Source organism: Mustela nigripes, chromosome 13 (genome assembly GCF_022355385.1).
Source record: "Mustela nigripes isolate SB6536 chromosome 13, MUSNIG.SB6536, whole genome shotgun sequence".
In the NCBI taxonomy this organism is placed as follows: Eukaryota; Metazoa; Chordata; class Mammalia; order Carnivora; family Mustelidae; genus Mustela; species Mustela nigripes.
The window spans coordinates 16,375,457-16,519,635 of NC_081569.1; the positions used below are offsets into that span (position 1 = coordinate 16,375,457).

General features: G+C 46.3%; 2 protein-coding genes across 4 annotated transcripts in view; one reads left to right on the top strand and one right to left on the bottom strand.

Moving 5' to 3' along the window:
* Positions 1 to 25,939: 25,939 nt before the first annotated feature.
* On the bottom strand, positions 25,940 to 113,167 carry LOC131999085 (protein FAM169B-like). Of its 3 annotated transcripts, XM_059371652.1 has the most exons (10): positions 113,102 to 113,167; positions 93,816 to 93,946; positions 89,997 to 90,096; positions 65,601 to 65,686; positions 59,322 to 59,499; positions 38,505 to 38,687; positions 34,648 to 34,779; positions 30,087 to 30,175; positions 29,322 to 29,416; positions 28,707 to 28,797 (listed from the first exon to the last, which is right to left on the bottom strand). In XM_059371652.1, exons 1-9 carry the CDS (start codon positions 113,130 to 113,132, stop codon positions 29,354 to 29,356), a joined length of 993 nt encoding a protein of 330 aa, XP_059227635.1. In that variant the 5' UTR covers positions 113,133 to 113,167; the 3' UTR covers positions 28,707 to 28,797; positions 29,322 to 29,353. The 3 variants fall into 3 exon arrangements, with proteins under 3 accessions (XP_059227633.1, XP_059227635.1, XP_059227634.1); XM_059371650.1 differs by lacking the exon at positions 29,322 to 29,416 and having other exon boundaries at positions 25,940 to 28,797; XM_059371651.1 differs by lacking the exon at positions 28,707 to 28,797 and having other exon boundaries at positions 28,804 to 29,416.
* Positions 113,168 to 123,351: 10,184 nt separating this feature from the next.
* PGPEP1L (pyroglutamyl-peptidase I like) overlaps positions 123,352 to 144,179 on the top strand; it is a 34,109-nt gene continuing 13,281 nt past the window's right edge. Inside the window, exons 1-2 of the mRNA XM_059418479.1 lie at positions 123,352 to 123,641; positions 128,752 to 128,804. Coding sequence (XP_059274462.1) covers positions 123,608 to 123,641; positions 128,752 to 128,804 — 87 coding nt within the window. The 5' untranslated portion in view covers positions 123,352 to 123,607. The remainder of the gene's footprint in view (positions 123,642 to 128,751; positions 128,805 to 144,179) is intronic.

Below are 144,179 nucleotides of genomic sequence, written 5' to 3' on the forward strand. Positions count from 1 at the left end.
TGTCGCCTCCTGAAAGGCCCAGCAGGAAAAGGAATGGCAATACAAGGCAATGGGGCAAGGACAGAGGGAAGCCCCGATGCTCCTGAGCACAGACGGAGGCCCCAACCTGGAGGTGGATGGAGCACAAAGGGGTTCCCCCAGGGGGCCATTGACTTGAGTCTTGAAGGACAAGGAAATCTGGTCAACAAGGGAGAAGAGTGGCCCAGACGAGGGCCACAGCCCGTGTGGAGAAAGGTGGATGAGAAAGGCTAGCCCTGCTGTCCCCTTCTCGTCAATCACTCGCTGATGGGACTTGCTCACTAAAACCCTAAAAGGTTCCATTTCCTCGTCCCCAGAAGGGGAGCTAGTGCGTGGGGCTGTTAGGCTGCTTCTCCAGAGAAGGTCTTCTCCCCGGCCAGCTGTCTGCCCACCCACCTGAGGCTCTTCCTTCCTCAGCAGATAATGCCGTCCTCACCGCCCCTGCAACCTCCAGGCTCCTGTCGGTTTCTTCCTTTGGCCTCCTGGCTTCCAGTCACTTCTCTCCCTCTCTCTCTCTCACACGCTGTCACACGCTCTCATACAAGCACATACACTCACACACAGACACACACTCATACACCCTCGCATCTTATACACGCACACTCTCACACACTCACACACATTCCTATATCACCCATACACACTCACTCACACATACACTCTCACACACCCTGTGCGCTCATACACTTACAATCACACCTGTTCTCACAACACTCACATATACTCTTACATTCACAACCCACAATCTTTCATACCCACTCACACACACACCTCACACACATACTCTCACAAAAGCATGTACATTCTCACACACTCACACAGGCATATACACTCACATACAGACCTTCATATTCTCACACATCTCACACACACACTCATACATCTTACACTCTCATAGAGTCCACACACAGTGCTCTCACAACTCACATACTTTCACACACATATATACACTCACACATCCCACACACATATATACCCACATACATGTTTTATGTGCATACACACTCTCGTGCTCACATTTCTCACATACTCACACATTCACACCAAGGCACACTCTTCCACACTCATCACTCACATGTTCTTGCACACACACACACACCACCCTTTGACACACTATCATCCACACACTAATACACATTCTCTCACCTACAAACACACTCCCACACACATTCACACACTCACATACATACTCTCACACACTCACAAATACACACACTCTCACACACACAGTTAATCTCTCAGTCCATTCCGTTCATTGCTTCCTTCCTGAGGGGATCCTGTCACCTTCAGCCTCCCTGTTGCTCCTGTCACTGCTGAGCCCTTAAAGCAATAGTCTACAACTCTGCTACAAAGTGTTTCCCAGAACATCTGTTGAAAATGCAGACGCCTGAACCCCATGCTGGGAGATTCTACTTTGGGTAGGCCTGGGCCCAGAATCTGTGATCTTAACTTACAGTTTCGAGGTGTGAGGGTGAGCTGAACTGGTATAACCCCTTGCTTGCCCCCTGAGAGACTTCTCTTCTCTCCATATGCTTCCAGGTCTGGAGTTCTCCTGGAGAGCTAAAGGCATGGGAAGGTTAGTCTCTGACCCTCTGAGGTTCAACTGTTCTTTAGGGAAAGCACCATTTTAAAGCAACACTAAATGCAATTCCCATCACTCATGGAAAGACAAACCATGAATGAGGGTCCCTACCATGGAACTGGTACTGTTGGTGACATCTGACTATCTTAAGAACTCACCAGGCCAGGTCTGTGGCTTCCAACACCCATGCCCCCTACATATGGGATATCACCACTAAGACCCTCCATCAAGAGATCTGTTATTAACCCCACTGACTTCCCATGCCATTTCTTTCAGACATTCTGAAATTCGAACCCTCTTTCCATACTCAGCAGCTCAAACTGTGGGTTTTTAGAAAGTTAACCAGCATTATTGAGCCAAAATCCAGGAACACAACTAAACCCACAATATCTGCCAGTGCCTGGTTTAGATGATTTCAATTCTAAGTGACACACCACCCAGATTGAAACTGGTTTTAAAATATGGACTTTGGGGCACCTGGGTGGCTCAGTTGGTTAAGCGACTGCATTTGGTTCAGGTCATGATCCCCAGGTCCGGGGATCAAGTCCTGCATCGGGCTCCCTGCTCAGTGGGGAGTCTGGGTCTTCCTCTCCCATTCCCCCTGCTTGTGTTCCTGCTCTGTCCCTCTCCCTGTCAAATAAATAAATAAAATATTAAAAAAATAAAATAAAATAAGGACTTTGATGACTTCCTGTAACAGGGTGTTCAGGTGGGGCATTAATCTGTCCCTCAATGGTGTCTTCAAGGATTGTACTCTGCTATTCCCAGTCAACTTCCTCTTAACACTGGTCCTTTCAAGGTTCAAAGTGGCTACCACCAGCAACCCTCCATCAAAGCAGATGGGCTGAAAAGTAGATTGTTCTTACCCTGCACCAGAGAGAGCTCCCCCTCCACCAGTCCATCAGTAGGCTCTGGAACTTTTCTTATGGGGCTAACATAGGTACAATGCGCACCCTTTGACTCAGCTCGGCTGCCAGAAGACTGCTATAGGCTGATTCCCCAGCCACATCTCCTGCTTCCCATAGCTATACTGGAAGTGGGGGAGGGGGGGCTCACAAAATTGGGTTCCCCTTAGGAAGGGGAATTGAATGCTAAGTAAATGGCCCCAAGAACCCCTGCAGTCCCCATAATGTTAGCTCTTCTCACGGCAAAGCCTGGATCAGACACCCTTGGCCAATACATGATCAGAAGCCAGCATACGCTCTGTGCAGCACATGTCTCCAGAAAGAAACTCATCCAAGTGGGGAGCTTCACAAGCCGGTCCTGGCAAAGCCAGACGCCTCCATCACAGAGCCCTTCGTTGCTCTTACGGATTTACAGGAGTTCTTTCAGTGCTTGGCTGTGAGCCCCTGATTAAACATTAATAAAAGATCAAGGTTATGGACGTAGGGACCCCCTGACAAAAATCTCTCTTTGTCTCTCTCCCCAGGAACCCTCCTTTGGCAACACTGGGCTCTTCTCTATCTCCCTGCATGTCCCGTGGCAGATTAAGGGCTGAGAGACCGTGAGAACAAACTGTCTTTGGCGCACACAGAGGGAGACATTTCCAAAGCTTTGGCATTTAGGAATGCTGCCCCGGATCTCAAGCCTTTGGGGCTCTGGTTGAAAGAGTTTGGGCTTCCCCACAAAGTACTTCCAGGCCACACGAGGAATGGGTGGTCAGCATACTAGAATCGCTGCATTCAAGGCCACCTTTCCTGTAGGTTAGTGTTATTGATTACCTACACCTCAGGCCCTGACAGGTAATCAATAGGCCCTCTGACCCAAAGATATGACTTGGCCTGTGGGGGCTTTAAAAACAAGAAGTGAACATGGCAAGTCTGGTTCACGCTTTTCATACACGAGAATTACATTTTTTTTTCCCCCAGAGCTGCAAAGCTGTTTCTGCTCAAATTACCCCAGCCATCTGAGGAAAGCATAATCAGAAGGCTCTGTTCATTTTTCCTGCTGGTTAGTTCCACAACCTACTCAAGCCATTAAGAACAAGTGACAGGCCAAACTTTGGGAAAATCTATGGATGCCCCCAAAGAGCCAGGGCTCTCTACCATCACTGTGTAGGGTCTCACCCAAGCTTCTCAGGAAGGGATGCGGCAAAGGAAGATGCCGCGGTGGAGGGAGAGAAGGACACGAAGGGGACTGAGCGTCTGCCAGGGAAAGAGGAGAGAACATAGAAGCCATCTGACATCGTGACCTTCAAAAATGGAAGGTTCATGGCCAGTGATAATGACACTGACCCTGAGAATACTGATGTAGTGGGATGGGGTGAGGAGTAGAGCTGCGAAGAGTAAAAGACTCTCAAAAAGAAACAGAAGCCCAGTACCTCTGGAATGATTTCTGATGTCACCTCCTCCAGGAAGGCAGCCCTAATACAACTTGACACCCTATACAGACCAGGAGCCATCTTCTCAGTGTGCCCATATTGGCACATCTGTTGCGCTTTCTGCGGGTCTCTGTGTGTACATATATATTGCTGTCCCCTCGAGGGTGAGTCCACTGAGGTTGAGGGTAAGATCAAACCAGGTCACATTGAAATCTCAGCCCCAAATAAAACCCAGCACCTAACAGACTCCCAACAAAACGGAATGAGTGAATGAATGAATGAGTAATTTACAAGTAAATGAATTTGTGAGTGAATAAAACACTTTAGGAGCAAGTTAAGTGAGTGGATGAAAGCATAGCATCCAAAAAAATCCACAGCTGACAAGGTGCTAATATCCCCAAGGATAATAACCTGAAGGAAATGGGGCATCTTTCATCTCTTGCCCAGAAACTGGCAAAGAATTGGCTGGATGCCATATAAAGAACAGACTTTCACATCGAGGGCTAGGTCCAAATCTTGGTTCCACAAGCAAAGGGAGTTTAGGTAAACTATTTCGCCTGTCCCTCAGTGCTATCATCTAAGAAATGGGAACACTATAAGGCCCAACTTATCGAGGAAAATAACCTGAAGCACAGGGGCATCTCTCATCTCTTTCCCCCAGTGCCAGGGGAGAGGAAATTCTAGAGGGTCTCACATTGGCAATTAAATGCCCAGTTTGTGGGTGACGTGGTCCATGTACAATCCCTGAGGCCCACCCAACCACAAAGGGCCCAGGAAGTATAATCCCAGATGTGCCTAGAGTGGAAGTAAAGGGACACGGTTGGTGAAGAGCAGTCCTGAGCCCCACACACCACAAGAGAAGGAACATCCAGTAAGCGCCATCCAAACCAGACCCGGACAGCGGCGCCATGAGGATGACTGGAAGGAAAAGACATCAAACTGCTCCAGGAATCCAGCAACTCAGAAAAGGGGGTCGTGGCAGAAGACGGCTTTACTTTGCCTTTAGCAAAGGGTGGGGGGGACTCAGAATTTCCTCGCTGCTCTCTTTAAAAAAAAAAAAAAAAAAAAAAGTCAGCTGTGTTCCTACCAACTGAGCACACACATCCTCTCACAATACTGCCTGTGTTGGGCAAGAACAAGACAGAACGCCTCCAAGAGTTCAGATTCTTGCACAGGGGTGAGAAAGGGCTTCTTTCCCTAATTTGGAAGTGAGTTTTAAAATGTGCAAAGCAGCAGAAATTCCTCTGGGCACATTACTCTGCCAGGTACGGCTGTGAGTTATTAGCAGCAGCTCCCCCTGGCTCTGCCAAGGCTTACAGGGGACTCAGGAAAGGACCTCATTTCCCAGGTCAAGATCATTAGGGAGTTTAATTAGCACCTTGGCTTCAGAATCTTTATGTAAGCCCATCCTCTGAGGCCTATATAAGATCGACTGGGGATCCCCATTCCTTGCCAGATGGAAAGTTCAGTGCTCCCTAAGATATCTTTGGACTCTTGGGGCTTACATTCACAGGGCTCCTATGGTGCTGCTTCCCTTTTACCCCTGTCTGTCATCCCACCTGCGGAAGGGAACCATGTGCGAGATGCAGACATGGGGAACCATCTTGTGTGACTCTACCAGCAAGGGCTCTGGTGCTGTGTGACCAGAACGAGGACATGACAGCGGGCTGGCAGATGGGGCATTGGGGTGTACTGGGTATCAGGGACAGAAGCTGGACTCTAGCCAGCCCTAGGTTGAATGGCAGGGGAGGCTTTTAAGCAAGGAGTAAACAGAGTCAGAGACGTACTTTGGATGGATCTCTGGCTATTGGTGAGCAAGTCAACAGAAATGGAGAGGGCAGAGGGGAGCCTCCCACAGGACTGCTGGCGCAAGGCCAGGTGTCTGAGCTGGGGTCGCGGAGGGGAGGGAGGGAGTGAGGCAGGGACCGGGTTTTAAAATAGATTGAGAAAGCAAACTTGGCAGGGCTTAATAACTGAAAACAGGGATGAGGGAGAAACCGGGGTTCGGAGGGTGATGGGCATCAGTGGAGGAAGAGGATGGGGAAGCCAGAATGTGTCCAGAAAAGAGCAAGTCATCCAGCCGGGCTGGCAGGTGTGATGTTCTTAGGAACAAGATATGGTGGGGAGCTTTGAAGCCCGGAATGGGGGGCAACTTTGTGCTGAATCCTGTAGGAAAAAGGCCGCCCCTGGAGAGTGCTCAGCAAAGAACTAGCAGGTCTAGCTACCTTTGCTGGCAGCTTGTCTGTCTCGGCTGGGATAAACTGACACGGAAGAGCCTTAGAGACTCACTTCCTTAGAAAAACAGAGAGCGACATTTCTATGAGGGGTATGGTGATTTTAAAATAGGCCCCCAAATTCTTCAGAACTGCTCCCTTCAAAGGTGGGACCTAAGTCCCCTCCCTTAAAGCTGGCGCTGGCTTCTGACAAATAGAATTTGGGGGAAGAAAAGGGATCTGACTCCAAGACTAGGTCTTAAGACGCATTGCATCCTACCCATTGCTCTCTCTCATGGACCTGTGTTCTGGGAGAAGGCAGCGGCCAAGGGTGAGAACACTCAAGCAGCACCGTGGAGAGGCCCACATGGTGAGAAACTGAGGCCTCCCGCCAACAGTCATGGGAGCGCACCGTCTTGGAAGTCCATCCTCTGGCCCCGGTCAACCGGTCAGATGACTGGGACTCTGGCGTCTTGGTGCTGCCTCACCAGAGGCCCCGAGCCAGAACCACCTGGCTAAGACATTGGCAAACACCTGACTCTCAGAAGTGTGTGAGGTAATAAATATTTGTTGGTTTTAACCACTACACGTGGGGGCGGGGTAATTTATCACACAGCAGTAGGCGGCTATAGGGGGCTGCTCAGAATATCACTGGACGCTGAGTGATAAAGTAAAGGGAGAAAGAAGACCCGTTAGACAGCTCTTGACAAAGTTTAGAAAAGACACGTGAGAGGCTGAGGAGAGTGCTGGGATCAGAAAGGATCGGACCACCCAGGACTGACGGAAGACAGAAATGCTAGGGATCTCAGTAACTGGCTGACCACGAGAGGTGTAGGACAGACAGATGGCAAAGATTACTGAAAGGTTTAGAGGCTGAGAGGTTTGAGAGGGACCTAAAAGCCTTTTGGAAATGGAAACTGCATGCGTATGTCCTTGTCATAAACATCATTCCCACCATTGTTAGTTTCCCCCTTTTTTTTTGAAAGATTTATGGACGTATTTATTTTAGAGTGGGGGAGGGGCAGAGGGAGAGAATCTTCAAGCAGACCCCTTGCTGAGCGAGGAGCCCCAGGCAGGGGTCTCCATCTCAGAACCCTGAGATCATGACCTGAGCCGAAACCAAGATTCGGACGCTCAGTTGACTGAGTCACGCAGGTGTCGCAAGAACAGTTTGCCTTTTAAAGAATACATTCCCAAAGATGGCTTCTTCAGAAACTATTTCACTTAGAGGGCTTTTCCAAACACACCAACTCGGCTCCTGAAATGACCAACGCGGGTCCTCTTCCACGAAAGAATCCCGATGTTGGTGTCGTGTTTTCTGAAATGTTTGTGATTGTCCTTGAGTATTTGAGGAACTTGGAAGCCGGCCTGGCATCTTTCAGCGGTCAAGTGAGCAAGAGAAAAACCCTTTCCAGCAGCATCTCGGAGCACGTGGAACGCGTGCGTGTGGACCACGGAGCTGGCTCGCATGCAAGTGTGCACACGGGCTCACGGCTGCCCCATCAGAGTCCCCAGCGGAGAGAACGTCGCAGGCACCACCACTGATTGACCCATCAACACTCTGGAGCCGAGCGGGGAGCAATGCGCTCAGCTGGCCCCGGGTGGAGCGTTGACAGCGTCTTCTGCAGAGGACTCGCGAATCAGACGGGACTCTTATGTTGGACAGCACAGGCAGCAGATGTAGATACGCCTCTGCCAAGTGCCAGATACAGCCCAACATTTGGCAAAAGCCGAGGCTGGCCCCCTGGAAGCCGGCACATTTGCATGCTCCTCGCCGCTGCTCCCTGAAGGGGCCCCAGACATGCTGCGGGGATTCAAGGTTGAACGGGGAAGGGAGAAGCAGCACAGGTGCCCGCCTGCCACCCAATGAACTCACGCTCCTCCCCAGAGGTCTTGCCAAGGTGAAGGGAAGGTCCAAGCAGAGTAACAGGGAAGGTCATTTTATTCTTTATCTTATTCACGGGCACCTCCACCTCCTTCATTCGGGCACCCATCACAATCCTCCCGTGATGGCCAGACAGGCTGACCGTCCAGGCTGGGGTTTTAGGGGCCTGTGCTCGGTCACCTGCTCTACAGGCAGGTACTTTGAACTGACTACCAGCTCCACTGCCGGGCCTCTAGAAAGAGTCCCAGCGGAGGCCCTGCCCGCCTCCGCAGAAGCTCAGGGAGTGCTCTGTCTCTGCCATCGGATCAGTGGTTTTCAACTACTGTGTGCTCTGTGTCACCCAAGGGGGGCTGAGTGATGTCTGGAGATGCTGTTTGATTGTCCCAACTCTGGGGGGAAGGGAGGTGCTCCTGGCCTCAAGCGTGTGGAGGGATGCGGCTAAGTTCCTTACAGAGCCCAGGACAGCACCCATGGCACACAGTCCTCCAGCCCAAAGGCTAGTACTGCGTGGGGTGAGAAGACCTGGTCTGGAGGGTCAACTGCACCCAGGCAGGTGTGGGGTCTTTTCTTGTTCACTGCTTTGTCCCCATGCCTAGGACACGGAGACTGGCTCACAGGAGGTCCGGGGTGGGGAAGTTGGGAGCGGAGGCACACTGGACAAAACTAAAGGCTGGAGGAAGGAGCATTACTAATCTTGGCTTCACCTCCGTATCAGAGTTTTAACGCCCTCCAAAACCATACCCATCCAAACCCAGCCATCGATGTCAAGCCAGATGCCCCTCCTGGCCCATCAGGCAGCGTCACTCTTGGTCAACTTACTTACTGTGCACACTCTGGGAACCACACGTGGCCTTACACATCGTCCTTCACCCTCATCCCTAGAACCCACAAAGTCTGAGCCTGCGCGCACACACATGCACACGTGGGAATGCACACACGGGAAGTAACGTGCAGGGCCACGTGACTCTTGCCCAGTGCTGGAGCTCTTTGCCCAGTGCCCAAAGACATTCCTGTTCCCACTGCAAACAAGACCCTGAGTTCTAAACTTGGCCATTGCAGAGTGGTCCAGACAACGTTTCTCTTCCCCTTCCAAGCCGCCCCCTGAAAGAGCAGGAACCTCAGTGAGACACGACACAGACGCCAAGTCAGCATGCCAGCCTCTTCCAGAAGGGTCACTGCTCTCCTGGGCCCCTCCAGCCCACCCCAGGCCAGGGTCCCTGGTGACTGCCCCGGCTGACCAAGCAAGAAACAAAGTAGAGAAGCTGCTGACACAGTGTCCGCACCTGGCCTGCCGGCTGAGCTTTACATAATACTGGTGGCAGCTCCATTCGAATGACAAGCCCAGCCTTTCCGCAGCCACCTGGGAAGACATCATCTGCGACAGGGAACCATGCAGTCTAGAATACCAGAAACGCAAGCCGATACCTTAGGGACCCGAGCATGGCCTCGATAGGTGGAGTCCCTGAAGTTTGACCTTTTTCCTTAGCGGGGACTGAAGGTGTCTCTACTGATCGCGTCTCTTAGTTCTGTATGCTGATGCTTTGACATCTGAGCCCTGGCGGACCCTGGAGGGACTGCCCCCTCCAGGGCTAGCCAACTCCTAAATAATTCCATGATGCGGAGTTTCATAGGCAAACCCGCCCCTCCAGCGCACCACCCCCCAGGGCCCCCTCTATCAGGCTGGTACACTCAGAGCAGCTAAGCCTCTGCCCTGATCACCCAGGACCAAACCACCAGACAACTAGGGACAGACCCTACGCCCCGGAGCCCTGAAGCTATTCAACCCAGCCAATCCCGAGCTGCGCAACCTGCCTCGCCCCTCCCCCCCACGGAAACCACAAAGAACACTCTTAACCTCCATTTTCCCTTGCTCCCTGTGGCTCCTGATTGGCCGGGGTGGGCCCCCCCGCGGCCCCAGGGGGAGTCCTGGGCCCCTGGCCCTAGAGAACTGTGAATATGATAAACTTCTTTCGGACAATCATCATTTCTGTTTCTGGTCAAAACAAAACAAATCCCAGAGGCCCTCAAAATGACGCTAAACCAGCAGTCGTCCGGAATGCCCATGCCACCAGCACTTCTAGATGCCGGGGCTCACCCAGGCCTGGGTGGTGGCAGCCTGTCCAACACCTTCTCCAGTCTCAGTGCTGGAGGCGTGAAGGGAAAAGGCAGCCAGGATGTGAGAGGGGGAGAAAGGCCTCGTTTTGGAAGCACCAACTGTGTGCAAGTATGATGCCCATGAGGGACATTCTGCCTTTTCTCATGGTTACAAACTCTGAACACAGGAGGGACCCTGAGGCACTTGGCCTCACGCTCATCAGATCTGGAACCAAGAATTGAACCTGAGACTCAAATTTGGACACCCCATCCCCATGGACACTTTAAAGCATCAAAAACGATGTGTCCATTTTCTTTGCTGGAACTGGCAAAGATCATGCAGACAAAGCCACCTACAGGGTGTCCTTGCTACGGTCATAGCACGTCCCCTGCTGTCTGGTTCTCCCACCGTCCCCTCCCTGGTGACAATCAGTTGTCTGATAGCCCATGGCCAATCACCACTTCCAGGGTCCCTTCTTCTTGGGACAGTAGCATTTTAAAGCTCCAAGGGGGAGGAAGCCTTCTAAGTGTTTTCTCCAAACCCCTGCTGTTTGTACCCATAACATATGCTGAAGTGTTTTAAAAACTATGCAGCAACACTGCCAAAAAGGTAAAAGGTAGATTGTTCCCAGGCCGGAGCTGCTCCTTGGGGAGGACTGAACAGAGCAGCCCTGCCAGTAAGTCCAGAGAACGGGACGTCTGCGAAGCGTGGGAACCTCCAGCATCGCTCATGCCTGAAGTCGGGACTTCCTGCCAGAAGCCAGGAGGCCCATTCAGCTCTTGCAACCACAGCAGAGAAGAAAGACATTTTTTTCCCAGAACCCACATTGAAAAAGAGCCACCTTTTGACATGACAGCGTGTGCACAGATCCTGCAGAAGCAAAGAGAAACAGAACCAGTTCGAGCTCGGAGGAGGCACTTGGGGAGGGTTCTGACTTTAAATCTGCCTCCAGATGTCACACTCAAGAAGGAACAACATCCCCTGCACTGTGTCCCTCAGCACGCTCGTACAGTAACACCAGACACGGGCAAAACAAGGAATGTCCCACTTAAAAAAAAAAAAAAAAGCAGAGGTACTGTATGCTTTAGAAATGTCAGTGTCATAAAAGAAAGAACTGTTGAAACAACACTCCAGAGGAAGGAGTCTAAAGAGACATGACAAATAAATGTAGTCTCTGCTCCTCAACAGGATCTCATAGTGCGGGTGGGGGTGTGAAAAAGGACATTATTAGACCAAGTGACGGAACTAGAGTACAGATAGATTCGATGAAACTACCATATCGATAAGAATCGATAATCACTGTGATCCCACAAACGAGCATCTCCGTTCTTAGGAAATGGAGACTACATGAAAAATTAAAAAAAAAAAAAAGAAATATGCATTGAAATATTCAGGTTTGGGAGCACCTGGGTGGCTTAGTCATTAAGCATCTGTCTTCAGCTCAGGTCATCATGATCTTGGGGTGGGGATCGAGCCCCGCATTGGGCTCCCTGCTCAGCGGGAAGCCTGCTTCTCCCTTTCCCACTCCGCCTGCTTGTGTTCCCTCTGTGTGTGTGTGTGTATCTGTCAAATAAATAAATAAAATCTTTTTAAAAAATTATGAAATATTTCAGTTTGTTAGGCCATGACAGACATAAAGACCGGGGCAGAAGAAAATATTACACACAGAGCAAATCCAGGTCAAGGGTGTGACAATGCCCCTTATACTAGCTGCGATTTTGCAGCTCCTGTCCATTTAAAAATTCCAAATAAAAACTTGGTTTTTAAATCTGATCTTGAGTGAATACCAGCAGAGGGGGAGAACGTTCCACCATCAGAGGATTAGCCGTCGACAAAGCAAGATCGGGCAGGGGCGGCATGAGCACGGGTCCAGGAGAGAACTGTTCTGATCTTCTCCAGTACCTGCTATGTTCCAGAAGCTTCCCTAGGTCTAGGTATATAGTAGGGATTGGAACTGAAACTGAAGTCTCGCGGAGTTTATAGATCAGACAAGCTGGAAATCACACAAGGAAATTCCTCCCCAGAAACTGCTGGAAACTCTAAGGGAGACGTTTGAAAAGGTATCAAAAGTAGTAAAATGGTAATGCGAAATTACAGAGGAGTTAGCCCAGAACAGAAAGCAAAGGAGGGGCCAGGCAGAGCAGTGAGGAGAAAGGGCCCCCTCCCTGACACAAGAACACCTCCAGGGCACCATTCACTCCGCCTTTTCTTGCACTTGGACACCTTGCTCCCTCCAAGTTCATCTCCCTTAGGCTCTCTTGGATGCACCTGGCTCTGGCTGGCTGCTCGCCGTCACCTGGTCTTGCCCCCTGCACCTGGGGTCCAGCTAGAAGCCTCTAGAAGGCTTCTAGAAGAAGCCTCATTCTAGAAGAGGCTCTAGAAGAAGCCTCACTCTAAAACCAGAGCCTCGCCCACACCTCCTGGAGGCCTTTGCAGACTGAGCACTTTCTTGTCAGCCTCTCCAACGGACTCAGAACTGTGCCCTTTGTGGGCTGCCCTGATTTTCTCAGGCAGCCCTGGGGCTTGGGGAGCTGATCTGGGGGGGAGGAGGTAGGGATGCCAGTGGAGCAATGTGTCCCCAGAGCAGGGGGGCCTTCTGCCTCCTCCAATGCCCATGAGAAGACAGATCTCAAGATGTCCCAGCAGGAGCAGCCCCCTCAGTCTGGACACAGCTTCCAGGGATGGCTCCTAGAGGCCACCCTTCTTCAGGTCTGGCCGCCCTCAGACCTTCTGTGCCTCTGTTTCCTCACCTGTAAACAGGTACACCACAGGCCCTCCCTCATGGGGTGTGGGAGGATCCCACCAGTTCCTTTTTCTAGAACAGTGCCCAGCACACAGAAGACATCTTATTGTCGCTGTTGCTGTTGTGCTTAGGGCTGGGCCAGCCTCATCTTCCAAGAGACAGCCAAATCCGGGGGTGTTCCTAGACGTGGCCCCCTGCCACCCAGAACTCCATAGAGTCACCATACCATGGTGTTTAGCACATGGGGAGGCTCTTGGATTGGCCCTGCCTTGACCTTCCGCTCGCCCTAAACCCAGGGCCTGCCCTGGGCCGCCTGCTGTCCTGCGGCCCCCAACACCCACAGGCCCCCTCCTTCACGTGCCTTGGCCTGAAAGCCTCAAACGCAGCAGAAAGCTCTGTCCCTCTGGAGGCCTTCTGCATGTCCCCTGCCAATCCGGTGCTGCTTTTCCTTTTACTCCTGTCGCTGCTAAATTGATGCACAGATACACAAAAGAACAAGGGGGATGCAACCACATTAGAGGCTTTTCCGGGGAAAGAAAAGAGCCTGTGGCCACTTTCATGAGCACTCCTCCACTGACTGATATTAGGGCCTGTGACCTGACCTATGCCACCCGACGGGGATAGGGCAGGGAGTAGGAGGAAGGCATGCAGTGTACGGGGAAGGAGACTTGTAAAGTCCTAAAGAGCTTTCCAGCTACAGTCCCGCAGTCAGCGTTCCCCCTGGCCAAAGCCTCCTGGCTGCATATCATTTCCTGAACATCTTAGTGAAACAGGCCACGGCTCACAATGGCACGTTGTTATTTCACTTCGGGAAGCTGGTGGAACCCAGGGAAGCTGGGAGGTGGTGCCCGCGCCACGCAGGGCCCGCAAGAAAGTGCAACAGCGCCATCTAGTGGTCGCATCTGGCAGCTGCGAGGTCCGCGGGCGGAGACCCAGCTTTCATTCTAGGGAAAACGTGACCCCGCCCCATCCGTGCTCCCGTGGTGACAGGGCCTCCCGAGCTGAGAAGATAACTAGATCGGCTACAAGGCCACATCATTAAGAGACGTAATAACCAAAACGTATACAGGAGGCTGACCTGTTTGGCTTAGACGTTGATGAGGAACCCAAAAGGGCAACATCACAGGATGCCTGGAACTCCCAGTGCACGAAACCTGGTGCGGGGCCTCTGGGGTCTCAGGGCCTCTTGCCATGGTGAAAGCCAGCCAGCCCAGGGCCCATCTGCCTGGCCTGCCTGTTAGCAAAGCTGTCATGGAAAGGCCTCCTCCAAAGGGAGAAAGACTGTGTTTCTTTGGAAAAGAGAGACCTCAAAGGGGCACAGGTTCTCAGACCTGAGTGTGCTTCCGTGTCACCCAGAGGCTTTGTTAAAATAAGGATTCCTGAGCCACAGCCAAGGCTCTCTGACTTGTGGGTCTGGGGTGGGGCCTGAGAATCTGCATTTCTATCACATTCTTGGTTACATTGATGGTGCTCATCCAGGGCCCCACTCTGAGACCCCCGCTTAAGCCTAACAGTTATTTAAAAAAAAAAAAAAAAAAAAGTCTCATAGTTAGTTAGGCTGGACCGCTTCTCCCTAAACATCGCGCCCGTGGTCGGCACTTATCTTACTCCAGTTACACGGCAGAATTCCAGTCCCTCAGTCTGGCAACTCTCTTAGGAAAAGCCGGGGAGGAATCTAGACGAGGGGTCTCTCCCATTTTCACACCATCACAAGTTGGACTCCACCAGGAGACAAAGTCAGACCCAGCGTCAGGCCTGCTGACACTGCAAAGACCCTTTGTTCCAACCGCAGCATCGAGCAGGACAATGGGCTCAGGATACCTACCATCCACATTCACAAGGGGACCGCTGTACATCTTCTCTGCAAAGTTAATGCCTGTGTGCTTTCCACAACCTTCCCACAAAGACCCGTACTGAGGTCATTCCATGCTTGAGATTTATGAATACAAATGGGAAACTTTTGCACTGGTACAACCAGCTGATTCCTTGACAGGATAGTATTCTCAGCCTATAATTTTGAGCTTGCAGGCTTTGCCTGACACCCCGGCCAGCAAGCCAGCACGTGTGTTCCGCCGATCAGAAGGGTGCCGTGCTCTTAGTACTAACCTATCACATTCTGTCCAATCAGACCAAGGGTATTTAGCCAATCAGAAGTAAGCATTTTCCAGCGCCCCAACCCCATTGTGTACAAGCCAATCACACGATAAATGTTTCCAACCAATCAGAAGTGAGAGCAATGCTCTGCACCCGCCATCATAGCCAGTCAGGCCACAGATAAATTCACCCAATCAGAAGTGATCAATAGGCTGCACTGTGCCCACAGAAATCTACAACACCGTTTATACCTGTTCTGTTAAGAACGGTTTCTCAGTTGATATGGCTCTTAATTGCATCAAAGATCAATTGAAAAGGTGATTTGCTTTTGACTGGGAACTACGGATTCATTACAAATGTTTGCCTGTGACAAAAATGTATAAAAGCTGGAGAAACTCTAACCCCCTCAGAGTTGACTTAACCATTAGCACAGCAGGTACTCTGCCTAGGGCTCAAGGAAATTATTGTATTTTAAAATAAGAAAGAAAAAAAAAGAAAAGAATACACTCTGTCTGGGTTCGATTCATCTTTATATTAACAGAGTAGCAAAATGTAATTTTTTTTTCTAAATGGAGAAAGGGGCCCACAGAGGCAAAAGCACAAATGCCCATAGAAGTCACACATCAAGCAAATGGGCAGAATTAGATTGTCCTGAAGGCCAGTAACAGCGCTAACCATCTGTAGCTGTGTGTAACTGCTTTGCCTTCTATAACCCTTTGCCTTCTTTCTCTTCTACAAAGAGTAAACTGGAGTAAGAAGCATATCCGTCTGGACTCTTGGTTGCAAGTAAAAAACAAACCAAAAAAATTCAAACTGGCTTAAGCAAAAGAGAGACTGCTATCTCTTGAAAAATCTAGGGGGATTCTGGCTTCAGGTGCAACTGGATCCAGGGACGCCATCAAAGCCACCAGGATTTGGCATGTCCCCTCTCTCTGCTCCAGTTCCATTTTCAGGCCCTCCCCTGTAGCCACAGGATGACACAGTCTCCCCATGTTCACCTCCCACCAACTTCTTCTTAGGCAGCTTAGACTCATTCTGTCTTGACTAACACATCCTCTGACTGGCCTTGGTCAGGGTCACCTGCCCCACTCAGACCTCAAGGCAGAAGAGCCACCCTGACAACCCAATGGCACATGCCTAACAGATAAGAAGTCTCTGCATACATCAGGGTACAGGATCACCCAACAACCCTGGGGGGTCAGGATCTTATTATTCCCATTTCACAGATGAGGAGCCTGAGGCCCTGACAGGTTAAACAGCTCAACTAAGATCACCTGCTCAGAAAGTGGCAGAACCAGAACACTAAGCCAAATCTCCAGACTCTGAGTATGCTCTTGGCCACTTCACTACTATCTCCTCGCAGTCTAAGAATCAAGGAGAGAAAAGTATCACAGGCCCAAAAGAAGTACAGGGGGGAAGAAAACAAGAAAATGTGACAAACTCTTACCAACACCCTTGCTGGTCAGTTCACTGCTGTAAGTCCAAGAGACAGCCTTCCAGGTCAAGTCTTTATGTTGTTTTCCAACCTCTGTCATACCCACATCACTCCTGCAATGTTGCCACGTGTACTATTACTTGTTTTCCTTAAATCAGTTTGCCTATTCTACTTATAAAAATGGGTTTTAAATATCCTGTCATAACAGTAAATCACAACAGTAGCCTCTTTCCTCAAACGAAGACTCCTTTCAAAATCAACCCAGAATGATTCAGAGTGGTCACCTGTACCCCACGCATCATCACCCTTCATCCCAGGCAGGGTAGGGTCCATGGGCTGTTTGGGGAATCAGAGCTAGCTGGTCACACCAGAACACAGGCAATCACTGTGCTGTTCTGCTAAGGTCCTCTCTGCTGTGCCCACCACATCCCATGAACACTGGGGTCCAGGGGAGGAAAGTCAGAGCCCTCTGGGGCAGAAGGCATGGATGGTAGGTCCCAAGTGTGGCCAAAGCAGTGCTAGCTTAGGGCTCAGTCCCCTTCCTCCCTCATACGGCAGCTGGGTGTGCTTGCAGCATCCGTAATAGCTAATTTTATGTGTCAACTTGACTGGCTCACAGGGTGCCCAGATATTAGGCCATTATTTGGGGGTGTGTTGGTGAGGGTGTTTCCAGATGAGATCAGCAATCGAAACAGTAGAGTGAGTAAGGAAGATGGACAATGGTCCTCCCTTATTGTTGGGCATCATTCCAACCCACTGAGGGCCTGAATAGAACAAAAAGGTGGAGAAAGAGCTCTCATTCATTCATTCTCTTTCTCCTTCCCTCCCTCCCTGCCTGACTGCATGAGCTGAGACATCAGTCTTTTCCCCTCAGACAGGGACCGATATCCTCATCACCCCTGGTTCTCAATCCTTCAGACCCAGACTGGAATTCACACCAACTTTCCTAGACCTCCAGCTTGAACATGGCAGATCCTGGGACTTCTAGGTCTCCATAATTGCAGGAGCCAATTCCTTATAATGAAGCTCTTCTTGGAGATGGACAGGTTGGCAGGTAGGTGGATGGAGAGGTAGATAAACACTTTAGTAGTTCTGTCTCTGGAAAGCCCTGACTGAAACAGCACCCTTGGCCTCCTACCCTCCCTAAGGTAAGATGTTATTCAGGAGCCACAAGCCTCTCAGGGCTTCCAGAACACTCTTGGATGGCCTGTTAGTCATCTCAGGTCCCCAGCTTACTTCCTCCATGATTATTTCCGTGATGCTCTGGGTGGAGGAGACCAAGGCAGCCCTGGGGTGAGCCATGGCCATACCCGCATCTTTGCCTACACTTGCTCAGACCAGCTAGACAGATGCATGGTAGTGTAAGTCTCTGCAGCGTGGGAGAGAGCCTTCAGAGATCCCACAAGGAGCACCTCACTGTATGGAGATGGAAACCTGCCCAGGGATCTGTGGCTTCCCACCCCGGGGGTCAGGCGGCAGAGATGGGCTAGGTCGCAATCCCCTGACTCTTGATACAATTTTCTCTCTTACTTGATCAAGAATATTCCCACTCCCAAATTAAACTGGGTCAGCTCAGGTTCCTAGCTCCAAACCCCCCAGAGGAAAAACCTAGAAAATGGGCCAGAGTGATGAAAGAGAAGGGGAGAAGTGAACCCAAATCACAGCTGCATGGTGACCTGTCTCCAGGTACATGGTCCCCAGGGTTTCCTGAATCCCCTCTCCCAGGGGAGATTACGGAGGGGCTGGTAATGCTGAGAGGGAGCATGGGGTCTGGGGCATGGATGGAGGAACCAGACTGGACTTGTGCTCCTCCCCTGCAAGATTTGCTCCTTAGTCAGTCAATGTACCCTCCCTTGGGAAGCTGGGTTGAGGCCTCCTGGGACCCCCTGTAGTGGAGCACAGAAGGGAGGAAATGTGCTGAGTAAGAAAAATAAAATGCCATCAATGTCAAAAATGAGTCAGGCTTAAAGAGTCCTGCCCTGGGGTGGTGGGGCACCTTTAAAGAAACAGAATTGAAATCAGGATCCTGAAGAGGCATCTGCTCCCCCTTGTTCACTGCAGCATTATTGATAAGAACAATGACACAGAAACAAAGAGCCTGTCCACAGCTGAACAGGGAAAGGACACATGGAATATACATGCCATGGAATATTATCCAGCCTCAAAAAGGGAAATCCTGTGGCCAGCAGCAACATGGCTGAAACGGGAGAACATTCTGCTGAGTGAAAGAAGCTGGACACGGATAAATACCACAGGATTCCACGTATATGCGGCACCTAAAATAATCAGACCCCTAGGAGCAAAGAACTGAATGCTGTTTACCAGGGGCTAGGGGAGGGGGCCGGTGACAGTCCATGAGTGAGTTCTAGAGATCTAACGTACAGCAGAGCGCCTCCAGCCAGCCACACCAGGTATTACACACCTGAAACTGGTGAAGGGGGTGGATCTCATGTCAGGTGTTTTTTTGTTTTGTTTTGTTTTGTTTTGTTTTGTTTTGTTTTGTTTTGTTTAAAGATTCCATTTATGTATTTGACAGAGATCACAAGCAGGCAGAGAGGTAGGCGGAGAAAGAGGGGGAAGCAGGCTCCCTGCTGAGCAGAGAGCACGATGTGGGGCTCAACCCAGGACCCTGTGACCATGACCTGAGCCGAAGGCAGAGGTTTTAACCCACTGAGCCATCCAGGCGCCCCCTCATGTCAGGTATTTTTACACCAATATAAGGGGCACAGGAAACTCCTGGAGGTGACAGGCCAGACCATTACCCTGATAATGTGGTGATGGTTGCACAGGTGTGTGCATACAGACAATATGCGTAGCACCAAATATGTGTAGTTTCATGTGTGTCAGTTACACCTCAATGAAGCTGTTTTTAGAAGAGAACTGGGGCGCCTGCATGGCTCAGTGGATTAAGCATCTGCCTTCGGCTCAGATCATGATCCCAGGATCCTGGGATCAAGCCCCACATCGGGCTCCCTGCTCAGCAGAACGTCCGCTTCTTCCTCTCCCTCTCCCCCTCCCCACCCTTTGTGCTCTGTCTCTCTTGCAAATAAATAAAGTCTTTAATAAGAGAGAGAGAGGGAGAACCAAAGGGAAAGACCTCCCCACTTCCCTGCATGGGAAGGATGTGGGCCACACAAATGGGTGTACGAAAACCAAGAAGGCAGGGTTCCCTTGACCAGCAGCACGACCGCTTCCCTTTCGAGACCGCATCTTCAAAGCTCTCAACCCGTGGGGGGTCTGGGAAGGAAGCAAGGGCTCCCACTTTCCCCAGCAGCAAAGGGAGGCAGGGTGCACTGCGGTGCATCTTTATTTTTGCATTGGAAATCCCATAGGGTTAATGAGGAAATGGGGAAATCTGGAAACTGCAACGCCTGGACTCCCAATGAAATCTGAACATCTTTTCCTTTAAAGCATATCAACGAAACAGATTCACAGAGGCAGGTATGTGCAGTCTGCACTCCCGTTTCTTTCACTTACAAAGCTCAGTGTTCCCAATGATAACTAAAGACACCCCTCCCCACCAACAGCCAGGCCGGGCCTCTTTGGTTTCTGCAGGAAAGCCGGCGGGTGTCCACTGCCCTGGGACACCTGGCTTAGGGCTGCAGTGCTTGGCGAAGCAGGCTTTGGTTTGTGCAAGGCTGCCATCGTGTGGTCGCCTCAGGTATTCTCCGAAAACGGCCCAGAAGGAGAGGGGGCGTGCTCTCTGCAAACCGAGATTGAGATCACCCTTGTTCTACCACCAGCTGGAATGGGGGCTGCAGACATAGATTAAGAGGAAAATCAAGTTCTAATGTTGCCATCCAGGGCTGAGTCCTCCCCAGAGCACTCCCCGGGCCCTATGATGGACGGACCTCAGCTCTAGGCACACGGTGATATCTCCAGTAAATGCAGAAGGATGGTCTCACCAGTCAGGGCAGTAGGGAGCCCCAAGCACTGGTGTGGTCTCCGCTGGGTCGTCCTACGAGCCCCGCCCCAGCCTCAGAGCTATACACCCTCCCCGGGGCTCCTTGAACGCTCCTCGTGTAGGAACTGGGCCAGTACAAAACAAGTGCTTGGTCAACAGCACTTCAAGGTCTTCACCCAGGTCTCCTCAAGGCCTGACCTCTCAGGCTCGCTCTGAAGTGGCATCCCAGCCTGGAGTTCCCAGAGAAGGAAAGGCCCTAAAGAGCAGCCTGAGTCCCGGGTTATGCAAGCATCATGTGGACGCCTGAGCTTACCCCATGTCAAAGCCACTATGTCCCCAATGGAAAGTAAAGGATTTCCCTTGTGGCCAGGAGCAGCAAGTCATGGGTTGTGAGGCCATCGCAGGTTTCGGCTTCACCTCCCGACAGGGACCAGGCAAAGCACCAGAGGATGCCAGTGGGGCTGCAGGGCCAGAGTCCAGGTGTCGAGGGCCACCAGTGCGGCCCTTCGTGGTCACGTGGTTGGGTCCCTGAGACCAGAGACGCTGAAAGGACAACTGTACACGTGAGCTGAAGCCAGTGTAGGCAGGACAGATCCAGGCCAAGAGGTGATGTCCCCTCCTTGCCAAGGCCCCTGTCCCAGGCAGCCCCAGAAATGAATGCTCACCGAGGGAGGCCGCAAACGGCCCGAGTTCCACCTACAGGGTTACTTTTAAGTACATTCCTTAAAGCGTTTCCTTGTGTAGTTTGTGTGGATTTTATTTATACAGATTTCTTTTTTTTTTTTTTAAGATTTGATTTATTCAACAGAGAGAGACACAGCGAGAGAGGGAACACAAGCAAGGGGAGTGGGAGAGGGAGAAGCAGGCCTCCTACAGAGCAGGGAGCCTGATGTGGGGCTCGATCCCAGGACCCTGGGATCATGACCTGAGCCAAAGGCAGATGCTTAACAATTGAGCTACCCAGGAGCCCCCAATTTTTTTTCTTTTTAAAAGAAAAGATCTTATTTATTTTAGAGAGAAAGAGAGGACAAGCAGGGGGGAGGGCAGGAGGGGAGGGTGAAGAAGAGTCCCCGCTGGGCAGGGAGCCCGATGTGGGGCTGAATCCCAGGACCCCGGGATCATGACTTGAGCCAAAGGCAGATGCTTAACCAACGGAGCCACCCAGGTGCCCTAATTTATACAAATTTTCTGAAGTTACTTTACAAATATAATATACACATTTATATGTATGTGTGTGTGTGTATATATATATATATATATATATATATATATACATATACATATATATGTATATATATCCATATATATTCAATGACATGCTTTTTACCTGTTGTTGGTACTCCGAGAATCCAGCAAACATTCCCCAAATCAAGCAAGTGTAGAACCAAGAAGGAATAATAACCAACCAAGCCTATTCTTGCAAATCATACTGAGCCAGGAAGACTGCACCACACTCCACCCAAGGACATGACTTCTAATCCCATGAAGTTTGAACAGAGTCCGCTAAGACCAAAGGAGCCATCTGCTCAGTGCACACCTCACACAACCTCCATGAGCTGCCCACCAGTGAGCAGGTGCCACTGTCGGGGGCAATGACAGCCCCGAGAGTCTGCAAGCTCTAGAGCTCACCTGCACACTGCCAAGGGTCACTGCTGGAGAGGTGACCTTCTAGAAAGCCTGAGGAACACATTCAGGGAAGTCTTTCAGTTGATGGGCCATTTGGAGGATTTTTCTTACAGGAAATTGCGCTTTCTGAGAAGGTCTCATCTGATGCTGCGAATGACAGAAAGTCCCATTGCCTGGATGCTTGGTTGGGTGCTGGACTTGCAGACCCTCTGTGGGCATTGTTGTGGTTTCCGGCTCTTTTTTCTTGCTTGGCCACGGTGACATATTGTGCCCTGTGTAAAATGGTGGAGGGGGAGGGGGGAGAGGAAGGTGGCCAAGGAATTTCATGGCTTCTCAACATGGAAACCTTAGACACCTAACATCAAAACTTCCAGATGCTGACCATCTCTCCCTAGAAAGAGAACTAAATCAAAATCAACTTTTAGAATGTTTCTTGCAGAAAATGGGGGTTTTAGAAATTGTTTCATAATCTGTTGGGTCCCTAAGGTTTCCGCAAGTAGCTGACCAGTTGATTTCTTTCTTCCTCATCCCAAAGGACATGTTCTGAAAGCCTTCCTGAACAAAATATCTGATGCTAAGAATGCCTAAAACCCCAGTCCCTGAAAGGAAATCTGTCTGAGGCCCCAGTAGGCAACAGTGAAGTCCATCACCACTGCCAGACCCCAAATCCATAAGGCAAGCTTTTGCAGGACCACAGACTCCCAACATCCTCTGCCCGTCTTATATCTGGTTTTTCCCACATTATGCTAAGTGGGTTTTCCATGGTGTAGCACATATTAGTACTTCATTCATTTTTAAAGATTTTTTATTTTTATTTATTTGTCATAGAGAAAGAAGTGAGAGCAAGCACAGGCAGACAGAGTGGCAGGCAGAGGCAGAGGGAGAAGCAGGCTCCCCGCCAAGCAAGGAGCCCGATGTGGGACTCGATCCCAGCATTTTTATAGCTAAATACTATTCCGTTGTATGGATATAGTACATTTTGTTTATCCCTTTATCAGGCTTTAAGTCTGATTTCAGTTTGGCTGTTATCAATTTTATGCTGCTTTAAACACCTGTGTGTGAGTTTTTGTGGCCACAGTTCTTCAGTTCTCTTGGCTATGTACCCAGAAGTAAATTTCTGGATCATATGGTAAGTTTGGCGTGCAGCGATGTACAAGGCACTGAACCTCTCACAGGACATGGGCCTGGGATCCTGAGATGGCTTTCTTCGAAGTATTGACTGCTTTGTAGATTTTTCTGTTATCATTGTATAATCAAACAACTTTCTCCCTAATAACGCCCTTTAGATGGACAGCATTTATAAGACACAATCATTATTACTTCCACACCAAATGCACAAGCCACCAAAGAAAAGTAGATAAACCGTGCATCAAGAATTCAAATTGCTGCACTTTAAAGGACACCATCAAGAATGTGAAGACACATTGGGGAGGGGAACAGGAGAAATTATCTGCGAACGATACATGCGATCAGAGACTTGGTTCTGAAATATACAAAGAACTGTTACAACTCAATAATACAACAACCCAATGAAGAATGAAAAGAGCCAGCAGACGTCATCAGCCGTCAGGGAAGTGCACATGAAAACCACAAGGAGAAACGAGCTTTCTGGCACTGGGATGGCGGCTCGGCAAAAAGACAAAGAGCATCAAGCACTGGCTGGGGTCAGGAGACAGTGGAACCCTCGTGCACTGCTGGACAGAACGGAAAACGGTGTCATCACTTCAAAAGAGAATTTGGCAGTTCCTCAAAAAGTTAAACGCAGAGTCACCCTATGCCCCAGAAATTCCATCTCGGGTATATACCCAAGAGAACTAAATACGTCCACATAAAGACGTGTGCCCGAACATTCACAGCAGTATTGCTGATAATGCCAAGACATCAATCTAAAAGCCCACTAATAGGAGACGCCTGGAGGGCTCAGTCGGTGAAGCAACTGACTCTTGATTTTGGCTCAGATCATGATCTCAGGGTCGTGAGACAGAGCCCCATGTCAGGCTCTGTGCTCGACGGGGAGTCTGCTGTGGATTCTCCCTCCCTCTGCCTCGGCCCCTCCCCAAGCTTGCTCACTCACGCTCTCTAAAATACATAAATAAACCTTTTTAAAAAATAAAAAGTCTTCATGGCAACTGGGTGGCTCAGTGGATTAAAGCCTCTGCCTTCAGCTCGGGTCATGATCCTGGGGTCCTTTGGTCAAGCCCCATGTCGGGCTCTCTGCTTGGTGGGGAGCCTGCTTACCCCTCTCTCTCTCTCTCTGCCTGCTTGTGATCTCTGTCTGTTAAATAAATAAATAAAAATATTTAAAGAAAAAGAAAAAGAAATAAAAAATCCATTTAAATTAAATTTAAAAGTTCATTTAAAAAATTAAACCCCATTAATTGATAAAAAGGTAAGTGAGCAAAATGCGGTATATATCCCTACACTGGAGTATTATTCAGCTATAAAAAGAGGGGAAAATAAAATAAGATGAAATCAGAGATGGAAACAAACCATAAGAGACTTTTTTTTTTTAAGGTTTTATTTATTTGACAGACAAAGATCACAAGTAGGCAGAGAGGCAGGCAGAGAGAGAGGAGGAAGCAGGCTCCCTGCCAAGCAGAGAGCCCGATGAGGGGCTCCATCCCAGGACCCTGAGCCGAAGACAGAGGCTTTAACCCACTGAGCCCCCAGGCACCCCACCATCAGAGACTCTTAACTACAGGAAACAAACCCAGGGTTGCTGGCGGGGAGGTGGGGGGGTGAATGGGGTAACTGGGTGATGGGCGTTAAGGAGGGCACGTGACGGAATGAGCGCTGGGTGTTACACACAACTGATGAATCACTAAACTGCACCATGGAAACTAATAATAGCCTGTATGTCAATTAACTGAATTTAAATTTTAAAAAACAAAGAACTGATATAATCTACAATGTGAATGAACCTTAAAAACATGACAGGGGTGTGTGGGTGGCTCCATCAGTTAAGCATCCAACTCTAGGTTTTGGCTCAGGTCATCATCTCAGGGTCCCGAGATCAAGCCCCATGTTGAGCTCCATGCTCAGCACAGAACTGACCTGTCCCTCTGCTCCTCCCCAACTTTCTACTTCTCATGAATAAAAAATGTGTTTTTTTAAAGATTTTATTTATTTATTTGACACAGAGAGAGCTCACAAGTAGGCAGAGGCAGGCAGAGAGAGGAGGAAGCAGGCTCACCGCTAAGCAGAGAGCCCGATGAGGGGCTCGATCCCAGGACCCTGAGATCATGACCTGAACTGAAGGCAGAGGAGGCTTAACCCACTGAGCCACCCAGGTGCCCCAATAAAAAATGTTTTTTAAAAGGGGCACCTGGGTGGCTCAGATAGTTAAAGCCTGCCTTTGACTCAGGTCATGATCTCCAGGTCTTGGGATCAAGCCCCGTGGTTGGCTCCCAGCTCAGCAGGGAGTCTGCTTCTCCCTCTCCTTCTGCCTCTCCCCCTGCCTGTGCTCTATCTCTGTGTCTCTCTCTCAAATGAATGAATGAATTAAATAAGTAAATAAATACACACATCCTTAAAAAACATTATGCCAAGTGAAAGAACCCAGATGGAAATGACCACACATAGTATAATTCGACTTGTAGGACATGTCCAGGACAAATCTATACAGGGGGAAAGTAGGTTTGTGGTTGCCTTGGGCTGAGGGTGGGTGTAAAGGGAGAGACTACTGATAGGTACAGGGCTTCTTTTGGGGGTACGAATTGTGGTGTTGATTGTACAACTCTGTTTATATACTAAAAACCATGGAATTGTATACTTCAAATGAAATTAACTTTATGGTTTGTAAATTACTGATTTAACAAAAACAACACAACACACATGCACACACACGCTTTACGGGCATTCCCCACACAAGCACATGGAAAAGAACGCTGCACATGGCCCCAGACCCAACCCAACTGTGTCACTGGCTGGAGAGGGGGTTACTCGGAGCTTCAGTGTTTCCTTCTAACTCTGCAGGGTTTGTCTTTGCATATTTAAATGAACTACACCAACGCCATTAGTTCTTCTCCCTCGGGAGGATGCTTTTATTGAACAGTGACTTCATCAAACCCCTGAGACATTTTCATCAGTTCATTTCCATATAAACACAAAGCACCAGCCATTCACCCAGAGCAGTGCCAAGTTCACAGAAGACACTGAGTCACACACTGAAGATCGTGTCTGCCGTAGAGCACCCCTTGGGTGCAGAGTCCACTTTTATGGTCTGTGCCTCCTTCACAAGGGGCCCACATGCACTGGGGGACTTCATGAGGTCTCCCTATGGAGCTCTAAACTCTGCTTCTTTCCATTGGACTCTTCCCTCTTTCTAACGGGTGAAAGACAGACAACAACTCCAGGAGAACACTCTAGAAGAGAACCTTTCAGAGAGAAGAGTTTGAGTCCAGTAAACACCTTTCACGTATGTATATAACCCCCGTGCCCAGCACAGAGATCAATCCTGAGCAAGCATGCTGAATATTTATTGAACATCAGGATGGATGGATGGAGAGAGGGATGGAAGGAGAAATAAACGGGCCGATGTGGGCAGATGGATGGACAGACATGTAGGTAGGTGGATGTGATGGATGGATGGACGGACGGACGGATGGACGGACGGACCGACAGATGAATGGATAGATGTCAGGACGGATGGAAAGACAGGTGGGTAGTTGGGACAAATGAATGGAAGAATGAACAGATGGTCAGAGGGGTGGACGGACAGATGTGGAGAGACGGACAGTTGAGTCCATCAGATGAATGGATGGGCCGGTGAATGGACAAATGTGGACTGATGGACGGAGAGACAAGCGGGCAGATGATGGAGGGACGGCCTGACAGCTGGGTAGATGGGTGGAAGGACAGAGAGACGGAGGAGTGAGTAAGTAACAGGTCCCATCCAGTGTGCCCTCTGACCACTCAGGGAAACATCAGTACCTTGTCAGCATGGGGTGCTGGTGGCCTCCTCTCCAACCCCAGGCTCCAGGAGGGGCTTTACTATACCCCCAAAGAGCTGAAACTGGTCTCCATCCATCTCCAGGGTCGAACCACAGAGGAACAGAAGGAAGGTGTCACCCCTGACCCCCGGGGTGATCTGTTACCATTCATTCCCCACAGTTACTGAGGACCGGCTCTACACGGGCACTGAGGACACACGGGGCAACGGAGGCGGCCCAGGGGTGACCCTGTGGGTGGCTCATGGAAATCAGAGCTGAGTGCCCAGTTCTTTGAGGTCACATGGGAAGGGGAGGAGAAGGTGGTCAGGAACGGACACCTAAGCTGAGACTAGATGTCAGCCTGACTGACGAGCTGCGTGTGTGTGTGTGTGTGTGTGTGTGTGCGCGCGTGCGCACAAAGGTGGGGTTGGGGAAGGAGGGAGAGACAGAGGAGGAGGAGGACGAGAAGAAAGACGGGAGGACAGGTGGAGGGACGGAGGGAAAGGCACACGCCCAGGGCAGAGCAAGTGTGTGAGAGCTGACCCGAAGCAAGAGCACAGGTGCGTCTGAGACAGAAAGCCCAGGCAGCCGGGATACAGAAGGCAAGGCAGGCCGGCCGCGAGATGGGAGCAGTCGGCAGCGCCCCAGGTGCTCCACACAGTGCTCAGCCTCAGAGGGATGTGCCCAGTGAGGACATCAGACTTCCATTCACCCACAAGTAGGGGCTGGGACTGGGCTGACCCAGGCTGGTTAGGTTAAGAATTCTACTGAGCATCAGTGAGACTCGGCCAACTGCAGAGAACAGCAACTTCCGGGGAGCAGGCCGCAGGCCCCAGGCCTCAGGAAGCAGCCCACACTGCCCCTGACCCTGTGGAAGGCCTGCCTGGCCTGTCCTCACCAGGGCCTTATGGGCACGGTCCTTGGCTCAGCTTCGAATCCCCAAGTGCAGGGGGTGCAGGCAGCAGAGGCCAATGTCACAGCGGCAGCGGACACTAAGCTGCACAGTCACCTTGACCTCATGGCACCAAACGCTGTCTAAAGGCCAGCAGCACTATATCTGCTCCAGTGGCTTCCCCTATGAATGAGGTGACGGCTAAGATCCTGATGTCCGCCTGGAGGCCACCTTGAGCACCTCCTGTATACTAAGCCAGACGTGGGCGAGGCGCTAAGAAACGGTGTGCACCAGGCAGTCCCCGCCACCATCCTCGGGGAGCTTCCGCTCCAGCTGAAGCTTCCCTGGAAAAAAAACGAGTCTCCCTAGAAACCCGTCTGGTGTCTGTGGTCTCACAGTAACGTCTGGGGTAGAGCAGGTTGTGGGGGAAGGGGTAAACCTGAGACAGATTTCTGCAGCGCAGACCAGGACAGGCGCAGCCCTTCTCGAGCTTCACTGCGCTTAAGAAAGAGGCATATCCGCGTGGTTCTAGCACAGTCTCTACCAATTCACCCCAGGTAACAGAAACTGTATTAGGTTTAACAAACACACTTCTGAGATCTGAGCCCAGGAAAACGGCTGCATGTACCTGCTTATTAGATCTCTGTGCTTGAGGAATAAAACACTTTTACAGGCTTTCTATCACCTGAGCCCACAAAACAAGCCTGAGGTGGGCAGGGTCTGTGCCGTCCCTTTCTCCTCAAAGGACAACGCAGCAAGGGCAGAGGCCAGCTGCTGGATGTGCGAGCACAGAGTGACGGAGGCAGCGATCACGCCCATGCCTCCCAGAGCCCAGACAGGCCCCTCGAAGAGGCTCGGGTTTGCCCCCAGGAGTCAGGAGCTGGGCCGCAGGTGCTTCTGCTGGGATTCCCAGGCCGGCCCCGCCTCCACCGCTGTCCTCTTGGCCTCCTTCCCCGCCGGCTGGGCCCCACAGGCTCCTCCAAGCCACCCCGCTGCTGTTTCTTCCACTCCGCAGTCTTGATCGCTCTTTCTCTCTTCCCGTTCTCCAGGGGTCCTCTCCTGAATCAGAAAACAATCAACACAGCTTTCTGATGCTGCCATAAGGGGCCTTCCGGTGTCCTGGCTGGGCCCTCGCACATGCTGTGTGCTCAGATTCAGGCCAGATGAGCCGGGCTCCAGAGCCCCAGCCAGCCCCAGGGACCCCGTATTTTGTTCATCAGATGCTCTGAGGACCTTTTTACTGGTGGGAATATATTTCCTGGCAGGAACTGAAGAGCCCATCCATGGAGATCAGAGAAAGAGCAAAGCAAGGAAGCACTACTTTAAAAGGTAGCACTCTATGCCTGAGTCTGTGGACTTCCCCGGACTCCTGGCCATGGCCATGACATCACACCGAACACCTCCTGCTTCCTCTAATGGCCTTCCAGGCTTACGAGCGAAGTTGGGGACCAACAAAGAGGCAAAGCACAATACTCTCGCTTCAGTGGCCCGGAAAGGCTGTCAATGAGCCCCTTTCTCCATTGCAAACCAAGGAAAAGGACAGCCCTCCTCTGCCAGCTTTTCTAAAGCAATGCAGCACTTACTGGGATAGCGTATGCCTCTGATGTTGAGTCTTCTATCCCTGCACCATCTCCTTTCCAAAATAAGCAGCATTGCTCACAAGATGCAACTGGAAGTTCTGGAGTTTAAAATTATTAACAACTTTTTCAGACTTCAAGACAAAGACCCTTCCGTAGCAGAAAATGGATGTTACCAGAATTGCCTTGTATGGGCGAGGGTCTGTCTTGGCTTCAGGAAAACCTTAATGGAATCACAGCACTTCAAAATCTTATAAAACACTGAACAACAGATAATGGGCCACGAACTAATACTGAGTCTCTGTCCTTACTCCCAGTTCTCTTCTCCCACCACTCTGAGTTCTACAACAATCTAATGCCATATTCCATTTTCGAGCATCGGGGCTCGAGGGACAGAGGCAGAAAGAAAGACATTTGTCCACACATTTGCTCTGCTTAAAAGATGCCGGTCCATGGCAGAATGTGAAATTCAGATTTTTCAATATTTCCTTACCAATGCAAGGTTACAGCTGATTCCCCTGTGCTCTGTTCAGTTCTGGCTTCATGAGAGCTTGTCAAGCTTAGAGAAGAGGACTGTGAAAAGTCTAATTACAAAGGCCTCTCCACCTACCGCAGGACAGAGCCCTGAGTATGAATCAACGACCCACTGCCATGGAGAAGCCCAAAGCCAAGGTGATTAGGAAGATGTCTTGCAGGTTTAGAGCTCCCCTAAACAAGCACGACATGATTGCTGGGAAAACCGTTCCTAGAATGACACATTCACGACCATACCTTCTTGCCTTCTTCGGAGTGTCCGGGCCCCTCATCTGGAGTAGTCTGCCCTTGACTGCTCATATCGTCCTTGGCATCTCCTGGGTGAGCTGCCCTCCCCAAGCAAGAGAGCAGGATGAGCAAACGGGGGTAGTTCCAAGGGAGTGGACAATCAGAAGATTAATAATACACCGGGGACCCCGCTGAAAGCACTGACCCCAATCTCATCCTCTTGACTTACAATATGATACCTGCTACAGTGCCCTCCAGAGGACAGGGAAACCTGCCAGGTTTGGGGAGACGGGAATGGATGGTTCTACTCAATCAGTTCCTAGCTGGAATACGATCTTTTCTTCCATTATTCAGACATTAAATGGAGTCCGTCTCCAGTGCTACTCGTGGTCCTTCTCCGTGCTCACTGGAATTTTTACTCACAAGAGAGCCCATAATCACACTTTTTAATTCAGCTCCCCTAACCCTCTTACCAAATCAGTCCCAACTTAGAAAGGGATGACTTTCTTATCCTACTGTGTTCTTTCCTATACCCCATAATCTCTATGTGGAGGTATGTGTGTGTTAAGACGGCATTCAGATCCTTTGAAAAAAGAAAAATAATAGGTTCCCCATTTGAGCTGAAAATGCAAATGAAACACATTTTGCAGGGCACCTGAGGGGATCAGTCAGTTAGGCATCTGACTCTTGATCTCAGTTCAGGACTTGATCTCAGGGTCCTGAGTTCAAGCCTCACACTGGGCTCCATGATGGGCATGGAACTGACTTTAAAAAGAAAAAAAAAAAGACGGGGCGCCTGGGTGGCTCAGTCATTAAATATCTGCCTTCAGTTCAGGTCATGATCCCAGGGTCCTGGGATCCAGCCCCACATCCTGCTTGGCAGGAAACCTTCTTCTCCCTCTCTCCCTGTCTCTCTCACTCTGCCAATTAAATAAATAAATAAAATCTTTAAATTTAAAAAAAAAAAAAACACTTTTCAAATAAGAATATATTATTTAGTTGTTACCTATATACATAAATTATAAAGTTTATTTACAGACTTTATGAATTAGCCAACTTTGGTTTGGCAAAACTGAGTGAGAAGTATTTAAAAATACCCGCATGCTTTAGTGCTGTCTTGGAGTTTCTATATAATGCAGTAATGGATGCCCACGTACTTCTCTTTGCAAAAATGTAAGCTCCTAAATGAGTTCAGAGACAGCCAGCCTTATTCACCACTGTATCCTTATTACTTCTACCAGAGGCCTGTCATGGATAGATCCTCCATCACAGTAACCCACTGAATGAATGAGAAAATACATGAATGAATGAATGAGGCAATGAAGTAGACAATCCATTATTTTCTACACTTTCTGGTGTGTGAAACTACATTTTTATGTGGTAGGGACTAAAGCATGCTAGAAACTACCAAATGTTAACTTGTATTTTATCCCTAACCAATAAAGGTCCGATAATCTTTAAAAATGAATGCTCCAATTTGGAAGCGTCAGGATGAGAATCTGAGAAGCAACCACACAGGTAGGTCAAGGTAAGGGACCATCCATGAGTGACCATACAGGACGCAATAGATGAAAATGGCCACTAGAGGGAGCCACATGACCTTTCAAAGAGCAGCATTAGGAAAAACCCATCCAGTATGGTGGTTCTGCTCTCAGCACTTCCCACCATAGTTCACCGCCATAAAATTGCACTATATAATGCCCAACTCACCAGAACAAGCTGAGATAAAGTTAGAGTTGCAGTCTGCTAGGATTCAGACTTTCAGAAAAAGACCCCACCTCCCAGCTCAAATACTTCACATCCTTTTGTGTACACTCTAGCATTAAAAATTAAATATAAATAGAGGAAATCTATTTCCCCTGTGGATGACAATTGGATCTATTAAAAAACGCACCTGGAAAGAAGGCAAAACTATAACCTAAAGAATGAAAAAATTTATTTTTAAAGCTGTGTGCAATTACTTCCTGTCTCCAGCCACATTTTTGTAAAGGAACTTTCAACTGCTGGAACATTCAATTTCATCTCCTCCAGTAAAGAAACTTAAGGCATGTGCAAGCTGAGAAGTCATACCAGATAGAATTATGATCCTATTGGTCAAGTTTCAAAGGCTTCATATGTAACTGAGTGTAGGAAGAAAAACATTTCCCACAAACGCCTTCTCTCAAAAGTTCTGAAAACCCTGTAAATATTTTCGGGGCCATTAAAATCCACAGATGTTATCAACAGGCAAGATCCATGCAAACTTTAAAAGACCTAGTTCATAAAGGTCGTTGCTTCAAAAATATATTTTGAAACATTTGAAAGAAGTACAGGTTAACTTACCTTTGGAACCATGTAAAATGTCCATGCCTTACTTAGAACGTAAAAAGCAATTGGCTCCATTGGGCTTTTTGCTTACAGTTCTATCTCTACACCACACGAAATTGTAGGAAACCTCCAAAATAACAGCCAGAAATAAAGGAAGATAGAACTTGAAAAACAGGACAATTTAAGAAAGCAACTCTGAGAATCACTGATTAAAAACTAAAATTAAATTAAATGGCTCTGTGAGATTTACAAGGCAAGAGAAGATTCCAGAACCTGCATTGTCTGGTAACCTGTGGGAAAACCTAATGGGCTAACACTCACAGAGTTCCATGAAGGCAGACAGACTAGAAACTGAGAAACTGCAGAGCATCTGGGCTAGTCTGTGATTGCATATGCAGCCCCACTCACCAACCCGGAAAAAAACCCGAAATGTCAGCGCTGACAAAATTGTTACAAGACGAAGCTGGCTGGCTGAAAACCTTCCTGAGTGAATTAAAATCCTGACTGCTGGCCCTGGGGGAGACAGAAGTTGTGGGTGAAACTGGGAACTAGCCATGATTTATACAGCCAATGAAAAGATCGTAATTTTGAATTTTATAAAAATTATAGTTTTAAGTAATCTAATTATATCCTAATTATAATGATGACCCTTCTTCCTTCAAAGGACTCAAAGCATGCTTCTGGAACATTCTCTGTGAAAGTTCCCTCATTTGCTGTTTTAAAGAGAGAGTTGGCAAATCTCACAGTGAGTTAAAGTGACAAGTCTGGCATCTGACTTCCAGCTCAGTTTCCTGTGACCAGACCACACCAACTCTCAGCTCTGGAAATAACCCCCAGAGGAATTCTCTTCGGAGGAAAGCAATCTCCCCAATTATGAGAAAACGTCCTCCCCCTGCCTAGCCCCCTCTGGCCTGTGCAATTTCCACATCATTTCCACATTCTGATATGCAAACTTTTTTTTTCATTCCCAGCCAAGGAACTGCAACGTCTAAGACACAAAGGCCTTGTCCACGTGGGAGCTGCAGGCTCATTTGTGAAGCTCCTCGATAAACCCGCTCGGCTGTTCAGCTTAGTGCATGGGGATCCGGGCCAGCTCCCCCTTCATATCTAGCTGTGGATGCCACAGGGCAAGTCACTTAACCGCCTCATTAGGATCACAGTCACAGTCCTGCCATGGCCTCCTTCCCAGGTGCCTGGTCACCCCATTAATATCTGTAAAGATCCATTAAGCCTTCTAGCTGAAAGGCACCATAAAAGCAAAACCTATCACTGTTATCATCAATAAACTCTAAGGCGCTCTTCCCTGTCACCACCTAGGGTAAATCAGTTACCCACTGCCCCTTAATGAGCCACCTCCAGCCTGGTATATGGCATTTGATGCTGACAAGAGCTTTCTTTCCCAGGAGGGAGGAAAAGCCAGTGCTTTCCCTTTGGCCAGTGAACTTAAACTGTGAGAACCTCCAGCAACTCCCACCCATACATTGTACCTGCAACCTAACACGCTCTGCGTGGATCCAGGCCTGCCCCCAGGGCCCCTCACCTTGAGCACTGAGCTAAGAACCACCAGCAGTGTGCAATCCATGCTCCACGTGGGAGAGGTGTTAGACGTACTGTTAAAAAGCACCTCGGAGAACCCGACACCCGTATGTCTGGTCTTCCACCCACTGCCTCCCTTTACCTATTCTCATTGCTCGGAAACACCCTCCATCAAAACCCCGCTGGCAACACACCGTGGAGCTCTAACACACCAAACGGAGGGCAGTGTCTGTCTGTAACGGGGCTGCCCAAATAAACAATATCGCCACCCAGCACCCTACTATGCTGCCAGTAAGAAGGACAGAGAGGACAAGGTACTCCTTTGCAGAATGCTGTCTATGCAACACCACCACTTACACACGCGTGTCATCTCCCACGAGCGGAAAGGGGAGGGGGCGTGGAAGGCTGGCTCGTCACAGCAAACCTTCGTGCGGCTTTCCAGCTGGTTGAACCGGGTGCACACACTCATCTTCTAGGTTTCTGAGATCCCTTCTAGTTATACACGGGGATCCCCTCCGTCCCAGGGAGCTTCTGATTTAGCTACATTGGGGGAGATCTCGCACAAGGTTTAGGAGCTGTCATTCATTCGGGAAAGGAAGGTGGGCCAAGGGCAAGAAGCCACCACTCTGGTCTCCCTCCCTCCTCTGTTCCTGCAACCTGGACGGGCCTGACTTCATGGGTAGCATTAACCTGTGCTTCCAAGCGCACAGCGCTCACTGCGACTCACAGTCTGGAGGTCGTGACTGCTGCAGGCGAACCTTCAGCCAGATGCTGCCCCGCTGGCCCCAGGCTCCCGGGGGTTCCACCTCCCACAGGCGTCCGCGCTCCTCTGGATGGGCCAACAGGAACTTCCTGCAGACTGAGGATGCGCACGTGTGAGCCAAGAAGGCCCGCCCCCTCTCTGTCCTCAGGGGAAGACACTTCCGGTTCCTGTTGAGGCCCCGCCCACCCTGCCCTGGCTCTGTGCTCTGATCCTGCTCTGCGCAAACTACCCCTTAACCGTCTCACCTCGTGCTCCCACGTTCACCCCCACCCCATCTGAGCTTGAGGTCGCCATAACAAAGGGTCACACACTGAGTGGGGGGCTTCAACAACAGACTGGCTGTCTCCTAGTCCGGGAGGGAAGTCCCACATCCAGAGGTGGGAAGACGCACCTCTGCAGTGGACCTTCGTGTCTCTATGCCTTCACGAGGTCTTCCCTCTGTACCTGTGGCCCAGGCCCCTCTCATAAATAAGGACCTCTTCCTACCACTCTACTGAATCAGGGCCTCATGCACATGACCTCACTTAATCACCTCTTTAATGGCCCCTCCTCCTAATACAGTCACATGGGGAGCTAAAGCTTCAACATAAGACTTGGGGGTACCCAGTTGAGCCTGTAACATCACCGTGCCACACTGTCCTCTCCTTAGGCACTGTCCTTTCTCAGCCGGAACCTTCCCAGCTCTCCTCTCCCACAGAACCTTCCAGTACATCCTCCACGGATGCCTTGATTCCAGAGTCACCTCAAGGTTTTTATGTCCACGTTTACAGGGTGAGCACTTTCCACGGGGCAATGCCCCAAATCCTGCCAAATGGGAAGCTGCTCCTCGTCCTTCAGGTGCCCATGGGGACACCATTGGACCCTCTCCTAATATTTCCCGGCCCAGGGCAACAGCACAGATGGAAACCTCCAGAACCTGACACTAAGTATTCAGAAAGCGTAAGCCGAGCTAGCAGAGTGCTAGATAGAATGTTCTGCTCTCCTATCTTGACAAATATAACTTCATAACAACAGGGAAAGCCAGTTTCAAATTTAGAATTTCTTGGACTCCTTGGAGTTCTGCACCAGAATGTGGCAACACCAAGAGAGATGGCCCCCAGCAGGCAGCCCACTTGCTTCTCCTCCTACCCCTGCCCCACACACATACACCACAGGGGGCCTGTGCATACAAATGTGGACACCATGCCCACATTCCATCCACATCCCACCAATGGCTGCCCCTGGGATCTAAAGATACGCAAACTGGTGTCATGGTCCACCCTGAGATGCACAGATCCAGGGGTGGAGTCTACTTGGGCCCTGAGCACCACTGGCAGGAATCCTAGGGTCCTAGTACCTTGAGCTGGCTTAGAAGAAGTGATCTGGACCCAGGTAGGAATATTCTCTTGGGCCCACAGATTCCTCACACCATAGAGAGAGACAGAGCTGCCCAGGGGTGCTAAAGCATAGGGCTGTGGACAGGAGTCCCTCTTGTCCATTCAAAGGGCAGGACTGTACTCAATAAAGGCCAATCAGAGAAGGATGTGGTCAGTGCACCTGTACCCAGCCTTGAGCATCCAGCAGCTTCTTTCTCCACATTCTACCTGGTTTACCAACATGCCCAGACACAGCCAGGCGTGCTGTAAAAGACTGAGGCCCCAGCATCCTTGGCTAGGCAGCTGAAACTCCTAAGACAAGCAGCATGCTTCAGAATAAGAGCCTTCGTATATTCTTTCTCTCCAAGGCAGAGACAGAGAAGGGAGAACAGAGATCCACAGAACCCTTCAAGGGTCTTAGCAGCACTGTCCCTGCGGCAGCCTCCCCCCGGAAGCTGCTATTACCCTGGGAAACCTGGGGTGGCTGCCCTGGGAGGCCAGTGCACTCAAACAAAACTCTCAGAGGCATAGCAAAATTAGGGCTGGGGGAGGGGCCCCTGGGTGGTTCTATCAGTTAAGCAGACACCTTCAGCTCAGGTCATGATCTCGGGGTCCTGAGATCAAGTCCCATGTCTGACTCCCTGCTCAGCAGAGTCCACTTCTCCCTCTCCCTCTGCCTGCCACTCCTCCTACTTGTGCTCTCTCTCTCAAATAAATAAAATCTTAATAAATAAATAAATAAGGAGAGGGACAAAAAGGACAGGTATGTGGACAGAGAACCAGTTGCCTAGGTTCTGAAACTTTCCAGCACCTCAAAGTGAGGAACACGGTGCAGAAAGCCTGGAATGCTCTTTGCAGAAATTTAAGGATCTTCAGAGTTTAATTATAGACAAAGACTTTGGAAATACAAAGAAATGACTAAACCTACTTGAAATACGTTTCACCTGCTTTTCTTAGGACTTCAGAGCAACGGAAATGTCCTTATCTTTCCTGCCTTTTCTCTCTTATTTGTTGTCCCTATATGATAGTGGCACTGGAAACTCAATACTGAGGGCTCAAAATCACCTGTGGTTTTGACAATAAGTGAAACAGAACCCAATGTGGGGTGGGTGGGGTGCAAGGGACCCTGGGGAAATACCCATCAGAATCTGCTGCCCTTACTGACTTGGAATGTGATGTGTAGCATCAGAGCTTTTTTCATTTCCTCTGACAAATATATATAAAGCTTTCTCTTCCAGAATGTGGAAAGGAACTGAGACAGTTCATTTTAAGTCTCAACTTGACTGAGCCAAGGGTGCCCAGATATTTAGTCTACATTATTCTGGGTGTGTCTGTGAAGGTGTTTTGGATGAGATCGGCATTGGAATCAGTAGACTGTGTAAAGCAGATTGTTGTCCCTCATGTGGGTGGGCCTCACCCAATCAGTTGAAGGCCTGCGTATGGAACAAAAAGGCTGACATCCCACAAGTAAGAGGGAACTCCTCCTGTCTGTTGAGCTGAGACATCAATTTTTTTAAATGTAGATTTTATTTATTTATTTATTTATTTATTTGAGGAAGAGAGAACATGAGAGGGGAAAAGTTCAGAGGGAGAAGCAGACTCCCTGTGGAGCTGGGAGCCCAATGTGGGACTCGGTCCTGGGACTCTGGGACCATGACCCGAGCCAAAAGCAGTGGCTTAACCAACTGAGCCACCCAGGCACCCCAAGGACATCGATCTTTTATTGCCTCTGGATTTGAACCAAAATATTGTTGTTCACTTTTCTTGGGTCTGGCTCCTGTGGGCATTTGGACCCTTAGGACACCATTGGCTCTCCTGAGTCTCCAGTTTGCTAACAGCCACAGATCTTGGGAGTCTCAGTCTCTACACCATGAGAGTAAATTCCTCATAATAAATCTCTTCTCTCTATATATCTACATCCTACCGGTTCTGTTTCTTTGGAGATCCCTGACCAATAGAGGGACTCAGTAGGTCAGGAATGGAAGAGGGGACTATCTTCTGCAATAGGAGCTACAGAGGCCCTTGGGAGCTCATGCTGTCAGAGCTCGCTTTTTGCACTCCAGCTGCCCTCCCAGCTGAAGCTCCTGGGGATCCTTTGCAGCTTCTAGGGGAAAGGACAAAGTCATGGGCTCTAAGCTTCAAGTGAAGGAGCAAAGGCTCTCTGAGCGCCAGCAGCAGTTAGCAGCACAGGTGAACTTCTCTGAATTCTGCCTCTCTCTGAGGTCATGTAACTTATTTTTTATTATCTCTAAGTCCAATTATTTCTCAGGCTGGGAAGGGCTCACCCCCTGTAATGCAGCCTAAAGCCTCATCTGTGCAGAAGCAATGGGAGAGTTCTAAGGAAGAAGAGAAAACCCAGACACCGAGAGTGCCAAGGAACCTCCCTCTCCCACAATCACCTAGAACGCACATGCATTATCCATCACCATTACTTCAGCACTTCCTCCTGATACAAGGTGGGTTTACCTTGGTACATAGCAGGAGAAATCGGCCAACTGACACCCAGGGCTTCATCCTCTCGGAACGTCTCACAGAAGTCCTGCAGCATGGCCATGCCCAGGCCTTGGCGACGGTACATCCTCCTGACAAACACGGTGTCGAAGACAGGCAGCAGGTAGCACGCACCCGTGCCATCACCACACAAGCTGCCTGTAGGGAAAGGAATTGATATGCACTGGCCGCAGACTTGCACCAAGCCACCAGGACCCTAAGGAATGCTTGCACAGCCAGGTCCTTGGTACCACCTGGAAGAAGGGCCCACATCACTAACTAAACAACCTATGACAAAACAGCAGTTCCTCCCAAACCACCAGGGCTCCAGCTGGCCAATCAGCCCACATGTGATTGATCACTGGGAGTACAGCCACCAGACTATTGTACTGAAATGAAAAACAAACCCAGATGAATGCACCATTCATGCGCCCAAGACCCTCAGATGCTGCCCTCTCCGCACGCGGGTCACGGAGACACTCGAAGCCAATGATGAGCATCTGGATGACATCAAAGTTCTCCATGAACCCAGGGAATTGGGGCTGGGAGACCCACCCAACACATCTCTAGGGCATGGACTTGTTTTGGTAACTCTAGCAAGCAGTCTTCGCGTCCTATTAAGGTGAAGTACCTTTACCCTGAATAGACTAAGCTGTATTTCTCCTACAAGATCAATGGCCTTGCTATAGCAAAGCAGGAGAAGCAACAGCTGACACCCTTCCCACTTTTGCACCCTGAACTGAACTTCACTTCACTGCAACCAGCCCCAGTTACCAGCACGGTTGCTGTGTCTGCAGTGGGAACTTAGAGTCACAACCAGTCACCTCTGTCATCACCCTAACCAGAAAATCAGTGCTACATGGAGCCTACTACAGTATCTCTCTCACTTCCAAACTGCACAGGTGCCTGTGCCCTAAACGCACTGGAGTCCAGGAAAAGAAGTATGTAGCATATTCAGTTCCTATCAGAAGAAGAGGCATTCATCCCCGCCAAGATTCAGAAGGTGGGTAATTTCCCAAACAAAAAAATTGATTCCAATTCTAATTGGCCAGACTGTGTTGCAGAGACATATGCTGCTGTAGTTAACTGCAAAAATGGCCACAGTTATCTCCCTTCCTGTATCCACATCCCTTCACATGTGGTTCTGAAGCACGTGCCATCAAGAGATGGGGTCTGGCCTCATAGGGTCCAATGCGTATCTGTTCCCTCTCATATCTCTGCCATTTGCCCCAAGAACAAACCTGGACTAGCCTGTCACCATGAGAGAAACATGACCTGGGCACCCCTGTGGTCTAAGCAGACATCAAGCCACCCCCAAATAGCAGAGCCACCTACTGAATAGGTTAAACCCCCATGGAAACTGTCAATCAAAAGAATGGGGAACTAAATGGTTGGTTTTGTGGAAAAATGAATGAATAAATAAATAATCTGTGGCCAGCAATCAATACCACCTAATTCACGATCAATACCACCTAATTCACTTAAGATGGTAACAACAGAGTATTTGAATTTCACCTTCAGTGTTCTTGCAATGATAGTACAAACCTGGGCTGGAATTCTGTAACTACCAACTTTTACAGATGATGACAACAACATTCCCCAAATGATAAAGTCTTCCAAAGCTAAAAAGGTTTAAAATTAAATAAAATACAATACACACAATACAATACAGTACATATAAATACAATAAATAAATATACAATGTATAAAAATACAATTCCATTCACATGAATTCCATTCATTCTCTTTAAAAAGAGTCAGTACTTAGGAATACAGTTAACAAAAGAAACACAAGCTGTGAATACTGAAAAACTACAAAACAATGTTGAGGGAAATTAAAGAAAATCTAAATAAATGGAGACATTCCATGTTCATGGATTGGATGGCTCAATCCTGTTGAGAAGGCAATTCTTCTCAAACTGGTCTGTAATTTCAATGCCAGCCCTACCAAATCCTAGCAGGCATTTTCTTTTTTTAAAAGAGAGTGAGAGAGAGGACAGAATGGGGGCAGGTGGAGGTCAGGGGGAGAGAAACTTAAGCAGGCTCCATGCCTAGCACAGAGCCCAACATGGGGCTTGATCTCAACACCCTGAGATCATGACCTGAGCTGAAATCAAGAGTCAGACACTTAACCCACTGAGCCACCCAGGCGCCCCACCAGCAGGCATTTTTGTGGACAATGAGAAGCGGATACTAAAATTGATATGAAGTGCAAAGCCTTTATATAATAAGCAACCCAGTTCTGAAACAGAAGAGTACAACTGGAAGTTTTACACTACCCAGGTTCAAGGTTTCTTATAAAACCAAGGCAGGCAAGTCAGTGGGATACGGGCGCAAGGATCGGCACGCGCAGCGGCGAAACGGCAATGAGTCCAGAAATAAACTTGCACTTTGAACTCCAAAACAGTGCCCTTTTCAAATGAGGAAAAGACAGTCTTTTCATGAAATGGTGGTAGGATGACTAGATATTGAAAATTTTTTTAAAAAAAATTTAAGGGAAGAAGAAGCTGGAACAGAGCAGAAAGCCCAGAATTAGACCTGCACCCATAGACTCAAATGATCTTTGACAAAGGAGCAAAGTCAAGTCAGTAGAGAAAGGACCGTCCCCATAAGTAATACTGGACATATCCACATGAAAAATAATCATCATCATCATCTAGACCTTAAACCCTTCAAAAACTTTACCTTAAAATGAGTTGCAGGCATAATGTAAAATGAAAAACTACAAAACTCCTAGAAAATAGCATGAAAGAATATCTAGATGACCTTGGGGTTAGCGATAAATTTTTTACATACAATACCAAAGGCATGACCCATGGAGGGAAAAAAATGACAAGCTGAATTTCATTAACATTAAAATTTGCTGCTCTGTGAAAGACCATGTCAAAAGAATGAAAAGGCAAGGCATGAACTGGGAAAAAAAAAAAAAAAACAGTTGAAAAAGACACATTTGTCTGATAAAGGACTGTTATCTGAAATATGCAAAGAACTTTTAAAACTCAATGGTAAGAAAACAAACAACTTGATTAAAAAGTGGACCAAAGGGGGTATCTGGGTGGCTCAGTGGGTTAAGTAAGCCTCTGCCTTCGGCTTGGGTCATGATCCCAGGGCCCTAGAATCGAGCCTTCTTCCCCCTCTCTCTCTGCCTGCTTCTCTGCCTACTTGTGATCTCTCTCCCTCTGTCAAATAAATAAAAATCCTTAAAAAAAAAAAAAAAGTGGACCAACGATTTTAATAGAAACCTCATCCAAGAAGCTATACATACAACAGATGAGCATATCAAAAGATGCTCCACATAATATGTCATCAGGAAAATGCCAATTTAACCAAGAAGATATCACTGCCCACCTAAAACAGTGGCCAAATTCCAGAACACTGTCAACACCAAATGCTGGTGAGGATGTGGAGCAACATTCCTTGTTGGGGGGAAATGCAAAATGGTATAGCAACTCTCATTCCTCTCATTTCTTGTTGGGGGAATGCAAAATGGTACAGCAACTCTAGATGACAGCTTGGTGGTTTTTACAAAAGTAAACATACTCATACCAGATGATTCATCAATTGTGCTCCTTGATAGTTATCAAAAGGAGTTGAGAACTTATGTCCACACAAATGTTCATGGCACCTGTAGTCATAATTGTTACAACCTAGAAGCAACCAAGATACCCTTCCATACCTGAAAGGATGAATAAACTACAGTACACCCAGATAACAGAATATTTAGTTCCAAAAAGAAATAAGCTATCAAGCCACAAAGACATAGAGAAATGCTAAGGCATATTACTTAGTGAAAAAAGTCAATCTGAAAAGTCTACAGTTACACCAATGATAGAACACTCTGGAAAAGGCAAAACTAGGAAGGCAGTGAAAAGATCAGTGGTTGTCAAGAGGTCATGGGGAGGGAGGGATGACTGGGTGGGCCCAGGAATTTTTAGGGCAGTGAAGCTATTCCATATGATGCTACAAGGATAGCTACCTGTCATTATACATTTGTTAAAACCCATAGAATATACAACACAAATAATAAACCCTGATGTAAGCTATGGGCTTTAGTTAATAATAATGTATCCTTCTGGAATGAATTGTGTCTCCCCAAAGTCTTACATTGAAACTGCCAGTACCTTAGAATGTGACTATATTTGGAGACAGGCACTTTAAGTGGTGATAGAGTTAAAGAGAAGTCTTTTGAATAAGCTCTCATCCAATCTGATGGGTGTCTTTATGAGAAAAGGAAATTTGGACACACAGAGAGATGTGCACACACAGAAGAAAGACCGTATCAGGACACAGTGAGAAGCGGCCATCTACAAGTTAAGGAGAGAGACCTCGGAAGAAACCAAACCTGCCAACACCTTGATCTTGAACTTCCAGCCTCAGGAACTCTGAGAAAATTACTTTCTGTTGTTTGAGCCACCCAGTCTGTGGTATTTTGTTATGGCAGTACTAACTGATTAATAGGTCTATCAGTTTTGGTTTACAAATAGTAACAAATGTGTCACACTACTGTAATGCATTAATAATAGAGGAAAGTGTATATGCATGGAGGAGGTGGGGGATATTGGGGAACTCTCTGTACTTTGTCCTCAAATTTTCTATAACCTAAAACTGCTCTAAAAAACAAAGCCTATAATTTTTTTAATGTACGAGGTGTTTTTAAAAATTAAGTTGAACACTCACCTCACATCATATATAAAAACTTAATTCAAAGATAGATCTAGGCATAAATACAAGCTAAAACTACAGAGCTTTTGGGAGAAAACATAGAGGAAAATCTTCACAACCTTGGGTTAGTCAGAGAGTTCTTAAATTCAATACCAGAAGCATCATCAATTGACAAATCTGACTTCATTAAAGTTAACTTCTGTACTTCAAAGTTAGACTATAAGAAAATGTTTATGAATCACATTTCTGATAAAGGACATATCCAGACTATATGAAGAACTCTTGTAATATAATTAAAAGGAAACAAACAACCAATTAAAAATGGACAGATGATCTAAATAGAAACTTCTTCAAAGAAAACATAAGGGGCGCCTGGATGGCTCAGTGGGTTAAAGCCTCTGCCTTCAGCTTGGGTCATGATCTCAGGGTCCTGGGATTGAGCCCCACATCGGGCTCTCTGCTCAGTGGGGAGCCTGCTTCCTCCTCTCTCTCTGCCTATCTCTCTGCCTACCTGTGATCTCTGTCTGTCAAATAAATAAATAAAATCTTTAAAAAAAAAAAAAAAGAAGACATACAAATGGTTAATCAATGAAACGATACTCAACATCATTAGAAAAACGAAAATCAAAACCATATAGTGCAAAGCTACTTTTGACCTACTAAAAGATGGCTATAGTCAAGGCAACCAGCAGTCATAAGTGTTGACAAGATATGGAGAAATTGAAACCGTCACATAGTGCTGATGGGAATTTGTAATGGTAAAGCTACTTTGTCAAATAATTTGACAGTTTCTTAAAGTTAAACACGTGTTTATCCAATGAGCCACCAATTCTATTCCTAGGAAGCTAATATTTGCTACAATTTGGATGAACCTCAAAAAACATCAAGAAAAACAATTCAAGCACAAAAGGCCACATATTGTATCATTCCACTTAGATGAGCTGTCCCAGAAAGGCAAATTGATAGGGACAGAGAGCAACAGGGTTGCCTAGAGCTGGGGTGGAAACAGATTGATAGCCAACAGGCAACTTTTTCGGGTGATGGAAATATCCAAAATCTAGGTAATGGTGATGGTTACACAACTCTAAATTTTTCAGAAATCACTTACCCTTGGCAAATTTTATGCAGTGTAAAATTATACCTCAACAAAATCGATTTTTAAAAGATTCAGTGGGGGCACCTGGGTGGCTCAGTGGGTTAAGCCTCTGCCTTCAGCTCTAGTCATGAACTCAGGGTCCTGGGATTGAGCCCCGAATCGGGCTCTCTGCTCAGCAAGGAGCCTGCTTCTCTCTCCTCTCTCTGCCTGCCTCTCTGCCTACTTCTGATCTCTGTCTGTCAAATAAATAAATAAATAAAATCTCTAAAAGATTCAATGAATTGTATTAAAATTATTGTATTGGGGTGCCTGCGTGACTCACTGGGTTAGGCATCCAACTTTTGGTTTCAGCTCAGGTCATATGAGATCTTTCAGTCATGAGATTGAGCCCCATGTCCAGCCCCCCACTCATGATCTGCTTCATGTTCTTTCTCCTTCTCTCTCCCCTTTTGCCCCTGTCTATTTCCATGTTCTCTCTCTCTCTCTCTCTCTCTCTCAAATAAATAAATAACATCTTTAAATAAATAATAAAAATAAATTATTTTATTGAAATTATATGAAAAAAATACAATCAAGAGTCAAAGAGGGAAAACAGTAACTTTAGGGTGGAGAAACCTGCCAGACACCCCCATGAGTGATCAGGGTGAGCGTGGCTAATAGTAATGCTGGGGTCCCATACTTTCACGTGTGATGGAAGCATGTGAGGACCAGGACACTTACTTCCCTTTCTCCCAAACCCATATCCCAATCTAATCATAAGAAAATATCAGACAGACCTAAATCAAGGGACAGCCCGCAAATCTCCTGACCAGTACTCTTCAAAAGTGTCCAGGTCATGAAAAACAAGGAGAATGAAGAAATGGTCACAGATCAGGCAAGGGAACTAAAAAGATCTGAACTATGTGCAAGGTGGTATCCTGGATCAAACCCTATAAGAGAAAAAGGACATTGCTGAAAAATTAACCAATGTTAATTTCTTAGGTTTGATCCTCATACCGTGATCCTGTCCTATGTTACCAGTGGAGGGAGAGAGGTGAAGGGTATAACAGGAACTCTGAACTATTTTGCAGCTGTTCTGTAAATCTAAAATTATTTCAGAATAAAAATCTGGGGAAGGGGAAGAGGCAGAAGAAACAAAAGCACTCTACCAGCCCTTTCTAATGGCTAATCATACCATCAGGTTGGTCAAATAAAATCTGTCCTCTAAAATCAATTCCCGGGGCACTTGGGTGGCTCAATGGATTAAGCATCTGCCTTCCACTCAGGTCACGATCCCAGGGTCCTGCAACTGATCCACTGATCAATGGGGCATCCATTGATCCCCTGCTCAGCGGGGAGTCTGCTTCTCCCTCTCCCTCTACCCCAACCCCAGCTCCTGCTTCATCTCTCTCTCTCAAAAACAAACAAACAAACAAACACCCTTTAAAATCAATTCCCAAAACCAAAGAATTGCCTTTTTAAGAAGGATACTAATTAACTGTAATAAGAATATTATGTGATTATGAACAGGGGCAGAGATAATGAGCTGGCTGCATGCCAATGGACTCTCCATTCATAATCAGAACCTCAAGTCCAAGGAATTCATATCACATGGCACGGAATGGTTGGGAAGAACCACAGCCATGATCTCAATCATTCTACCCATTATACAGACATGGCAGTTGACAGTGTCAAGAAAGGGTCAAGAACAAACAAAACAAAACACACAGAGAATAAAAGGCTTGGCTCTCTTCTGTCAGCAACATCTGCCCAACTGGGTCTCATCAGCTCACAGAGAGTCTGGTGAACCCAGACCAAACTCAGACCAGCCATGCCACCAAGGTAACGGGGGGCAGAACGAAGCCAAAACCAACACCGCCTGGTGCCCTTTCTTGTTCTTTCTGGCTGCTTCATGTCCAAAATTACCTTCAGTGATTACATAGGTCGTCTTTACCTAACAACACTTAGAAGATTAAAGCATATTCCAGATGGGCACTGTTCAAAATCACAACAAAGATGCTGTCTCTCAGGCAAATTTAAATATCCAGAAAGGTCTTTTACCTGAGGACAATGGATCATGGAAAGAAAGTTCATGGGAACAGATCCATAGAGATCACAATTCATAGTAAATGGTGGGGATAAAACAAACAAAAGTGGTAAAGCACAAACCAGTCAGAACTGGCTAAATGAGCAGCAGGATGAGATCATTTTTACCATAAATGCTGGTGGGAAATAAACAAGTAAAACTGAAAATTAACAAACCAAGCATCAGAATTTAAAAGACTGATAAAGAACAGAAAAGAGACCCGAAGAAAATAAAGGGAAGGAGACAAGGACTATAGAAATTAATAAAATAGGGGCACCTGGGTGGCTCAGTGGGTTAAAGCCTCTGCCTTGGGCTCAGGTCATGGTCTCAGGGTCCTGGAATCAAGCTCTGCATTGGGCTCTCTGCTTGGCAGGGAGCCTGCTTCCTCCTCTCTCTCTGTCTGCCTCTCTGCCTACTTGTGATCTCTGTCAAATAAATAAATAAAATCTTTTTTTAAAAAAAAGAACTTAATAAAATAGAAAACAAAAATACAACATAAAGGATTTTTTTTTAATTTCAAGAGTTATTACAGGAAGATTGAATACACCATACATAAAGCACATTGAGAATTAAAGATATCAGTATAGACATGGCAGAAATTTCAAAGGTAAAAGAATATAATAAATATCTCTATACCAATAAACTGGAAAAACAGATGAAAAGGACAAATTCCTAAGACAATACAAACCACCAAAACTGACTTATAAAAAAAGAGTGACCAACCTGTCCTATGAGCATCAAAACATGAACTCAGTAGTTTAAACCTCTCCCACACTGAACACATCAGGTCAGGTGGGTATAAGTTCTACCAACCTTCCAAGTAAAGCCTTCCAGAGAACAGAAAAAGGGAGAATATTCTCCAACTTAGTCTCTGAATCTCACCTTTTAAGGAAAAAGAAAAAGAAATAGCCAAGGAGGGGTGCCTGGGTGGCTCAGTGGGTTAAGGCTTCTGCCTTCAGCTCAGGTCATGATCCCAGGGTCCTGGGATTGAGCCCCGAGTCTGGCTCTCTGCTCAGTGGGGAGCCTGCTTCCCTCTCTCTCTGCCTGCCTCTGCCTACTTGTGATCTGTCTGTCAAATAAATAAAACCTTTAAAAAAACAAGAAGAAGAAAAGAAATAGCCAAGGATCAGAAAGATAGGTAAATAACAATAATTCATAAGCATAAGACAAAAAACTTACACCCATATTAACAAACTGCATTCAACAGGGTGTACAAAGTTAACTTCAATCACGGTAAGGGGCTGGTTCTCTGCCCACCACTCTGGCTGTTCTGGGGAAGATGCAGAATCAGTAAGGGGCATGAGCTAAGACTACACATAATGAAGGCTTTGCCTTCAACAGCCTGGGAAGACCTGAAGAAGGAACTTCTGAAAAAAGGAAACAAAACTTACCAAAGAGTAGGCAGACAACATGGTACCAACAGGCTGTCCATTAAAAATAGGCACCCCAACAAAACACAGAAAAAGACAAGGAGGGTTACTTCACGAAGACATTGAGTGAATTCTTGGAATACCTAAGACAGCATTCACAGATGGTGCACCATGGGGGAAATGATAGCAACAGGCAGCCAGAAAGTAAGGGAAGAAATGGAATCTGCTTCAAAGAGAGAGATTTGCTGGGAGGAAGATAAAACAGGCAGGGGCGAGACGGTGGTCACAGTGTGTTCCCCCCGCCGGCTGCCTTTGAAAACTAAGACCTGGGCACCAGGGAAGTTTTTGGTGGGAGGCCCCAAGGCACAAAACAGCCAAGCGCCTGGCCAAATGCAGCCTGGCTCTCCGTGCGTTTCCTTTTGCAAAGTAGCATTTGTGTGGGCTGGGAAGCACCTGTCCAGGTTTGTCCAGCTGATCCCAAAGACAGTTTGCTGTCCGTGGCTGCTGTAGAAACTTGGCCCTGCGAAGCACTTTAAGCATAACTGCTCTAAAAATCCAAATTCAGGCCACAGTTGCTAGTCCAAGAGATTCAGTTCAGCATGGGATACTCTTAACCCATGGACATAGAAATATCTAAAAGCGTTAACTTTTGCTAGCCATTAGCACTATCCTTTTGTTACAATCATATTAGATGTGGGTGGTGAACCCACTGTACAAGGTCAGAGCCAAACATCCCTCAGAACCGGGGTCAGAGCCAGACTTCCTGGGTACCCACTGCACAAGGTCAGAGCCAGACTGCCTTGGAACCTGGGGCAGTTGAGGATGTACTGACAATTCTACTAATGACCTGAATGTTTCTGAATTCTTCCCACCAAGGAGCGTTGCTAGCACCTATCCGCATAAAATCTTTTTTTTTTTTTTTTTAAGTATGAGATATTTAAGTTGTATTTGCTGGACTAGGCACTGGCAAACTTTTTCTGTAAATTCCAAACAGAAAATACTTTTAGGCTTTAGGGGAAACCGTTCATCTCTGCAGTTGTGCAAAATCAGCTGTGGACATTATGAACGGGCATGGCTATGTTCCAATCAATTTCTATTTACAAAAAGAGGCAATGAGCGGAACTGGGCCAACAGGCCATAGTTAAAGCAGGCAGTTAATGCCTGCTCCAGAAAAAAACATCACTTTTACAGGTAGGACTAAGTGTTTATAACACCTATTTGTAATAATCGTCTTTTCTCAAGAACAACTGAAAACAATGCATTAATGTCAACCACTCCTAAACAAGATACATTTATTTTTCATTTTTTCCTAAGATTTTATTTATTTATTTGACAGAGAGAGAGACAGTGAGAGCAGGAACACAAGCAGGGGGAGTGGGAGAGGGAGAAGCAGGGTTCCTTACCAACAGGGAGCCCGATGTGGGGCTCGATCCCAGGAGCCCAGGATCATGACCCGAGCTGAAGGCAGACACTTAATGATTGAGCTACCCAGGTGCCCCAAAACAAGATACATTTAGAGATAAGAATTAACTATATCATTTTTTTCTTCTAACATTTCTTTGTATGTATTTTACTATTATAAGAGGAATTTATTTATTTACTAAGATGCCATGAAATTCTCTCTTAAATATTGGGGGAAGAAAGTTTATGTGCTTAAAGAAATAACTTTGGCCAAGTTGGCTTTATCTCGGATTGTTAGATGAAAATCTGTATCAGTAAGTCACCTTCTTTTCAGATTACAAGAGAAAGAACTGTCCCAGTTCAACTCTGTGCTAGAGAACTCTGTACTAGAGGACCCTGCATGAAATCCAGTCCATGTGGCATAGAACAAAGGAAGATTATAAAAGCCAAAAAAAACTACCAGTTCCTCCTTATTTTTTTTTAAGATTTTATTTATTTGTTTGAGAGAGAGAGAGAAAAAACAAGAACAGGAGGAAGGGCAGAGGGAGAAGCAGGCTCCCTGCTGAACAGAGAGCCCAATGTGGGACTAGATCCCAGGACTCTGGGATCATGACTTGAGCAGAAGGCAGACGCTTCACAGACTGAGCCAGCAGGGACTCCTAGCAGTTCCTCTTCTAAGTATACACTCAAGTGGTGTTGCCCAAATGTTTTCTCATTATCACCAACCTAAGGAGCCATTTTTTTCCTAATTGTGCATGCCCGCTGACTAGATACTAAGGAATGAATAAGACTTTGTTGGATAGGGCTGAGGCTTGGAGGCCAGAGACCATTGTTTTATCCATGATTCTTTTGCTCCCCAAAGGTTTGACTGTCAGGGGCAACGCCACCCCACTGAGAATGCATGCCTTGGGTGAGTGGGTCTCCAACTTCCGAGTTCTTGGGAGTCACATGGAGGGCTTGTTAAGACAGATCACAGGGGCCCAATCCACTGCCAGGGTTTCGGAGGCAGCGGGTCTTGGATGGAGCCTGAGAATTCCTGTAGCCCATAATATGTGAGCAGCACAAACTGCCTGCTGAGCACTCCATCCATTACACACCAGCCACTGTGCAAGCAAGGAAGGGCTGCCTGGTGGTGGTGACCACAACTATTCCAGGCCAGACTGAGACTACTTTATGAATAGGATTCTTCCGTGGATTATTATGGGCTGTCTATCCAGCCCACAGTCCTTTAAAATTGGCCCTACCACAGCCAAGAACGAAGGCTAGGTGGCCATACCTGGACCACAAAAGCCAGCCCCCGCCAATCCACAGTCAGTGGAGATCAAAGTGAACCCATGATGCACAAGAAAACCAATCCACGAGCCAACTGGACCAATCTGATTCTTTCAAGAGAATTTAAATGATGTGAAAAAGGGATCACAAATGACCTTGGCTCTTTAAGGCAGGTACAAGGAGAGGCCAGGGGGCATGATGGCAAATGAAAGCCAAGGTTACAAGGAGGCAGGAGATACAAGTGGGTAACGTTAGCAGCTTTGCAAGGCTGAGATCGCAGCAGCTGCTGGTACACATCCCAACAGAAGAAGCCTGGCTGCATCCCATGCATTTCCCCCTGTACCTTCCAATGCCGTATCTCCACAGGAACCTCCATTCCTCGTCAACAGCAACCCCTTTCTCAACAGACAGCACAGTAGGTACCTGAACCAACACTGCACTCCCCATTCACACCACCTTTGCTACTGATGTTTCTGCTGAAGTCCAGAAGATGGCCTGAGGGGGGCCTTCTTGATGAGACAACTCAGCAGGAGGGACCTGAGGCATTGGACTTCTGGGGGAGGGAGAGCAGAAAACCCCCCCCCCCCCCCCCCCCCACTTCAAAAAGCAGGGCAGCCAAGGCCACTTCAAAACATCACTGCTGTCCCGAAGGTCACGTGCTTGTCTGGATGGCAAGTCACCTAATTTAATACATTTCAGTGCCACTCCTGTTTTTATGATTTGCATTAGTGTTGGAGCTTTCAGCCAGCTGAAACAGAAAGCTGTTCTTTTTAGATTTTTATACAAAAGCAACACACATCTTAGCTCTGCCTCAAATTGGCCAAACTTGCCATTTACCAGTCCAGTATTTTCTTCCCTTGAAAGCTAACAGTCAGTGGACTAGTGCTCTGAGAACAAAAGGTCAAGTAAAACCTCATTAGTTTTGATTATTTAGGGAGAATTTCAACATAAAATAGTGAACTGGCTGAAGTGTCAATATTACTGAGCAGTCAAATGAAGGCAGAAATTCAAACCAGCCCATTAAGAATATGTCCCCAAAGAGAGCGCTACCTGAAAAGATCTCATTCAGTCCATACAAAAGCACCCACTTGTAAACTGAATGTGCGCGTCAGCAATAAAGAGGCACAAACTACTGATCTACACATTGACTTGGATGAATAAAGGCATTATACTGAGTGAAAAGAGTCAGTCTATTGGGGGCGCCTGGGTGGTTCAGTTGTTTGAGAGGCTGAGTCTCAATTTCAGTGCACGTCATGATCTTGGAGTCCTGGGATCAGGATCGAGCCCCGAGTCAGGCTCCACACTCAGCCTGGAATCGCTTGAGAGTCTTTCCCTGTCCCTCTGCCCCTACCCTCTGCTCATGCTCTCTCAATATATATAACATAAATATATAAAATCTTAAAAAAAAAAAAAGAAAGAAAGAAAGAAAGAAAAGAGTCCGTCTCAAAGGGTTACAAACTATATGATTCCATCACACGACACTTTAGAAAAGACAAAACGATAGTGATAGAGAACAAATCAGTGGTTTCCAGAGCTTTCAGGTGGCAGTTAGGGGGCAAGGAATGACAAGGGATAAGATGAAGGAGGTTTTGGGGGTGGTGGATTTTATTCCTTATTTTAATTATGGCTGTAGTTACATGATCTATACATAGGGCAAAATCCACAGAACTGTAAAGAAAAAAAAGTCAATTTTACTGTCTAATAAATTTTTAAAATACTTAAAAGTATGTGCCAAGGAAGTGTTTAGAACCAATGTATACTCTTAAATAGGTGACCCCTGACCCCTGTGATCTAATTTATGCAATTAATCTGCACATTTTCTTTTCCTCTCAGAATGAAATTATACACTGCAGCCCAGCTTAAGCTAAATTAAGATATTCTAAATCCAAAGGACCTAATCTCATGAAGAAAAATCGTAATACTGCAAAGTTGAGAAGCATGCCATGTGCTACACCAGTATCCTCAGCATCAACACAAAAACACTACATAATGTCATGACAAACACTGAGGACAGAGCGGAGACTATAGAAACATTAACTGTTCTGAACTTGTGAACTACAAACTCCTCTTGTAGGCCATTAAATTATATGTATCCACCAGTGATTTTTTTTGTAAATTGTGTGTGCAAATAATAAAACATAATAAAATATATTTATCCACTAACTAAATTATGTTTTGTTTACTCTACTTATATGCTGCTCTATCAACCATTTCCTTTTTTTATTTTTAGATTTCATTTATTTATTTGACACAGAGAGAGAGCATAAGCAGGGGAAGCTGCAGGCAGATGGAGAGGGAGAAACAAGCCTCCCACTGAACGGGGAGCCCCATGTGGGACTCAACCCCAAGATCCTGGGATCATGACCCAAGCTGAAGACAGACATCTAACAACTGAGCCACCTATGTGCCCTGCTATATCAACCATTTCCTACTTCATCAAGATAAATATCTTTCTCTGATTATAGAAAAAGATGAGAAGGAAAGGAATAAAATTCTCTGATCCACACTTAACAGGATCCCTATCAGAAAATGGTGGTGGAAGGAAATGTTTGGTTTTGGTTCCTGCTGTTCAAGGGTTCTGTACTTTCATTATGCAAACCATACTGTGCAAACCTCACGTATAATAACTACTTAATAAATGAATAAAGGTGAGAAATCATTTAAAGTTACCACGGGATAGAGGAAAATTTAATTTCAGAAATTTGCAACTGGAAATGGTGCCTCAGTGGCCTCAGTGGTTAAGCATCCAACTCTTGATGTCAGCCCAGGTCTTGATCTCATCATGAGTTGAAGCCTGGCAGTGGTCTCCACACTGGGCAGGGAGCCTACGAGGAAGGAAGGGAGGAAGGGAGGGAGGGGGGAAGGGAGGGAGAAAGGAGGAGGAAGGGAGGAAAGAAAGAAAGAGAGAGAGAGAGAAAGAAAATAAAGTTGCAACTGGACTAGGTAAAACCTATGAGTTTGCAGCTTACTGGCTGTAGGTATAATTCAACCCCCAAAGCTACAGAAAACACCTCATGGGAAAAACTGAAACATGACCCATTAAATGTGTCACAGATCAGATTTACAATTAGGAAAGCAGCTGGAAATGTAAAGCAGCATGAGATCTACAGAATGAACCAAACTCAAATTCACAGCAACTGCCACAGCTAGCCAATACATGAGTGAAGGAGACCCCATGGAACCCAACAAGAAAAAAGTCAAAGACCAGAGAGACCGTTTGAAAAATGGCACCACACAGGATCAGATGTGACAGTTTGATGCTTTTCTCAAAAATAGACCTTCCTCAACTGAGACAGTTCAAGTGGCAGAGAGCTGAAGCCAAATGGGCTTAAACAGTGAAAGTACAGAACCCCAAAACAGCAGGAACCAAAAACAAATAACAACAAAACAAAACAAGCCAACAACAACAACAACAAATGAAAAGCAAAACAAAAACACAAAGCCACACACACAAAAAATCTCTCAGGAAAAGTAAATCAAATCCATATGAAAATCTTTGGCCACCAAATCTGCAGGCACACTGAAGACCTCTTCAGGGCCAGGCTAAAGAAACAGCCATGGGAAGTCACACAAACAGATGTCAGCCGCTATAGATCACAAAGGAGACAAAGTCTACCCTTTGAAGCTAGGCAGGTTGAACAGCTACTAGATCAAAAATCTAAAAATCCTCAGAAAACACACACCAAAAAAAAAAAAAAAAAATTGAACTGTTACACTACATCTGCAATATCTAATTTTTGATGAAAAATTATTCAAACACACACACACACACAAAGCCAGGAATGTGTGACCCATACTCGGCGGGGGGTGGGGGAAGTTGTCAATATAACTGATTCTAAACAGACCCAGATGTTGGACTTCGCAAAGGCCTCAAAACAACTTTACAAATATATTTGAAATATTAAAATAAAATAATTCAAAAAATTAAAGGGAAATATAAGGAAAATCTCAACAAAGAAATAGCAACTACAAGAAATAATATAAATCCTAGAGCTAAAAAATACAATAACTAAAAATTTTCAATGAGCTCAACAACAGATTGGAGATGGTAGATGAACTTGAATAGGTGCCAGTAGAAATTACCCAACAAAGAGAGAAAAACGTTTGAAGAAAAATGAATAAAACCTCTGAGACAAAACTTAAGACATTATGAAGCACCTCAGCACACACACAACTGGAATCCCAGATAAACAACAATGAAGGCATCATTTTTTTTTAAGATTTTATTTATTTATTTGAGAGAGAGAGAGAGAGAATATGAGAGGGAAGAAGGTCAGAAGGAAAAGCAGACTCCCCACAGAGCTCGGAACCCAATGCAAGACTCAATCCCAGGACTCCGGGATCACAACCTGAGCCGAAACAGTGGCTTAACCAACTGAGCCACTCAGGTGCCCTGAAAGCAGCATTTTTAAAAAACTGAAGAAATAATGGCCCAAAACTTCCAAAATATGGCAGAAAACATAAAGATTCAAGAAGCTCACCAAAGCCCAAGAAAGATAAACAGAACTAAAATCATTTCTAGACACACTATAGTCAAACACAAAAAAAGTTAAAGTTAAAGGGAAAACTTTGAAAGCAATCAGAGAAACCTATGTGTTATGTATGAGGGAATAACAATAAATAACTGGTTAACTTCTCACCAGAAACTATGAAAGACAGAAGCCTGGAAGAACACATTCAAAGCACTGAAGGGAGTGGGAGAATTATCAGTAACAATCCTATAGCCAGCTAAACGATCCTTCAAATATGACTATAAAATAAAATATATTTCAGTAAATGAAACCTGAGATATTTGTCGCCAGCAGAGCCACACTACAGCAAATTCTAAAGGAAGTATTTTAGCCTAAAGGAAAAATGACACTGGATGGCAAGTGGGACCTATATTAAAATTTTTTTAAAGGTGAGTTTGTGAGAAAGATTTTAGCTATGCTTATTTTATTTTAAAAGATATGACTACTAAATTAAAAATTATAAATCAATAAAGATAGGTGTATAACAGAACAGATCTAATATATAACAATAGCACTATGTAAATAAGGGATAAACAAAAATACACTATTAAAAGATTTCTATATTTCACCTGAGGTAATTCAATATTAACTGTAAGTAAATCTGGAAAAGTTTAAGATGCATACGTGATCCCCAGAGTAAAAACTAAAAATGCAAAATATAGAACTAGAAAGCCAATAGAGAAATTTAAATGAAATACTAAAAAATATCTGATTAAAATAAAGGAAGTTATAAAGGAGGGACCGAGGAACCAAAGAAAAACAGAAGACACAAACCAAATTGCAAATGAGAAGACCTCAGTGTACTCATATCAATAACTAAATGTAAGTGGACTAACACTCAATTCAAAAGACAGACATTTTTAAGATTAGGTTTAAAATCCAAGACCCAGGGATGCTTGTGTGGTTCAGTCAGTTAAATGTCTGTCTTCTGCTCAGGTCCCAGTTTCCTGGGATTGAGTCCTGCATCGGTCTCCTTGTTCAGTGGGGAGCCTGATTCTCTCACTCCCTGCCACTCCCCCTGCTTGTGTGCACACTCTTTCTCTCTCTCTCTCTCTGACAAATAAATAAATAAAATCTAAAAGTAAATAAATAAATAGGATCCCATACCAGCTATATGCTGTCAACACAATATATGCTTCAAATAATAGACATGAACAGACTAAAAGTAAAAGGCAACAAGCTACAGTACAAAAATATATTCCATACAAATCATAAGCATAAGAAAAATGATGGGTCTATATATATTAATATCAAACAAAACAGACCTCATAATAAGAAATATTACTGAAGACAACTGGGGACTTCATAATGATAAAATGACCAATATATCAGGTAAGTATAACAATCATAAATATAGATGTGACTGATAACAAAGCTTCAAAACACATAAAGTAAAAACTAACAAAACTAAAATTGTTAGAACTAGGCAAAAATAATCAGTAAGAATGTAGAAAATCTAAACAACATTATTAATTACCTTATGCCAAATGATATTTCCAGAACACTAAACCCAATACCTGCAGAATATACACATTCCTTCAAGTCTACAGGGAATGTCTACCAATACAGACCATATAATGGGCCATCAACAATTCTCAATAATTCTTAAAATATAAAAAAAATTCAAAATATTTTTAAATTGTTAAATTTATATTTATATTAATTATATTTATATAAATATAAATTTATATTCTAAACTATAATATCTATTTATATATGAAATAATTTTTATATTATAAATGCATGTAAATTAACCTTATATTAATAAAAGTAATGTTTAGAATATTTAAAAATTTAAATATTAATATTTAAAATAGTAAAATAGACTACATTTACTGCAAAGGAATTAAGTTAGAAATCAAAAATAAGGGGCACCTGGGTGGCTCACTGGGTTGAGCCTCTGCCTTCAGCTCAGGTCATGATTCTGGGGTCCTGGGATCAAGGCCCACATCAGGCTCTCTGCTCAGCAGGGAGCCTGCTTCCCCCTCTCTCTGCCTGCCTCTCTGCCTACTTGTAATCTCTCTCTGTCAAATAAATAAATACAATCTTTAAAAAAAAAAAAAAGAAATCAAAGGTAAATCAATAAGTAAAACATTTAGAATACCTGGAAATTTAAAACTCACTTTAAAACACTCATAAAAATCATAAAGTAAATTTAGAAAATATTCTGAACAAAATAATAATGAAAATTGGTTAAACTGATCAAATAGATTCCATCAAAATTTCAAACGTTTGCTCTCTGAGAAATACTGTCGTGCCAAAATGAAAATGTTTTCCAAATTTATATCTGATAAAGAACTGACACCTAGGGGCACCTGGGTGGCTCAGTGGGTTAAAGCCACTGCCTTTGGCTCAGGTCATGATCCCAGGGTCTTGGGATGAAGCCCTGCATCGCATAGAGCTCTCTGCTCAGCAGGGAGGCTGCTTTTTCCCCCTCTCTCTGCCTCTGCCTGCCTCTCTGCCTACTTGTGATCTCTGTCAAATAAATAAATAAAATCTTTAAAAAAAAAAAAATAAGAACTGACACCTATAACAATATGAAGAAACTGCAATAAGCAAAAACCCAATAAAATATGGGTCAAAATATTTAACGGACACTTAAGTATTAACTTAACACTTAAGTGTTAAGAAGATAAGTGACCATCAACAAAGCACGTGAAAACATAATCAATATCATTTGCAATTAGAAAAATGCAAATTAAAACCAAAATTAAATCCTACTTCCCCCCTTGTAGAAGAGGTAAAATTAAAAAGACGCACAATATCAAGTACTGGCAAGGATGTAGAGTGGCTACAACTCTCATACTTTCCTGGTAGCAATATGTATGCAATTATTCTAACAGAAATATTTTTATTCTGTCTCTCCAAAAATAAGCTAATCCAGCAAAAGGCAGTAAAAAAAAAAAAAATGTTTTCATTGGCAACATATACCTGAAGCATATATTTTCATTAATTTTATACTGGTTTGGTACTTTTTAAATGAAATAAACTGTTGAGTAACTAAAAGTCAATTGCCACTTAAAAACAAAAAAAAAATCAGTTCATGGATGAAATGACGTGACCCAATAAGCAGCTTCAGAGAACTTTCCACCACGTTCGTGGAATTCATCAAAAATGAAGAAGAAACAGAAATCAAGCACCTAGTCTGGTCTACCTTAGCTTGACAATCTTTTAAGGTCCTCCTTCCACTTTGAGTTCTGGGTCAGCCTAGGGAAAAAGGAGGAGGCCACAACCAACCTCTCTACTTGAGTGTCAGGACTGACCTTGACAAGTAGTTAACTAATGGAACTACTTGCATGGGAAACTGGTCATCTCACGCGGCAGGGGGCGGGGGGTTTGACCAGGAGTGGGGAGGGAGAGAAGTGGATTTGTTCCATCCTGGACAGGTGGAACAAACACATAGTATGAACAACGTTCAACAGCACAGTCAGCCTTCTGAGCCCCGAGAAAAACACGTAACCCAGGAGAACAGCATGTCAATGGTGGTTCTCAGGGAGACTATTCTTGCTAAAATTTAGGACTTCGTAAGAACTGAAGGACAGGGCTGGGTCCTGTAGAGTAGAGATGTTGACAGCCTTTAAAAAATTCAATAAAGTATTAAATAAAACGACTTTAAAGAAACAGACCAGGGACGCCTGGGTGGCTCAGTTGGTTAAGCAGCTGCCTTCGGCTCAGGTCATGATCCCAGCGTCCTGGGATCGAGTCCCACATCGGGCTCCTTGCTCAGCGGGGAGCCTGCTTCTCCCTCTGCCTCTGCCTGCCATTCTGTCTGCCTGTGCTTGCTCTCTCCCACTCTCTCTCTGATAAATAAATAAAATCTTAAAAAAAAAAAATCCTTAAAAAAAAATAAAATAAAAAAAATAAAGAAACAGACCAATCCCCGAGGCAAAATGGTCCTAGGATCACACTCACTTCTCATCAGAGCCCCTAAAAATAAGTCCCAGTGTTTCACCCCGACCTTGTTATCATGGCCAACCTCCCCCTCCTCTGAGGTAATGTCTATAAATCTTGGCATCCCGTGTGCTTTTGCGCCACATGTCAGCTATTAGCAATGGTATTTTTCCTGACAGCTAATGGGTAGCCTTAAAGAAAAGAAATGAAGAGTGTCGTGCTTTGCAGAGTCATTTTACACCATTAGCAGCAATAAGCATTTATGAGGGACATGGCACTGCCTGGGAATCAAAAGAACACGTTTTTCACCCTATTTGCCAGTACAATGAGAAATGAGAAAATGAAATCCATACCTTGGGTTTACTTGGGTTTATTTACAGGACGGCTGAATTAGTGACACTTTCTGAGCCAGAAGACTCTCTCCAAGGAACACATGTGCTGAGGGAGTCCTCCGACGCAGGCAGACATCTAGGGGGCCTCCCCACCCCATCCTCTGCCCCCTCCCCAGGGCCGAGTGTCCCTTACCTTTCCTTTTGGTCGTGTAAAATCCAACAGCGGACCCATCCCGCCACAGAATCTTTGCTTGCTCCTTCACAGAGTGAGGTAAAAAAAACATGTCTCGGTCATCCAAATTTCTCTCCAGTCTTCCAAAAATAACGACATTTAGAATGAAAAGCACAATCCTTTCCCCAAATGACTGAACCTTTGAAGGGGAAAAAAAGAAGAAGAAGAAGAAGAAACAAAGGAAGAACAAGCAAGTGAGAGAGGAAAATCACACACGATAAATTTTGCACTTGGAATCAACCCACACATCGGGGCCAGGTGTGTGCGCCGCCATCACATGATTCCCCCCGTGCTCAAGAGCCAAAATGTGACTCACAGTTTCTCACCAAGGTTTTCACAACCCTGACCTTTCACACCCATCAGCCTCCAGGAGGGAGGGGCAGGCCCAGAGGGGCCTCCCTGTTCCCCAAGGCTACCTATGTGTAATGGACATAAGTAGACAAAAAAAAGTCCACTGCAGGTCAACAAAACAGGAAGTAACCTCCAGGGGGGTCAGGCAAGACATTTCAGCAGATCCCTGGATGTGTCTAGAAATAAACCCAATCCACCTTTTTTTTTAAGATTTTATTTATTTATTTGAGAGACAGAGATCACAAGTAGGCAGAGAGGCAGGCAGAGAGAAGGGGAAACAGGCTCCCTGCTGACCAGAAACCCCCATGAGGGGCTCCATCCCAGGACCCTGGGATCTTGACCTGAGCCGAAGGCAGAGGCTTAACCCACTGAACCACCCAGGCGCCCACACCATTTTTAATAACAGCCCCAGAATTCTGGCCTTCAGAAGGTGGGCAAGGAATTGGGGGGAATTTAAAAAAAAAAAAAAAAAGAAGAAGAACTAAGGGGATCAATGGCTACATCAGAAACGTGATTTTTCAATGGCTTATCACATGTTAGATTTGGAGCACATGCTACAGTCCCAATCCCAGAGAACTACCAAGAATCAAGGCCATCAAATGAAACCACTTCTTGCCCACCACAATGTCATGGCAGATGAAGAAAGTATGTGGTCAAGGCCAGGCCCACACAGAGTTTTAGCATTAACAAGTCTAAATGAGGAGCGCCTGGGTGGCTCAGTGGGTTAAAGCTTCTGCCTTCGGCTCCAGTCATGATCCCAGGGTCCTGGGATTGAGCCCCACATTGGGCTCTCTGCTCAGCAGGGAGTCGGCTTCCTCTTCAGTCTCTCTCTGCCTGCCTCTCTGCCTGCTTGTGATCTTTATCTGTCAAATAAATAAATAAATAATCTTAAAAAAAAAAATTCAAAATGACTTCATGGTCCTGTCTGTTAAGATTTTCTGCATTTGGGGGCACCTGGATGGCTCAGTGGGTTAAAGCCTCTGCCTTCAGCTCAGGTCATGGTCCCAGGGTCCTGGGATCAAACCCCTGCATTGGGCTCTCTGCTCAGCAGGGAGCCTGCTTCCCTTCCTCTCTCTCTGCCTGCCTCTCTGCCTACTTGTGATCTCTACTTTTGTTTGTGTTGTCAAACAAATAAATAAAATCTTTAAAAAAAATTTTTTTTTCTGCATTTGGAGAGCACCCGGGTGGCAAATACATAGCAAAAACAGAGGTCTCCAGCTTCTGCACCCACAGCAGACATAACTAATCAATCCCACTATATGTGGCTCAGCTTGGATAAGGTCACAGAGTCCTACATGCACTCCTCTGGACAACCACAAGCCAGCACTAAATGTGATTCTTGACATGAACCCAATCAGCTATTGATCAAGGGACAGCATCGTTTTATTAGATTTTCCTCTGTCAAGACATGTGTGACCGGACAATATTTTACTCTGACAAGACTATGTGACAGCCTACGTGTGGGGGTGTTTGTCCCCCATCCTATGCAGCACCATGGGATCAGCAATGCCATTGAATGGGCTGTGACCCCCACCCAGAAGCTAGCATTCAAGTCTCCCACCCGCTGGGGAGGTCCTGATTTATAGGTAAGGAAACAAAAATCCAAGGAGGGTAAGTGATCACATTTATTGATTTCCCTGTCTCATTCCAAAGAGGACTTAGGACCCCTAGACAAGGGCTCTGTCCGAGGCATCAGGCTCAAAACAACAGACCAGGGCCTTCCAGGTCCCAGGCTGGTCCCAACCCCTGGTTGCCACCAGCATCTTCATCCATTACAACTAAGACTTTGGAAAAGGGAACATTAATATAAATATCTACACTTTGTTTTATATTGAATACTTATTCCTCACATTTTTATCATTATCATCATCATTTGTGACCATGACTTCTCAGCCTAGCTTTGCTGGGAGATCTTTAGCAATGCCCAACTTTCTGAGCCTCCATTTCTCCCACTGATCAAGGGAAAAGATTGTCTGAGGCATCCTTAAAACACTTGTTTTGGGGAAGGATGGGTTAAAAAAAAAAAAAAAAACATATGTTTTCAAATGCTCCGATAACAAAAAATAAGGCAGCTTGCTGTCCCCCCTTACAAATAGCACGAAGTGTTCAGTGCCAATAAATCTATTAATTGGTCCAGAATGTAAAATAGTTCACCTTCCTCTGGAGCCAAATCTTAAATGAGGAAAAGCTTTGTGAAAACCACACCAGCTTAGCTCTAAGAAGCTGCCGCAATTTTGTATCTCAGACAAGAGCAGCCAAACCCAGTTCAGACTTTGAAGAATCACTAGCTGGTCACAAAACCTGAGTGGGGTGATGTGTGAGGTTATATTCTTCAACTTATAAAACCAAAAAGTTCAGAGAAAAGCCAGAAGAGAAAAGCAGATTGCATCTGGCAGAAGGGAAATATCCAATCAAAAACTGGCAGGAGAAAAAGGAGAAAAGAAAATGCATTGAATTTATCCAATTTCATTATGGGGGGCGGGGGGAGAAATGTGTGTGAATCTGACTTAGAAACATTTCTGGAAACACAAAGCCGAGATCCAGTTCTAATCCCTCAATTAGGACCACTAATTATGTTAACAGAAAGAACATTAAGCATTTTTTTTTGTAATTTATGAAGAATAGTTGGCTAAGAAACAAAATATAATTGAAAGGAAAAAAAAAAGTCAAGACCCCAAAATCTTGGGGGATGGTTGGGGTATGTCGATCTTTACAACACGGTTCATTAAGAGCAGGTAACATCCAAGTTTCTTCTGTTCACAACATAGGCCACATTTTTTCAGAAAATGTGGGGTTTCCCTCATCTAAACACAGAGGAATTGAAACATGGAACAAGTGAATACTCTTGTTCTGAAAAAAAATAAAATAAATAAAATAAAATATTAAAGAATTATTTAAAGAGCATGTTAGACTTCTCCTGGCATTCAAAACACCCAACCAATAAATATCTCTGGCAGAAGGGTCCGGAACAGCAAGACAAATAGGCCAGGCCACCCCACTGGGTACCTCACATTCACTGGCTGAACCTCAAGCCATAGTTAAATCCGCTGGCGTCGGGGTGGGGAGGGGGAAACTTTTCAAAACAGTATCTACCGAGTCAATTAAAACCAGACCTGAAAATATCCTGCTGTTTGCAACAATACGGATGTAACTAGAGGGCATTATACAAAGTGAAGTAAGTCAGACAAAGACAAATCCTGCGTGATCTCACGTGCACATGAAATCTTAACAAAGCCCAACTCATCCCAACAGAGAATAGAATGGTGGTTACCATGGGCTGTGGGTAGGAGAAAAGAGATGTCGGTCAAAAGGTACAAACTTCCAATTATAAGATGAATAAGTTCTGGGAATCTAATATACAGCAGGGTAATTATAGCTAATAATACTGTATTATATTAAAGTTGCTAAGACAGTAGATCTTAAATGTTCTCATCACACACACAAAAAAATGGTAATTATGTAATACAAAGCTGGTATCAGCCAACACCACGGTGTCCATCATTTGGCAATATTCAAATTCACAATCAACACCTCCTGTGCCTCAAATTCACACAATGTTTATGTCAGATATATCTCGGTAAAGCTGGGGAGGGGGAACAGGCATGCAAAAGACAACCCACAGACGGGAAAACAATATTTGCCAATCAAAAAAGGCAATGTGTGAAATAAGGACTCGCATCCAGAATATATGAAAAATGTTTGTAACTCAATGGTCAGACGTCAAGTAACCCAATTAAAAAGTGGGCCAAGGATTTCAATAGATATTTTCCCAAAGGGGATGTATGAATGGCCAATAAGTACATGAAAAAATGCGTCACAGCTTTGGCCATCAGAGCAATGTGGCTTAAGACCACAGTGAGATACCACTTCCCACCCAGTCGGATGGAGAGCATACAAAAACAGACAATAAACAAGTGCCAGGATGGACATGGAGAGATGGAAGCCATCAGAGGTTACCAATGGGACTATTCGTGGTACACCTGCTGTGGAAAATAGTTAGTGGCTCCTCAACAAGTTATATAGAGAATTACCACGTGACCAGCAACTCCGCTCCTGGGTATATACCCAAGAGAATTGAAAATACATGTGCTCCCAAAAACTTGTACACAAATGTTCATGGTGCCATTATTCGTAATGGCCAAAAGGTAGAAACAACACGTGTCCATCAACATATATACAGATAAGCACACATGCTCGAGTCATGCAGTGGGAAATGATCCAGCCATAGAAAGGAATGCGGCTCTAACACACACTACAGTGTGGGTGAATGTCGAAGACATTATGATCAGTGAGAGAAGCTAGACACAAAAGGCTACATATTATATGATTCTAGGGCTGGAAATGTCCAGGAAAAACAAATTCACACAGGCAGACTCCTTGCCAGGGGCTGGACAAAGAGAGAAATGAGGGGTGACTGCTGATGGGTAAGGGGTTTCTTTTGGGGACGATGAAAACATTCTAGAATTCAAGAGTGGTGACTGGGGCACAACTCTGTGCAAATACTGAAAATCACTGAAAGGGTGAAATTTATAGGACATGAATTGTATCTCAATAAAGTTGTTGTTTGAGGGAAAATAAAACTGAATTTGGTTGTTGTTGTTTTTTTTTTTATTCATTCAAGCGAGGAGGAAAAAACTGTATTATCAAATCCTTCTCTAAACCAGACCCAGAAGAATACTGGTCATTCATTCAGTATTTGTAGGTCCCAATGAGGGAGGTCAAGTGGAATTCCATACCACTACAGACAGATCCACCATTTTAAGACTGCCAAGAAGCACCTATGGAATTAAGATAAATATGTCAATCAAATGAAAATGGGCAGACATGAGGCAAATAGTCTAAATTCTACACTAGTTACTACCTTTATCATCAAATCTGCAGTGGAGCAGACGCCACAGGGACTCTGAGGAGCTGCTGTGGCACCTGCCCTCACCCCTACCATCCTAGGTCTTGGCTTTACAACTGCTCCATAAAGCCACAGCCCATCCAAGACCTTCAGGCCTGACATCACAGAGCCTGGAGTTTGTGTCCAACCCAATCACTCACTAGCTGTGTGGTTCAGCCTCAATTTCTTCATCTGCAAAACAGTACCTTGAGGATTCTAAAATTAGATAATCCCTGTAAAGAGTCTGAGGACATAGGCAAGTACCTAACACAATGTCTGACTCAGAGTGAGTACCAAAAAAATAATACTTGGACACAATAAGCAAAAATTTTCCTACACACTAGAGAGACGAAGGGGATTTAGTTTTAAAATGAAGACACAAGAGGCCACTCAGGAAGGTAAGAGAGATCTGCCAATAGCCAGATGTCTGCAGCATACAGCCTTTTATTACTATTTTCCTTACTGGCAGGGCATTCTAGATTGAATTGCATCCCCTGGAAATATGTTCCAAGACCTAATATCCAGTACTTGGGGATGTGACTTATTTAGAAATAGTCTCTACAGATGATGAAGTGATGATGAGGTCATGGGGGGGTCCTAATCCAAAATGACTGGTGTTTATATAGAAAGGGGGGATCTGGACAGAGGGAGACCCACACTGAGGGAAGATGATGTGAAGACACGGGGAGAAGGCCATCTCCAGGCCAAGGAACTCCTGAGGCCACCAGCAGCCAGGACATAGGCCTGGAACAGAGTCTCCCTCATGGCCCTCAGAAGGAACCCTGATTTCAGGCATAGTCTCAGAGGCTGGGAGACAACACCTTTCTGTTGTTTCAGCGCTGCCCCCCCCCCACCGCGCCCCACCCCATCTGTGAAACTTTGTTTCTTGCAGCCCTGGAAGATGAGTCCACAGAGGCCAAGTGCTTTCGATCATTAACATGATAATCAACACACTGACTTTAAAACCTGTTTCGCAATATCTGTTCCAGTCTACACCACCTCACCTTCAAGAGACCTTCTCTGGCAGGATCAGAGGTCCGTAGGACGTCTTCGGTGGGCCACCAGGACTCCTTTATGTACACAGCCACCACTAGGGAGAAAACCAAGAGAAAATGAAGAGGAGCGCAGAGCCAGCCAGCCAAGGCCACCGCGGAGCGGGTTCAACGGAGTGCAGCCGCTGTCAAGGTGCAAAGGACAAGTACGTGTGGGCAAAGAAGGTGATGTTTCTAGAGCTTAGTTCTCTGAGAGCACTGACCAGGACCAAGTGGCCACTCTCACCCAAAGAGGACTTCACTGAGGTCTTCACAGATGGCCTGCTGCCGCCTCCAAAACTAAGTGCATCTCCGGATGAGACTGGGCAAAAAGTGCTACACACCAACACGGAAAAATTCGACGGAAAAGAGGGATGCCTGGGGGGCTCAGTCGTTAAGCATGAGTCTGTCTTTGGCTTGGGTCATGGTCCCAGGGTCCTGGGATTAAGCCCCCCATCAGGCTCCTTGCTCAGTGGGAATCTTGCTTCTCCCTCTCCCCCTACCCCCACTTGTGTTCCTGCCCTCGCTTGTCTCTCTATCAAATAAACAAAATCTTTTTAAAAAATTGATGGAAAAGAATCACATTTTCTTTTCAAAGTCCAGTTACATGCCACAACTCAGAACTCCCCATGCAGTCAAATCCAACATTATCAAAGGGCATTGAGCACAGAATCTTCTAATTTTTTTTTAAGATTTTATTTATTTGATTGAGAGAAAGCATGAGCAGGGGGAGGGGCAGAGGGAGAGCGAGAAGCAGACTCCCATGCTGAGCAGGGAGCCTGACACAGGGCTCGATCCCACGACCCTGAAATCATGAGAGGAGCTGAAGGCAGACTCTTAAGCAACTGAGCCACCCAGGCGCCCCATGAGCACAAAATCTTACCGCTCTCTGCACTAGGCCTGGCACTGTCTTCTTTTCCATGATTTTTTTTCCCTTTTCACAGTGAAACTGCCGCCTGTGTTTTTCTGAGGAGGACACTGACACGCTGAGCAGCAAGTAGCTTGAAGGCAGCCAGCAAGGGGGGCCTGAGGTGGGTCCACCCCCAAGCCATGGACTGCAAGTGCAGTGCTCTCTCGCAGAGGCCAGAAATGAGTGAGGGGTTAGGAAATGGTGTGAACCATGCAGGGGTTGGGGGTGACTTTGAATAAGGAGGCTCTCCTGCAGAAGGAAGAGAGATACCTTCTCCCCCCACTTCTGCCCCATCCCAGTCTAGACAGCTCCTGAAGCTTCTGGATTCTGCCCATTCCATGTTTGGGCATCAGTCCTGCTATGGTAGAGATGACCTTGGAAAAACCGCAACCACACAAAGCCCCAGGCTCCTCATCAGTGTTGCCCAAACTGATCACCTGAGATGGCTGACAAGTTCCGATGAAGATGGGGTGTGAAACACCCGCCACGGAGCCCGGTGTGCCAAACGCGCTCGGTGACAGCTGATAAATGTCAACTGTCCCCTCTTTCCCCCAGCCCCACCCACACCGCTGCCACCAAATCAACCAGCTCCACCTGCCGCCTCGCGATGAGCTCTGTCCCCTCCTCCCCAGCCCCAGATGCCAGCAGGGTCCTGTCACCAACCACAGAAGACTGGGATAGTACCTCACCTGGTCCCCTGCCCCAGTCTCCCCCTCTGACCCATCCTTACCGAGTGGCCGTTCCAAAGGCAAATCCAGTCATAGCCTCTGCCTCTTGCCTCTCAGCTGGGCAGCCTTCCTGTCCTTGCTTAGGGATTCCATTTAAACAGCAAAGTTACTTTGGTTGTTTTCTTGCATGTTTGTTTTTATTTAATTAAGATCATTTTTTACAGCAGTTTTAGGTTCACTGAAAGGAAGGTAGAGAGACTTCCCACATGCCCGTACATATCACGTCCCCCAGTGTCAGCATCTGCCCCAGAGTGGGGACATTTGTTAAAAGATGAACCTACACGGACACATCAGAGTCAAAGCCCATAATCTGCATTACAGTCCATTCTTGTTCTACATTCTATGGGTTTGAGCAAATATGCAATGATACGCATCTATCATTATGGATAGATTATCATATGCATAGTAATTTTCACTGCCCTAAAAGTCCTCTGGTCTCCATCTATTAAACCCCTGCTCTCACCCCCCACTCCACCCCTGGGAACCACTGACTTTTTTTTTTTGTCTCTATACTTTTGCCTTTTCCAAAATGTCATTTAATTGGAATCTTATGGTCTTTTCAGATTGTCTTCTTTCACTTAGTAATATACCGTTAAGTTTCCTCCCTGTCTTTGCCTGGCTAGAGATCTCAAAAATCTTTTTAGCACTGAAAAATATTCCATTGTCTGGATGTACCACAATTTCTCTTCTGGTATCTTTTTTCCACCCGCTCTTATAAAAATTGTCATTTTTACACCAACTTCTCAAGCCACACATCTGAGCCTGAGCCACATGATGAAAAGATGCACCTTCCCAGTCCAATCATTTTAGCTGAAGATGTGTAGGAAAACAACATGGAACAGAAAACAAGAGTTACTTGAATACTTATATAAGGCTCAAGACTTTTCAACTAATTTTGTGGGCCAATGAGGTAAAGTTTGCTACCACTTTCTTCCCTATTTCTGTCTGCTCCTTGAGGAACTTTCGTAGAAAATTCTGTGAAGACCAGGTTACAACGACATCAGTCAGTGATTAAGCGTGAACTCTGCCCAGCCAGCCTTCTCTTCCCCAAAGACATGTCAGTTTCATCTCACTGGTAAATTACATCATCAACAATAGTTCCAAAGCTGATTGAGCTGGCTGAGAGAGAAGGGCCAATTAAATGCCTGACACCTGCCTTCATTTATTCAATTAAATTCATGTTCGAAATGGCACCTACTAGAACTTACAGGAGGTTTATAAAGCCATAAGGATTATTTTCCTGCTTAACAAGGTGAATCAATAAAAGATGTTCCATTTACTAATACAGTCTATTACTATAATACAGATGTTCAATTTGCTAAGACAGTTTCAAACAGGACACATGTTACGATTTGGCATTTGTGTGGTGCCTTGCAAGTTTCATGGTGTTCTGCAGAGCATTAATTAGTCACACAAGTTGTCACAAAGTAGATTGAACTGGTTTTTGGTTTTTTTTTGTTTTTGTTTTTGTTTTTGTTTTTTCAAAATGTATCTGAAGCTGGTAAGGATATATAACAGCGAAGGGGAAGTTAAATCAAATTTAACAGGCCTAAAATAAATTGTCCTCCAAACCAAGTCTTAAAAGAAAAAAAAAGAAAAAAAGAAACCAGAATCTGCCTTCTGGAAACCAGCAGCTTTTGATTGGAGAAGCATAATACCCAGTCAAGAGGAAACGGTAGGAGAGAACGGTAGCAGAGTCCTGGGAGAGAGGCTGTATCCAGCTCAGCGAGGACAAAGGACAGATTCTGGGGACTCTGACAAGCACTGTAGGGCCAGCCTCAGGGCACCACAGAGACCCTGAAGCCAACTAGTTCCAAGAGTTAGAAAGTAGAAGCCACGCATCTGTGGTTTAAAAAAAAAAAAAAAAATGCTCAGTCTCCTTTAGGCTCTCTCCCATCTAGGGCCAGAGCAGAGACTGGATGCTCACAGAAGGCTGGGACAGTGGTGACAACAGTCAACAGGGCACTAAGAGTTAAAAGCCAACCTCGCTGCGTGAATTTAATTTCCCTACCCCCTGAGTGACAGGCGATGTGGATGACAGAGAAATGTCAGTGATGGAGTCTCCTCTGTGACACTCCAAAGTTTCCCAAACAAGTTAAGACAGTGAGGTTGCCTAAGGCTAAGTCCCAGTGGTCCGGCTTCTCTGAAGCTCAGCATGATCAACTCTATCCAGCTACCCGTGGCCGAGTCCCTGAACCTGTGAACAGTGCTGTCTATCCCAGGACCCCAGCAGCGGATGAGTCAGTCCCCATCCTTGCCCCTGGGGGGTGGCGAGCTGCAGAGGAAGAGAACAAACAACAATCAAGTTGCTCCAGTACAGGCTGGGGACATGAAAGGTGCTAAACTCGAGATGGGAACCAATGTGTCACCAGGACCCAGAGGACAGGCAATTCTGTGGAAGGGTACTAGAAAAGCATCCCCAGGGATTTCAGACAGCTTGGGTTCTGGATCAATGGGTGAGGTTTCAACAGGCAGAGATGACAGACAAGGGCAATACCAGCAGGGTAACCTGTGAGCAGAGGTACAGAGCCCTACAAGTCCAAGGTCACACTCAGGGCATCACAACAACAGGGATAGCTAGAATGAGGTCTACACAGTGGAAAGATGCGGTTGCAAACTTTGATTACAAGGAGGTTTCAGAATACAAAGCTAATATACAAAAGCCAACTGCTTTCCTATATACCAGTCATGAACAAGCGGAATTTGAAATTAAAAAACACAACACTATTCACATTAGCACCCCCAAAAATGAAATACTTTGGTATAAATCTAACAAAATGTGTACAAGATCTACAAGAAAAATCACAAAACACTGAAAAACAAAGTCAAAGAACAAATAAAGAGATAGTCTATGTTCATGGATATGATGACTCAATATTGTCAAGATGTCAGTTCTTTCCAGTTGGTTCTATGGATTCAATGCCATCCCAATCAAAATCCCAACAAGTTATTTTGTGGATATCAACACACTGATCCTAAAGTTTATACAGAGAGGCAAAAGACACAGGATAGCCAACATGAGATTGAAAGAGAACAAATTTGGAGGAATGACACTACCCAACTTCAAGACTTACTATAAAGCTACAATAATCAAGACAGTGTGGTTTGGTGAAAGAAGAGACAAAAAGATCAATGGAACAGAATGAAGAGCCCACAAAAATGAACTATTGGGACTTCATCGAGATCAAAAGCTTTTGCACAGCAGAGGAAACAGTTAATAAAACCAAAAGACAACAGACAGAATGGGAGAAGGTATTTGCAAAGGACATATCAGATAAAGGGCTAGTATCCAAAATCTATAAAGAACTTATCAAACTCATCACCCAAAGAATAAATAATCCAATCAAGAAATGGGCAGAGGACACAAACAGACATTTCTGCAAAGAAGACATCCAGATGACCAACAGACACATGAAAAAGTATTCCACATCACTCGGCATCAGGGAAATACAAATCAAAACTACAGTGAGATACCACCTCACACCCAGTCAAGAATGGCTAAAATTAACATGTCAGGGAATGACAGATGCCAGCGAGGATACAGAGAAAGGGGAACCCTCCTACACTGTTGGTAGGAATGCAAGCTGGTGCAACCACTCTGGAAAACAGCATGGAGGTTCCTCAAAAAGTTGAAAATATGACCCAGCAATCACACTACTGAGCATTTACCCTAAAGATGCAAATGTAGTGATCTGAAGGGGCACGTGCACCCAAATGTTTATAGCAGTAATGTTCACAATAGCAAACTATGGAAAGAACCTAGATGTCCATCAACAGATGAATGGATAAAGAAGATGTGGTATATATACAATGGAATACTATGCAGCCATCAAAAGAAATGAATCTTGCCATTTGCAACGTTGTGGATGGAACTAGAGGGTATTATGCTGAGTGAAATAAGTCAATCAGGGAAAGACAATTATCATATGATCTCCCTGATATGAGGAAGTTGAGAGGCAACGTCAAGGGTTTGGGGGGTAGGAAAGGAATAAACAAAACACGATGGGATCAGGAGGGAAACAAACCATAAGAGACTCGTAATCATAAAACAAACTGAGGGTTACCACAGGGAGGTGGGTAGGGAGAGGGTGATTGGGTTATGGACACTAGGGAAGGTATGTGCTATGGTGAGTGCTGTGAAGTATAAACCTGGCAATTCACAGACCTATACTCATGGGGCTAATAATACATTATATATTAATAAAAAAAATAGTAAACTGACTTTTATATAGTCAGTTTTATATAGTAAATATTGTCAACTGACTTTTGACAAAGGAGCAAAGGCAATACAATGGAACAAAGAAAGTCTTTCCAACGTACGGTGCTGGAACAACTGGACACCCACACACATAAAAATGAAGCTAAACACAGACCTCTTACCCTTCACAAACACCACCTCAAAAAATGTAATCATCATGCATTCCATGATCTCTAACGGACTTCACTGCCAGCAAATAAGATGACAAAAAGCATTTAGATGTGGCCCCATCCGTCTGTGTAGGGAAAAGATTACAGACTTCAGAACCACATTGGGCTCAAATTCCGGCTTCTTCCACTACTGATTATGTGACCTTGACCCCCTCCCCAAGCCTAAATTCCCCTACCTGTCAAGTGGAGACCAGAATATCCTCTCACCTGGTCATTATACAGGTTAGGTGAAAGAGCTCACTTCCTCAAACTGCTTTTCCTAACGTGTCTGAAGCTTGTCAGTGGTTTCCAGAAACTTCCTCCACTTGCTTCAAGTGGTGCACTGGGGTTTGGAAGAAGGATGAAAAGCCCTTTGTTATTTGTTGGCTTTTGTCAGCGAGACAATGGAAACTTGCTTCATAACATTCCCATCTCTTCCTGGGAACTCCCATTCCAAACTTTCTGTTCTGGTTTGCACAAAAATGTCTGTCTTTCTCCCCTCCAACTTGACTACTGCGGTCCTGCCTCCTCCTTCAAGAGGATATAGGTTTCTACCCACCACATCGTCTCATGCCAGCTCCTTTTTCTGTTAAGGAGTCTGAAGCTGACCACAGCATCCTTCTCCTTCCAAGGCATCCTTGGATGGATCCTTTTCTCCATCCTTTTCTCCTTCCATCATGCTTAAGACATACACTTGAACCCACGGGGTACCTCCCAAAACTTTTAAACCTTTCATCTTGCCTACTAAGAATTCTTAAAAGAGCTATCAGAAGAGACCCCGAATTGCTAAGGAAATGTTGGAAAAGAAAAACAAAACGGCCTGATTTCAAGCTTTACTACAAAGCTGTGCTCACCAAGACAGCATGGTACTGGCATGAAAACAGACACATAGACCAGTGGAACAGAGTAGAGAGCCCAGATATGGATCCTCAACTCTATGGTCAAATAATCTTCAACAAAGCAGGAAAAAATATACAGTGGGAAAAAGACAGTCTCTTCCATAAATGGTGCTGGGAAAATTGGACAGCTATATGTAGAGGAATGAAACTTGACCATTCTCTTACACGATACACAAAGATAAATTCAAAATGGATGAAAGACCTCAACGTGAGACAGGAATCCATCAGAATCCTAGAGAATAGAGGCAGTAATCTCTTCGATATCAGCCACAGCCACTTCTTTCAAGATATGTCTCCAAAGGCAAAGGAAACAAAAGCAAAAATGAACTTTTGGGACTTCATCAAGATTAAAAGCTTCGGGGTGCCTGGGTGGCTCAGTGGTTTAAGCCTCTGCCTTCGGCTCAGGAAATGATCCCAGGGTCCTGGGATCGAGCCCCGAATCAGGCTTTCTGCTCAGCGGGTAGCCTGCTTCCTCCTCTCTCTCTGCCTACCTCTCTGCCTACTTGTGATCTCTGTCTGTCAAATAAATAAATAAAATCTTTAAAAAAAAAAAATCAAAAGCTTCTGCACAGCAAAGGAAACAGTCAACAAAACAAAGAGGCAACCCACAGAATGGGTGAAGATATTTGCAAATGACAGTACAGACACAAGGCTAATATCCAGGATCTATGAAGAACTTCTCAAACTCAACACACACAAAACAGATAATCATATCAAAAAATGGGCAGAAGATATGAACAGACACTTCTCCAATGAAGACATACAAATGGTTATCACACACATGAAAAAATGTTCATCATCACCAGCGATCAGGGAGATTCAAATTAAAACCACATTGAGATACCACCTTACACCAGTTAGAATGGCCAAAATTAGTAGGACAGTAAACAACAAGTGTTGGAGGTGATGTGGAGAAAAGGGAACCCTCTTACACTGTTGGTGGGAATGCAAGTTGGTGCAGTCATTTTGGAGTACAGTGTGGAGATTCCTTAAGAAACTAAAAATAGAGCTTCCCTATGACCCTGCAATTGCACTAGTGGGTATTTACCCCAAAGATACAGATGTAGTGAAAAGAAGGGCCATCTGTACCCCAATGTTCATAGCAGCCATGGCCACAGTCACCAAACTGTGGAAAGAACCAAGACGCCCTTCAGTGGATGAATGGATAAGGAAGATGTGGTCTATATACACTATGGAGTATTCTGCCTCCATCAGAAAGGATGAATACCCAGCTTTTGTATCAACATGGACGGGACTGGAGGAGATTATGCTGAGTGAAATAAGTCAAGCAGAGAGAGTCAATTATCATAGGGTTTCACTTATTTGTGGAGCATAAGGAATAACATGGAGGACATGGGGAGATGGAGAGGAGAAGGGAGTTGAGGGAAATTGGAAGGGGAGGTGAACCGTGAGATACTATAGACTCTGAAAAACAATCTGAGGGTTTTGAAGGGGTCGGGGGAGGGAGGTTGGGTGAGCCTGGTGGTGGGTATTATGGAGGGCACGCATTGCACGAAGCACTGGGTGTGGTGCATAAACAATGAATTCTGTTACACTGAAAAGAAATTAAATAAATTAAAAAAGAGCCAACTCCTTTTTTTATCTAAACATGCTCTTCATAATGAATCAATAAACAAATCATTGCTGGGAGGCTGATATGATGTTTCCATAACATGGGGTAAGGAGAGCTGGTTGTCACCTGTCTCCTCAAAGGATGGGCCATGTCAGAGGGGAGCTTTCCTGAGGAAGATTCTGAGGCCACATTCCAAGTCAGCAAGGAGGAAGGAGCACTGGGACGGATTAGCAATGTCCGGACGGACAACTGAGGCACCCTGTGATTATGGGTGTCATCCCTCCTCATCCGCACCAACACAGGGGACAGCAGTAGGCGGCACCCCCGTTGTACACAGACCCTGCGAAGGTCACAACTCTGAAGCATCTGTTCCCCCACTGAACCCACATGCTGAGTCACTAGGATGTGCAAAGGACATAATAAACCCACTCGAGGAATTAAACTTAGACTCAGGCTTAAGACACTGACAGCTCAGAGGAGGAGGCAGTGCCCAGGACATGAAGCAGAAAGAAACCAAAATCAGCTCAGGACCTGAGAGAGGAAGAAGCAGGCATCCCCACCAAGGGGCCAGGAGTCCTTGGTGGAAGGTGCCTGCAGCAGACCTCAAGAAGGAGGCAGGAAAGGGGACTCCGGCTGGGGTAGGGGAGAGAGCCTCAGACATGTGAGGCACACAACATGCCAGGCAAGGACTGGAAGGCTCAGGGAGCAGGGAGGAAGCCGGTCAGGGAAGAATCCAGGACCCTACTCTAGAGACCACCGCCGCCAGCGGAGGAAATAAAGGGACACGAAGGGACAGCTGCAGGTTTAAAACAGTAATGCTTCCCACAAACACAGGTGCAGGTCCTCACCACATGTCTGGCACGATGCCAAGGGCGGGAATCTCAGCTCCTGCTTGCCACAGCTGATTCTTGTGTTCCAGGTGAGGCTCAGAGGGGCTAGGAAACTGGCTCAAGGTCATGTGCCTACAAACAGCAGCACTAGGACCGGGTGCAAATGGGGTCTGCTGGTTCCAGAGCCCCCGTGCTCCAGGTGAAGGAATCGACAGACAGCCAAGAGGACAGAGCTGGGGACCAGACCCCCATGAAAGCTCACGGAGTCAGAAAGAGAGAAATGAAGGCTGAGGAAGAGACAAGCCAAGACACTGTGACAAGAAAGGAGAGATCAGCACGGAAAGACCTTACCATGATGGATGCCTGAGCATTTCATTTTGCACTTCAGGAGGGGGCAGGGTCTGCCATTTACTTAGCACTAACAAGTGTCAGGCACTGTACTTGGCACCAGCAGGGGTAAGAAAGGTGACCAGGCCATGACCACACACACACCATGACCTTTGAGACATGAGCGGCAGCCACACCCCCTCCCAAGGGCTGTATGTTCATCCATTTCGGCTGCCACGACAAAATACCATAGACATTTATAGGTTTATCAACAGCAGAAACATAGTTCTCACATTTCTGGAAGTCTGAGATCGGGACGCCAGCATGAGCCGCGTCTGGCTGGAACCCTCCCTCCTCCAGGTTCCAGGCTGCTAACCTCAGGCAGGGTTCTCGCATGGTGGAAGGGGAAGGGGAGGCCTCTGGGGTCTCCTGGGTAAGGACACGATTCCCATTCATGAGGGTGGGGCGCCTCCCCCAAACCCCTCATCGTAACGCCATCACCAGGGTTTGGATTTCAACATATGAATTTATGGGGAGACGCAAACCTTCGGACCACAGCAGTCTTTCTGGAGGGCGGGGGGAGAGAGCCAGTATGGGCCAGAGCCAGAAGGGGCTTCACAGCTGGGGGCTGTGGGGACCAGGCTGCGGGAGGACCTTCACAGGAAGCCTCTGGAAGGGTCTGACCAATGAGAGACATAATCAGAGTGATGTTTTAGAAAAAGAAGACTTGGATTATGACCTGGTCGGAGGAATTAGCCCTTTGGGGTTTTTTTTGGTTTGTTTGTTTGTTTGTTTGTTTGTTTGTTTTTAAGATTTTATTTATCCATTTGTCAGTGAGAGAGAGACAGAGAGCACAGTCAGGCAAAGGGAGAAGAAGGCTCCCTGCTGAACAATGAGCCTGATGCGGGACTCGATTCTATGACGCTGGGGTCATGACTTGAGCAGAAGACAAACGCTTAATGACTGAGCCACCCAAGCGTCCGGGAAGTAGTTATTTTGAAGTTTAAAAAAAAAGGCGGGGGGGGGGGGGGGGGGCGCGGGGGGGGGGGGGGGGGTAGGGGGTTGGGGTGGGGAGAGGGGGGGGGGGGGGGGGGGGGGGCGGCGCCTGGGTGGCTCAGTGGGTTAAGGTCTCTGCCAGGATTGCCAGGGGGAGAGTACACATTCCCTGGGAATCGGGCTGGTCTAAGGCAGAAAAGAGGAAGGCCGGGGAGTCAGGGGAGGCTGGGGTGGCAGGTGGCTCTGGAGCCTGAGTGAGAGACACAGGTGCCTTGACCAGGCAAAAGGCAAGACAAAAAAGATGGAGACATGAAGGTTTCAGGTTTGAAATGCCTGTTAGAGAGAGGTCAGGGCAGCCAGGAGGCAGCTGGATACACAGCCCGGGGCTGAGCAGGGCCACAGAGAAGGTCCCTGTCCCCGTAGCATCCTGGGAACCAAAGGGTTGACACAAAATATATCTCACCTCCTCACACTAACTTCAAGTTCACGTACTGGTCCCTCGTCCATACATGTTCGATCACAACCGAAAGGCCTTTAAGTCCCCTGCTGACCACCCCTCACCCCACCTTGAGGGCTCCCCTGGAGTCTTAACTGCCGTTGATTGCCTCGTTACAAATCGAAGAAATATGTAGTTGGACCAAAAAAAAAAAAAGAGCACAGTTAAACCAAAGTGACAGGCCATTTTCTCAAAAGCAAAATACACGTGGGGGGGGAGGGGAACGCTGAAAAGTTCTGGCAGAGGACAGCACATAAACACATTCCAAGGCATTGCATGACTTTTATGCAACATTGAGTGAGCAGGTCAATAATTTAAGGGGAGGGGAAAAATACGCAAGTTGACATAGCAACTGTCACATCGCATTACTCGGGCGACCGTTTCCATACAGATGTCTTCCTTAAAGGAAAACACTTCCCCAGATGCCCCATGAACTCGGGCGCCTCTCTGCCACGGAGGAAGAAACATCTGGTTTGCGGTATGTTTGCAACAGGCTTCCCTGTGGTTCTCGGGCCTTTCTTGCCTTAAGCAATTTTTGTTTGCATGAGTCTAGATTTTAACTCAGGGAAGAGGGACAAGAAGGGGTGCCTGGACCCTGAACGTCAGCTGGCCTGCAAGGTGTTGGAGCAGAGAGAAGCCCGCGCCAAAGCTAGCGCATCGAGGAAAGGAATCTTAAAATCACCAAGCTGGACCGAGGCAAGGGAGGCAGAGAGAGAGTGCAGACAGCCCAAAGTGCACTGGTAAAACCGTCAGATGCCTCCCAGACGCACCCCCGGCCCCAGACAATGGCTCCATCCCTGGCACTAGAAATATTTTCCTTGGACCTTCCCTGTTTTGCAAATACCATTAGTCCCTTGGTAAGAATGACATGTCTTTGTTTGCGGGATGCTGTTTTCCCCTACGGTGAAATCCAACTCACAGTAAGTGCCATAAATTAACAGGGAATCAAGAAGAAAATCCCAAACAATAGCCAACATGTGTTCCCAAAACACGATGCTGTCACTGCGAATAGTTTTTCAATCTGCATCCGTCGCTGCCCAAGGAAAACAGAACCCTCCGTTTCAGGCGTGGAGCTCCTCTGGCTTAAGTGAACTCAGGTCCTCCCGAACCTGGGGGGTCGCCTTCGCAGCAAGAAAGAGCAGGTTTCTAAACTGAAGCTGCCTCCCTGGCCAGAACTCTTTTCCCCCTAACTGTCAAACCTACTTAAGTGGGTCTCTACCAGAGTGGAAGGGGGGACAAGGGGCCTGTCCTGGGCTGACGTTGATCTTTGCTTTACCCAAAAGGCAGGCACAGACTCCAAACACCCCGATCCTGGATGGCTCAGTTGGTTAAGCCTCTGCCTTTGTTTGGCTCAGGTCATGATCCCAAGGTCCTGGGATGGAGCCCCATGTCGGGTTCCCTGCTCAGAGGGGAGTCTTCTTCTCCCTCTCCCGCTGCTGCTCCCCCTATTTGTACTCTGTGTGTGTGTGTGTGTGTGTGTGTGTGTGTCAAATAAATAAATAAAACCTTTAGAGAAAAAAAAAAAAAACACCAAGCTCCAATGTCCACACGATCATGGGAAGCTACCCCAGTGGAGTGTCAAATAACCAGGTGGTTCCTGGACACTAGGATTCGTGAATGTGTGGGGTCCTCATGCTTCAAAGCAGAAAAAGTGCAATTACTTCTCGTGCTGAAAATCAGATTTCGCCAGGCCTGCAAGCCTTGCCTCCATCCAACCCCCATAGTAGCTTGCTTCTTACCGCACATCCAGAAGCCCCCATTTCATTGGGTCAGATTGACAGGCCCGTCCTGCTAAGCAGAGCTGTGTTTAAGCCCCATCCATGCCCCCTGCCAGGAAGCCAGGCCTCTCACTTTAAGACACACTCAGGACAAGGAGCTGCCCTAGTGGTTCCCCTTCTGGGTGTCAGAAGTTCCCGGAACCCTTCTACCGCCACCTTCGGACCTTCCAACCTTGCCCCGCCCCCCAAAGTCTGGATAGCACGCTCAAAAGTGAGGAGCGTCCCCGGCAGGGTTCCCCAATTCTGAAGACCCCTGGGCAGCTCAGGGGGACAACTGCCATCCCCAACCCCTCACCCCCGACCCAGCACCCACCTGACCCGAAGGCAGCCCCAAGTCGGCCTGGACTCGGGCCCAGCGTGTCGCAATCCCACCAGACCTATGACAGCCACCAGGAAGGCGGGCTCCGCACCGTTTCCAGTTTCCTTTGAATGTTTGCCTTGGCTCTTGCTGTCACTGAAGGCCTAGCATGGGCATGCTTTTCCAGGAAAAAATCATCATTTTTTGATTCCCTGCTTGTTTTTCTCAGGGTGCACATGACATGCAATCACCAAAAACTGTAAATAAATTAGCAGCAATTTGAAGGATGAGTGTTATGCTTGGTCACAAAACGTCCTGGATCCAAGCAAGCTAGGGGGAGAGATGTTCTAATCAGAGAAGTCAACATGTGGTAAAGACAGCAAACAATCGCTCCCCCCACCGCCTTCTCCGGAAGGATCCTGCTTTCTGTTTGTCAGCCTCGCCGCCTCCCCGGCTCACGTCTGTCTGCCCTGCACAGGGACCGATGAGAATTTAGCCAACACCCTCTGGGAAGAGCACTCTCTGCTCATAGAACTGACCGTCCACCTAAGAAGATCAGCCACAGGAAATGACCAGAGACATGAACATGACCAGAGACATGACCGAGGACCAACTCAAAAGTGATGGGTCCCACCCTGATGGTGCACCCAGGGCACAGGGCTCCACCCAGAACCCTCCTTCCAATCTGAGGTCCCACAGACCCTTCGGACTGAGCTCAACTTATCCTCACCGCAGATTTTTCCTTCCAAATCACCTAGCACTGTTGACAGCACCACCAAGCCCAGCTGCAATCCAAGCTACTTCCGGCCCTTCGTCTCCGCGCCTGCCATCCACCCCCAATCCTGTGATCCCCACTGTTTCTCCAACCCGGGCCCTGCCCGCCAGGCAAGGCCTCAGCATCCCTCCCCTGGACGCTAAGCACCTCCAGAGGATCTATTGGCTTCTCCTCCCATGTGGTCATGCATGGTACATTCTGCTCAGGGCTGAAGATCCAAACAGGACCCATGTCTCAAGCCCCAGAAGCCCCCTGTCCTCCAGAGCATCACCCGGCCTCGCTTTCCCTGCCCTCAGCATGGCCTCCCTGCAGCCAAGGGCTGGGAACGTAAGGAGAAGGTTCTGTGAAAGGAAACTTCAAAATATTCAAAGAAGGAACTGATCTGAGTCATGGCCAGACCCTCCAACATGGAGAGATGCTGGGAGTTGGTTGGGGGGGGCACCTTCCAGGTCCCCTGTGCCTCTGCAGGCACTCCTTCAGGTCCAGAAGCCCCAGCCCTGGCAGAGGAAAAGCCTCTGTGATCATCATGTGACCACCGGTGAGCTCAAATGCCCGGGGAGAGAACCAGAGGTCCCAGGAAATAGATAGTGGACAATTCCTGCCCCCTATTTTGACCAGATCGCCACTTCCCTACCAAGAACTAAGGTTGGCCCCTCCCTACACCCAGCAAGACCCAAATGGCCCTTCATTCTGGAAACTTCTGTAGCACTGTGGCATTAGTTCTCCTTCATTTGGCTTAATTATAAATTATAATTTTTTTAAGACTTTATTTATTTGACAGAGAGAGATCACAAGTAGGCAGAGAGGCAGGCAGAGAGAGAGAGAGGAGGAAGCAGGCTCCCTGCTGAGCAGAGACCCTGATTCAGGACTCGATCCCAGGACCCTGAGATCATGATCTGAGCTGAAGGCAGAGGCTTTAACCCACAGAGCCACCCAGGTGCCCCTAAATTGCCATTTTTCATTAGCCTCTGGACATTCTTCGTCATCCCCTCTGATCATCTGACCACTAGGTTTCATATGAAAAACAAATAAACAAACACACACACACACACACACACAAAAAACGCTGAACAGATACTTGTCAGAAATGTGCTGGGGATAAAAAAAATCTGGCAAGTTTCCTAACAAGGAAAACAGGTAGGGATCATCTAGGAAAATGATACATGTGGCCCAGAACCTTGCAGAAAGACCTTCCAACAGAAGGGGTCAGAGGTTAAAAGAGTTAAGTATAGAGGATGGGCGGCCCCTCATAACCAAGGACAGGTCCCCAGGCCGGGCACAATCCTTTGAGATCACAGGGGAAAGGCTGGAGCACTGAGTAAGTCTAGGCAGGCTGGGAAAATAGAGTGCGCAGCCTGGGGAGGCTGGCTCGAGTCCGAGGCGAGAACGCGGAGGGAGGAATGCACCCTAGCCAGATACATTAATGATCACAGCTTCACTGGGAAGGTGGAGGGTCTTGAAATGAGGAGCAAGGCTGTTTGGTAACTGGAAATAGTGGAAAGGCAAGAGGGCTGCATTGGCTGCTTTCAGAGAAGCTCAAGTCTCTAGACACAGTGAACTGATGTCCCAGGGGCCAAAAAAATCCTACAAATGTGATCCTAGGGCTGTAACCCTTAATCTCAGGGAGCATGGGAGGCCAGAGAACCCCAGAATGAACTAGTGCTTATCCTAGTGTGTCAGGGGAAGATGTAGATCTTGGAACCAATGCCTGGTTCCCTGAACATCTCCTCCTGAGGACAGTCTAGAGTGAATGATAAAAGATGGTCCGTAATGACCCCAGAAAAAGGAAGACAGGATTTAAAATCAGCAGGAATTCACCAGGACCAAAGAAGACACACTGGCCTCACTCCCTCTTCTGACAAGCGTTCCAGGCTAGCGTTAGGAAAATAATTAAACATAAGTAATCTTAATTTCACTGGCCAGATTTCCTGCCATTCTTAATTTCAGACATGCATTTCATAAAAGCTCCTTAAATCTCCTTGTGGATGAATGAGAGATGTATGTTAAATAATGGCTTATGTGTGTAATAACTGCATGAATTAAAAAAAAAAAAAAAAAGCATTTCGGGAGTGCCTGGATGGCTCAGTCGTTAAGCCGCTGACTCTTGATCTCAACTCCTGTCTTGATCTCAAGATTTTGAGTTCAAGCCCTACAAGGGGTTCTACACTGGGTGTGAAGCCTACTTAAAAAAATGAAATAAAATAAAAACCAGCATTTAAAAACAATTTCTTGGATTTAGAAATAAAGAATGCACACCTTCAGGGGCACCTGGCCGGCTCAGGCAGTGGAGCACAAGATTCTTGATCTCAGGATCATGATTTCGAGCCCCATGTGGGGTGCAGAGATTACTCAAAAATAAAATAAATAAATAAACCTAAAATTCCAAAAAAAAGAACGCACACCTTCGGAAGGTTAAATGACATTAACTAAATGGCCAGAAGGAGGAGTTCATCTAACTGGATAGAGGGACTTACTCTTCTAACAAGCAAAGTTTTCTTAGATATAACACCAAAAGTACAAGCCACCAAACACAGATAAACTGAGCTTAATAAAAATTTTAAACTTTTGTGCTTCTAAGGACACTATCAAGAAAGTAAGAAGACAACCCACAGAACAGGAGAAAATTTTTGCAAATCATATATATAGGAAGGATCTTATATCCAGAATACATAAAGAACTCCTACAACCCAAAAACAAGAACACAAATAATCCAAAGTAAAAAGAAGCAAAGAGGGGCCCCTGGGTGTCTCAGGTCATGATCCCAAGGTCCTGGGATCGAGCCCCGCATCGAGCTCCCTGCTCAGAGGGAAGCCTGCTTCCTCACCCACTCCCCCTGCTTGTGTTCCCTCTCTCACTGTGTCTCTCTCACTGTCAAATAAATAAATAAAATCTTAAAAAAAAAAAAAAAGCAAAAACAGGCAAGAGTCTGAATAGATAGTTCTCCAGAGAAGATATAAAAATGTTCAGTAAACACTTGAAAAGATGTTCAACATCACTAGTCATCAGGGAAATGCAAATCAAAACCACCGTGACTCTAAAAAATAAAAATAAACATAAAATAAATAAAATTTTTTAAAAACCACAATGACTCCTTGACATTGGTCTTGGCAATGACTTTTTTGGATCTGACACCAAAAGCAAAGGCAACAAAAGCAAAATAAACAAGTGAGACTACATCATACTGAAAAGCCTCTGCACAGCAAAGAAAACCATCAGCAAAATGAAAAGGCAACCCACCAAATAGGAGAAAACATTTGCAAATCATGTAGGTGATCAAGGGTTAGCATTCAAAATATATAAAGAACTCCTACAATTCCACAGCAAAAACAAACAATCTGATTACAAAATGGGCAGAGGATCCATGTGATACCGTAACTTACAATTTATATACATAGTTGATCTTCATCCCCAGTTTCTGGCAGAGCTCCTAAAACTATTGTAATTTCTTAAGGGACAGAAGTGTCTGTTGTTATGTTAACAAGACGACTTTTGAAGCTCCTAAGGATAGAGGCTGGTTGTCAGGAGAACCAAACATGTGATTTGTCCTGGGGACTTTCAGTCCCATCACCTTGACCTCTGAGAAGAGGGGGCTAGAGGTTGAATCAACTGCCAGTGGCCAATGATTTAATCTCTCATATCCATACCATGAAGGAGAGGGTTCAGAGAGCCTCCAGCTGGTGCAAATGAGGAGCCCCTCGCCCTCTCTCCATACGCTGCCCTACACAATTCTTCCATCTGGCTGTTCTGAGTTGTATCCCTTGATATAAGCCAGTAACGTAGTACGTCAAATGTTTCTCCGAGTTCTGTGAGCTTCCTTAGCAAACAAATCAAACTAAAGAAGTGGGAAACTCTGACTTCTGAAGCACAGCTAACAACCTAGTTGTTCAATTGGGATCTGAAGTTCAAAGAGAAGGTTGTGGGAACCTCCCATTTGTAGCCAGTTGGTCAGAAGTCAAAGGAGCAATCTGGGCTTGCAACTGATGTCTGAAGGGGGTGGGAAAGTCTTGTAGGACTAAACCCTTACCCCATGGGATCTGATGCAAGGAAGAGTTCATCTAACTGGACAGAAAGACTTACTCTTCCAACAAGCAAAGTTTTCTTAGATAGGACACCAAAAGCATAGGCAACCAAACATAGATGAACTGAGCGTAATAAAAATTTTAAACTTTTATGCTTCGAAGGGCACATCTACCTCTACCCTGTCCCATCTACCTGTGGGAAGATAGCATCAGAATTGAATTGAATGGTGTAACCCCATTCACCATTACAACTGAATTACACCATTCAACTCAGTTCTGAATGGGTGGATAGTGTCAGAAGTGAGTTGAATGGTGTAACACCCAGCTGGTATGAGGAGAATTAGTTGGTGTTTTGTGGGAAAACACCTCCTGCACCCATTGGAAACGGAGTCTCAGAACACACATAACATGAATAGACATTTTTCCAAAGAAGACACACACACGGCCAACAGGTACATGACAAGTGTTCACCAACCATCAGGGCACTGCAGACCAAAATAATGAGACATCACCTCCTCATCTGTTAGAATGGCTAGTAGCAAAAAGACAAGAAACATCAGCTACTGGTGAGGACGTGGAGAAAAGGAACATTCGCGCCCAACTGGTGGGAACATACATTGGGGCAGCCACTGTGGAAAACAGGTCTGGGGGGGGTCCTCACGAAATTTAAAATAAAACTGTCATGTCATCCAGCAGCTGCACTTTCTGAAGGAAATAAAAACACCGACTAGAAAAGAGAGAGGCACATCTACCCACCCAAAACCTTGCACATGAATTTCCACAGTAGTCTCATTCATAAGAGCCAAAAGGCAGAAATGACCCAAAGGCCCATCAACTGATGAATAGAGAGCCAAAGGCAGTATATCTATACAATGGAATAGTTCGGAGCCATAAAAATAAATCAAGTACTCAAACATCTGTAACAGGAAGACCCTTGAAAACATCATGCTAAGTGAAGGAAATCAGACATAACAAATGCAGGATTCCATTCATACACAATCTCCAGAATAGGCAAATTCACAGAAACAGAATGGATTGCCTGAGGAGGAAGAGAGGTGGGCAGAAGGAAGTGGTACACAGGGGAGGCAGGTGGGTTTCCTTTAGGGGTAGTGAGAAGGACACGTGGTGACAAATGTGCGGTTCTGTGAATATACTAACCACCGTCGAACCGTATGCTTTCAATGGGTAATTGTACAGTATGGGAATTATGTCGTAATAAATCTGTTTATATATATAATGGGAATAAAAGTAGTCTTTACTTAAAGTTTAAAACATCAACTCCACAAATTTGGGAGGATGGGGCCAGGTCTTAATAATGAGTTTGTGTTTAAAAAGCCCAGAAGCTAAATAAAATCTTAAAAAAAAAAAAAAAAAAGGTGGGGTGGGGGTGTTGCCTGGGGGGCTCAGTCACTAAACATCTGCCTTCGGCTCAGGTCGTGATCCCAGGGTCTGGGATCGAGCCCCATATCAGGCTGCCTCCTTCTCCCTCTCCCTGCCCCCAACACCCCACTGCCCCTTTGTGTTCCCTCTCTCGATACGTCTCTCTCTGTCAAATAAATAAAATCTTTTAAAAAAATAAAAAATAGAAAAAATAAAAAGCCCAGAAACCAGACATGCACAGTAATGAGCTAATAGTAAACTGGACACGAGTCAACCTTGGGTTGATTCTACCGAAATACCAAGGCACACTAAGGCTAAGTTGGCAGAAGAACGTCCGAGGAGAATGGGAAAAGCTCTCCGCCACCATGCGTGTCTTGCTGCTCCTGAGCAAGCATTTCTTAGGTGGTAATAATGTGTACCAGTTACTTGGGGATCTTGTTAAAGTATAGATTCTAACTCAGCAGGTCTGAGTGGGACCCAAACTCTTGCATTTCTTTTTTTTTTTTTTTTTTAAGATTTTATTTATTTATTTGACAGACAGAGATCACAAGTAGGCAGAGAGACAGGCAGAGAGAGGAGGAAGCAGGCTCCCTGCTGAGCAGAGAGCCCGATGCAGGGCTCCATCCCAGGACCCTGGGATCAAGATCTGAGCTGAAGGCAGAGGCTTTAACCCACTGAGCCACCCAGGCGCCCCCAGCTCCTGCATTTCTAATAGGCTTCCTGGTGATGCCTTGCTGCTGGGCCAGACCACTGAGTAAAAAGACAGGAAACTGATGCTCAGAGATGCTCAGTAACTGAACCCAGGGCCACCTCTCTCACCAGGCACAGAGGACTTGAAGTCCAGTCTAACTGACTCCAAAAACTCAGGCTCTTTCCACAGCAGCACCCATGACGTGGATCCTGGATGCCATGTTCTGGGAGAAGCCCAGATCTGAGTGAAGGAAGAATCCAGGATTAAATGAGCTCTGGAGCCCACGTGATGGGAGGAACAGTGGAAGAATGAGAAATGTGTGACAGCCTCAGCAGTTGGCCCAAGCCTGGGGAGGAGTCATACCTAAAGGCTGGGATGGCCCCAGGCGGGGGGGCACCATACCAGGGAGGAGACATATGGGCATATCAGTTTGGACTCCTTAAGAATGTTCTACCAGAGCTGTCCTAGAATAAAACAAGCCATCCCAGACTAGAAGCCAGCGGTCCCCAGACAGCACCTTCCTCATTCCGACAGAATCATACACCAACCTAAGCCCTACCACAAAGGAGGCATCATTGGCTGTAACAAAAATAAATCTTAGACAACTCTTTCAATTCTACCTATGGGCTCTCAGCTGGGAGACCTATTTTCTTTTTTGCCTTTGTTTTTAAGATGAACAAGGGTTAGAGAAGCATCAAAGGCACGTTCGTGGGAAAGGAAAACTTTTTCCTTGATACATTTAGGATTGAACTGAAACTCCAAAGATCACCCATCCTTTTTCTCCTTCTGGAATTCAGTTGCACCACGGAAAATCATCTTGGAAAATACTGAATCTAATGATCGAAACAGCCCTTTGATGGTAAGCCTCCGGAACCCCACATCCCTCCTCCAAAGCCAAACAGCCCTGGGTTTCGCAAACCTTGTTCAAATGGTCTTCAAGCCCTCTCATCACCCGGGTCTTCTCCACGGAGAAGAGCCAGTTGGCTTCCTGGGGGGCCTGACCGGCACCAAAGAGAACGGAGCTCTAATTGCACTGGGGGTTCATCCTTCCATCAATGCAATCCCAGGTCACGTCTGATTTCCAGCAGCCCCCCTTCTGTGCCGGGGCTCACTGTGCTTTCTGAGGATGAGAACTACCATCAGTGCCTTTCTCTGTGTAGAGACACAGCCTCCTTGATCATTGGTTGTTTGTGGATGGACTGCATGACCTTGCATGCCTCATCCAATGAGGCAGTCTGGGATCAGTAGAAGGAACAACTCTTTTACAGTTAGGGTTGTTCAAAAACAGACTAACCCGGCCTATCGTGGTACTGCCTTCCTATCCATAAGGTATGCAAGCAGAATTCACCAGGGAGGGAATTCAGCGGCCAACGTTTGGCCCGCAGTGGACAAGAAGGCCTCACACACTAAAATCCCAGACTTCTATCACACAACACCGGAAGATGAAGGAAAAGCAAGCAGAGGCACGCCACGATGGAAGAATTCTGCTAGGGTCATGCCTGCTCTCTGCCCGGGGCCATGGCGGGGCGAGGTCCAGATTATCACACAGGACTTCATTCCCCCAAGCACCCTACAAGCAGGATGTCCCATTTTGCAAATGACAAAATTGGCTCGGACCAAATCACACCTCTGAGTCCCCTGTCAGGTGGCAGAGCCAGGACACCAAGTTCGTCGTCTCTGACACCGCCACCCAGGTTCATCCGATTCTATTCTGCAAATTGCAGGAAACGAGAAAGGCAAAAGGCCATCAGCTGATGGGACTCTGGCATGCGAGGGTCAGCAGTTTTGATTTAATGCAGGAAATAGGAAAAAGACCACAGCTTTTTTTGATAAGGAGTCATTTTTTTTCTCTCTGTAAACAGCTGACATCAGTTAATAATTTAAAAATAGGAGGAATAACAAAACAAGGGGAAAGAAATGAAAGAAAAGGCCCTTGAGAGATACAGAGGTAGCTAAACAATGTGGGGGGTCCTCAGCAGCCTTGGTGACAGACCAGCCTCTGACCGAGAAACAGTCCAGACTGAACCCCATGGGGACGAAGGAATGTGCTTCCCAAACCACCTTTCTGGAACATGCCTTCCCAGTTTCTTCAACGGGGGAGCTAGAGACTTATTACTTACATCCTAACAAGAGCGGGTCATGAGTATTAACTGCTTGCCTCCCACCACCCCCCGCCCAGGAATTCAGAACTCCGGGGTGATTTTCCTTTGCTTGTGGGCTTGTCCCAAATGGCTGTGATGGCTTCAACCAACTTCTCCATAGTTAATGCATGCACGGACAGGGCTCATCAAACAGCGTGAGATCCGTCTAACCACACCCACACGCATACATACCCCGGGTCTTCCCAGACATAACCCTTCCAACAGAATTACAAAGGAACCAGGGACCATAGAACCAACGGTCACCACAGAGCCCAGCAGGGAAGTGGCAAACAGGTCACTGGATAGGGTCTAGGGATAGACTGAAAGAGAGTCTAGGGATACCATCAGCTGCTTCGAGTCCGTTTGCTTCAAGCTACGGGAATTGCATTTATGCAGTTGCGTTGGCTTCTCAATACTAGATTGAAGAGCGTGAGGTATGGATTATACCTGTACGGTGTTTGGAACTCGTGCAAAATTTCAGCAAGCGCCATAGAGCCCCAGCCAGTGGGAAGACATTTAAAAACATTGTTTCGAGCACTATGATATATAAGGAAAGGTCCGAAGTGAGATTGCTCGGACCTTATGAATATTTATTACAATGCATTCTTGAAAACAACCAAAAAATTAAGTACAGTATAAATAGAAAACAGATTTAGGAGTCAGTCATAGGTTTACATTATGCAAATGATCATTAAAGACCTACAACCAGGATGTTGTTAAATGCCAGAAAAAAGGGGGGGGGCTGCTGCTGCTATTTGGACATTTTCTTAGAATCGACAAATGATATTTTGAGTTTTTTGACAATCTGTTCGCCGAGGAGTGCCTGTGGGCACATCTTGTCACTTTCACTAACCTGGTGGGGGAGTCCCAAATTCAAAGCAAAGGCGCAGGCCTGGGGTTTTCACAGCCTCCCTTGTTCATGGCAGGCTGGCTTTGGAGGACAGAAAGGGGTCCCAAACCTCAACCCAGAAGCTCTCACACACAGCTCAGCCGGCCCTCAGCCTCGGAGCAATGAAGAGGCTTTGCCAACGTTCAAAAACTCCCAGACAGCTAGCTGAGCGCACTTGCGTCTCCAGATTAACAAGAAAAGAAGCATGAACAACAGTCTTTTGTGCTGAATAACGTTATCCCATCGAGGATGTCACCTTGGGCTTTGCGACACCACTCAGGCAGGCCGTCCTCTGAGCACAAAGCCCAGACAGGCACGCAAGGGTTAAAGGCAAAGGTCTGTCTCTTGGGGAGCAGGAAAGCCAGGAGAAGCTCCCTTTGCAAACTCTAGCAAAAGACCTCTAACCCCCCCTCCCCACCTCCGGCTGCCCAACAGCCCACAGCCCCAGCTCCCTGCCTCCCCCAGCTCCCTGCCTCATACTCACTCAGCACTCACTCCAAGGAGCTGAAACCAGTCACCAATGGCCTCTTCATGATGCGGAGGAAGAATAAATGAGTTACAGATTCCATAAACTTCCCCACCAGAAATACAACCTCACCTGACCATCACCTGGCAAAAATTCCCTCCCAGGCCCCGGCTGCGTGGCCCCGGGCAACTCACTAGACCATCAGACGCCTCCCGAGGCCCAGGGCGGTGAGACAGTCGCACAAACGGGCGCCACCCTGTGCATGCACCCCTGCATGTTATTAAGGAGACCAGCAAGGGCTTCCCTCCAAAGCAGCTCGGAATACAGTCATCGTGGCTGAGAGGGAGTCCAGCGTCAATACAAAAATCCACGTGAGCGTCGGTAAACACGAATAACGCGCCAGCTGTCAGCGGTCGAAACGCCGAGAACACAGCCCTCCGGCTTTGATACTCCTCTAGGTCCAGCCTCAGAGTTCAGCCCCCATTTCCGACATAGTTCCTCCCGCCAGTTGTAAACGATAAAATCAGAATCCCCGTGTTTGGTTTTGTTTTTGTAAGATTTTATTTATTTATCTGATAGGCAGAGATCACAAGTAGGCAGAGAGGCAGGCGAGAGAGAGGAGGAAGCAGGCTCCCCGCTGAGCAGAGAGCCCGATGCGGGGCTCGATCCCAGGACCCTGAGACCATGATCTGAGCCAAATTTAACCCACTGAGCCCCCCGGGCGCCCCAGAATCCCCGTGTTTTAAATCCATTAGTAACTACCAACCTGTCTTCGTGTCCTGGGGATTAACCAAGACTAATATTTTATGTTGAGGTTCGTCACGGTGCACAGTGCAAAAGCAAACAGACGAGGCTTCAAGTTTAACCTAAAAAAAAAAAAATAATGAAATCGCCATTTTGTTCTGTCATCAAAGTAAGGGCACGGGAAATTACTTACCAATTAATTAGCACCGTATTCACTGAAAGAACACTGTTGCACAGAGGTTAATTTGACAGGATGGAAGCAAGGTAAAAATGGAAACCTTACCCCACTCTGAGCTAAACACAAGTGAGATGTGACAAAGGCCCTTCCTCCGGCTCCCACCAGCCCGCCCTCCCCGTGCCTCCTGTCCATCCAACCCAGTACTGATTAAACACCCACTCACTGGATACCCTCCCGCCTCTCCCTTCCAAATGCTTCGGGGCCCCAATGCCTTCCCCACCCTGGTCACCAGCTTTTGCCTCGGCCCACAAAAGCTGGTGACCACACCCCCACCTCAGGCTTCTACCTGCCATGCCAGCCTGAACGTTCCTCCTGGGGCCACTCCACAGAAAAAGCCCGAACAAGCCTGTGTCCACCCCCGCCGCCTCTCAAGCTGCCGGCTGCACAGTCTCGGATCTCGGCAAGGAGTCTCAGCAAACCCTTATCCCTCTGGGCCCTGCAGGCTCAGCTCTGACTTTGAGGCAGCCCAAGGGCAGAGAACCTCTGCTGTGAGAGACAGAACAGTGCTGGTGCCTGTTTGCTTCTGAACAAGGGCAACACCAAGCAGCGTCTCGGGGCCTCCAACACTGGGACCCTCCCAGGCTACCCAGGGCTGGTAGCCTCTCTGTGGCCATCAGACGTAATGTTCCCGGCTCCAAAGCAAAAGGTCAACACGTTCCATTGCCAAGTCTGTTTGGAAAACGGAGGAGAGCAGAAGAAAATGAAAAGAGCATGTGTCAGCTGAGCTAGGCGGGCAGGTCGCCTATATAAGTTTATAGCAGGCCTCCGTGGTTTGAGAGAAATGTTTCCTAACAAATTCTGAGAGCCGCAAACAGCTGGGTGGCTCCCTGTCTTCAAATCCCCTGCCAGGAGCCTCCCCGAGCTGGCTGTCCCATGAGGGGGCTATTAGAGGCCATTAAAAATACGCACAGGAGTGCCTCGCTGGCTCAGCGGTGGGGGCAGCATGGAACACTAAATCTCGGGGTTGTGAGTTCGAGCCCCATGTTGGGTACAGAGATTCCTAAAAAATAAAATCCTTTAAAAAAAAATGTACAAAGCATTATATCGACATGGAATTTATTTCCATTATATCAAAATCACATTTATTATACCTGATAGTATATTCTGAGAGTGACCTAAATGTTTAAAAAGTATATGCAGAAATAAAAGTCAAATGGAAACATATCAAAATGTTCACAGCATCAATTGTGATGTTTTTTTCATTTTCTCTGTCTCTGAAGATAGTTCCCAAATATTATACAATGAGCATACACCGGCTTATTACCAGAAAAATCAATAAGTATTACTGTATTGTATTTTTTTTATTGTATTTTAAATGTGATAGGGCAGTTTCAAGACTGGAAACAGTTAACTGAGACTTTCCGGAGAACCAGAGCCATGTGGCATGATGTATCCTCAAATCATTTTCTCATCTTTCTCTCCGTTTGGAAAAATTTCTCTGGACTCCAAGAGAAAAACTAAATTTGCTAAAAGCCATGAGGAAGTCTGATACCACCCCAAATGAGACTGTTTCAACTGCTAAGTGATAGGGAATGCCTACCATTTCTTAAGTAACTGTTAAAATGGTAGAAAAACAATTGAAAATCTTCTCATGAAAATTTATTTTTTTCTAAGGGGGGGAGAAGCAGATAGTTATAAAGTCCTTTCAGCATTTCTATTTAATTTTAAAAGCTGTCTTATTTTATTATGTTTTTGCTAATCACACTAAAATTATTCACTCTTTGCACAGACTCAGATAATAGGTTTATGTGATGCAATCTCATAAGGAAGGGTGAAATGAAAGCTGAGGACTGAAACTGCTTCGTAGAGCCTTCCAGAGCTAGCTTTCAGATTTCACCCGCTTCTCAGGTTGCCCTCCCCACACTCCAGCCCACCCTGCAGCCCACAGCCAGTGTCTCCCCAGAGAATTAGCAATCCTAACCCCAATGGAGAGCTGGCTTCCGTTTTCGGCTTAACTGCCACTAGGGGGCGCTGAAAGCGTGTGCGGGCAGGGACGTTGGTCCGCAGCTCAGCCCTGCAGAATCACCCAGGGGATTCTTGTAGCCCTTGATCTTGAACTAGCATGATCTCCAAGATCTCAAGAAAGCCACAACTGTGTAAGCTGCACAAGCCACTGTTCTAATGAACTCTGGAACAGCTTCAGTACAGTGAACTAAAACTCTGCAGTGCTGGATACACGACAATGGTATCAGTAGGTACGAGCAATGTCTACGTATAACCAAGAAAATCTTGTCTCTTGGAACAGATCGGACTTAAATCTGAAAGAAGTGTTACAGACTGAGGTACAGCCCAAGATTCATATTTCTTTTCTTTTTTTCTTTTTTTCTTTTTTTTTTTTACTTACTGCATGGGAAAAAATGTTCTTCACAGTAATGCAATTTAAAATTTTTACCCACAGTCCCTCCATCCTAACGAACAAAAGGTTTTCATTTCTCTCTGTTCTCTCCCAGCCCTAACCCAAAAGTCTATCTTTTCAGTGCCTAAAATCATATGGATATAACTAAATTTTAAATAGAACTATTTTAAATAGTTTGAAATTTTAATATAACTGAATTTTAAAGCTGAGCCAAACCACAGAGACCAAAGAGCAACCAAGCCCCTCATTTGACACATGGGGAAACTGAGGCCCAACCAGGCATTACATAAACAGTGTCTCATTTAGTCCTCCTTAAGGACAATTCAAGGTAAGTTCCAGCAGGGGAAAGGGTTGGTGTTTTTTTTTTTTTTTTTTTTTTTTTTTTTTTTTTGCTTTTGTTTTTGTTTTCCAAATAGGCTCCACGCCCAATGTGGGGCTTGAACACAGGACCCTGAGATCAACAGTCTGATGCTCTACTGAGGAAGCCACCCAGGCACCCCAGTAAGCTCTGTTATTGTCCCAATTTTTTTTTTAAAGATTTTATTTATTTATTTATTTGACAGACAGAGATCACAAGTAGGCAGAGAGGCAGGCAGAGAGAGAGAGAGAGGAGGAAGCAGGCTCCCTGCTGAGCAGAGAGCCCGATGCGGGACTCGATCCCAGAACCCTGAGATCATGACCTGAGCTGAAGGCAGAGGCTTAACCCACTGAGCCACCCAGGCGCCCCCAATTTTTTTTTTTAAGATTTTATTTATTTACTTGACAGAGAGAGACACTGCAAGAGAGGGAACACAAGCAAGGGGAGTGGGAGAGGGAGAAGCCGGCTTCCCGCCGAGCAGGGAGCCTGATGCAGGGCTCGATCCCAGGACCCTGGCATCATGACCTGAGCTGAAGGCAGATGCTTAACTGACTGATCACCCAGGAGCCCCCTTTTCTTTTTAAAGATTTTTATTGTCCTAATTTTAGATATGAGAACATCAAAACCAGAAAAGTTAAGACACTTGCTCAAGCTCACATAGCTAGTAAGCGATAGGTGTGGGATTCACAGCAGGCTATTTTGTTCACTGTCTTGCATAACCGGACTTATCCTCAAGACTCCAGAATCCCATTCTAGAATTCCTCTGCTTCTCAAAATAGAATTATTCTAGTATTCACTCCAGAAGTTGTTGTTGTTTTTAAATCTGTAATACTCTCTTTAGTACTAACATTCTACTCTCTAGTAAGTTAGATTTTACGATCACACGTACCTGCTCCCCTGTGGGAAGAGAGAAAAGCTCTTCTGAGGGCTGCATCCCTTCCCTAAGCGTAGCATAGTAAGCCAGGGCTGCTTCCCGATGCCTTTCAGGGTCATCTTCCAAAATATCCACAGGGTAAACACCTGCCAGGAGAAAAAAGACAGTAAGAAATGACATTAGTTTTATTCTTTTGTTAAAGGGGAGGTCCCTTATTTCTCGAAGATTTTTTTTTTTTTTTTGTAAGCACACAAGTAACATTTGCCATAAAAATTATGTTCCCCTATTTTTTTAAAATTTTTTAAAAGATTTTAACTATTTATTTGGGAAAAGAGAGAGAGTGTGAGTGAGAGACGAGCCCGGGGAGGGGAGGTAGAGAGAGAGGGAGAAGCAGACTCCCCTGCCGAGAAGGTAGCCCCATGTGGGTCTCCCCAGTTCTCTGGGATCATAACTTGAGCTGAAGGCAGACACTTCACCCATGGAGCTACCCAGCTATCCTGTTTCCTCAATTTTTCTTTTAATGAAAAAATAGTTCCGTATCAGGTGCTAAAAGAAAATAGAAGACATTCCCAATGGCAGGGTTGGCAGGGACACGGGGGAGATAGGAAATTCCACCTGGGGGAGTCTGGGGTGGCTCAGTCCTTAGGCAGCTGCCTTCGGCTCAGGTCATGATCCCAGGGTCCTGGGATCAAGTCCCCCATCAGGCTCCCTGTTTGGTGGGAAGCCTGCTTCTCCCTCTCCCACTCCCCCTGCTTGTGTTCCCTCTCTCGCTGGGTCTCTCTCTGTCAAACAAATAAATAAATCTTTAAAAAAAAAAAGGAAGCTGCACTGCACCTGACCCCCACCTTAGAATGCTACAGAAACTTCGTTGCATACACCCAAACCACCAAATTGTTTCCCAGGGAGGGAAGCCACAGCAGCCACAGGCACAAGCAGGGGCATGGAGAGCCCACACTAACTGGTGAGAACCTTGATAATGGACAAAATTGAGCTCGAGTTACTATTTTGCCGGCCTCTATACTCGCTGTGCAGTTGATGAGATTTGCCAGCCCGTCTCCTTGCGCTCGGCCACTGTTAGGTAGAGAGTTGAAATGTACAATTTGGTGGGAACTGCAAACGTGTGCATACACAAGGAGACACCTGCACACATTCCTGTGCAAGTTTCCCACCGGCTGCTCCTCAGCATCTCTTTCTTGTCCTCACACTCGCGAGGAAAGTTATACCCTCGAAGAATCATCCAAATTGATAGCATCCAATTGAGCTCGGAAGCAGTAGTCAGTTTCCCCGGGATGCTGGCCAGCCTCCGCTGGGCATGTCCCCAAGTGGGAGGGGGCTCTGCAGTCCCCTCTCTTCTGTGAATCCTGGACTCGGCTCTGGGCATCCTATGTGGAGGGGAGGATGTCCAGAGCACCTGTGGACCAGACCCCCACCTATGCGTAAGCCCCCCTCCTGCCCCAGGCTTGATATGCTGAACGTGTCCTGGGCACACACAGAGAGTGACAAGTCACTGAGCAAATACGTTCTCCCACTATTCAATTTTTTAAAAAATATTTGAGGAGAACATGGGTCCCAAGAAATTACAATAATAAATGCATGATACAAATGTTTCAAATAAAGACAAAGAATTAACAGTCCTCTTGGCGACAATGAGTAAGTCAGTGAGGAACTCTGGGATCTCACCCTCTCTAAGAAGGGCTGTACCCCCAGCCAACATATTCTGCTGTGAAAGGCACATGCTTGTGGACTCACATATACGTGCAAAAAGCCAAGGAAGCCCAGACTCCCCACCATGAGCCCCAAAGCCCCCGCAACTGACAAGACAAAGCACCGGAGCTGAACCTGTAGTCGCCCCTACTCCTTACTGGGCCTTCCAAGCCTAGAGCCCAGGAGCCGGATGGATCCAGGCTGGAATCCCGGCTTCACCCGCATTTACAGATGAAGAAACCGAGGCCGAGAGGAAAATGCTTGGCTAGTCAGCAGCAGGTCTGACTGCGCTCAGGATCTGCACAAAACACTCAGATTACATTAGTGACCCAGCCAAGAAGGCCCTTTAGAATTCCACATACATACACCCCCAAGAGCATCCAACAGGTTCCTAGGCCCCTGTTCCCCACCCCTTCTAACTTGACATCCTTAAGGCCTATCTGAGACACCAGCACGCCCAGAAGCCTTCCTGGAACCCCAAAGAGCAAAAGCCCAGGGGACCCCTGAGTCCTATGTTCCAATCCCACCTCAGCTTAGGATGGGAGTGAATCCACCTTTGTCGCCTCTCTGGTCCCTCAGGACAACACACACACACACACACACACACACACACACACACACACACACACAGGAATTCGGTGGGCAAATGAGAGTGGGCAGCCCTGCCCGACTCTCTCCCAACCCAGGAACACAGAGTGTTCCTCGGAGCACCCTGTGTGCGCCCCTCTCCTCTCCTACCCTGCACAGACAGAAGACACCCCCACCCCCCAAGGCCTTTCTCACACCGATCATTTGGGAAATTCGTGTAGGCAGTCAGCTGGGCTCTTCCTTCAAACCGCTGGTCATCCTTCTAGAAAATCAGGTGGCTTCCCACAGGTATGAAAAAAGACTGTGCACATTGAAATAAATCAAGAAGATCAAACAGGAGAGAGGGTTGCTTCGACCCTGAAGTAGCCAGCTCAGGCGGAATGTTAGCCCCATGAAAGCAGCTTGAACAACCGCGTTTCCCTAACTGCCCCCAGGAAGGAGTAAAGATCCACCTCCTTCCACCTCCCTGCTGCCTGGGGCTTCTCAGGAGAGATGCTTGTCAGCCCCCAGGCCTCCAGTGAGGTCTGAGGCTCCCAGGACAGTGGCATCCCCCAGCTGCACTGAGAAGCCCAACTGGGCCCCTTGGGACAGGAGTCCGGGAGGACACTGTGGTCTTCAGGGCTTTGGGAGAGGGGCGCCTCACCATGGCCACAAAGCCCAGAAGCCTGGGTGCTCTAAGGGCCTGGGGAGCCTCACAGGCTGCCAAGGGTTACCTGGCCTCAGTTCTGGTCGCCTGTGGTCAGGAGAAATGCAATGAATGTGCTTTGCTCCTCACACTCCATGAAATCACTTCCCCTGCTGGTTCTGCCGGCTGACGCTGTGAGACCCCCCTCAGAGAACTCCTTGGGCAGTAACCCCAGGCCACCCTTGGCTCTCCTTGTTGGGGGGAATGTTGGGGGGGGAAGCTCACAAGAAGAATCAGGCCTGCCTCTGGGAAGCGGGGGGCCCTGAAAGGCAGAGATTAACCCTCTGGGAAGTGGAAGGCAGCTGCAAACACCTCAACACTCACAGAACACCCGGGCACCCATGCTCTGTTCCCCCCTTTAAATCCTCCAAGCTGGACACAGACCCCAAACTCCTAAGAAGTGTCCTGAGGCAGGCCAACCAGCCTAGGGGAGGGAAGCTCCATTTTCAGCCCTTTGGGTTTTAATTAGTTCTCCTCTGTCTGGGTTTGGGGGGTGGAGATGGGCAGGGAAATCCCCCATTAGAAAAGCTCCAGCAGCTGAGCTCTGACACACAAAATGTTTGGGTTTGTTTTCTGGAAATCTGGGGGGAATGAAAAAAGGAGATGCTTACAGCAGGAGGGGAAGCATTCAGTGCTCAATGGGAAAGGGAACCCCTGCCCTTCTGGAGGAAGAAAGACCCCTCCCCACATCGGTGGGAAGACAGACTCCCTCCTCCCCAGCCCAGGAGGCACAAGCAAGCGCGTGCGCGCGCGCGCACACACACACACACACACACACACACACACACACGACCCCCAGAGGAAGGAAGCCTCCCACCCACCCAAACCGCAAGGGCACTCTTGGGCCTCCAGGAAGTAAACAAGTCTGGGGTGTTTCACACATGCGCTCTGGAGCCAAGCTGGGCGGCCACACTCCCCTCCCTGGTGATGGAAGGCTGACTCTGGGCAGGGGCTTCCAGATGTGAAATGCTAACAGGCTTTAATGGCTTGAACTGAACAGGAAATATTTTTCCAAAGCCAAAAGAATGTAATCTTTTCAGTACAACGTAAAATGCTTTTATGAAAAAGGCACACAGTTGAAATGATAATTCACTGCAGACCGTAAAGAAAATGAAATCCCCAAACGAGTCCCCAATTTAAGAATTCACTTTAAGCATATGTTTGCTGTAGTCACCAGAACAACAACAAAGTGGAACCTCTTAAAGCATACTTCTGGGGAAAAAGCTTGAATCATTCAGGATTTTTGTCCTAAAGCTCAAGTTCCCAGGGTAGGATGAATGGTATCCCACTGAGCCACTACCTGTCACCCACTGCCCATCAGCCACAGCCACTACTGGGTCAGCACTGCTGCTCAGGCCAGCAAAGCCTAATGCTCTAGGGCATTCCCAGTACTTTTGGGTCCTCCTGATATAAAGAGCATTGCCAATTAATGAAAAACCTGAAAGAGGCCAATGCTCTGCACTTAACCATTTATTCAGTATCACTTGCAGAATATTCTTTCCAAATACTACCTCACCACGATGATGAGAAAAGTTCTTTCATTTTAGCAAAGTGAGATTTTTCTCATATGGGACTATTATTATGAGAAACATTAACAGATATTTTAAGTTTTACTAGCCCTGCTCTTGAGAATTTTGACCTCAGTGAAAGCCTCTATCCATCCATCATTTAACTATAAGGCATTATGTCACTGGAAAAGCTGACTGTAAACACTTGATTTTTTTTTTGTAGTCATGTGGGTTGTCATTCTTGAATTATAGTTAAGAACAACTCTTGCTCATGACATGTGAAAAAAATTTCAGGGACACAAAATTATAAGGTAGTATTCTACTTTATTTTTCAAAAATGGTTTAAGTGTGGATATTCCTAATATAGAATTTTTTTTTTTGCCTTTCTTTATTTTTCTCACCAGTGTCCTGCTTTTCCCTCACAAATCAATTTTATTCTGAAAAGAACTTATAAGAAGGAATCTTTATTATAGAAGAAACTGCCACCAGGGATTAAACGACTAATTTGGGACTTAGCAGGAAATATGGAGACTAGTTTGTAACAGAGAGAGGAGGGCACCAGGAGATCCCAAAGCATGTTGCAAGAAGGGACTGTGGAGTTCTGAATGCAGGTGTTCTGCACACTCAAGGCTGTGAGGGCAGCACCGAAAGGGAGAAGGTTCCCCAATGCTACCTCAGGAGCTCAGACTTCAGGACCAGGAATTCATCAGTTTCCCCGGTTCCTAGTGAAACATGTGTTATCACACAGCACAATCCCAGAGCTGTGTGTCGAACTGTATGCTTTAAATCTCCATAGTCACGGGGCACCTGGGTGGCTCAGGTGGTTGGACATCTGCCTTCAGCACAGGTCATGATTTCAGGGTCCTGGGATCGAGCCCCGAGTCGGGCTCCCTGCTTGGTGAGGAGTCTGCTTCTCCCTCTCCCTCTGCCCCTCCCACTCCCTTTTGTGTGCCCTCTCCCTCTCTTTCAAATAAATACATAAAATCATTAAAAATAAAGATTTTATGTATTTATTTGATAGAGAAAGAGATCACAATAGGCAGAGAGGCAGGCAGAGAGAGAGGGGGAAGCAGGCTCCCTGCTGAGCAGAGAGCCCCACATGTGGCTCGATCCCACTGAACCATGAGACCATGACCTGAGCCAAAGGCAGAGGTTTAACACACTGAGCCACCCAGGCGCTCCAATAAATAAAATCTATTTTAAAAATACCATATTCACAAACTTCATCTTGGGTCTCCAAAGCTTTCACCACAGGATGCCTTCAAACTGAGAACTACTTTTAACTTAAACGATGATTACGTTTAAGCAAAAAATTTTTAAAAATAAGGGGGGGTGCTGTTGCATATATACAAGTATCCCCGGCTTTCCCAAACTTCACGTGACGCTACTTTGCTTTATGAAAGAGCTCCCTTTTTTCACTAACTGAAGAAATCCAAAGAGGACTTTTGCTTTAATGATCAAAAGTGAAAAGCAAAAATAGTGTTCAGCCTCCATTCTGCAGTGAGCCCTCACAGACACACCACACAGCTGAGCCGTGACCATGGTCCTGACAAGGTCCTTCCCCAGGAACAACATCACGCATCAAGCTAAGCTCCCAGAACTCTGCACAGGGTCCGTGTGCCTCTGTCCTTTATCTCGATTTATTTTATGTGTCCCTTAGCAAGAGGCATCCTAGGGAATCAGAAGAGTCCCAGGCAGGTCAGTTGTGGGTCTAGGCATGCTCAAAACCTTTCCCATATACGTTAATGGTAACTGACTCTTCTCTTTACCTGGTTCCAGCTTGCAAGAGGTTTCATGGGAACGCTCTACTTCCAAAAGTTGCGGAAACGGGTGCTGGTAAAACCCACAGTTGTGCAAAACGTGGCCTGGCATTTACTTTCTATCAAAGAATCCCAGTCCCTCCAGCCAGCACAATGACTCTCCTCAGGCCATTCCAGCCTTTTCCCAGGCATATCCTGTGGAACACAGGCTCCCCAAGATAGGCTGCAAATGGGGTTCCCACGGCCAGCACATTTCAAAAAGGAGTTCTGCTGTGGCACTTAGGGGCGCCTGGGTGGCAATGTCAGTTAAGCACCCGACTCTCTGATTCTGCCTCAGGTCATGATCTCAGGGTTTTGGGATCGAGCCCCGCATCAGGCTCCGCAGTCAAGCAGCGAGCCTGCTTGAGACTGTCTCCCTCTCCCTCTGCCCCACCCCGGCCCCGCACGTTCGCATTCTCTCCCTAAAATAAATAAAATCTTAAAAACAAAGGAAAGAGAAAAAAGGAGGTCTGTTGTGGCATCTAGAACTCACTGCTGGGAGTTCTACGGGCCTATCAGCAAATGGAACATTTAGAAATCCTAAAGCAAAAAAAAAAAAAAAAGAAGAAGAAGAAGAAGAAAAAGAAAGAAAGAAAGCCTGAAGTAGTGTAATTTGCTTAATCCAGCATTTATTTCCCAGACTTATTGAACCAAGGACCTCTTGTCCCAAAACACTAACAGACATGTGACAAGCATACCTTGGAGAAGAGTGTTTTGTTATTGTTTTTGTGATTTTATTTATTCGACAGAGAAAGACACAGCGAGAAAGGGAACACAAGCAAGGGGAGTGGAAGAGGGAGAAGCAGGCTTCCTGCTAAGCAGGGAGCCTGATGCGGGGCTCAATCCCAGGACCCTGGGATCATGACCTGAGCCCAAGGCAGATGCTTAATGACTGAGCCTCCCGGGCACCCAAGAACAGTGCTTCAAAGTACCATCAGGGTAGAAGCAAGCATCACTCTCAGACGGGTAGCAAAGGTGCAAATGCCTAGGGCCAATGGCCCACCCAGCAGTAGGCCACCCTGTCAGCAGAGCGCCTGTCTACAGAAAGGAGCAGAAAACAGAAGGTGAAACAAACACACACTTGGATATTTTTGTTGGTTTTGAAGAGCATCTGATTGCCAAAATAGTCTTAGCAAAGAATTGAAAAAAAAAAAAAAAGTTGGAAGACAGAATGTAGAATCTGTTAGAATTTTTTGAGCAGATGAGCAAAATTGTCAGGGAACGGAGGCACGCTGGGGAAAGGTCTGCAGGTGGTGGCGGGAAGGTTTCGTTCCCCAGTAATTGACAGGGTGCCTGTCGCTGTGTTATCACATATTTAGTACTGGCCCACTTGCAGCTTGTCATTGCCTTGGCTGAGAATAAATCACTTGTCCCAAATCTAAGATAGTAAAATATGCAGATGACTTTATGTGCCTCCCACTCAAAGGTTTATGTAATCCTAATTGCTTCTAATATGAAGGTCTTGTAATCTGAGCATTGGTGCGTCTTACAGGCAAAGGATACAAAGGATACAAAGATAAAACTATTTTTCCCCCTGCATCATTCCAAAGGATTTGAGGTGGGAATGAAACAACTCTTCCTTTTGCATACAAAGAGGGGGACAAATGTGAAGCCCTGAACAAAACAGCATCTCACATATATGCTTCCTGATGAATGGTAACAAAAGAGGGGCCCTTGCTCCCACAACTGCAGGAAGCTCAGCCTTCCCTCACCCCCGAACCAAGCCGCTCTACGCCATGTGGTCATCAGCACAGTACCAGATTTGTTTAACCTTTACTGAGAAGGAAGAAGCTTTTTGCACACACCCAGGAAGAACACAGAAAGCCTGACTCTTTGTATCTTGCGTGTAATTGACCAAGAACTTGAAGAAAAGCAAAAAAGGTACCCAGCCCCAGTGTCAATAACACCACCATGAACACATGCTGGCTCTAGAGCTGATGTAGGGAACCACCATCCAGCGTGGAACCAGAGCCCTAAACCACACAGCACGCGACGAGAGGAAGAAAAATAACTCTTCGCCAACGTAATGCTTTTACCCATTACTCACAGAATAACATTTCTCAGAACTTACCCCCAAATCATGGCTATTAATGGATTTCACCAACCTTCATCCAGAAATCAGATCTCTATATGTTCATCTATTACACGGCAAATGATAATACCTCTGGTGGTGGTGGGGGGGGGGGATCACCTCTATTTGGCATACCCAGCCCCGTGCAAAGAAACACAGGGAGCTGAAAATAGACCAGTGCTTAGTCTCCATAACCCAGTCCTAGAGGAAGTTGTGTACACATAATAGTACTTACAATCATCACCCAGAATACCATGCAAGGAGAATGGATGGAAAAGAATCGGTTTACCTTAAACTCAAAAGTTACGTACTTAGGAAGAAGGCCATTAACTGGAAATGTATTGAGATAGATACTTTTTTATAAGGGCACTGGACTCTTGTGTAAAACTAAAAAGTAGATGAAGAAATACACCCCAAGTAACAATTACTTGCATCAAAGTTAATACCAGCGCAGTTTTAAATGGAAGAAATTTAAAAAAAAAAAAAAAAGAATATTCTGCCTTCTGTGGATAAAGTTTCTAAAGTACTGGCAAAGTGGGGCACCTGGCTGGCTCATTCGCAAGGACATGCAACTCTTGACCTTGGGATCGTGAGATCGAGCCCCACATTGGGCATAGAGATGCTTAAAGGAATAAAAAATAGATTTTTTTTTAAAGTATTAACAGGGAGAAAAAGTATTAGGATATTGATGATAAGTTCTCACATTAGAATGAACCCTTTTACATCTCATATTGGCAGAGTGTTTTTGCAATTTACAAAGGGATCTTGCAATTTACAAAGGGCTCCCACACAAGTGCTTGCTGGTTTGAAACTTACATCAACCCCTCCAAGTCAACAAAGCGCTCACCCCCATTTTTCAGCTGTGGAGGCAGAAGTTCAAAAACAGAAAATCAGTAGTAGGGCTGGACTCAAACTCAGATCTGAAGATTTCCAGCACAGCCTTTCCCAATGCCCCTGCTTACTAATTTATATCATGTTAAGAGCCACACTTTATCTACCAGCACCAAATGACAGCTAGTCCTCAGCACAACACTGCTTAAAATACCTTTTTAAGGCTGAATAATATTACATTATATAATACGTATATGTGTGTGGGGGTATGCATGTGCGTGTGTGTAAAAATACCATTTTTTTTACCCATTCGCCTGTTGTTGGACACTTGGGCTGTTATCGTCTTTTGGCTATTGCAAAGAGTGCTGCAATGAACATGGATTTAAAATATTTCTTTCAGTCCCGGCTTTCCCGTCTTTTGGGAACTAGAATTGTTGGATCATATGGTAATTCTATGCTTAATTGTTTAAGGAACTACCATACTGTTTTCCACAATAGCTGCACCATTTTACATCCCCACCAAAAATGTGCAAGAGTTCTAATTTCCCCACATTCTCGCCAACACTTGTTATTTTCTGGGTTTTGTGGGGGTTTGGGTTGTTTTTGTTTTGTTTTGTTTTTTCCCTAAAACAGCCATTCTAATGGGTGCAAAGTGGTATTTGTTATGGTTTTAATTTGCATTTCCCTAATGATTAGTGATGTTTAGCATCTTTTTTAAGGGCTTGCTGGCGTCTGTATGTCTTCTTTGGAGAAAGGTCTATTTGAGTCTTTCAAAAATTATGGTCATACTTTCAACATGTGTTTTGAAAACCTTGTGAGAAGTAAAGGGACATGAATTCGCAAGGGGTCAAATGACAAGGCTGATGTGGCCTAAGTGGGCTACCTGCAGAGGATATGTTCACACGACCTGCATCACAGGGCAATGATGCCCACCTCTGCCCCCTGTCCAGCTCAGACACACTCCAAACAAAGATAGCAGTGGGTGAGAGGTGGCTAAAGTCAAGAGTGCACAGACTTAGTGTGCACTGTCATTTGGTAAGCATTTTAAAGCTTGGAAGGGGGAAGCACCTGGGTGGCTCAGTCAGTTAGGCATCTGCCTTTGGTTTGGATCATGATCCCAGAGTCCCAGGATCGAGCCCTGGGACTCCCTACTCAGCAGGGAGTCTGCTTCTCCCTCTCCCACTCTCCCTGCTCATGCTCGCTCACTCTCTCTCTCTCAATAAATGAAATTTAAATTAAAAAAAAAAAAAACTTCCACCAGTTTAAATAATAATAATAGTAATATAGTAACGCCGTAAAGCTTCTAGGACACCTGCTCCTAAGGTCCCTACCCAAAGGTGACACCAGGTCTTCCTGATACCCCAGGGTCCTAGGGAGAGTTCTAATCAGACCCTGGAAACATTCAATACTAACCCCATAGCCAAGGTTTGCAAAATTTTCTTCTATAAGGCTATGTTAAAATGTGCAACTTAAAACATCCTGGCCATCATTTAGGGTGAAATGATTACACTGGTGAAAAAAATTACACTGGTGAAAATAAGCAGAAACAGTTTCTACACTTCTAGGACTTAGAGGCTGGTCGGGGAGACACAAAAACAGTTGAACACCCCCATGGTATGGCAGGAGAAGGGAAGGGGAGACAGGAGACAGGATGACTAGGGAAGTTCAATGTGGAGGCAACCATTCAGCAGAGGACCGAAGAATAAAATGTCAGCCCTGTGCAGACCAGGGGCAAGGGCCCGCCAGACATACAGGAGGAAGAAAGGAGTGGAGGGATTCCAAGAGATACATGTCAGCCGGTGTGCCTGCAGCATGGCTGGCCAAGGAAAGAAGGGCAGGAATCATGAGAAGCAGGTGGGTAGAAGCCAAAGTTACAAGTGGCTTTGTTCCTGACTTCAGGGTTCAAGGACAATGCAAGAAGAGGTTGTTAAAAGGTCCCCGACAGGGCGTGATAGCTGGAAAGCGTGTTTACTGCTTCTTCCAGAACACAACGCAGCAGGAAACCAAAGAGACGATACAGGTTAAGGCAGCCAACGACAATGTCTTGGATCAGTGATGGCAGTGGAGATGACATGAAAGAGATGGCAGGCATGAGCCAGATGTGCGGTAGACATGGCAGAAGTGACTGCTACTTAGACATGTGGGGTGAGGGGCCGAGGTGACCTTCTACTCTAACCCCTCCCCTCCACATAAGTCAATGAAATTCTACGGGGAGCTTTCAACTTGTGACAGATTTATAAACTAACATTGGAAGCTCAGTCTGCTAAGATCCTAGTTCTTTCCGAAGGGGAAAATCGATGAACCTGCCAACAGAAAGAATAAGATGTACATTATTCTAAAATATTAAGAATTTTCCTTAAGGTATTATGAAATGATCCCATCTTGAAAGATAGATGAAGCAGCCATAAAAGGGGCTCCTCAGTACTGAGTCACACAGGTCAGAATGTTTGAGCACGAGGACTGGGGTCTTTCAGACCTGATTTCAAAAACCTCTGAACACGGGCAACACTCTCAGATCCCCTCCCTCTTTGGGAGCTTTGTGCTATCACTCAAAAAACTTTATTGTCTCTCAAAAAAAAAAAAAAATCTCTGAACATATGATGAAATAAACAACCACAACAAGGGCAGCACAAATCGGACCCACAGAGACTATAGATGTTGAAATTATCCAGTATAGAAGATAAGGAGAGTAAATACGGCTAAAGAAATTTAAATTTAAATTTAGGATATGTAAAGAGCCAAAATTATTGTTTGAGCAGTAAGACTCTAGGGGAAAGAAAGTAGATCTAGGTATGAACGTCTTAAGTAGGTGATGAACTGGAAAATATATCTGGAGAAATTACCCAGAATGCAGCCCAAAAAGATACTGATGTCTGACATGATAGGCAGGTTAAGAAAGAGGGTTAGTAGGATAACCAGGTCCAGTAACAATCTCTTTTCTTTTTTTAAAGATTTTATTTATTTGACAGCTAGAGATCACAAGTAGGCGGAGAGGTGGGAGGGGTGGGGGAGCTGGCTTCCCGCCGAGCCGAAAGCCGAATATGGGGCTCAATCCCAGGACCCTGGGATCATGACCTGAGCCAAAGGCAGAGGCTTTAACCCACTGAGCCACCAGGCACCTCTGGTCCAGTAACAATCTTAAATGAGGTTCTCGAAAGAGAAAATAGGGTGAACAAGAGTCAGGATTTGAAGAACTGATTGAAATTTTCCCATAATTGATGAAAGATACCTATCCTCAGATATTAGAATCCCAACCAATCCCCAAAGCAGGAAAAAGAGATATCCTCACCTAGACACACTGTGGTCAAACTGCAAAACAAAAAACACAAAAATAGGATCATAAAAGCAGCCAAAAGACAAAGACAGAGCCTCCAAGGCCAAGTAGACTGACAGCAGCCTTCTCCACCACAACTATGGCAGCCAGAGGATAATAGAAGAACATTTTTAAAGGACTTTCATCCTCTCCCTAGCAAAAGTAATTTCAAAGAACATGGGCTAATAAAGAAATGTTTAGAAAAGCAAACTCTGTGGGAGTTTGCTACCAGAAAATCCTCACTAAAGTTATTTCTAAAGGATACACTCAGGAGAAAGGAAAATAACTTCAAGAGAAAGTTAATTAAGAAGGCATGGGAGACGGCCCCTGGCTGGCTCAGTAGGTTGAGCATCTGCCTTCGGCTCAGGTCATGATCTTACTGTTCTGAGATCAAGCCTCTGTGGGGTTCCCTGTTCATCAGGAAGTCTGCTTCTCCCTCTCCCTCTGCCCCCTCCCCCCAACCCCCACCTCATGCTTGCTCTCTTTCTCTCTCTCAAATAAATAAAATCTTAAAGGGGGGGGGAGGAGGAATGGGAGCAAAGAAAATAATAAGCACATGATAAAACCCAAGCCTGTGCAGACCATACGAAACAAACCATCTAACTGGAGGAAATTAAAAATCATAATAGAACAGGTTGCTATGTAACAACAGCACAAAAACTGGGAAGGGGATCTGTGGAATGAAAGTACTATAAGGCTTTTAGATGACTCCAGAGAAGGTTTAAAATTCATTAATTTCAGAATTAGAATTAACATGCATATTAAAATTTCTAAGTTAGCCCCCCAAAGAATAGAAACATAGGTATCCTATTTCAAAGTAGGAGAGAAAAAAAATAGAATTAAGGCAAGGGTTGGGGTGGGGGATCTCAATATAAAAGACATAAAAACCATATGATTTGTTGATATTCAAATTTTATTGCTATGATCAACAACAGATATTCCTCAACAAGTAACTAGACGATCCTTTAGCAGGAGAACATATTTTATTACCCCAAATATTTCTAAGTATTTTAGTATTTCTATTCAGTGTTCATGTAGTAAGGAAAAACACAAAGCCATACCTTTCTTTCTGGATAGCTTAAAATATTTTTTTTTCCCAAGATGTTCTAAGAGCCTAATAGGCAATACACACACCTTACAGAAATCACTTGTTGGGGAAAAAAAAAAAAGGTCAAAATGAACACCAACTATAATTCACTGTTTGGCCATTATACAGCTCTACCTGCTACATACACTGGGTAAAAATAATTCATGAAGTTGGGGTGCCTGGGTGGTTCAGTCGGCTAAGTGTCTGCCTTCGGCTCAGGTCGTGACCCCAGGGTCCTGGCATGGAGCCCCACGTCGGGCTCCCGGTTCAAGAGGGAGTGTTCTCTTCCTCTCCTTCTCTCCAACCCCCTCCTGCTTGTGTGACGTCTCTCTCCCTCTCTCTAGTACATAAATAAAATCTTTAAAAATAATAATAATAATAGTCCACAAAGTAGCAGTCTCCGAGAAGAGATCTGGACAGGGACAGTACCACCGGAAGAAGGTTGTGCAATGGGGAAGTCTCCATAACATCGACTTCTCGAGCTCTTACCACTGAGTGAAATATTCAGGGACTCTGATTAGGGCTTATTTCAGCAAAATGCAACGAAGACATGAACACAGCTTTCTCCCTCCCTTAATGGAATTCAAGAGTAGTGGTTAGAAACTTGGTTTCCAAGAAAAACACATTTATCTTAATTTTTACAAGTCTAGGAAACTGAGCGGTCTAGAAGAGATTGGGGGCCTTGAGAGCCCCCAAAACATGCAGGGATGGGAGCTCCCCCTCGGCCCTCCCTTTGGCTCCCCAGCCCTCACCTCAGCTGGGAACCAGTGGCCCTGTAGCTGCCCTCGTTTGGAGGAGCAAAGAAGCACAGGGAAAGGTTTCTGTGCCTGGACAGACAATAGGGAATGAGGCCACTGCCCGGGCATGGGGAATGCAAAGGGTCTGATGGGAGAGAGCTCCCAGGGGGCCAGAGTCGGGTGGGAACAGCAAGCCTGGATGTCAACAGACATGCCTTTGGGGTCACACACGCTATGTGTCCTACCCTCCGACCCAAGCTTGCTGACTGCAGGCCTTGGGAAAGAAAACCCACAACAGAGGGTGAACTAAAAGGCATGGAATTTCCAAGCCAAAGCTGCTACATCCTAATGAGCCTTAATCAAAGGCCCCAACCCTCCACCACTACTGACAGTCTTAACTGCCACTACCCCCCAACTCCCCCTCACCCCCTGCATCCCAGCAACCCTGACTTTAAAAGTCACAGGACACCGGGGGCATCTGACCAACAAACGTGCCTGAATTTTGTCCTGACTTATCTTTCTGTATCACACGACACAGCAAAAAACATGGTCATTTTCTACAACCCTCTGTTTGGAATTTCCCAACGCTGAGCTACAAATAAGAATGTCATCAGAGAGGCCAGGAGCCAACTGCTGTCAGGAGCCCAGGGAAGGCCAGTCAGCAGGTCAGCAGACTAGGGTTTCAAAGTTCAGAAAGACAACACCTCAGTGCCCACTGTCCTCCCACAATCCAGCCTGAGTCTTGGCCCCTCGATCATTCACTCCATGCTGCCAGGACATGGCAGGAGGTCAAGAACACCAGCCATTTCTGGTCTGGCTTCATGCAATGGAGATCACCACAAAACACGGACATAATACAGCCCTTGTTTAGAATTGGAGGCGAGCGAGAACCATCTCTAGCACGGAGAGCATTCTACGGCAGGGAATCACAGCCAAGGGGTGGGGGAGGTAACATGAAATGCCCAAGCCTGTAGGAGGGCCTGCTCAGGACCGGATCTCCCAGGACAAGTAGGACCCTGGAAAGATATTCCAAGGGATGCACAGACCACAGCACTGTTCAGGGGCCCGTCTGCCCCAGGGATTGAGGTCAGCCGGTATATTACCCCATATCCTGATACCCCCAATCTGCAGAAAATTTCCCAGTAATCCTACAACCACACAACCCACAATGGCTTTCACCAGCTCCTAGGGGAAATGATTTCTCCATTCAAAGCCCAGGTAACTCCTGCTATGTGCCAGGTAAGGGCAAGGTACTCAAGAAGAAAGATCACTGGAGGCCCTACCCTCAGTCTGGTTGGGTGGGAAGTAACTGACCAACCTCACAGCCAAAAGGATTTTTAGAGACCATCCCACCCAGCCTTTCCCTTCTTCCCTGATGAAGGGACAGAGACTCACCAAAGGTCATGAATGCTCTGTGACAATGACATGAGTCCCAGTGGCCAGCCCAGCCCACTGCCCTCAATGAGACCCTGCTTCCAGAAACTCACTTGGCCACATGCGTCTATGGGAAGGCTTCTATACCTTGAACTAGAGAAGATCCAAAACACCTAATTGATATTGATTTTTTTTTTTTAAGTTTTATGATCATAAGAGGTCCTCCCTCAGGAGGGAGGCCCCTCTGGGACTGGCTCATGGAGTGTTTCCTTCCAGAGCCTACACTCTTTTGGGGTGGGGTGGGGGGCGGTGGCGGTTCTCCCATCAACCGTCACCATAACAACAGGCTCCTTTCTGTGGGGACTCAGACCACTACCACCCCCGCCATGTGACTCCCAACCCTGCCACTTCCTAGCAAGTGACCTTAGGTAAGTTACTTCTCCCTTGGCCTGACCCACTTCCAAGCAGACCCCACTCTGCACCCGCCTCAGCCTCTCTCGGCACCAGGCCCTGCCAGGGTCTTCTTTGCTTCCTGGTCTCTCCTCCTCTGGGTCTAGGTCTCATAATCTCAGAACTCCGCCCTCTCTGAGCCCTCGGGCTGTGCCCTCAGCTCCTCCCCTCCTCCCACATCCCAGGGCACATGTCAGCAGGCCTTCCGGGGTCCCCAACAGGGCTCTCGGCAGGCACTACTGGCCTTTCTAGATTCTTCCCACAAACCGGCGTTAGTGTTTCTGACTAACTCTTCAGTTATCTCCAACGAGAGGCATGTTCTGGAACACTCTGAAATCACTGTGTCTAGATGGCTTCATGTTTTCCCCCTCCAAAAGTTGGTTCCTTCCCTGGCATCACCACTCTCCCTGTTCCCCTGACCCAAGCTTCGGAGTCAACCCATCTTTTACAGTCTTCCTTGCTCGCTAGCTTTCCTATAAAGCTCGGCTTGATTACTAGTGTAAACTGTCCAACACCAAACTTTTCTTAACCGGAACACTAAGCTGACTTTCTAAATGGAGACCATCAAACCGGCAAGTCTCACAAATGCTTCAATTTGGGTATAAACAAAAGGGATGAGGGCGAACCAAACGGCCCTCTCAGAAGGGACCCCAAATTTTACACTGGGCCCAGCCCTCTGCTGTGATGAGCACAGGGTCTCAAGGAACCATTCCGAGGTCAATCAAGTCCTTATCTCACCGAGGAGGGAAATTCAAGGTGAAGGATGAGGGGAGTACAGAACTAGAACACGTGTGACTTTCCTTCTCTTCTCCTGGATGCTCTAAGCTAAAATGACAGCAGCAGAAGGGCTGCTGAAACCTAAGAAGGTCTTCAGCATCAGAGAAATAAAAAACACATACAAACTCTTGAGAGAGAGAAAGAGAGAGAGAGAGTGTGTGTGTGTGTGTGTGTGTGTGTGTGTCTCTTTCTCTCTCCCTGTCTTGAATTACTGGGGGTAGCTCCAGAGCCCCACTAGATAGTGCCCAACTGGACACCCCAATATTGAGGAGATTCATCTAGATATAGAACATGACTCCCACAGAAATGTCACCTGCCCTTTCCCTATATGTTAGGGCTAAAGTAGTCACCGAGACACAGCCTTGTCTGAAAACGTGTCTTAGTTTAATGCTTCCTTGTGAAAGGAAAATGGACTCCAACATAGACACAGTTTGCTCAAGCCCTTTTTGGAAACGGGCTATCAAAACTCAGGCATTGGTTCGGCTAACATAAAAAGTCCAACCCATTAAGCTCTAACACACATGGAAATTATTAACGTGGAACCACCATGGGTCCTCTGGTCCTTCAGCAACCATGAAAGCCAGAGCCAACGCTGAAAGAAATACAAAAAACCCTTAAGCCAGTTAGGCCAATTACACTTTTCCAGAAGGTGAAGTTACCATGACTTTTCCCATGAAACACAGAAAGACTGGGTAGGATAAGCCAGTTAGGCCAATTACACTTTTCCAGAAGGTGAAGTTACCATGACTTTTCCCATGAAACACAGAAAGACTGGGTAGGATAAGCACAACACCAAGGCCATAGCTGGGAGAACTCTCTGACCCATGGGACCACTCAAAGGAGGAGGTAAGGGAGAAGGTATGGATTGAGCAACTCTGTGCCCACTAAGTATTGAGGATAAGGGAGATAGCTCTGAACAGTAAGTCCCTAAGTGCCCAAATCCTCTCCGTCTAGCAGAGGTGTTGGAGGAGATCAGAACAGCCTGTCACTTGTGTTTCTTGACTCAGTTCTCCAGCAAACTGGCAGCACCACTCCCACTATGGCGACCAACTTTCCAAAAAGGAGGAGGGAGTTGTGGGGGTGGCGGAGGGCAGGGAGGGGAGGGATTTAAAAAACGATACATTATCCTCTCCCTCTCTAAAAACAGAGAGAAACCATGTCTCTATCTCTAGACCAATGAAAACTCCCAAGGAATGGAAAATTCATACAATTGGCTAGCGGCCACTTTCTCTTAACTCACTGGAAATCTGGGGTAAACAACTCAAAGTCACAGCTTTTAAAGGCAGGCCATAAAAACCAGTTATCTGTCGCTGTTGGCTTCCAATAAAAGGCAGAGGAGCTTCCATAAGATTGATTTTTTTTTTTCCTTACACAAATGTGTGTCGGGAGAAAGCGCCCAGGCTGGGGTTGGAGTGCACTTGCGGGCAGGGCTGGTCAGCCTCTTGGCTGGCCTGACGTGCAGGGTACCAGAGGTCGAGAGGTACTGGCCCCGGGGGGCCCTTCCAGCCGCCTGTCCCCGCAGGAGGAAGAAGAGGCAGGGGCCAAGAAGGCATTTCCTCAGCACTTAGTACCCAGCATCCAGCACCAGGACGCCAGCTCCCCTGCAAACACTCCTTTTGCGGAACTGGCAGCCACCCCGCTAGGGATTTGTTCCACCTGCTTTCAAAGTCAGAAGTGGCACCGTTTTTGTCTGATTCTCCGGAGACAAAACGGGCAGGGCCCCTCCCGGGGCTAGCGAGAGGAGGGGGTTGGAGTAAAGGAAGGGGCGCGCCCTCAAATCCAGAGTCTCCAGCTGGCCTGCTGGGCTAGGGGCCGGGCGCCCTTCGCCCAAGGTGCCTGGGGGCACAACAGGCTGTCCCAGAGGCCGGGAAGGGGGTGGCGTGGGGGCAGAAGTGCCCGCTGTAACCCGAGCTGCTGTACTGATTTCTCTCCCCCACCGAGCGGTCCCCACTTCACAGACAAGGCCACCAAGGCTATGGGAAGGCGGGGAGCTCGCCAAGCCCGGGTCAGCGGTCAGGGCGCCGGGTGTCCCCGGAGACACGCTGGAGAGCCGTGGCCGTGGCCGTGGCCGTGACCCTTCCAGCACTGCCCGTCCTGGGGGTGAGTGCCGCAGCCCCCAGCAGCCGACGTCCGGGGTCTCCGCGTCCTCCTCGTTCCCCGGCGGCGACAGGTGCGCGGCCTGTGGCGCCCTGGCGCCGACTCCGGGGAAAGTTTCCTGGCCGCCGCGCGCTGTTTACGGTCTTGTTTTGCAGCGCTGGGGCCCCGAGCTCTCGGGCCAGCCCAGCCATTGAAACCCGACACGCGGGGAGGGGCCACCGCGGCGGCCAACGGTGGAGGCGAGCGGGCTCTGGGCCCGGCCGGCCGCGGCTACCCTTACCTGCGGCTCTGCGAGCGGCCTCTGCCTCCATGCTCGACTCCGGCGGCGCTGCGCCCCTCCCCAGGGGCTGCCCCATTTCCCCCTCTCCGCCTCCGCCCCCCCCCGCCCCCGGCCCGCCCCCCCCCCCCCCGCCCCTGGGGCTGCCGTGGCTCTTGGCTCTTGGCTCTCTGCTCTTGGCTCTCGGCTCCAGGTTCCCTAACCCGGAGCTGGCCCTGCCCCCGGTGCCCACCCCCTGCCTGGGGCCTTCACAGCCAGCCAGCGAGCTTGACTCCCCAGTTTGCAAAGCCAGTCCTACACCTCCGAGGAGTTTCTTAATTCTTTGGATGAGAAAACTATTAGCACCGCACCCCATAGCCAGTGGCCCTCTTCGGAGCTCCCTCTCAGTTCCTTCTGCTATTTCTGTTTCCAGGGACAAGAATCATTTGCATTATCCCTTTTAGAAAATGTACACAGTTTGAAAATAACAGAAAGACTATGAGTGGCACACTTAGGACAGAAGAGCCAATAACCTGTTCTGCCCCTTTCCAAATTTTTTCTGATGACTGTAATGTGCCTGTTTTTGTTGAAAACTAAGACTTTCATCGATTAAATGTTCAGGCTTGTGAGCAGCTTGTGCTAGCTCATTGTGATTCAATGACAGCCAGCTGTTTCTCCAGTATTTCAAAGTGTTTTTTACAGGAAAGGTGTGGAGCAGGACTGCTTTTGAAAATGCTGATGGCCTTGGAACCCAAGGTCTGTGGTCAGTCAACTAATGCTTGTTCTCCTGTTGGCAGCTCTAAAATTGGCCTTTGTGGACAGCCACCCAAGCTGCATCCTGGGTCCTTATGGACTCAAGGGTCTAGCATTCGTCTGCCTGCCTATCCCTCCACCCCAGCAACCAGCTGCTCAGAGAATCCCCCCAACTGCTCCCACTGTGCACCCCCAACTTCAGACCAATGAACTTGCCATAGCCCAGGGTATCTTCATGCATGGGATGAAAAATGGCCCCAGTTCCGCTTCCACTGCTCGTTGTAGCAGTGTGCAGGTTAATAGAGACCAGAGCTGGGGACCCTCCTTAGATCCAGCCTGAGTCACTTCCTGAAGTCTGAGATTTCAATAAAATGCAGAGCTCCTGGGCAATAGCTTTAACTTCTCCAATCACCTCTTCTCATTAAACACAGGTTTATTAGGCTCCTACTATGTGCTCTATCCTGTTCCAGATTCTAGTGATTCAGCAGTGAACAAAATTAATAAAACCTTGCCTTTGGAGGCTAATTTCTAGTGGGTAAAAGTGAGCAGGAGATAGAACATAATAGTATGGTAAATAGGGCTAAGGGAAAAAAATAATATAACAGAGAAAGGGAAGCAAAAACATGAAGGGAGGGAAGTAAGTATGTGGGAAGAGGAAATGGCGAAGGTGGCAACAAGTGCAAAGGCCCTGAGGTTAGGGGAACAAGTCTTTTTGGGAGCCACGCACCTTTGTTGAACCCCTCATATTACTTAATATGATGTTACTTAAGCTATTGACACACACAGCTAAAGGCTTATTAATCTCTTCTCTAAAGTATACTTCTTCAAGTCCTTGTTACCTTTTTTTTTTTTTTTTTTAAGTTTTTGCATTGTTTTTTCAATTACTCAGAGTTTCAGGGCTGGAGAGTGAGGTTCTTGTCTCATGGAGTCCAAGAATGAATCTTGAGGACAAAGGAGAGTGAGTAAAGCCACAGAGTTTTATTGAAAAAAGATCCAGGAAAAGCTCTCAAGAGTGAGAGGGCTCCCAATAGGGTGGCCAGTGGGGACCTCCATGGACAGTCTCTTATTTACAAGTAACCAGGGAGCCTGTGGCCTTATCATTCTTGTGATGTCTTGGTTTGAGTAAGGCCTGGTGATAACATCTTTAACGCCTTACTTCTTCTTTGGGGTCTGGTTATTGTTTGTTGGACACCATATGACTGCCATTTAAAAAAAAAAAACAAAAAAAAAACCACCACCACCACCAAAAACAAACCCACCCCCTACCCTCCTACTCCTCCTACCCTCCCATCCCCCACCCCACTCCGCTCCCCAGGGCAGGGTGGCCTTGTTTGTTCCCTTGTCTCTGATGTCCTTATACCTCAGCATTTCCGGGATTTCCTTGAGTCTGGTCCATAGCCCCCTACCTATCCCTGCCTAACTAGGTCGGCCTGTCCCTTACTCAGTTCCCTGAATACATGTTCCTACAGAAAAAAATAAACTTTTTAGATGGAAAAGTTCCCTGTTTCTCATTAAACACCTGGTCCCCGAAGTTGGTATTTAGTCAAATACTCCCTCTTTTCCATAATAGTTTCCGGGTTTTCTGTTTCACTTGGGTAGGCTAAAACTACCCCAGAATTAGAAAACAAATTTTTCTACATTTGCTTCCAATATGTTTATTGTTTTGGTCTTTAGATCTGATCCCCCACCCTCAAATGGGCCATTCTTTGCCCCATTACTATAAATTACTTCCTAAATCATATATTAAATTCCTATATACATCATGGCTCTTCTTTTTTTTTTTAAGATTTTATTTATTTATTTGACAGATAGAGATCACAAGTAGGCAGAGAGGCAGGCAGAGAGAGGAGAAAGCAGGCTCCCTGCTGAGCAGAGAACCTGATGTGGGGCTCGATCCCAGGACCCTAAGACCATAACCCAAGCCAAAGGCAGAGGCTTAACCCACTGAGCCACCCAAGCACCCTCATTATGACTCTTTTTTTATTGACCACTTTTCCTATTTCTACTCCAATACCACACCATCTTAATGACCACAGCTTTATCATGTGTTTGGACATCCAGGAGGACAAGCCCTTCTTAAACAAATATTCAAAAAGGTAGTTCAGGATACTGAGAGTTGGCATAAATTACTTCTTACCTTGAATATTAATCTGCATAGCATTCATATCTTTAAAGTTTTGAGTGTTCCAATCAAAGAACAGAAGCACACCCAGGTTTATTTGGGTGTTTTGGGGGGGCAGGGGATGGCTGAAGCGCCTTTCTTACAGACAGACCTCAGACATTTCTTTTTTTTTTTTTTTAAGATTTTATTTATTTATGTGACAGAGAGAGGGAGAGAGAGAGAGATCACAAGCAGGCAGAGAGGCAGGCAGAGAGAGAGGGGGAAGCAGGCTTCCCGCTGAGTAGAGAGCTCAATCCAGGGACCCTGAGATCATGACGTGAGCTGAAGGCAGAGGCTTAACCCACTGAGCCACCTCAGCGCCCCCGGATCTCAGACATTCCTTATTCTGGGTTTATGCCTATACATTTCTGATACTTGTTGGCCATTATGAATGGGCTTTTTCTTTTTTCCGGTTATACTTGCTAATTGGGTATTGAGGGTACATAAGAAAACTATTGGCTTGAATATATGCCTGTTGTATCCTGCCACTCTTTTGAGGTCTAATAGTTTTTAAAGTCAATTATCATAGATTTTCTAAGTAGCCCCTCAGATTGTCTATAAATTAAGTTGTTGGGTGTCTAAACCTTCCTCAAACCTCAGTGACTCCGCACTCACTACTGACACTAAAATTGCCCTTAATCCTAACCAAGAACAGAGAAAAATATTATTTATATACATACACCAGAAAATAGGGGCCCCATAAAGTCCTAGAGCATGTTCTCAGTATGGATCTCTCTAATATCCAGGAGGATATTAGATATTTTCCACCCTCATTTATCTACGTGGGAATTTCTTCACTGTTAAGAACACAACTATTCTGGGGTGGCTCAGTCAGTTAAGCCTCTGCCTTTGGCTCTGGTCATGATTCCAGGGTCCTGGGATCAAGCCCCCCAGTGGGCTCCCTGCTCAGCAGGGTGTCTGCCTGTCCCTCTTCCTCTGCCTCTTCCCCTTCTCTATCTCTCCAATAAATAAAAATCTTTACATTAAAAAAAAAAAAACCCCACACACAACTGTTTTAGCCATTCCCAAGGTATTTTGTGAAATTTGAAAGAAAAATCCAGTATTTAAACAAAAGGGCTAGCAAGCTACTAGATTTTATTTAATAAGTAAACAAATTCCTCTTGTAGCTGTTGTTACTTTTTGGTCAGGGAGCCATAGTCCTGAAAAAAAGGAGAACGAAAAAGCCAGATCAAGACTTAGCAAAAATGGGAGGAAAGATATATAAGACAGAAGAAAAATATAGACAAACCTTTCTCCTAGAAAATGCTGGAGAAATAGTACTCCGTGATGTATCAGAGCAAATTGCTAGAAATTTTAAAACACGAATCTTCTATTAATTCACAATTCTTCAGTGACATTATACAGACTAGTATCTTTCTATGCCAGCTTCCCATGGAATATGGAACATAATCCCAACATTGCCGTATGGTTTCTAACATATCAATTCTTTGATTGTTTTAAAACAGTTTCAAATGGTTGTTTCTGAATACTATAAGTCTAAAGCTTTCCTTTTTTAAACACTTTTTTAAAATATTTTATTTATTTATTTACTTAACAGGCAGAGATCCCAAGTAGGCAGAGAGGCAGGCAGAGAGAGAAGGAAGCAGGTTTCCCCCCATAGCAGAGAGTTTGACGTGGGGCTCGATCCCAGGACCCTGGGATCATGACCCGAGTCAAAGGCAAAGGCTTTAACCCACTGAGCCACCCAGGCACCCCTAAAGTTTTCCTTTTTTAAAAAAAGATTTTTTTATTTATTTATTTGAGAGAGAACACAAGCAGGGAGAGTGGCAGAAAGAGGGAGAAACAGACTCTCTGCTGAGCAGGGAGCCCAATGCAGGGCTCCATCCCAGTACCCTGGAATCATGACCTGAACCAAAGGCACTTAAACAACTGAGCCACCCAGGCACCCCTAAAATTTTCTACTTTTAAATCAGTAAATGCCGTGAGCATTTGAAAGCTATTCTTTTTTAAAAAGATTTTATTTATTTACTTGACAGGGAGAGAGAGCACACAAGTAGGCAGAGCAGCAGGCAGAGAGAGGAGGAAGCAGGTTCCCCAGTGAGCAGGGAGCCAGATGCAGGACTCGATCCCAGGACGCTGGGATCATGACCTGAGCCGAAGGCAGTCACTTAACCAACTGAGCCACCCAGGCGCCCTTGAAAGCTCGTCTTTAGTGGGAAATTTAAAAGCATGAACACGTGGTGTCAGAAACCTGCAAAAAGGTGAAGTAAAGCTTTAGGTCCTTCCTCACATGGGTGTTGGAGCCAAATCTCGCCTAGGAAACCAGCAACAGCACGAGGAAAAAATATCTGTTGCTAATTGCTTCAGTGAGCAATTCCACAGTAGTAAAAACCATAAATACTATAATTTTGAACACAAAACTGTTTGCAACATTCATTCAGAATGTTCTTCCAAGTTAACATGGTTAGGAATTAGTTGGACAGTTAGGTAGTGAGGGAGTCAGGACCACGGTCCCCAATAAGAAAATATGGAGCCAGGACAGCTAAGATACAATGGCCCTGCCATCCTATTTTGCAGCTCAGATGGGACTGCACTGACATTCTGCTTTGCAGCCTTTGCAGAAATGACTTCTGCAAAATGTCCCAAACTGACATTCTGCTTTTCAGCCTTTACAGAAATGACTTCTGCAAAATGTCCCAAAATAAAACAATGAACCACAAAGCGTTTGTCAGTATTGGGGGTAAGGGGCAGTGAAGATCTAAGCCTCCAGATGTCAGCCAAAAAAGAAAAAAAGATCATCAGCACATGGACATTAACCTAATAGGTAGACAGATACATGACCAAAGCCCTGATTAGCACACACAACACATCCTGATTGCTTAAGAAAGCTCTGCAAAAGGGCTCATAAAAACCCCCAACTTAGAAAGGGGGGACAACCCATTTGGGTAACCCCTCCCTCTCCAGGAGGGGGTACTCAATAAACTTTGCTCAATAAACTTTGCTTTGCTGTCCACCACTCTTCGTCTGGTCTACCTCTTCTTTCTTCAAAGCAGTGTCACTAAGAACCATGGGTGCTAAGGGAACACAAAATCCGGGAACACCAGCCCAATCTAACACAAAAGGGAAAGCCAAAAAAAAAAAAAAAAAAAAAAAAAAATAGGCGTGGGCGGGTGTGTGGAATATGGAATATTCTGAATCGCTCATACCTCATTTTTATTTTAACTAAATCTAGTTACTCCTTTAACTACAAATTTGTTTGTGAATCCCATAAGGTCACTTTATCATCAACCGTATCCCCTTCCCTACAGAAGAAACATTGTATTCTAGCGCGCAGGGTCTGGCAAATGACCGTCCACAGCCCCAGCCCAGCCCAGCCCTCCGTCTATTTTTTGTACAGCCTGTAAGCTAAAAGTAGTTTTTACATTTGTAAATAGTTAAAAAAAAAAAAAATCAAAAGAGCAATAATGGTTTGTGACATGTGGGCATTGTATGTACTCAAAATTCATAGTGGTTGGAACACAGCCACGCCCCCTCATTTGCAAAGTACCTGCACTGCTTAGAAAGCTACAAGAATGGAGTAGAACAGTCGCAACAGAGACCCGGTGGCCCAGGGTCTTTACAGAGACTGTGTTTTAGCCCCTTTTGAGCTATTAAGCTGGAAAAGCAGAGGAATGGGGTGAGGGAGTCCCAAAGGCTATCTTGGAAGAGTGACATTTTTCAAGATTCAGTCAAGGCTTTGACAAGAGGCAGTTTGGGTGTCAGTTTATATATATATATATAATTTTTTTTTGAGTTTTGTATTTTATTGTAGACATTAGTAGCTGAGCTGGAAGCAGAGATGTGTGAAGTAGGAGAGACCTATTAGTATTATTATTATTTAGTTGCAAGTGCATCTTGATGATTGATTTCTTCTCCCCACCTCCCAAGAGGAATTTGACCAGGTTGATTAAATATCATTTATGTCAAGTGTACAAAATGTGTTGTAAGAGCTGTTCATGGTCAGAGACAAATAAACCCTTTTAATCCTTTTTCTTGCTTAAGCAGGAAGTCACAACCTGCCAATGAGAAATTTAAAACAAATCCCACAAAATTGTATGTTTGGTTCAAAACTCGAAATATTTAGGTCTTGGGATATCACAGTCTTGGCAGCCAGCATCTGTTGTCCCTGGTGAGAACACGTGTGTCCTGTTGCTTGCTTTTCAGTTCACTGGGAGAGGGTCGCACCTTGCCCTCTTAATCTCAGAGTCAAACACAATTACAAATATTTTCCTCTCAGGAAACTAACTCATAAGGAAGATCACTGTGCTTGTTTGTTAAATGAAACATCTCTCTTTAGTTGCATTATTCGTTCTCAGGCTTACTGTGTTTCATGGGCCTAAAGATTGTGTTTGACATCAACAATTGTTAGAGCCCTTTTGTTTTTACAATGGAAAAAGAAATGAAAGTGCAGATGTCAGACTTCAAAATCCATACTTCTCTGAGTTGTTTTCATTTTAGAGAATGAGAATGTGTGTGTGTGTGTGTGTGTGTGTGTGTGTGTGTGTGTGTTTTTCTGGGGGAGGATGGATGCAATCAGAGACATGTCACTGTTGCTAAGTAAAAATGTTTTACATCTCTCCCTTTCTTTTTTTATTAATTGCAAAGTGAAGGGAAAGTTTAGAACATAAGAAAAAATAAGTGAATTATGGGAACGTGAAAATTCCAGGACACATTCCAGTTTAAGTTAAAATAAGAAAGGTTTACATCAAACCCTGAAAAAAATAAAAATAAATATTGCGATGTCGTTATCAGAAAAGTAGCAGCAGTAACAACTGGCAGTCTTAACAACTTGAGTCTGTTTTGAGCTATGATAGGTTAACAACAGTAAACACTATAAGCTAACCCAGATCTCATTAGTGTTAATATCAGAGTTTGACCTTGGCAGCAGCCAACTTTACATTTCCAGTGGCCTAATTTGCCACTGGAAATGGCAAATTACATGACAAATTACATTACATTACATTACATTACATTACCTGTGATGGCAAATCACATGACTGTGATGGGCAAGCAAAACCCTCCGGATAGAAGAAGTAGGTAAGTGACAAGAACTTGAACCATGGGAGCCATTCACCAAGGTAGGGAATTGACATTACATCCACAATGCCCGAGGGAGTATGAGAAACTGGGTAATTGCTTTCAAACTTGGATATCTGTATTGTCTACCCTAATCTCAAAAGAAGGGGTAATGCAACGCCTTCTGTGTCCCTGAAAAAACAAGGTGGCCCCAGCTTCCCCGAGCTGGTAGGGGAAGGTCACTGGGGGGAAAATACCACTTCCCACCTGCTCTCTGCTGTAAATAAGCCTGCAGTCCACACCAGGGGCCAATTAAAAGGAATGGCCTTTGGTTCAGCATCCCAGGAAGGCATCAGGTGAAATCGAGTCGTTGGCAGTGATCCCAGTTAAAGGGGGTGGTATAGTTTTTTTCTATCAGGGGCCCAATTAAGAAGATGGAACCACATGGTCACACCCTCTAATACAGGGCACTCTGAACTTGGGAAAGCACTGTGACCCTGGAGGAGCTCTGCCTGTCTCCCTGGGACAGAGCTTCGCATGGCCATGCCTAGATGGGGAAAGAGAATGTTTTTTTGTTTCTCCTATTAGACAGCTTTCTTTCTTTTATTGTTTTTTAAGATTTTATTTATTTATTTGAGAGAGAGAGCAGCAGGAGATGTAGAGAGGGAAAGAGAGAATCTCAAGCAGACTCCCCACTGAGTGGGGAACCCCACATGGGGGCTCGATTCCAGGACCGTGAGATCATGACCTGAGCCAAAATTAAGAGTCAGATGCTTAGGGATGCCTAGGTGAACTCAGTCTGCCTTCAGCTCAGATCAGGATCCTGGGATCCTGGGATCCTGAGATGGAGCCCCGTACCGTGTTCCCTGCTCAGCAGGCCATCAGCTTCCCCCTCTACCCCTCCCCACTGCTTGTGTGCACTCTCTCCCTCTCTCTCAAATAAATTAATTAATTAAAAAATGAAAAAGGAGTCGAATGCTTAACCAATGGCGCCACCCAGGCTCCCCACCTCCTATTAGACGGCTTTCTAAAAAAAAGTATTTTTAGCTAAAAAACTATATACATATACAAATATATATAAAAAACTTTTATATAGTCCTAGATATATAAAAGTTATAAAAGTTACATAAAATATAGAAGTTTTATATATATAAAAGTTTAAATAAATATAAAAATGACATAAAACTTTATATACAAAACTATATAAACATATATATATAAAACTGTATAGCTATAATATATATAATATATTCTGAAAGGTCAAGATGTTGCATAACATGGCTTCTTCCATAGAAAAACTAGCCCCAAATGTGAGCTTCAGTGACTCTGACACAATTAAGAAGGCGGAGGCACGTGTACAGAGCCAGGTGGAAGGTCACCACGGGGCGGCCGCTGACATTGCGTGGAGTTAGTCCAGCACCGCGTTACGGGCGGGTGGCAGGCAGGATGCGGTGTGGGGAGGGCACAGTCCGAGAAGCCAGCGAAGACGTTGCTGGCGGGGTGAGCCTCTGCCCCTGCCAGGGCTGGGCTTCAGGGACTGAGGACAACGCCCCAGGGGTCCCCCATTTAGGAAGAGAGTGTTGTGATCCTCTCCATTTCCCACAAAGGGGAGACAGGGCACAGAAAGGTGAGCTTGTCTGAGGACCCACAGCTTTATAGGTGACCGGTGCTTTCAACTAATACTTTTTTTTTTTGAGAGATTTTATTTATTTATTTGATAGACAGAGATCAAAAGTAGGCAGAGAAGCAGGCAGAGAGAGGGGGAGGCAGGCCCCGCGCCGAGCAGAGAGCCCAACGATGGAGGGCTCAATCTCAGGACCCTGGGACCACGACCCGAGCCGAACGCAGAGGCTTTAACCCACTGAGCCACCGAGGCGCCCTCAACCAACACTTTTACCATAAGCTTCATCTCTGGGTTTGGTTTTCTTTTTCCTTTTTTTTTTTTTTTTAAACATATTTTGCATAATCAGTTTCGAGAGCAACCAAATTTCACAAAGCCATCATGGCCAAACACAACTCAGGACTGCAGGGGAGGGAAGGGGGGAACATTACTGAAGAGAGGAAACAAGATCTAAACAAAGATCCACCAACCTGATTTGCCTGAGACTCTACGGGTTACAGCACATTTGAGTACCTCCCCCCCGCCAGCCCCTACCAACCTCCCCAGTCCCAGAAACCCCTCAGTCCCGGGCAAATAGGGACAGTTGGTCACCAAACTCGTGGCTCACCTTTGACTCATACCCAGCAATGAAAGGAAACAAACTGACCCAGACCCCAAGGGTCCAGAAGGTCCCTGACGGTGCTCTGACCCTCTATGTGTCTGTTGTCCAAAGCCTCTGAGCCCCGAACTGGCTGCTTCTGCTTTCAAGGGGTGTCATCTTACCACCCTACCCCCACCCCAGAGTCCTCAGCCTTTCAGGGGGGTGCCTACTGGCCAGACAAGGCTGGGCACCACCCCCCCACCCCCCCGCCAGGAGCCTGAGGCTGCCAGCAGCCCTGGGCGGGAAGGGTGCCTGGTGTTCCGAGTGCCCGGTGCCCTGTGCGGAGCCTTGGCCGCCTGACCCCCAGAGACACAGAGGCACGCTCCCCACTTGGGTTTCATGGATTCCCAGCCCAGCTGCGTGGTGGTGACTGGTAAGACTGTTTTTCTGCTTTCCCATTTGCTGCTGCTTTTAGCCTGATCGTGGAATGTGCACTTGCCTGATCTGCTCATAAACAGCTCCCTCTCGGGGAAAAAAGAGTGGCAACCGGTGGTGCCAATAATTCCAGATGGAAGCTCGCGTCTTGCCATGCCTTAATTGAAAAACAGTCCAGGGGACAGAGTGGCTTTCGGCTCTGGTCCTATCCTTCACTTCAAAGGTGCCTACAGGGGGCTCGGGCTCAGACCTTGTCCATTCACCCACCAGGGAGGAATAGAGGTTGGCACCTGCTGTCCCTGAACCGTATGGCACCCACTGGGGAGTCAGCTCCATAGCAAGGCAGTGGGAGTTGGGGATCCAGAAAGAATGGGGCCTTATAAGGCTGGGACAGCGGTCTTTCTACAAGAACCTCCCCCAAAGGAGCACATAGCCCCCAACACCCCGACTGAAGAGCTTTCAGCCACTCAGAAAACCCTGAGCACCACCTCAGAACCTCCAAGGGGAGACTCTGAACCCCAAAAGATCAACTTGGAGGGAACAGCAGCCACGTACTCCTACCTTCCGCCAGCTCATCCCAAATCCCCCCCAGCCGCCCTCAGTCATTGTCAAAACCGGTCCCAGAAGGGCTCGATTTCTTCACAAAGTTCCTTCTTTCCAGTTAGACACTTTGACATATTTAAAGTTTTTCGACTTGGGTGTGATGAAGGAAACAGGACACAAGGATTCCTATGGACATGGAACACCGAAACTTAATTCTCTTAATATTTTCAGACTATAATCAAACTCCTGTTACCCTTCTGAGGAAAAGAAAATTCTTTGGAAAATATTTCATCTCATTTGTGTTATTTGGGAGTAGAGAGACTGAGTGGTTCAAAATATTCTGGAATCGCTAAGGAAACTGTATCCCTGATAAACGCAATGCTTGTCACAAATGAATTATGAATATTGGAGCCCAGTTGGCATGTCTTTGACTCACACTGACCCCTGCCTCTGGCCTGTCAGCTTGTGGCTTGCTGGCAAACACTAGGTTTTTTGATGAAATACCTGATTATCTGCCACGCTGTGGGAATGCCCACTGACTTCTAAGAGTGTGGCCTGCCTTTATTAAAAGTGCTTTGGGGGCACCTGGGTGGCTCAGTTGGTTAAGCGACTGCCTTCGCCTCCGGTCATGATCCTGTAGTCCCGGGATCGAGTCCCCCATCGGGCTCCCCGCTCACCAGGGAGTCTGCTTCTCCCATTGACCTCTCTCCTCTCATGCTCTCTCTCTCTTTCTAAAAAATAAATAAGAAAAATATATTTTTTTTAAAAAAGTGCTTTGGACTGCCAAGGGTAGTCTCTTCTTGTAATTGGATTTGCGTGGAAATCTGGCCAAGACAGTTGGCACAGAGACTGATGCGGGTGGGAGAGGACAGGGCTCTGACAAACGGGCCTCAGGTTCAAGGCCTTCTGCCTGGCACCAGGAAGAGCAGTGGGAAGCTGAGAAAACCTGCATCCCTCCCTCCAGAGGGCCTCCCATGATTTCAAGAGAAGATTCCCCAGCCTTATGTAAATTTCACTCCCCCACCCAGAGCCTGCCAAGTTTAAAGTATACGGTTTGACCCTATAGAACCAGAACTTCAAACCTGTACTTGCTGAGTCGTTTTTCCTAATTAAAAACAGAGAAGAGATGATCTGACCGTGCTGATCTGAATATGATTCTAAAGCTGAATGTGATTTTTTTTTTTTTTTTGTGGCTCTGCATTTTTATAATGTCTGCAATCATCCCAGGAGGTACCTGGTTTCTCAGTGATTTTTTTCTGAATCTCAATATTTTCTAAAACTTTTGTTTGTTTGTTTGTTTTTCCAGGCTGCCTCCAGTGGCAGCCACAGTCTTATTTACTGTCTAGGAGACAGTCGTGTCTAGAAGATGCACCATGGTCTTCCTGGGGTCAGGACATCCTGTCCAGAAATTCTGCATTGCCTGAGAAAGAGGGATGGATCCCTTGTGAGCCACGCTTGTTAGCGGTTCTAGACTCAGGGGCTCAGGAACTTGAAAGGCACCATCCTCTCTGGGACTGGCTCTTATTCTTATTCTGAAAACCATTGGCCACCCCTGCAGGGGCAGAGGTGGGGGTGACCCAGGAGTTCTGAGCAAGGGCCACTCTGAAGGAGAGAAAATAAGCTGTCTCCTGGGTATAGTCACTCCTGCATCATCCCTGTGATGGTTAATTTTAGGTCTCCACTTGACTTGGCTGCAGGGTATCTAGAGACTTGGGCTGAAAACAAGCCGCTTCCCCACCTCTAACTCCTTACTGCCATTAAGCTATTCTGCATCTGTACAATTATGTTATTTTACAAATATTGTATAAATGGCATCGTGAAGTATGTATCCTTTTGAGATTGGCTTGTTTTCACTCAGCATATTTCCGTTGAGGTTCATCCAAGCTGTTGTCTGTATCAGTGGTTCCTTTTTTTTTTTCTTAAATGGCTTTATGGAGATGAAATTCACATGCTATAATTCACTTAAAATGGACAGTTGTCATGTGTGGTTCAGTCAGTGGAGTGTGTGACTCTTGATCTCGGGTTTGTGAGCTTGAGTTGCATGTTGGGTACAGAGATTATTTAAAAATAAAATCTTTAGGGGCGCCTGGGTGGCTCAGTGGGTTAAAGCCTCTGCTTCCGGCTCAGGTCATGATCTCAGGGTCCTGGGATTGAGCCCCACATCAGATTCTCTGCTCAGTGAGGAGCCTGTTTCCTCCTCTCTCTCTCTCTCTGCCTGCCTCTCTGCCTACTTGTGATCTCTGTCAAATAAATAAATAAAATATTTAAGAAACAATAATAAAAAATATAATAAAAAAATAAAATCTTTAAAAAAATAAAAATAAATAAAATGGACAGTTTGATGGTTTTTAGTATATTCGTAGTTATGTATTCATCACACAACCAATTTTAGAACATTTGAATTACCCCGAAGACAAATCCCAAGCCCCTTGGCTATCACTCCCTAATCCACCCTGATGCTGGAAAGATGTTAGTGTTCAGAGCTGAAGGCCAAGAAAGAATTCTTGAGACATCTTTGGTGCAAAAAGGCAGTTGGTTTTGTTAAAGCCTGGGATCTGTGGGCAGGAAGAGCTGGAATGGGGCATGAGGAGTGGCCCATCATATATTTTCAAGTTGAGAGAGGCTTAGGGATAACATAATTCTCTAAGAAATTTTGGTAGCAAGGTTTCCAGGACCTTGAGGGAGCTAGATAGTTGGGAAAAGGTTGTTTTATTACTGTCCAAGAAAATCTTAATCCTGAAACCCTTCCAATGTATATCGGTGGGCCCTATGCTTGGGGGATGACTGCCATCATGTATCCCGGGGAACAGAGATAAATGAAATTTCTAAAGGCATTTTTATACGTTAAAGATTTACAGGTTAAGATTGTCTTTCACCCTTAGAAAAGTGTTCACACTGAGGCAGCTGAGCTCCTAGAGGAATATCACTCTGCCTGTTTTAAGGACTGGTCAGTGGGCTGTAAGTAAGGAGAAATTTTAATTTTTCTTTTGTCTTTTTTTCCCGCACCAACCCCCAGCCCATCCCACACTCCAAATCTACGAACCACTAACCTATTTTCTGTCTCTCTAGATTGTCAAATCTGGATGTATCATATAAATGCGGCCATACGCTGTGTGGTCCTTTGTGGCTGGCTTCTTTACTTGGCATACTATTTTCAAAGCTAAGCCATGCCGTACCATGTACTAGTACTTCATTTCCTTTTCTATGAATCCCACATTTTGTTTACCCATTTGTCAGTGGATGCACACATTTGTGTGGTTTTGACTTTTTTCTTTTCACAGCTAAGTCATATTCCACGATCCAGAATTCTTGCTTTACTGTTCACCTCTTGAGGGACATTTGAGTAGTTTCCAGCTTTGGGTTATTACAAATAAAGCTGCTGTGAACATGTGTGTACAAGTTTCTGTGTAAAAACAAGTCTTTGCGTCTCTGGGATAAACTTCCGGGAATGCATAAGCTGGCAAGTCCACTTTCAGATTTTAAAGAATCTGGCAAACTATTTCCCAAAGTGGCAGTACCATGTTGCATTTCCACTAAGCAAGGTGTATGAGCCAGTTTCTCCTCATCTCTGTCAGCTTTTGGTGTTATCAGCATTTCTATTTTAGCTGCTCTTCTAGAAATGTGATAACATCTCATTGTGGTTTTAGTTCGTGTCTCCCTGCTGGCAAGCGCGTCAGACAGTCCCCACTCTGCTTGTTTGCTGTCTGTACATAGATCTTCTTCAGAGAAATATCCCTTTGTGTATTTTGCCAACTTTTTAATTGGGCTGTTTCTTTAACATTATGTTTTGAGAGTTCTTTATATAGTCTACCTACAAGGCCTTCCTCAGATGTGTGACCTGCAGCTGTTCTTTTCTTTTTTTTTTTTAACCTGTCCATGCCTTTCTTTTCATTCTCTCAAAAGGCATTGCATACAGCAGAAGTTTTCATTTGGTTGGGATTCAATCATTAATGTTTACTTTCATAGATCATGGTGTGCTCTTGGCGTCAAGAATTTGCCTCAGCCTAGGTTTCAAGATACTCTCCCTTTTTCCCCCATAAAACTTTTATAGTTTTCCCTTTTTTGTTGAAGGCCATGATCCACTTTGAGTTAATTTTTGCGCAAGGTGCCAGACTGAGGTTGGGGATTCGTGTTTTTGCCTCCGGGTATCCTGTTGTTCCAGCCCTGTTTGTTGGAAAGGCCATCCTCCCCCACTTCCCCAAACTGACTCCACACCTCTCCTAGCAAACAACGGGGCATATTCCCACGGGTGTACTTCTAGGCTCTTAACAAAGCATGCATTTTAACTGGACATTTGTGCACTTTCTCAAGCCCTGCTAGCTTGGGAGTGGGTGGGCAGCACATTCCTTTTTGGCTCCCCGACAATGCCTGACACAGAGAACTCTGAAAATGCTCCCAGACTGGCAAGGTAGCAGGCCTCCTGAAGAGGGGGTGGTGTATGGAGTACCCCAGGCCCACCATGGCCCTGGGAGCAGCAGGAAGCTCCCCTGGGAATTTGGGGAGCAGCCCAGGTGTAGAGGCCCAATAGGCCCGACCTGAGCTAACCAGGGTCTCTTTGGCTTCAGGTTTTGGGCCCTTCCGGCAGCACCTGGTGAATTCCAGCTGGGAAGCAGTGAAGGTAAACAAACGCCCACCAGGACCGGACCTCACAGCTCAGGGCCCCACTGATTCCTTTTGTAGCTGAGAAACCCCGGGTACAAGGCCCCTTGGTAGCCAGATCCACATCAGAGGGGAGAAGACAAATCCTCAGGACCCTGACAGAAGGACTAACCTTTGGTCCTTGGATTGAGATTCACCTGCCCCCCTGTCTATGTGGTAAAGAAGAGATGGTGGGGACACTCCTGGGAAGGACAGGGAGTGCCCAAAAGCAGGCTCTGCTGCCCCGAGAGCTAGGTTCTCATGACCACTGCCCCCTTTTGGCCCTGGGGCCGTGGGAAAATCACTTCCCCCAGGCTTAGTTTCCTTATGCATGAAATGAGTGGGTAATAGTGCAGATCTTACAGAGGAGGAGGAAAAGGGACAAGCACGTAAAGCAAGTAAGCATGAAAGTCTGTAAAAACAGCTTTTTATAGTGCCTGGCACAAGGTAAGTAAGTGCTTGACAGTTGTCCTTATTATAAAGGACACACATTTTTTTATTATTTAAATTTTATTTAATTAACATATCGTGTATTATTAGCTTCAGAGTTGGAATCCAGTGATTCATCAGTTGCATGTAACATCCAGTGCTCATTCCATCAAGGACCCTCCTTAATGCCCGTCCCCGTTACCCCATCCATCCCCCCGCTCACCTCCCCTTCCTCGAACCCTCCCTTTGTTCCCTAGAGTTAAGAGTCTCTTATGGTTTGTCTCCCTCTCTGTTCTCATCTTATTTTATTTTTCCTTCCCTTCCCCTATGTTCATTTGTTTTGTTTCTTAAAGTCTACACATGAGTAATAAAGGTGTGTCCTAATAGCGTATGATTTCACTCATAGGAGGACACACCTTTATTTTGAAGGAGGTAGCCAACCAGTAGAAAGCACGTCCTAGGACGGGGGATGGGGGGGGTCAGTGTCTCATCACTAGAGGGGACCACCTCTCCTCCTTGAGGCAAATGCCTCCTATCAGTCCCACGTGCTGTCACTTAGCGACTTGGAACACAGCCGGCTGTTGATTCATACTTGACCGTTAATTTCATGCCTCTGTTGGATCAAGTCAAAGGTATGGGCTTGAGTCTATTCTCAGGGCTTCCCAGTGGAGCTGAAAATGTCACAAAGCTACTTGCATCACGAGTTTTCAGCCACTATACCATTGCTTTTCTAGACTATCCACACAGATGCAGTCACAGAGCTCTTGAGTGAGAATTTATGTTGTTTTATTGTTGCTGCGTTGTTTGTTGTTGTTGTTGTTTTTCCCAGCCAGAAAAAAAAGCCCAGAGAAGCCCAGACCCACTGCCAAACATCACTGCTATTCACATCGTACCAGAAAGGCCAGGTCACGGCTTTCATGAGCAACGGGGTGTCTATAGCCTTTTCCTAAAAAAACAGGGCTTTTTCTGCTGAATGCTGGATGGCCCTGAGCCCTGGTATTTCTTTTTGCCATCATGAAAAAAGAAAAGAGCCAGGCTGCCTGCGTTTGCCCCCCAGCTCCAACAACTGCAATCTCTGGGACCCAAAACAAGTTCCCCAGCTTTTCTCTGCTTCAGTTTCCTTATCTGCAAAGTGGGATGGTTGTCATGACTATGGGAGTTAACACATGTAAAACCCTTGGAACAGGGGTAGCTGGGTGACTCAGTCGGTTAAGCATCTGCCTTCATCTCAGGTCCTGATCTCAGGGTCCTGGGGTCGAGCCCCACATCGGGCTCCCCACTCAGTGGGGAGTCTGCTACTCTCTCTTTCTCCCTCTATGCCTCTCCCCCACTCATGCTCTGTTTCTCAAATAAATAAAACTTAAAAAAAAAAAAAAACTATACCCAAAACAAAAACCAAACCCTTGGAATGGGGCAGGGAGCATTGCTGGTGTTCACAGATATTATCCTTATTACCAGGAAGCTATTTTGTCGGTCAGTCTTCTCAGCTGCGGGTCAACAGATTCTGAGTTTGGAGAGTCACACAGGAAATGGAAGGATGGAGAGGATTCTTTGAGAGACTCAAGATTGACTGATAAAGCCAGAGAAGCAGGGCAGAAACAGAAGCAGCCTAGGGGTTTCCTGGCAGCGGAATAGAATGGCAAATTAGGTGCTATGAGGGGCCCTTCCACTGTAGATAAACTAGAGAGGACAGAACTTCTGTGTATTGTTGGACATGATGTATGATGCTTTCCAGGAAAGCTTGTGTACATGACATCATGTGCCTATACCCATCACACATAGGAAGGGCTGTCACCTGAAGGAGAGACATAAGAGGCACGTGTGGGCAAACACCATTATCAGTAGTCAGCAGCAAAGTAGCTCGAGATGAAACCAAGACCTGAACTATAAACTAGACCCTTGGAAGGGGGTCCTGTGGTTACTAGGACCCCAGCTCCCAGCAGAAGCCTATGCAAATTCTCTGGAATATTTAAAACCCCAGATTCGCCACAAACCAAGACCAACTAAACAGTATTTTCCATTCAGGCATCACCAAATACCTAAAGAAACAAACAGCTTTGAGGAAAAATCAGCAGACTTAGAATCTCAAGAATGTGAGATACTTAATCATTCTCCTAGACATCATCATAAAATAGCGTAAGTGTGAAATATTTAGAGAAGTAAAGATGGGATGACAGAAATGAGACTATCAGAGGGGGAAAGGACTATTAAAAGATCAGGTAAGTTGAAAAGGGGAGTAAAAGAACTTACAGAAATTTTAAAAAATTGTTGAGGTGAAGAATTCAACAGATGGCTTATAAGGCACTTTAAAGTTATGCTAAGTGAAAGATACCAGTCACAAAAGATGACAGGGTAGGATTCCGTTTAGATGAATGTCCAGATGAGGCAAATCTGTTGAGACAAGAAGAGTAGGTTTGCAGTTGCTGAAGGTAGGGGAGGGGAAATTGGAGGAAGTAGGGAATGACTGTTGATGGGTACAGTGTTACTTTAGGGGTGATGAAAATATTCTAAGCTTGATGGTTCCACAACTCTATGAATATACTAAAAATCACTGAATTATAGACTTCATTTTTTAAAATATAGACCTTAAATGGGTGAACTGTGAAATATACACACAAATTTACATTCATATGGCAATTTAGAGAGTGATGAAGAGAAAATTAGTGAACTAGAAGATGGATCTGAAGATATTATTAAAAAGGCAGATTAAAAAAAGGTGAACAAAGAAGCGAAAAAAGAAATTAAAAGGTATGGATAATAAAATGAGATATTCTAACATATGACTAATAAGAGTTCCATGAGGAGAGACTAATGAGAATGGAGGAGAAGCAATATTCAAAGACAATGATTGAGATGATTCCAGAAGTGACAAAAGACATGAATTCACAGAGATGAGAGGTAAAAAATGTACCAAGTGAAGACTAACAAAATCCACACTTAGGCACACAATAAAACCACACAAAATCCAAGACAAAGAGATCTAAAAACTTGCGTGAGAGAAAAGATAGCCAGTTGCAGAAATTGGTCATACAGTGAGACCAAGAGTAAATTTCTCTAAAACAATAGTAAAAGCCAGAGAATAGTGGAGTAATATCTTCAAAGGGCGGCAGAATATCAACCTAAAACTGTTTTTCAAGAAAAAGAATGAAATGAAGACATTTTATAAAAATAAGCACCAGGAGGGATACCCAGCATCCTGTAGCATGGAGCCCTACCCCACCTGGCCACCTCATTAGCATAACAAAGACACTCCAGTCCCTCAGGAAATTCCAGGGGTTTTGTGCCTGGAACGAGGGACAAAAACCAGATCCACTCTTTCTTATACCACAGTTCCTTCCATGGGTTTCCGGTTTAGGAAGAGGAGGTGACCTTTAAGTAAAATCACTATAACTCGAAGCAGATTCTGAGAAGCTTGATGCTGTGAGGTACTCTGAAGAGGAAGAGATTCACTTCATTCTGGAGAACATATAGAGGAAAGGAACCTAAAGCAAAATGAGAGGAAACTGCTCCCCATCCCTACTCCAGAGGGCCACTGGGATGGCCATCCTGTGGATGCAGGATGAAGGACAGGCTGATTTCTGCCAAGTGGTAACAAATTCTCAAACTCACTGTGTGCTGGGTACCACATGGGACATTTCAGACAGAAGAGCTTATGGAATTCTTCCTGCAGTCCAGAGAAATTGATATTTATTCCTATTGTGGAGATGGGGAAATGGATGCACGGGGAGGTTGAGTATCTGGCCCAAGGACATATGCCGTCTAGATTTCAGTCTTAGATGGTCCTGGTGAGCAAAGTCCAGGTTCATCCCACTGCATCTGTCTTCCCTTGTGGGAAAATAACATCAATAATAGCTTATAAACTTCCTAGAACTCAAGAAACATCCAAAACCGCACTACCCAATGACCCTCGGGTGAGCAAAGTGAGGAGACTCACCCAAATGCCTTAGCCCTATGGCCATGTCAACATGACTGACTGTCCGCTGTGATCTGATCTCCGCACCCTTCCCAGCTCTCCCACCAGCATCCGAGACACGGACAAGGCGACAGGCTGCTCAGTCTCCTAGCTCATGAGGAGCATCACCACAGTGGTGATGACCAGAACAGAAGCCACCCTAACAGCCAATGAAGAGGGACCCCAAGTCCCGCCACCCCCCATTTGCCTCCTCTCCACCGGTCCCTGCTCTGGGTCTCTGGTTTCTGCTCTGTTCTTCTTTCTGGCTTTTTTCTCCAGGGTGCAGTCACCTGTGATGAATTTAGAGGCTCTTTTCACTCTGAATCCGTAGGACCGTTCTCACTTCCGGGGCTGCCCTGGGTCATTCTGTGGCCTCCACTAACATGTCTGCAGACTCTACTCAGTGTTAGACTTCCCCCTTCAGGTCCGGGACCATGCTGGTAGCATCCACTGAAAGTTACCAGCAGACTATCAACAGAACATCCTTTGCAAGGCTAATCATCTAAGTAGCCATACTAAGGCAAAGGTCCAAACTAGTTCATGGACATACATTTGACCCATTATGCAGATATGGAGACTCAGATGGGCAAAGTAATGAAAAAAGAACCCCACAGAGGGCCTAGCCTGAAGCATGTGTTCCAATGGCTAAATGCATGAATGAATGCTTTGCTTTGCTTTCTTTCTTTCTTCCTTCCTTCCTTTCTTTTCTTTTCTTCCTTTTTCTTTATTCTTTTCTTCCTTCCTCCCTCTCTCCCTCCCTCCCTTCCTTCCTTTCTTTTAAAAAATATTTCATTTATATAGTTGAGAGAGAGTGAGAGAGCATAAGCCAGGGGAAGAGGCAGAGGGAGAAGGAGAAGCAGGCTTCCCACCGAGCAGGGAGTCTGATGCGGGACTTGATCCCAGGACCCTGGGATCATGACCTGAGCCAAAGGCAGACGCTTAACCAACTGAGCCACCCAGACGCCCCAGTGCCATTCTTTTCTATCCCCACGCTCTCTCCTAGCAACGTCAGCCTTGTCAATATCATGGGCAATGTTTAATGAGCACTTACTCTATGGCAGTCCTTGTAAGTGAGCATTATGGAATCAAAAGGAGGAAAAGAGTCATTGCACACTTACAGCATCTCACCTCTAAGAGAGGTGAGCTATTAACAAATAGTAACTTGAATGTGGTTCCGGTGGAGTTGCCCTTAAAAGTTTTTATTCACGTAATCTCTACACCCCATAGGGCTTGAGCTCATGAGGTCAAGTGTCACACACTCCTCGGACAGAGCCAGCCAGGCACTCCTTGTCAGAGCTGTTCTTGAAGGGGAGAAGAGTGTTTTTAAAAAGAAGGAAAATACAGAAGAATAATATAAATGCTAGGAGTCCACAATGAAAAGAGGCATTTGCTACAAGCTCCCAGAAGGGTGATTTAATGCTGTTTACAACTAGCATGTGCCAAAGTATTTAACATCGCGCTGGCCCTTGGTGGGCGCCCCTCCCTCCCTGCCCATAAGCTTTATCTAGTGACTTATGAATGCAACGGCTGCATCATTATCTCCTGGGCTTTGGACACTTTAATTTTGGAGCCAGGACCACTTCACATTCTTTCAAAAGGAATGATGTCCTTAGCTCTTCTACAAGTGCCTGAGCCTGGAAAGGCAGCAAATAAAACAAAAGTTTGTAAATCACACCATGGATCAGTTGGGCCAAGACATTATGTAACCGCATAGAAGATAAACCCAGCCTGGGTGGCCAGAGGGTCAAGGCTCTTGCCAGATTTCATAAACTTGATACAGAATAATTTCTCTTTACTCCAAAGATGAAGGGGCATCGTGCCTTTATTACATGTTGCTTTAAAAATCATCATAATAAAGAGTAAAGGGCAGTGCATCAGAAGATCTCAAAAAGCACCTTGCCTAAGGGCACTTTACAGCGAAGGGTGAGTCTTGGGGACAAGCAGAGTACTGTCCGCCTTTCCGAGTAGAAGTCAATTGCTTCTTTGATTCATCTGTATCTTCTCTTGTAGGAAGACCTCGATTCACTTGTTAGACTGCTGCTTCATAGATTATTATTTTTTTTAAAGATTTTTTTTTTATTTGAGAGAGAGAGAGCAAGTGTGCAAGTGAGGGGGAGGGGCAGAAGGAGAGGGAAAAGCAGGCTCCCCGATGAGCCGGGAGCCTAATGCGGGGCTCCATCACTGGAGCCTGGGATCATGACCTGAGCCAAAGGCAGCTGCTTAACCGACTGAGCCACCCAGGCGTCCCTTTTCTCATGATTTCTTACACCTCCTCTCTCCAGGCTGATGACTAGAGAGTGAGCCCATTTTATTGGTAGGGAGAGAAGTAGCTGTGTTCCTCCACGCGCTGGCCCTGGGACCTCATGGAACAGGTTGTCCCCGCCATCCCATTTTGCAGCGGCACTAGAAGTCACCAGAATAGGGGGCATATGTGAGCACATGGCAAGGAGTCTGGGTCCTGGACAGAAGACTTATGGCAGTGAGAGCCTCCACAGGAAGCTGGGCTTCAGAGAATCGGCTAAATAAAGGCGAGTAGAGAGAACCCCCACCTGTTGGTGGGTTTTCCATGTTCATGAAGAGTGTCCTCTGTGGTTTCACACATACCTCCCCCCTCCATAAGCACCAGCTCTTATTAAACATCCAGGAAAATGCATTTAGTCGGCTTACTTGGGGGAGAACTTGCCGTTTGCAGGCAAGCGAGTCAAAGGTTTAGTTCTTGCTAAACCCTAAATCTCTTCCCACGTGGACGGGAAGACAAACCCGAGGAACCAGAGTAAGATCTTTCCAAATCACAGTAGCATTTTCCCAGGGCCCGTCTGAGGGGTGCCCGCCCCCTGCCCTCCAGCCAATGCAGAGTCTTCAACTGTCTCCCAGGACCAAAGCAGGGCAGATTCTCCGACTTCTCACCTGTCTGTTTAAATAAACATTTTACTTAAAAACACATTGAGATGAGGGGTACCCAGGTGGCTCCGTCAGTTAAGCGTCTGTCTTGATCTCAGCTCAAGTCTTAATCTCAGGGTCCTAAATTCAAGCTGTGGGATGAGCTCTATGCTAGGCATGGAGCTGATTTAAAAAAAAAAAAAAAAAAAAAAAAAGGGCTGCCTAGGTGGCTCAGTAGGTTAAGTGTTATGTGTCTGCCTTCTGATCAGGTCATGATCCCAGGCTCCTGGGATTGAGTGCCCTGTTGGGTTCCCTTCTTAGTGGGGAGCCTGTTTCTTCCTCTCCCTCTGCCTCCTGCTCGTGCTCTCTCTCTTGCTCTCTCTCCCAAATAAATAAAATCTTAAAAAATAAAATAAAAGAGAGGAAAAAAACAATTTCCATATATTCCACACCTACTTTCCCCTCTTTTTTTTTTTTTTTAAATTTATATATTTACAGACGGAGATCACAAGTAGGCAGAGAGACAAACAGAGAGAGGGAGAGGAGGAAGCAGGCTCCCCGCTGAGCAGAGAGCCCAACTCGGGGCTGGATCCCAGCACCCTAGGACCATGACCCAAGCCGAAGGCAGAGGCCCTAACCCACTGAGCCACCCAGGCGCCCCCTACTTTCCCGTCTTATTAACGTCTTACATCTATATGGTACTTTTGTCACAAGGAATGAACCAACATTAATAACATACCAAGGGCCCATCAATATGACGGATCACCACTGATGACCGGGCTTGTCAGGTTTCTCACTGTAAAGTTGCTCCCCGCCCCATCACCCCCTTTCTCTATCACGCTCTGCAGAAGGACAGCACTAAGCCCCGCCCACCAGTGGAGCATAGGGAGTGACGCCCCCTTGAGGGCAGAGTATCTGCAGAAATTACTCGGAAGGCACCTGCAAACAAGATTTGGTTCTTCCATTCCCCCCACTTATGTACGTATTTACTTCATCACGTCTTCACATCAGTACGGACTCCTGGATATTTATTTTATACTTTGGATTATGGCCTGTATTCACCTCCCTGACAATCCCTGGTCACAGAGGCCCCTTTCCTCCAAAGGAAACGCATGGCTCCATATTTCGTTTCCCACCATGTGCTTGGCTGTACTGGGTTCCGCTCAGGCGGACGCTTTTGAAATAACTGCGCTCGTTTTCTGTAGAAGTCCGAGCGTGTTCTCCTGTCCCCCTTCACATGCACCCATCATCTTTTATTGATGCAAAAAGCCACTTAAAAAAGAAAAAAAAAAAAAAAAAGCACTGGGGCATCCTCACATTAGATGAATCTTCCAGTCATTTGCATCTCACCCTTTGCCATAGTTGAGCAGAACTTTTTGCTTTCCTGGTGGTTCACCCAATAATGCTTGGCATTCCATCTCTGAGGCTGAGATTGGATGAAATGCATCATGTCCTTTCTGGATTACACATTCTGTCGGCATGGAAAACACTCTGGCCTGTTTATCTTGCTTCGTAGAGTCTAGACCAGAACTTTGAGGGGATTAACGCTGTATTTGTGCTGCCCTAGATACGATGAAACTGTATCCTGCTACACACACAGTCCAACACCAGGGGAAAGTGCGCAAACAAGCCTGACCTTGGAATCATGCTACTTACTCAGCTCTCCCCACCCCCTCGCCCCACCCCCGGCCTCGGATTTGAGGCTCCTTTTCATTCCGGGGAGGGACAGAATTTGGGGAAAAACTAACAAAAAGCTCTTGGACCTACTTTTTTTTCTTCTCCATCCTCAAAGCCAGTCATATTAGAAAGCACATTATAATTTTTTTTTTTTTTAGATTGTATTTATTTATTTGAGAGAAAAAGAGAGGGCACGAGGGGCATAGGGAGAAACAGCTTCCTCCCTGAGCAGGGAGCCGGATGTGGGGCTCGATCCCGGGACTCTGGGATCTTGACCTGAATCAAAGGCAGAGGCTCAGCATCTGAGTCACCCAGGCGCTCCCGCACACTTCAAATCTTAAAAGTACTGTCGGCATTACCCGGGATTCCAAAACCCATCCAGACTTCGCGGGCTTGCAGGCTGAGAGGCAGTTTGAGACACCCTTAGATCCCAGCTTCCGCACTGACGTCCTAGTCATGGAGGAATATGCCCTTCCCCTTCCAGCCTCAGTAAGGCTCATACCTCTCCAGGGTGCTCCCCACTCTCCCACCCTTGGCAGCAGTGCCCACGTGCACACCGCACCTTCTCTCTGGGCAGGAAGCTGTGCTCAGGCCGTGTTTCTTCTCTTGGAGGCACTTGGCAAACCAGACAGGGACTAATGAATCCAAAGGCTCTATGGTGGTCAAATTTCAGGCACTGGGTCCCCCAGTGGTGGGGAAATGCTTGGGGAGCCAGAAGATGCATTTCGGGTATGGGTCCTCAGGCTGCTGGGATCACGTTCTTTTTGGCCACTTGTAAAATTATTCCTATCCTTTAGCTGTCTCGGAAACTGTGTTCCAAGACGTCAAATTTGGAGTCAGAGAGCCAGGGAGCAATTATGGAAGAAGCAGCCATTTAATGGAGGTCAGGTAATCCAGAAGACATAACAGCCCTAAACATTGATGTCCCTAATGACAGCACTTCCAAAATATATGAAGCAAAAATGAATGAAAGTATAAGGAAAATAGAAAACCCCACAATTTTGTCAGTGCTTTTATTTATTTATTTATTTATTTTTTAAGATTTTATTTATTTATTTGACAGAGAGAAATCACAAGTAGATGGAGAGGCAGGCAGAGAGAGAGAGGGAAGCAGGCTCCCTGCTGAGCAGAGAGCCCAACGCGGGACTCGATCCCAGGACCCTGAGATCACAACCTGAGCCGAAGGCAGCGGCTTAACCCACTGAGCCACCCAGGCACCCAATTTTAAAGGTTCTATTTATTTACTTGACAGAGAGAGAGAGCACAAACAGGGGAAACGGCAGGCAGAGGGAGAGGGAGATCCGGACACCTGCCACAGGGCTCGATCCCAGGACCCGGGTCATGACCTGAGCTATAGGCAGACGCTTCACCGACTGAGCCACCCAGGTACTCCTTAGAGATTTTATTACCCCTCTCTCAATAAGTGATAGAACACAGAAAATCATCAAATGTACATAAGACTTGAACAGACCATCAGCCAACTTGACCTAAGTGACATTTATAGAACACTCCACCAGGATCCGCAGAATACACACTCTTTCAAGTGTGTATAGAACATTTTTCATATATTTAAGATCCTGGGCCACAAAACAAGTCTGAACAAATTCAAAAGGATCCAAGTCATGCAAAGTATGTTCCCTGGGCACAGTGGATTTAAATTAGAAATCAACAACAGAGTGATGTCTGGAAAATCCCCAAATATTTGGAAACTAAATGCATATCTAAATAAGCCATGGCCCAAATAAATCAAAAGGGATGTTAGAAAGTCTTTGAAAATGAATGAGAATTAAAAGAGAGCCTATTAAAACGTGTGGTGTGCTGCGAACGCAGAACTCAGGAGGAAATGTGTAGCACTGAGCAATACTAGTAAAGAAGAAAGGTCTCAAATCAGTGACCACAGTTTCTACTGCAAGAAATTAGACGAAGAAGAGCACGTTAAACCTGAACTAAAGAGAAGAAAGGAAATAATAAGATCGGAGCAGAAATCAGTGAAACAGAGAACAGACTCCTAACAATTAAAATCAAAAAAACCAAAAACTGGTTCTTCGAGAAAAATCAATAAAATTGATAAATCTGTAGAGACTGACCATGGAAAAAGAGAGAAAAGAGAGAAGGAGGGAGGAAGAGATAGACAATGATTTCTGTATTAATTTTCAAGTTCATTTACCACTGCTGGGCTTCCTGTCCTTGCTCCACACTCAAACTGCTCCCATCAGTCACCAAGGCCTTTTTTTTTTTTTCTCTTTTGCCAGTTTGCTTGAGTTCTCTGGGATCCTAATCATCTTTGTGGTGGATACCATATGGCTATTATTCCCATTGTACAGGTCGAAGACTGAGGCCCAGGTTGACCAGGTCCTTTTGTCTCCCTGTCTTGGCTTGAAAGGCAGCTCTGAGCGTTCAACCAAATACAATAATAACCTGTAAAGTCTTAGTTCAGCTCACATACATCAAATAAACACTGAATCATGAGCTTCCCTTAGCAAGACCCTCTTCCAACTGGCTTGCCATCCTCCGACCCCCACCTCCAGATAAACCCAGGAGTCACCCTTGTCCCTGCCTCTTCCCTTGTTCCTGGGGAGACATCCAGATTTTCATGGCCCTAGGTCTGCAATACAGCCTTTATATGGGAATAATTGCCATCCATAATGACTTCTCTTTAGGATCCCTCAAATTCTGAGACACTTTCAGTAAGCGAACAGCTCAGACACTGTTCCCTTTTCAGACTCTCCTGCCCTCATCTGAGAAGATGACTTCTAGATCTTGATGCCATAAAACCCTAGAAGACTTTCAGATATGGAAAAGAGTAGGCTTTGTTAAAATCCCCACACAACAGGGGCACCTGTGTGGCTCAGTTGGCTGAGTGGCTATCTCTTGACTTAGGCTTAGGTCATGATCTTAGGGTCTTGGGATCAAGCCCCATGTTGGGCTCAATGCTCAGCTGGGAGTCTGCTTGAGGATTCTCCCTCTCTCTCTCTCCTTCTACCCTCACCTCACTTGCTCACACACTCTCTCTCTCAGATAAATAAATATGTTTTTAAAGCCCCACATAATTGGGCGCCTGGGTGGCTCAGTGGTTTAAAGCCACTGAGCCTTCAGCTCAGGTCATGATCCCAGGGTCCTGGGATCGAGCCCTGCATCGGGCTCTCTGCTCAGCAGGGAGCCTGCTTCCTCCCTTCTCTCTCTCTGCCTTCCTCTCTGCCTACTTGTGATCTGCCAAATAAATAAATAAAATCTTAAAAAAAAAAAAAAGCCCCACATAACTATTAGCCCTGTCTAAAAGACGGAGGCATCAACCTGAGCCTAGTCACTGGCAGTTCAGTCTTTCTTCAGATCGCACTTCTACCCAGGCTAAACAATGTTGGTGGCCAAGTATGATGGTGTAGTCCATAATTTTTTTTTAAACTATGACAAAATATATATAATAGTAGATTTATCATTTACTCCTTTGAAGTGTACAGGTTGATGGCATTAAATAATTCACATCATTATGCAACCATCACCAGCGTCTGTCTCTAGAACGTTCCATCATCCTAAACAAACTCTGTCACCATTAAACCGTAACTCCCCATCTTCCCCTGGTAACCGTCATTCCATTTCCCTTCTCTATGAATTTGACTATTCTCGTTTACCTCATATGAGTAGAATCATACAGTATATCTTCATTTGTGTCTGGCTTCTTTCTCTATAAATCTTTATTTCTTCTCACATTTGCTACTAAACTTGGCCACTCCCCCCACCCCCATTACACTATTCTCAGTATTTGCCTGTCTTCTCCCTTGTCCATCCCGGTCTCCAGTTCATCATGAGTACCTAGCACAGGTCTAGAACATAGTAGAAGCAAAATTAATATATTTGGAGGAATATCATTTTTAAAGAAATGCTACTTCCTCAAGGAAGCAAGAAACATACAGTTAACTTTTAACACGTGTTGTTCTTTTTTCCAATTCCAAATGAGTAGTTAGGTAAGACCTTCAAAGACCACAAGGAAGCAGGAAGGAAAACAGATTGTAACACACCAACACCACCTAACAAACTAGTATAGTGTGTGCCCTCCTAATCTTTATTGCCGTGCTCTATATTGAGTACATATAGCTGGGCTTTGATACCACCCCAGGACTTACTGGTGTCAAACAGCCAGCCCTGTGATCTCTCCCAGCACTGTGGGACCACTAGGCTCAATTGCTTGAGTCTCTCATCGATTGTGTTAAGATGGAGCCTAGGGCAGGATCATGGAAGCATGACCGAGGAGCTGGGACAACAAAGCCTTTGTCCTCCCTACATGAGGTCTCTTCAGACTCTGAAGGTGTAGGTCAGGCCCTGACCCAGCTGAATTCTCAGTTAAAATGAGTCACAAGTCAGTTCAGACTCAGCGGCGGGGCAGGGGGTGGGGCACAGAATTACACCAGCGTGTGAGTATTAGAAAATGTGCTTTGTTAGAAACCGTTTTAGTTGGCTCAGGCTACTATGATGAGATACCATGGACTGAGAGCTTAAACAATACACATTTATTCATCATGGTTCTGGAGGCTGGAAGTGTGAGATCAGGGTGCCAACAAGGTTGGGTTTTTGATGGAGCCCTGCTTCCTGGTTATAACCTCACACAGACTTTCTTTCTTGCCCTCAGAGAGTTCTAGTTTCATCCTACCTCTTTAAGGGCCACTAGTCCCATCATGGGGGTCCCACCATCATGACCTTATCTAAACCTAATTGTCCCCCCAAGGCCCCACCTCTAAATATTGTCACATTGGGGATTAGGGTTTCAACATCTGCATTTTGAGGGACACAAACATTCAGTCCATAGTGGGGACCTTCCTAGAGCTACTGTGTCACATGAAACAATATTCCCCCTCAGAAGAGATGTACCAGTTCCGCCTTCCAGCAACAGAGAATGTGACTGTGGTCGTTCCATACACACCCCAACCCAGGGGGCCGGGAGGGGGGAGATTTTAAAACTTTTGCAAGTCTGATTAGTGTCCCATTGTTCATGTAAATCCTGTTAAACCAGCACTCTTAAATGAAGAGTCAAGCATCAAGGTCAATGAAAGAAGTGGAGAGGTGTCATGAACTCAATTCCTGTGAGTTTCTTGACTGGTCAGTTTGCAGACGCTGAAAATAATCCCGATAATAATAGATAGTGTCTGTATGTTTGGAAAATTGTCCCAAGGTTTTTACAGTTGTGGATCTCAAGTGGTATGGCTTGTCGCTCGTCATGACCAGTAGATGGGCACAGGCCAAAATATCTCCCACAGTGGATTTAGGAAAATAAACTGAAAACAAAATTAAATGTAAACACCCTCCTTGCTCATCGAGATGACAGAAACTTCTGGTTCCTTCTTCAGGGTGTGCCCCATAAGGGGCTGGTCATTCAAACCTTCAGATTTCCGTGATTAGAAACACTGTTTGATAAAATTCTGGAAGTGTTAAGTAGGCAGAATTATTATTGTGTTTTTTCAGATTAATCCTAGAATCCCAGTGAAGAACCCCACCATTGGGTATCTGTGGGGAAACCGTTCGGGGACAGGCCAGTCACTCCCTGCTTGATTCCAGGACATGTGGGACACCCCTGCACGCCAGGTGTTTAGAGCCTCAGCCTCCGTCCCTGCGGTGCTGGCTTTCTGCGGCAGGAAACAGACTAGAAAGAACTCAGATCTAAGCAAGACGATGTCGGTGAATGTGAAGGACCCACCAAGCATGAACCCAAGGTGGCCCGGTGGGTGGTGTCCAGTGAGCTCCTCTTGCAGACATGAGCCAGAAGAGCTCTCTGAGTAGGTGACATTTCGTCCAGGTCCTGAGTGATGAGGAGAAGCCACTCAGGGACATGTTCCAGGCAGAGGGGCACCTGCTGGATATCCAGGGGGCATCATCATGGAACCACAGTACCAGAGCCGGGAAAAGAGGCAGAGGGGAAGTCAAGGCAGCCTTCTCTTCATGGACCCAAGTTCCTTTGACTACGAGCTTCCAGCTAAGTAGAAACCAGATGTGCCAGAGGAACATTCTTCTGAGATGAGATTACTTGGGGTTAGTTGTTAAGTGAGGATGCGTTTCCATTCTCTTGCTGAGACCAAGTTCCCATTGAGCAGCCTCAGGGAGTCTGAAAGCCGACTGATACTCAGGGAGCAATTCGTCCTGTAAAATGGCTCTCTTGCCGGGACTATGGGACTGAAGAAGTGCCCCCCTCCCGGCTCTGGCCCCCACGGCGCCCCCGACAGGCATCTAGAGTGGGAATTGCTGCCCTTCCAGCCTGAACAGCTTTCCCAAACACCCTTGACTTTACCGTTATGAGGCATGTTGATGGTCTGGGTAAGACTTGCTTCCTGGTTTCTGAGAACACCTGGAGTCTCCATGTCCCCAGAGGGGGGGTACTCAGAAGCCTCAATCTGCCCAGACTCCAGGATGGGAACTGGGACCTCCCAGGAG

Coding starts and splice junctions, on each gene's coding strand:
- LOC131999085 (XM_059371650.1), bottom strand. CDS start 113,132: ATGGAGGCAGAGGCCGCTCGCAGAGCCGCAG. Junction 38,688..59,321: donor TTACACGACCAAAAGGAAAG/GTAAGGGACACT, acceptor CTTTCCCTACAG/GCAGCTTGTGTGGTGATGGC. Junction 30,176..34,647: donor GCAGTCACGACCTCCAGACT/GTGAGTCGCAGT, acceptor TGGGGAGGGCAG/CTCACCCAGGAGATGCCAAG.